The sequence below is a fragment of the Vitis riparia genome, chromosome 13 (assembly GCF_004353265.1).
Source record: "Vitis riparia cultivar Riparia Gloire de Montpellier isolate 1030 chromosome 13, EGFV_Vit.rip_1.0, whole genome shotgun sequence".
Classification (NCBI taxonomy): Eukaryota; Viridiplantae; Streptophyta; class Magnoliopsida; order Vitales; family Vitaceae; genus Vitis; species Vitis riparia.
Window position 1 is genome coordinate 24,024,896 of NC_048443.1, and position 144,179 is coordinate 24,169,074.

Consider the following 144,179-nt stretch of genomic DNA (forward strand, 5'->3'; position numbering starts at 1 on the left):
ATATATAATCGGGACAGGAGAAGGTAATACCTGAATTTGGGATTTTAAAAAAATTCTCAAACCCATACTAAACCAATTTAGTTAAAATTAAAACTTGTCCCATGGTCACAGTCATCTCTACTTGTGAATAGGGAGGTCGCAGAATGAGAGTGCGCCCTCTGAATCTTCAACATCTTGAAAATGGGTGGTGTCTTCCATTGTATTTTCAGTGTCTGAGAAGATGGCGGAGACTGAGAAAAGATGGAAGGGTTTCAGGGGTTGATAAAGATGACGAAGAGAGAGAGAGAGCTTGCTTCCTTGGACCAGTTGCAATTGACTATTGAAAAAAAGAAAAAGAAAAGAAAAAGGAGAAAAAAAAAGCGTAGAAAACTTTTTTTGACCTTTTGTTTTGAATTTTCAGAGGGCTGTAATATTCTTTTCCTTCGCTTTGTCTTTATAAATAGTTTACTTTGTTGATAAAAATAAATAAAATTTTTACCAAAAAATTTAAAATTAAATTATTATAGACTAAAAGGAGGTTTACTTATTAGACTTTTTTTTTTTGGATTTTTATTATGGTACCAATCTTTCAAACATGGGTTAAGACTTTTTATTTATTTATTTATTTTTATTATGGTATCAACCTTTCAAACATGTGTTATTTGTATTTTAAAGAAATAATAGAGATGCAGTTTAAGGTGGATAGTTTTGACATAATTTGAATTCAATCTGACGTTTAAACGAGGTTAGACAATCATTTCAATACTCGGGTTTAATTTTTTCAAACCAAACTCAATTTAGATTGGATTAGGATTAAGGTTCAGACAACTCGAGTCTAATTCTAATTTGATTTAATGTTTTTACAATATTTATAATACATATTATCTTATATAATAATATTTATTTTCATTTTCTATTTTTATTAAAAATATCATATTATATTATGTAATATATTTTTTCATTTTTAGAAAATATAAATTTATGTTTATTCTTTTGTTGATATCTTGAAATTTTGTTCTATTTATTATTTAAATTTTTATATAAGTATATTTTAAAAAAATTTAAGACCTGAATTTAACGCAATCAACTCAAATCTAACTCGATTAACCTCACTTTAACCAAACCAATCTAAATTCAACCCGAGTTTAGAAAAACGAGGTTGGATTGAACTTGTTTAAATACCTTAAGTTAGAATTTAAGTTGAGTTGGGTTCAAATTGAATACCTCATGTTAGAGTTCGAATTGAGTTGAGTTGATTGCTTTTTATATCGAGTTGGACTTAGGTTAATTATCAACTTGATCAACCTACATAAGTTGTAGCCCTGAAAAATAGAGCACTCATACAATCATATTTTCCCAAAATATTAAAATATGTATTCAACGCAAAAGTTAAACATTGTCCCAAACAACTTTTAAGTTTAAATTGAACACAAACTTTTATGCCTTTATAGTTGACTTTAAGTACATTTGGCATTGATTTTAAAAAATGCTTCTAACTTCTCTAATAATTGAATGATAAAAAATTTTCATGTAAAAAAAATAAATTAATAATGCTTTCTAAAACCACTGTCAAACAAATTCTTTATCTTACAGCTCAAACTGAAAGTTGTGTACTTCAATTTTCCCAATGTAGATTAAAATCCCCAAATAGGACCAATACCACAAGTGGTTAATGCAAAATTAGGGTTCTAACCAACTCATTTAGGGATTAAGACCTTTCAATTTTCATTTCTTTTTTGTTTTCAATTTTTGGTTTTATCCTAGCATAACATCAGTGCGTTTTTCTAGCATTTTATAGATATATCATTAATGCTGTTATCCTACAATGCCGGTTAGACAGGGAGTGTCAATATAATTTCCAAAAACTGGTCAATGATTTCAATTGAAGTAAATTAGGCATATCATTTGATTATCACATGCCATATCCAAAATATAATTTGGCCATCTTGACAGCAAATGCTCTAATCCTTAAAAAGTCTGGAAAATCTCACCACTAAATTATTTTCTGCCAAACCAAACAAAATCCAGTGTCACACTATTTCTGGAAAACAAAGAACACAAAAGTATGCCTTCAAAGGCTCAAAAAGATTTGTGGCTTATCAAAAGCCATAATCTATGATGTGGTTCAGAGCTCTGTCAATATGTTATCAGATCACAAGTTCTTAAAAGCAGATTCATGGGCTCCTTTCTGAGGGGTCAGTTTTGCTAACAAAGCCTTGTTATGACAGTGTTCCGCGTCGACAAAGTAGAAATTTCCATTGGCCTTGAATGTCACAAAAGGCCTATTGGTCTCTGGTGGGCGGATATCAGCAAACTTTAGAGTCTTTGGAAGGTATGTTGCCAGCCATGACATCATCTCCACTTCAAATGTGTCTGAACCTGGCTGCCATCTGAGCTTGTGAACGTACGGGCTTACGAACCAGTGAAGGGCAGCAGTGGTAGAAGCACTGAGGAATATCACAGAAGATGCAACCGCACCCTTGAGGATCACATTCATTTCAGGGGATGTCATGAAAGTGATAACAGGCCCTAGAGATACTGAGAGGCAGCAGGTGGAAAGAGAGAGAAGCTTCACTTTCTTTACTGTAGATGAGATAGGCCCATGGTAAACAATCCTAGAATCTTTTTCATCTTCCTCCATTTCTCTCCCTCTTTGTGGTCCAATGCTAATCTTGCTATCATCTTCTGCGGTTCTGGCTTTAGATGCCCATCTTCTCTGGGAAGCAGCAAGCTGGATGGCAGAATTAATGTTTGGTTTGGCACTTGGGGAATGTGGCCATATTCCGAATCTATGAGGATGATAACCTGTGCAGCAATAATAACAGCAATGATCACAAGAAGAGAATCATTATCATTGATTATCAACATCCAAAGAAGAGATGCAACAAAAGGTTTGTTGAAGCATCCAAAAAAACTCTGGAATCAGGTAAGATTTAGATAGAGACAATTATGGTGCAAACCAAAAAATTATTGTATCCTAGCCATTTTATATTACCAAGGTTACTCTTGACAAGAGAAAAATTAATAAGGATTTAAACTCAATGTGGAAACAGGAATCTCAGCATATAAGAAGATTTAGAATGTCAAGCAATTAGAAAAGCTATAATTTAATGTTAGCCAGGTGTGTGGTCCAGGGAGGAGCAATATGACTAAACATAAATAGGGGACTCTCTGTTTTGTTATAAAGGAGACATAGTGGCATCAGGACACTATTTCAACGGCAAAACATTTTTTGTTTGGTCCTATTACAAAAAGAAAGAAACATCTTGATTGACCAATTCAGCATGCACCACAAACCATAAGAAGTATTGTATCCTAGGCATGGTCTCCAGCTCAGGGCCCAACTGATAAATGGGTTGGCAGGACCAACAAGAAGTAATTGGAAGAACACACCTTCCACACACATTAGACACATGCCCAACATGCCCCAGCCATGCCATTAATTTAAAATCATTATTTTCTCTTTTCTATGTGCTTCCCACAGTCACATTTCATCACCACGGCCTGGCATGGCAGAGAGAAGAGGAGGTTGAGAGCGCAAACTGCTCATTGGATAACCCTGGTAGGTTTTGCCACTAAGAGCCCTCATTGCGTCATCTCATTCAAGGGATAAGGTTCAAAGTTCTCAACTACCATTAGGCCCAAGTAGATCATTCACATAGAAATCCACTCCCTCAAGTTTACATGGGATATTCATGACAAGGAAGTGGCCCAGAATCATCAAACTTAGCTTTGTGAGATACACATGACAAGGAAGTGGCTCAGAATCATCAAACCTAGCTTCTACACCCATGCCACTCTTCACCATCCATTGAGGCAGGGGGAACCAATTCCTGGAAGGAGATACATATTTTGGCTTGCACAAAGTATTTGCAGCAAACAGTTTGACCTGTGTTAAATCCCTCTTAGTTACCAACAACCATTGGTCATTATGGAAAATGCAATCGTGAATAAAAGGATAGACCACATCCAGTTCCAAGCTTGTTTAGATTAGGAAAACTCAAAACAGATAATGAAAACAGGGTATTGCCTCTGGACTGGTTAAAAGCCTGCAGTTGTGTACAGGATAGCTACAGTTGAGGAGAGAATGCATCATACGAAAAGCCTAAAAAAAGGTGCAGAAAATTGAAAATATGTGAAAAGCATGTCGTCTGAAATTCCACTAGAGACATGCATAGACCTATTTGAGTTTCAGTCATATTGTCACTTTTTGCATTCTTTTTCATAATTTTTTTGACGGTTAAACCTTTTTTTCCTTGCATATGTGGTATTGAACTTGGAACCTCCTTATCCCCACCACTCCAACCACTTCCTAACTGAACTAAGCCTCAGGAGTCATTCTCGTTCTTTTTCCTCATGGAATGGATCACTTCTAGAATAATGATAGTATAGTCAGTATCTTTTCTACAAAAAGAGCTAGATGGAAAAAAAGGCAATTCATGGAGTCAGTAGAGGTCTGACTTTTGACCATATTACATAGGCTAACAGGTCAGTATTGACCAAAGGACTCTCAATTAACACACATGCCCGCAGCATAAATACACACATTGCTTAAATGCCTCTTATGTGCCTTCGCAGTTTAGACCTCTAAATACAGGTGGTTCCCTGCTCCCAGCCCCAAACTCATTTTGAACAACTCCTATTTGATGCTGTTAAGATATAAACACACTCAATCATTAATGTTGGTAGCGATGAAGGCTTGTAGTGTAAGAACCCAGTTTCTCATACAAGATTGTAAGAATGTGGTGGCAAACAAGCACACTTACAGATGTTACTTCTAGATCTGGATCGGAAATATGTAACATAGGAACCTTCTGCAACTTAGGAAATCAGAGTGACAGATATGTGTCAGACGGGAAAGAGTTGATATGTCAAGCCAAATAATACTCACTGTTTGTGTACAGACCAAAACAAAGAAAAATGACCAACCCAAAATTCATATGTTACTTGTAGCACTAGAAAATGTAGTATTGCATAAAAACAAAACATATGCCAAAACAAGAATCATGAAAAATACTGACTCTCAATGCACGGTATAGAGATGGATCTTTTAATACTGATTCTTTAAGTGCAAAGCATGAGAAGTTTGTTGGGGAAAAGTTTTGACTCTTGATCAGCTACAAAAAAGGGGATGGGCATTGGTTAATAGATTCTATTTATGTAAAGTGAAAGAGGAGTCGACAGATTGCATTCTCCTTCACTATCCCTTGGCAAAGGTTCTTTGGCAGTTGTTTTTTTTTTTGGTTGGTGTTCCTTGGATTTTGTTGGCCTTGGTGAGAGAGACTCTATTAGGGTGGCATGGCTCCTTCATCGGTAAGAAGTGCAAGAAAATATGGAAAGTTGTTCCTTTATGCATTTTTTGAACTATCCAAATTCTGAAGAACGTTTTCTTTAGTAATCTGTTTTTGTGAGCAAAGATGTATATGGGTGTTGGCACTTTGACTGTAATTGATTTTGTGGATTGGTTAGTTTGGTATCGGAGAGAGCTGTTTTTCCTTGGATTTTTTGTTGTTTTCTTGCGACTCTTTGTTTCCTTCTTGTGTACCTTGTCACGCTCTTTCTTTGAAGCGTGTTTACAATATCTCATCATCACATATCAAAAAAAAAAAAAAAAATTAAGCACATTTGTCCATTCATTTTCCAACACAATTACCTGTTCCAAGAAAGTAGTAAATTTTCACAAGATTGTTGAAACTTTGCTTTGACTCTAAGCCATTCCAAACATTCCATTACTTAAAAATTTTGGCCAAGTTCTACTTCTTCTACACTCATTTTTCTACTATCATGGAACTACTTTGAATGAATTCCAAACGAACTGGATACTATTTAGGCCATACACACAGCTAAATAGAGGACAGGACCAATATTTACAATCTTTGAACCATGCACATGTCTCTGATCCAAAAGACTGCACAAGATTCAAAGTTTGGTTCCTTTTTTTTTTTCAAGGTAAATTTTGTCCCCATTGGGACTTGAACCTGTAACCTTCCCATCCCTTGAGCACTTGAGTGGGATTTAAAAAACTGCCCTAAACCATCAAGCATGTCCAGATTCTTCAAAATTCATATTAGGAAAAATAAAACCCATTAGCCTGAAACAAGCCCTATTCAAACACCAGATTTTCCACTGTTACCCAGACAATGGTGCTTAACCCTTCACTGTGCCTATACAAAGCCCGCATTCAAAAGCTCCCGACCTTGACATTCCTAACAGAAGATAAATATTTTCAACATATTTCCGGGTCTATAAATCCCAACCCTGATTGGGCTCCATAGTCATTCACTACCTAATTGACAAACCCCACAAACAAGAATTTCCCATGTCCCCAAATCTATAACCGTTTCAAACGCTGGCGTTCCACAATCTTATAATACGCTCATGAATATTTGGATTAATCACACTCGATCTGAACACATACAACGATCCCAACAAAACTAATTCGTCATACAACATCGCTATTTCACCTCAACAAGTAGCAGGAGAGACCCCATCACATGGTAGCTCTTGGGGGTTTGGTCGTTCAAAAAATAAAGCAATGAAACAAAGGAAAAGAAACGGAAGAGTTGAATTGGAGCGGTGAGGGTGTGTTCAGAATGAAAATGACAATTTAGATAGAAAAAGAAAAGAGAAATAGAGAGAGGGAAAAACCAGAGAGGGCGTTTGTGGAAGAGATGCGCCTGGACTGTGATCGAAGCAAGTGAAGAAGAGCTACTCTCCCCATTTTAATTCTGAACTGAGCCAAACACACGAGGGTTTTGGAGGCTGTATCGTCTTGGGTCTTAAAGGCTACGGGTTTTTAGCTATACCCATTTCCCCCATCTCGAGCATGCCCCACTTGCATTTTCACAAATTTGAATATATTTATAAATTAATTTTAATTTAAAAATATATAATATTGAGTATTCTAAAAAAGGTTTTGATGGTATTTTCACTCATGTTTATATTTAGAATTTGATTAAGAATCATTATTTCCAAGTACAATGAGTGATGAAACTATTTTATCTTCGTCTATTCAAATCTTATATGGTTGTGCAAAGTTAACATAAATATACTTATTGAATTCTAGGCTCGATTATAACATGAATGGGGTGGGTAAGATACTTGGTTTTATCTATATAACACTTAATTTATGGGAGATGGATGTCGTAGACATAAAACTTCGGGACAATTGTGTTTTGGACCTAGTTGTGCCAAAAAATTAAACTTTGATCCATATAAGTTCACAATTTAAACCCAAAACCTAGAAAAAGTGTGATAATTGAGAAGAATGATATGAATTTTTTATCTTTCCAAATATAACCTTTATTGATTATAAAAAAAAAGTAGAAAAATATTAATTTAAATTTTATTTCTTATTTAAACCTCAATTAAATTTAATTTAATTTAGTGATTTGGAAAAAAATACACCTTTTTCCAAAAAAATAAAAATAAATTGTTATTATTATTATTTAAAAATCAAACATCTTGGAAAATATATATTTTTAAAATTATGTATGTAAAAAATAACTAAAAATATGTCAAAATTATTTTTTTTAAATGATATATTTTTAGAATATATTTAAAAAAAATAGTTTTCTAAAAATAATTATTAAAAAAAATAAGATAAAAAAGTTTATAAAACATTGTGGTAGAAAATACTCAAAATAGTTTTGAAAGGTACATTGGTCTCTTCACATTTTATATCATTTTCATCAATTATGCAACTTTTATAGACCAAATCTTAATTTTTGGGTCAAACTGAGTCCAAAATACAGTTGTTCCTAAAACTTACCCTTAAACTTTTTAAGTTGTGTGGCGAATAGAAGTCCTCTAAGATAATATTTTCCAACCCTTAAGAAATGTACCATGAGTATATTTTTAAGAAAAAAAAACACCAACTTATATTCACTTTTGTGTAATTACAAAAAATGGTCAAGACCTACTTTTAAGCAAAACTTCCACAATCTTTTTTGATAAATTCATACCAAAAAAACTTGGCAAGACATATTATTCATAAACATCGAGCACTACCTAATTTTAAGAATCAACTTACTAATCTCATTCACATCTAGATAGTGGATCCTCTCAAGGCTTCAACCATCATCACATGTTTATCATCCGTCATAGTTGTGTTATGGAAATATAGAGAACTAAAGGATACAAAAAGGATAAATTAAGGAGCTAATGATGGATACAATTAAGGAGCAATTGGATGGTGGAGCCAATAATGCTAACAAGTTGTTACACTTGTTTCTACTCATGCCACCTCTACCAAGCTTAACAACTCACTCTCTTTTTATGTCACCTTCATAGGCCTAATTGCACTAGCTCATGCCACTTGTTCCCTCACAAAGTTTTGCTTAGCTTGTGTTATGAATTTATAAACATCTCAACCCTCCATATATCTCACGTTACATATCTTACAATTGTAATCTCATATCTAAACATGCTATATAAAAAACATTAAATAACAATTAGATCATAAACGGAATTATAAACTAATCAGAAAACATACCTCCCGTCATTGCCATTCTACAAGTTAAAATGAGTTTTGCTATTTTCGGGTTTCAGGTGCTTCTAAACCTTCACAATCTCCACTTAGATGGTGTTTTGAAAACTGAAAAGAGATTGCAGGCTTAGGGTACCCTCCCGTTAGTGTTCTGCCTCGTTTTAAAAGATTCTCTCCATCACTGAGTTTACTTGGAACGTGCACAGAACATGGGGTAGTGATGCGAACGTGGTTTGGAGCATGAATCCTCGTTCCTAAATTGATGGAATGATGTGGACCACATTTCGAATCACGTCTTCGGTTTATTACCGAAGATATAGGAGAAATAAAATCCTAACAACAACACCTCATATTAGGAGAAACTCACTCTTTTTTTTTATGTCACCTTCATAGGCCTAATTGCACTAGCTCATGCCACTTGTTCCCTCACAAAGTTTTGCTTGGCTTGTGTCATGAATTTATAAACATCTCAACCCTCCATATATCTCACGTTACATATCTTACGACACCTCATATTAGGTGTCATCCTTTTGTTGTGCTAGCAATAGGGGGCGGAGTCACCTTATGCTCGGGAGGGGCAAATGCCTCCCCTAAAATTTTGGGAAAAAAAATGTATAGTGTTGAGGCCTCGTATTCCCAATGATCCACGTAGTTACCAAATGGATGGACGTACGATCTCAACTGATATGAATTCTTGATTCAGTTGTTCCTGCAAAAGGCGTCCGGACAGGGTGTCCGGACACACCCTCCGATGGTTTTGTCAGCCATGAAAAGAGAGACAAGAGAAGATGGCACAGTTGGCCTTTTACTAGGTATTGAAAGGCTTACCTTCTCCTTTGCGCGAAGGTTTGTATATATAGTATTTGGAAATTCTCTCTCCTCCATAAATGATGGAAGGCTTTTTGGTTTACCATGATGCCACTAGGTGGTGGCAGGGACATCCTCATCCTATGAACGGCTGTCAGAGATTGTGAGAAGTGACTTACTATCACTTCTGTCTTTTCACTCTGTAGGCACTGGGATATGATTTGTGATAGGATGTCAGAATGACGTAGTGAGTCATGCTTGGTTTGATCGGTGATCCGGATGGACATATCCGGATAGAATATGAAAGGTCGCCGGATGAGTAATGGCGGTGGTCCGGATAGGATGTTTTGCGAGTCCCGTGTGCTTCTTTATTTCAGGGGTCCGGATAGGAAAGCGCGCCACGTGTACTTTTGGGGAAATCCGGATGTGGATACTTCGGATAGGGTCATGTGCCATGTATCGTCAGGGGACGCGTGCCACGTGTCATCAGGGATGGGTCCCTACAATGCCCCCCTTTTTAACTTGTCGATTTTGCTTAATGGGTGGGTTAAAAAAGAATTATTGCCTTTTGAAACCGAAGTTTTGCTTTTTGTGCTCATTGGACCACGTGGCGAGCGGGGGCGAAGAGACAGGAGAGCATTTATGGCGAGCCGCCGTCTCTGGGTATTCCCTAGGCAATGTGTAGGTTTAATGATAGCTTTTGCTAAACGTTTGGAATACCGAGGGGCTGTCTCTTATAAATAGCAGCCTGTGGCCTCCCTTTGCTTTTTCTTACTGCATTTTCTCTGTTATTGCTTCATCTGCCTTCTGTGTGTCTTCGTTTGTGAGTGTTCCGGCAGCATTCAGGTCGTGACGGTGACTGCATTTGCGATTTTCGACCCTGCTTTCCAGTTTACACTTGGTACGCAACTCTATCCTGGTTTCTCTCCTTCTTGTATCCTCTTTTCTTGGTTTGCTTTTGATTTGCTTGGGGAAGCTGTTTGGGCGACTGACTGTTGATGTTAGCTTCTAGGGCTTCTTTTTGCGTTTTGGTTGTATTCGGATTTTCTATTGCCCCCTTGCGCTTTTTGGTGGGGTATTGAATCTCCTGTGGGGTAGGTTTTGAGGTTTTGTGGGGTCGATTCTGTTTGTTTGACTTGTTGGATTCTTTCCATGCAGATTCTGCTTCATCTTTAGGCTAAAAAATGTCTGCTACCAAGGAAGTTACTTCACCTCGCCCGTCTGGTGACGCTCGTGCTGAGAAATCTGTGGAAAAATTGAACGTGAAGGAATTTTGCGATCGGTTTTGTATTCCCAATGGTGTGTCTGTGGAACTTTTTGATGGAGAGGGCGTGTTGCCTGAGAAACCGGAAGATAACGCAATCTTTTTTACCAAGGAGCAGTTCAATGCTGGACTCCAGTTCCCGCTCCCGTCTCTGGTCAAGGAATTTCTGCATTTCACCCAGATTCCTCCAGTGTATGCACATCCCAACATGATTCGGGTGCTGATGGGGTGCAACATCCTGAGTATGTTGTTTAATTTGGACCTCTCACTACTGGAGGTTCTCTTCGTTTATTCGATCAAGAAGGTGAAGAGTAATATCTTTAGCTTCGTCGCCAGTCTTCCATCTCTGCAACTGGTGACCAACCTACCGGACTCGAATAAAAAGGCTGCCAAGGGACAGGTGCTGGTCAAGGGCGTATGGGCAGGCTTGGCGGAGCATCCGGATAGGCCCTTTGTTCCCAACCAGTCGCTGTAGGTTCCAGGTATAACTTAGGCTACTTCCTGTTTTTGCGTGGCTTGTAAGTCAGCATTGTTTAGGTGGTCTGACATATATTGCTTGCTTGGGTGTAGGCCAGAATAAAAGGGGAAAACTGGTGGACTGGGTGGAGAAGGCCTCATCGGCCGAGCGGAGTTGCGAGCTGCTTCTTTCTGCACAGAACCTCCGCTTGGTCGTCCAGGGGCCTCAGGCGTATGTGGTGAACATACTCCCAAGGCGGCTGCCTGAAGAAGTGGTAGCTGGGGAGCATTTTACCCTTGAAGATCTTCCCTTCTACGAAGGGGTGCGGAAGGCAGACGCCCGGACACGCAAGGCCCGTCTCAGCAAGCGGGAGAGGAAAAGGCAAGAGGGGCTCTTGCGGAAGGCTTCGGGTGGGAAACGGTCCGCGTCCTCTCCCCCTGGTGATGCTCCAGCGAAAAAGAAGAGGAAGCTGAGTAAGAAGAAAAAGGGAAATGCAGTGAAAATCCCAACTCCTCCGAAGGAGTTTGTGCCGCCTCCTATCGGCTATGAAAAGGAATGTAATATACAAGAGTCGAAAAATCCTCTCCCGGCCTCTGTCTCAAGCACTTTTGAATTTATTAGGGGCCTTAATCTTTTGGGACCCTTAATGGCGTCGGACGCCCGGATGGCTCTGCTGACTGAGGAAGCGCTCTCAATAAATCAGCCCGGCTCCGCTCACCCGGATGGGGGTGCGGCCCGGGCCTCTGGTGTTGCCAACTTGCCTCCTGTGACACCCCCAACAGGAGAAATGGGGGCAGACAGCCAGGAGTTGCCTTTGCGCGGGCCAAGCCCTCGTGCCGTTGTGCCTGTGAGGGGGCCAACCAGAAGAAGGTTGCGTCTGGTACGCGACTTGAAGTCTGGCCTCGCTGGGAGGCTTCAGGATCGGTTTTTAGAAAGCATTGAAGTCAGCTGTTCATCCGTCCCGGAGGGTCATCCGGAAGGCAGTGTAGCGAAGATGGCGGAAGAGAACCCAGCCACTCCAGTGCTGGTGCCGGCTGAGGTTCCACCCAGAGAGGCCCAGCCGGTTGAGAATGTTGAAGGCGTGGTCCCGGAGGAGGAATCACTTTCCAATGCCACCTTGGAGGGGAGTCTTTTTGATGATGCCACTTTCAACTCTGCTAGCCCTTTTAGCTACGCGGAGATAGAAGAGAAGCTAAAACAGATTCCTTCCGGCTCTGACGTTGGAGTGCCTTCAGCCAAGATGTTCGAGACAGTAGAGATGGTATAATTTGTGCCTTGATTTCTTTGTCGTATTGATGCGTTTGCCACATGGTTTGTAACTTGGTCTTTCTTTGTTTTGAGTATTTTTCTGCAGCTGGTGAGTGGCCTTCGCGGCATGGCTCAACAACGTGATCTTCTTTCTGACCTGCTGGAGACTGCTGATTACACAAAATCCTTCGTGTCTCAGCGAAAGAGCGATGAAGAGAAGTTGCGTTTGAGACTGGAGCAGGCTGAAGCCAGTTCATCTACTGCTCGAGAGGAGAACGAGGTTCTTCGAGAGGAACTTGCTGAGGCAAAGAGCCGGGAGGATTTTATGGAAGCCCGCCTTTTTGAGACGGAGGATGAGATGGCTCTTTTGAGGAGGGAGGTAAGGCAACTCCGGACAGAGGTGTCCATTGAGAAGAGGCAAAGAGAAGAGTTGCAGTTGCGTTTATCAGCGCAAAAAGAAGAACTGGAGGGTGAGTTTGCTGCGGAAAGGGAGGAACTTGAAGCGGAGTACCAGAAGCAAGTTGATGAAATGTACTTCTTTGGCTATCGTTGCTGTATGAAGAAGCATGGAATCAAACGGGATGTCCCTTCAATTCCTCCGGGTGAAGAGGAAAAGCTGCGCCGCAAACCTGCTCAATGAGGGTCTTTTCTTTTTGTAAAAGAATTTTTACTGCTATCTTCTCTTTGTACTTTGTAGTCCGGAGACGTTTTGTATGTGATTCTTTTTACGCAAGTATCAATAAAATATACTTCTTCATTTTGTCTCATCCTTTATTGGTAATACTGCTTTAGATTAGATACATTCCATGGTCGCTGCAACAGGGTTCCATCTTGTTTTTGTAGATGATAGGCTCCACTTTCACTTGCTTTAGACACCATGTAGGGGCCTTCCCAGTTGGCTTGGAATTTTCCTGCTCCTATGTCAACAGTGTTTTCAAAAACTTTTCTAAGGACCAACGTACCATTTTTGAAGCTTCTGGGCCTTACTTTGCGATTGTAGTGGGCTGATGCCCTCTGTTGATAATCTGTCATCCGGATGGCTGCAGTTTCTCTTACTTCGTCCGCCCAGTCTAAGTTTCTTCCTAACTCTGTATCTGCATCAGTCTCCCCTTCTACCTCGGTCCGGACAGTGGGTAAGCCTATTTCAGTAGAAATGATTGCGTCCATACCGTATGCGAGGGCGAAGGGAGTGTTTCCTGTTGGACGTCCGGGTGTGGTTCGATAAGCCCACAGGACGCCGGGTAGCTCCTCCACCCACTTTCCTTTAGCTTGCTCGAGTCTTTTCTTTAAGGCAGTGATTAGCGTTTTGTTTGTGGTCTCTGCTTGACCATTGCTTTGGGGATATCGTGGCATAGAGTATGAGTTCCGGATGTTTAGTTCTGAACAAAAATTCCGGAATGCGATACTATCGAACTGCGGGCCATTGTCTGCTATGATGGTCTGGGGGATTCCAAAGCGGCAGATGGTGTTTTTCCATACAAACCTGGTGACATCTTTATCTTTGATGCTGGCATAGGCTTCAGCTTCTACCCACTTAGTGAAGTAATCCGTGGCTACAAGCAGGAATTTTTTCTGGGCAGGTGCGGCTGGTAGAGGTCCTACTATGTCCATGCCCCATTGTGCGAAGGGCCAGGGTCCTGAGATTGTTTTCAGTTCTCCTGACGGCATGTGCAGAATGGGGGCATGTCTTTGACATTTGTCGCATTTTTTAACATATGCTGCCGCATCCTTTTTCATCGTGGGCCAGTAATAACCTTGTGAATGGGCCCTGTGCGCCAGAGACCGACCTCCGGCATGATTTCCACATACTCCCTCGTGCAATTCGGCTAATACGTACAACACCTCTGAATGATTTAGACATCTGAGGTAGGGACCTGTAAAGGATCGCTTGTACAGATGCTCCCCTATTAGGGTGAAGCGGGCGGCTTGCACCCGGATCTTGTGTGCTTGCTTAGTGTCTTCGGGCAGGGTGCCTGTCCGGAGGTACTCAATGATGGCTTTCATCCAGCCTTTGTCATCTATTTTGCTTTCCTCAATGGTATGGCAAGTGGAGGTTTCAATGATGGAAGACTTGGCTTGCACATATATAGGCAATAGTATAGCTTCTTTGATGGGAAGAGAAGCGGCTATGCCTGCTAGGGCGTCGGCGCGCGAGTTTTCAGTCCGCCTGATTTTCTCAATCGTCCATTCGGCGAATCGCTGCAGGGTGTCCCTTACTTTGTTTAAGTATTGCGCCATGCGTGCATCCTTGGCTTCATATTCTTTCTGAACGTGTCTTACCACAAGTTGGGAATTGCTATAAATTCGGAGTTTTGAGACGGACAGAGCCAACGCGAGGTCCAATCTGGCTAAGATGGCTTCATATTCTGCTTCATTGTTAGAGGCGGGGAATCCCAACCCGATGGATTGCTCCAAATATTCTCCTGTTGGGGATTGCAACAGGAGTCCTACCCCAGAGTCGGATGACCGTGAGGCTCCATCAACCCACAATGTCCACCATTGTTTTTCACTTGGTTCGTTATGTTGGTCGGGCCTTCGAGAGTATTCCAATACGAAGTCAGTCATTACTTGGCCTTTTATGGACAATCTGGGCTGGAACTCGATTCCAAATTCACTCAATTCTATGGCCCATTGAAGCATTCTTCCGGTTAGGTCCGGCTTGTGTAAGATATTGCGAAGGGGTTGGTCAGTTAATACGACCACCGGGTGTGCTTGGAAATAGGGGCGGAGTTTCTGGGCGGCACTTCGAAGAGCTAAGGCCGTTAATTCCATCTTTGAATATCTGGTTTCTACATCTGCTAACGCTCTGCTAATGTAGTAGATGGGTTTCTGTTCCTTGGGTGATGGGCAGCGGAATAAGACAGCGCTAACTGCCCACTCTGAGACGGCCAGGTACATATACAATTTTTCTCTGGGGATGGGGCTGCTTAGGATGGGTGGTTGCATGAGGCGCTGCTTGATTTTTTCAAAAGCGTTTTGACAGCTGTTTGTCCATCCGCTTGGTCCTGTTTTGCGGATTGCCAGGAAGAAGGGTTGTAGCTCATCGGTGAAACGGGCTAGAAAACGCCCTATGGCGACGAGCTTGCATGTGAGGCGCTGTAATTCCTTCTTGTTCCTGGGGGGTGACGTTTCTATGACTGCCTTGACTTGATCTGGGCTCACCTCTATCCCCCTTTGACTGACCATAAAGCCCAGGAATTTTCCAGCACTTACGCCAAAGGCGCATTTAGAAGGATTTAGCTTCATGTCAAACTTCCTTAGGAGGTAAAAAACTTCTTGTAAGTGGAGAACGTGCTCTTCTCGGGTTTTGCTTTTGACCACGATATCGTCGATATATACCTCTACTGTACGGCCGATTAGTGGTTTGAATATCTTTGTCATCAGTCTTTGATAAGTAGCGCCAGCATTTTTGAGGCCAAATGGCATAACTTTGTAACAATAAAGTCCGTGTGGCGTTATGAAGGCTGTCTTCTCTTGATCATCCGGGGCCATGGGGATTTGGTGGTATCCGGAGAAAGCGTCCAGGAAGGAGAGTATCCCTTGCCCGGCAATGGAATCCACAATTTGATCTATTCGTGGCAAGGGGAAACTGTCTTTCGGACATGCTTTATTGAGGTTGGTGTAGTCCACGCAAACCCGCCATTTGCCTTCTTTTTTAGGTACCACTACTACATTTGCCAACCAGTCCGAGTAATCCACTTCTTTGATGAATCCGGCTTCCAGTAGCTTGTCGATCTCATTCCGGATGATTTCTTGTCTGTCCGGGTGGAAACGTCTAACCCTCTGCCGGATGGGTTTCGCCGTTGGTAACACGTTGAGCTTATGAGAGACTATTGATGGATGAATCCCCTTCATATCAGAATGCGCCCATGCGAAAATGTCATGGTTTTGTCGGAGGGCGTTTTGGATGTTCTGGGTTTCCTCAGGTGTTAAGAGGGAACTGATATGAGTAAGGTGAGCATCCTCTTTCGAGATTTGGATTGTTTGCAAGGGATCTGCTACCGGGGGATCTCTGTCCGCCGGGCACAGTGACTACTATTGGTCGAGTGCGTGTGTGGACTCAGGGAGAGGTTCATTCTCTTGACTGGTCTTTGATTCTCTTGCTATCTGGTAGCATTGGCGAGCAGCTAGCTGACTGCCGTATAGGTTGATTTGCCCATCCTCAGTAAGAAAGCTTACCATCTGATGATACGTGGAGGGGATGGCTTTCATGCAATGCAGCCATGTGCGCCCCAAGATAATATTGAAGGGTGACAAATCTTGTACCACCGAAAATAGGACGTTGAGAGTGACTGGGCCAGCTTGAACTGGTAGTACAATATCTCCTAAGGAAATAGTTGATGCCCCGTTGAATCCGGACAGGATTCTCCCAGGGTTTTCGAGACCGACTAAATTATGTCCCATGTGGCTTACGACTGATGCTTGTATCAGGTCAGCTGAACTGCCTGGGTCAACTAAGATGCATCTTACATCGAATTTGTCTATCCCTAAGGATAGAATGAGGGCGTCGTGGTACGGACGTAATATCCGTGTGGGGTCTACTGGTGGAAAAGTGATTGTTCCGTCTATGGGGTGAGGGCTTCCTCCGGTTATCCCAAGTCGGATGGAGTTGACGCTCTCACGCACCATTGCCTCTCGTAATAATTTTTGCCTCTTTCGTTTGGAATTCATCTCTTCATCCGACGGACCTCCATTGATGTAGTTTATAACGGCTTTGGGGGTGGCTGGAACCGTGGGGGCTCCAGAGTCGCGGTTCCGGGAGGCGTCTCTATCTCTGGCATCTGAGCGAAGGTATTGCCTTAAATGTCCCGCCTTTATAAGCCTTTCCACCAAATACTGGAGGCTTCTGCACGTCTCCGTAGTATGGCCATGCTTCTTGTGGTAAGCGCATTTTTTGCTGTGATCTCTCCTGGATGGGTCCGATCCGAGGGGTCTGGGCCACCTGAAATCGGACATGCTTTGGATCATAGGGAGAAGCTTCTCATAAGTTATAGAGAGTGGTGTGAGGGGTGGCATTTCCGGGCGGCCTGACCCTTCTTACCTCTGATCGGATGGCCTTGGCCTGTCCGGAAGTTTAACGCTTCCTTCTATATTCCCTTTGGACGGCTGCGCGGCAACCAATACTTGCTGGGTGGCTGCCCGTACGTCATCCTCAAGCATGGAATATTTGTTCGCACGTCGAAACAAATCGTCCATCGTCACGGGAGGTTTCTTAGCTAGTGATTCAAAAAATGGAGTGCCTGGACAGATGCTTCGCTTGAAGATTTGCAGGACAGCGTCCATGCTGCAAGCTTCCACTTGTAGGACGGCTTGGCCAAATCGTTTCACGAATTCCCTCAAGGATTCATTATCCTTCATTTTTATATTTTGCAAGGTGTTGATGTTCTGTTTATGCCGAGCGGAGCATAGGTATTGTCCTACGAAAGCTTCTGAAAGGTCTCTGAAGTTGTCCACCGAGTTAGGAGGTAGGCGATGAAACCATGAGAGGGCCTGTCCTTGTAGACTGGCGGGGAATACCTTGCACAGCAGCGGGTCGTTGCCTATATCGAGGGTCATGAGCTGCCGATAATGCATGATATGGTCGAAGGGGTCACTGCACCCATCGTACGTGGAGAACTTTGGTACGAGGAACCCCCTTGGGGGCTCGTAATGAATGATATGAGAGCAGAAAGGCGTGGAGAGCATGTCATCCAGCCTTTTGCTAATGGAGCCGATGGGTGGCTCGTTCGGGGGATTTTTCCCAATGGATCGTACCGCTTGGTGCGGTGGAACGTTCTGCACCATGGGGGTGACCAAAGGGTCACGGTGCGAGAGAACGTTTTGTGGTATGGGGGTGACCGTAGGGTCATGGTGCACTCCCCTTGTGGTGTTTGCTGGTGGCTTGGGCCTGCCAGGCTGCTGGGGTCCTAGTCTCGCGCGCATAGCGCCCGATAACTGGGATCTTCTGTCACGCCGTCTCTTTGACGAGAAATGGGTGAAATCTGAGCTTTCTTCACGGGGAGCTCGAGGCATGGGTGTGTGTGGCTCCTGCGGCCTAGCGTTGTGTGTTTCAGGGATCGTTTCCGCTGTTCCGGGGTAGATCGACTCCAGATGAGGCCTTGAGTTGGCTACTTGGCCTCTAGAGTGTTGACGACGGGGTGGCCCCGTCGATGATGCCTGGATCCGCAATATTGCATTTTCCTCTCTTAACCTTGCCGTCTCCTTGAGGAGAGTTTGCAGTTGTCGCTCGCTTGCTAACTGCCTTCTTTCGATGGCTTGGCGCCATTCAGAATTGTCTTCTTCTCCTCTACCAGATGAGCGACTTTGGGAAGGCGTGGCCATCTTTGCTAGTTACTGAATCAGCGAAAAAAGTGTTCCCACAGACGGCGCCAATGTTGAGGCCTCGTATTCCCAATGATCCACGTAGTTACCAAATGGATGGACGTACGATCTCAACTGATATGAATTCCTGATTCAGCTGTTCCTGCAAAAGGCGTCCGGACAGGGTGTCCGGACACACCCTCCGATGGTTTTGTCAGCCATGAAAAGAGAGACAAGAGAAGATGGCACAGTTGGCCTTTTACTAGGTATTGAAAGGCTTACCTTCTCCTTTGCGCGAAGGTTTGCATATATAGTATTTGGAAATTCTCTCTCCTCCATAAATGATGGAAGGCTTTTTGGTTTACCATGATGCCACTAGGTGGTGGCAGGGACATCCTCATCGTATGAACGGCTGTCAGAGATCGTGAGAAGTGACTTGCTGTCACTTCTGTCTTTTCACTCTGTAGGCACTGGGATATGATTTGTGATAGGATGTCAGAATGACGTAGTGAGTCATGCTTGGTTTGATCGGTGATCCAGATGGACATATCCGGATAGAATATGAAAGGTCGCCGGATGAGTAATGGCGGTGGTCCGGATATGATGTTTTGCGAGTCCCGTGTGCTTCTTTATTTCAGGGGTCCGGATAGGAAAGCGCGCCACGTGTACTTTTGGGGAAATCCGGATGTGGATACTTCGGATAGGGTCATGTGCCATGTATCGTCAGGGGACACGTGCCACGTGTCATCAGGGATGGGTCCCTACATATAGAAGGGATTTGATCCCTTAACATAAGATTTTGAGTGAAAATGAAAAGCTATTATTAGGCTATATAAACATTTGGACACTGTTCTACCCTTGAAATAAATTTTATATCTTACCCCCTAAGCTGGCTCTACCATTGGCTAGCAACCCTTGTTTAGTAGGCTTACACTCATAAGTTCAAGGTGCTACCACGAGGCCTTAATCCCACGTCAATCAAATTAAGGTGTTAGCAATATGCTAGTCATAGTTATTTGTCTGGATTTTGGATCCTGATTGGCTCAAAATGTGGTAAAACGGGCTGCTAACCTGGATTAGACCAGGCTAGTTGAGCCAAACCAACTTGACTCTTGACTCAAGCCTCAAATTGGGCATACCCACCTCTGTCTTAGCCTTGGTAAGAATTAACTGTCAAAATATAAATTTTGTGTGGGTAAATTCCATCAGCTATGTCCTTGTGTAGCTTGGTTTGACTCAAGCTACCATCAAACCTTATGGATACTGGTGGTTGAAATACGACAAAAGTAGCTCTATCTGTTACATCTAGAAGTTTATTTAAGTTATATCCGATTTTTGAATAGCACTGAAAAATGACTAGTATAAGATTTCTTTTCCGTGCCATAGACGTCCAATCTTCAGGGATGGATTATTTTATTGGGTTGGTAGTGGAGCCAAGACAAGCGCATACACATCTTCTAGAAACTAGAAAGCATAGATGGACTGGTTTCCTTGCTTAACGTTCCTTTCCTAGGCGCCTTCACTTCTCGTCCTCCTCGGACAAGGTCCATCCTTCTAGCAACATGCACTTGTCCCACCACATCCACCCTCACCCCCTTCTAGATCAACCCTCTCTTCCGAGTTCCACCGTCTGCTCTGCTGTCTTCATTTTTCATTTTTATATTCTTATCCCACCCTAATTTCCTCTAGAACAACTCATTACTCAAGTCCGAAAGAAATGTCCTCTCCCTTTCTCTCTTTCTCTCTCTATATCTATCTTCCTTATATAAACCCTTGTGTCCTTCAACTACCCACCATCCACATTCTCAGCAAGCCTTTTTCTTCTCATAAGAAAAAAGGAAATATTCACTCCAAACCAAAACCGATGGAAGACACCACCCTTCTGCAAGACTTTGAAGATTCTGAAGACGCACTCTCATTTTGCGACCTCCCAATTGACACCCTCCAATCTCATGATTCTCATCATCATCCAGACCCTTCTCCAGATGACCACTTCTTCGAGTTCTTCTCTGAGCCTATCATCATCTCCGGGAGAACCCTTCCTCCCACCAACCATCCAAGTGTGGACTTGGCCACCTGGAGATCGGAGTCCTTCAGCGCAGCCACCCCCTCCCGATCCCGCACTTCCGTCGTTCGTTCAGAGTCTCTTCGGTTGTCGGTGCCAAAGGGTTCATCCCAGAACCAGCCCGGATTTTCTGGTATGAGAGTGACGCCGGCGGCGAGGTCGAAGAAGCACGCCTTCATGTTTGGATTGCCCAAGTTCCCACTAGAGATGAACCTGAGTGACATGAGGAGGAGGCAGAATCGCCGTGCTCCAGCGCCGATAATCCCTGTGGCGGAGGCCAGGGAGGCGGCTGCCGGAGGAAAAAGTGCAGGAAAAGGACAGTGGGGTCTGCTTCGGTCATTGAGATGCAGGACCAATCTGCTGAGCGCGTTCGGCAGGGCAGGGTTCAGCTGCGTTTCGCCGGTCCTGTGAGACCGGGTCTCACCCCCCATTTATATTATTATTATTATTAATTTAATTGCCATTGTCATAATTTTTTTATTCATTATTACTGTACATATGAAAATATTGGGGTGCTAAAAATCCTTCATGAAATTCCAAGTACGAGTATATGACCATTTTCTAATTCAAAAAAACTTACCTGCTCAACTCTTACCACCCAAACACTTCCAATCAAATTGGATCCAAACAATTACATCTTTTGGAAAAATTAGTTGTTACACGCAATTATTGCTCATAGGTTTGAAGATTACATCCATGCAACTCTTTACCAAATTTCCTCTTCTTCTCCTTTTTGGGTTTCTTCCAAAACTCTTACCACATATCAAGTTTGCTTGATTTCAACTTCAAAGTCAAATGTTGGGCTATATAAACTAGGGTTAATTTCATTATTTTCCTTTAGCCTATGTTTGGTTCCGAAAAATATTACGGAAAGAAAAAAAATATTGAGGAAAATGATTTTCTCATGTTTGGCTTTCTTATAAAAAAATATGAAAGAAAGTTAAATATAATTAAAATTATTAAGAGATTTGTATATTTTTAAATTATTTAATCTTTATAAAGAAGAGTTAAATAAATAAATAAATGTTTGAAATGGTATATAAAAATAATTTATTTATTTTAAATATATTTTTTATTTTTCTTCACTTTCTTTTTCCTTTTACTTTTCCTCTTTATGTTCTTTCTCTTACATTTTTCCTCAAACTTTCCGGGAATCAAACATAGCCTTAAAAGTCTAGGATAAAATACCTACTTTGAGGGAAAAAAAAAGAGAGAGAAAATATAAAAATAAAAAAAAATTTTAAGTCCCTAAATTACTTTCAAATCTATTTCAAACTCATTTCATTTATTTAATTTTTTTATATAAATTAAATAATTTAAAAAATGGACTATTGTATTTTGGACCTGATTGGGCTCAAAAATTAAATTTTAGTTCATATAAATTCACTATTTAAGCCCAAGATCCAAAAAAAAATCTGAAAAGTGAGAAGAATAATATGAATTTTTTATTTTTTCAGAAATGACATTTTTTTAATATGAAAAAAAAGTAGAAAAACATTAATTTAAATTTTATTTCCTTTTGTAAACCTTAATAAATTTTAATATAATTTAGTGATTTGGAAAAAAAAAATACACCATTTTCCAAAAAAATAAAAATAAATTATTATTATTATTATTTAAAAATCAAACATATTGAAAAATATATATATATATAAAATTGTGTATAAAAAAATAATTAAAAATATGTCAAATTTATTTATTTTTTTTAAAAATAGTTTTCTAAAAATAATAAATTTTCAGAATAATTATTAAAAAAAAAATTAAGGTAAAAAGGTTTGTCAAACATTATGATAGAAAATAATTTTGAAGGGTATATTAATCTCTTCATATTTTATATCCTCCTTCTTAATTTTTGGACTTAGATCGAAAACACAATTACCCTTTTAAAAAGCATATAAAATTTTTATTACTATTTGACTTTCTTTTATATTCCCCATAATAAAACCGCATGTAAATAAATAATCTTCCTTTTTAACATTTTTTTCTTCCCTTAACTAAACATAGCCCTAGTCCCCTTACCTTGAAATTTTATCAAATTCATCCCCAATTAAATTTCAAACCAATGAAGGGGGTAGATATATTTAGATCAAACCTCACTTCCACGTTGTATTCGTGGGTTGCCAACCAAAACCGCTCCACTTTCAACGTTGCAGAAATATTCAAGATGATGAGCTGATGATCTAAACCTCACATATAACCAAACCAATCACATAATAGGCCAAGGCTATAATTAGTAAGCTCAGAAACAATCCTGAGCGCTTAAAAAGTTATACAAGTATAACAGTTGATCCAACACATTGAAAATGAAAAACACACATGGAAAGCACGCTAGACTCCATAATAGCCCTGCCATCGCCGGTCAAGCACCCAGCTCTGGGAACAGCCACACGATGAAGGTGACCACGTAAACCTATAACCAACAAAAACACCACCTCTGCATCCCATACAAATACATACGAGAAACCAGTCTTTATTATCATTATACTTGTACTCTTCAATTTCAATTGAAGATATGCATAACTGTGCGGTTCACTTCTTCTTGGCAGCAGACTTTGTGACCTTGGCTCCCGAAGGATCCTTCTTTTCCACGTTCTTGATGACTCCAACAGCCACTGTCTGACGCATGTCCCTCACAGCAAAACGCCCTAGAGGGGGATACTCAGAGAAGGTCTCAACCACCATGGGCTTGGTGGGAATCATCTTAACCAAACCTGCATCACCATTCTTCAAGAACTTGGGCTCCTTCTCAAGTTCCTTACCAGACCGTCTGTCAATCTTGGTCATGATCTCAGCAAACTTGACAGCAATATGGGATGTGTGGCAATCCAGAACAGGGGCATAGCCATTGCCAATCTGGCCAGGGTGGTTCATGATAATAACCTGGGATATGAAGTTTGCTGCCTCCTTGGCAGGATCATCCTTGGAGTTTGATGCAACAAAGCCACGCTTGAGATCCTTGACAGCCACATTCTTCACATTGAACCCAACATTGTCACCAGGAAGAGCCTCCACAAGAGACTCATGGTGCATCTCCACTGACTTTACTTCAGTGGTCAGTCCAGTGGGACCAAAAGTCACAACCATACCAGGCTTGAGGATACCAGTCTCAACCCGTCCCACTGGGACAGTGCCAATGCCACCAATCTTGTAGACATCCTGAAGTGGGAGACGGAGGGGCTTGTCTGAGGGTCTCTTTGGCTCTTGAACCATGTCAAGGGCCTCAAGAAGGGTTGGGCCCTTGTACCAGTCAAGGTTGGTTGACCTCTCTATCATGTTGTCTCCTTCAAAACCAGAGATGGGAACAAAAGGAATCTTGTCGGGGTTGTAGCCAACCTTCTTCAAGTAGGAAGAGACTTCCTTAACAATTTCATCATATCTCGCCTTTGAGTACTTAGGGGTTGTAGCATCCATCTGTTAAAAGGACAGCAGTTGAAATACAAATACAATCAAGAGATGGTCTACATAATCATGAAGTACATTACACAAATATGCATTCGCCACATTACCTTGTTGCAGCAGCAGATCATCTGCCTGACACCAAGGGTGAAAGCAAGGAGAGCATGCTCACGAGTCTGCCCATCCTTGGAAATGCCAGCTTCAAAGCCTCCAGTAGTAGAGTCAATGATAAGGACAGCACAGTCAGCTTGGGAGGTTCCAGTAATCATATTCTTGATGAAGTCACGATGTCCGGGAGCATCAATGACTGTGCAGTAGTATTTGGTGGTCTCAAACTTCCACAATGCAATGTCAATAGTGATACCACGCTCCCGCTCAGCCTTGAGCTTGTCAAGCACCCAGGCATACTTAAATGACCGCTTATTCATCTCAGCAGCCTCCTTTTCAAACCGCTCAATGACACGCTTGTCAATTCCTCCAAGCTTGTAGATCAGATGGCCAGTTGTGGTTGACTTGCCAGAATCAACATGGCCAATGACCACAATGTTAATGTGGACCTTCTCCTTACCCATTATGAATTCTTTGCTAGAAACTGTTTAAAAAACAATGCCAAAACACAAAAATGAGAAAACCCTAAATTCTTTAAGCAAAGTTCCCCATCTTTAAGGGAACTAGCACAAAAGAAATAAAGAAAGAAACTTGCAGGACTTCATCTCAACATTTAAAACAAAATCAGTGCTTCAATAGAAGTTCCAAACATGCAACAGTTCTCAAAAATTAAGAATTTAGATCACCGTGTTTCATTCTAATGATAAGATAAAGGAAGAAAAGGAAACAAAAAGAACATCCAAATCAAAATCCTTTAGTCAAACCACAGTCATATGGGAAAAACTAAAACCCATCCCTTAACTGAGCTTAATTTAAATACATATCTTGAACCTGATTAAGATATAGTTTTCCAGAACAAAAATTTGCCTAAGGCAAAAAAAACAACTTATCTTTTATGTAAGGAGCATAACACTACAAACAAAACCAAACCATAGATTAAAAAAAAATAAAAAAATTGTCGATTATTAAAATACAAGGTCAAGCAGAGAATATGTCAGGACTAAAGCCAATGCTTCTGCTTTACAAAAAACAAAAAAAGCATTGTAATGCAACAATTGGAGAAGTCAAAGAAAAAGATGTCAATACAGAGTAATAATACCAACAACCCATAACCAAAAGAAGGAAAAGGGCTGCATTCCTTCATCAACATACTCATATCGAGGCTCAAACATTTTGGAGATTAAAGGAAAGATTAAAAAATCAATAGGACGAATATTAAAGGAATGATTGTACATTTTGGAGATTTCCAATTTCTGTTTAGATTAGAAGAGGCGAAGGAAGCAAAGAAAAGATGTATCGCAATTCTTTTTTTTATTCAGAATTTTTTTTTTTTTTTATAGAAAAAACATGGTTATGAAATAACATATCAGATTAGATCAAATATCTTCGAGAATCCAAAACAAAAACAAAAAACCCCACAAACTGAACTTAAAAAAATTGTAATTTGAGTCCCCAATCCTTGTCTTAAATCATAGAAGATATTAAATCGTCGCTCAACCCCAATCAGACACACAAATAAATAGAAACATATATCAATAACAAAATCACAAGAAAATCAATAGAAAAACAAAAAACAAAGAACGATTCCCAGATCTTAAACAAAAGAATAAAAAAAATCCCTCTAAATCACTGAGACAAGCAAAAGAGAGAGACCTGACCTTGAAAGCAAGAGACTGCGCAGAGAGAACAACGGAGTTGCTAAAACCCTAGTCGCACCTAAGGAAATTCTCTACTGGGAACTTTATATAGAACAGACTCTGCTTTTCCTATTTGACTAAAAACACCCTATTTCATATTTAGAATTACCTCACTGTCCTTCTCCTGCTCATCAACTTCCACTCGCTTAAATGCGAGTTGTCACAGACTCACAATAATACCTGCACTTATTTGATTGATGACTCCCACGCGCTGAGAAGGCGCGTCAGATGTGGGCTTTAGTATGGTTTTTGATGCCGAGGATTGGACGAAATACGCAGAGGATATTGCGGGAACAAAGTGTCTTTTAGTTTTAAAAAGGAAATGCAAATGCAATCCTAGTGCCTGAAACGACGTCGTTTTGGTGGCTGCCTTCAGTGGTACGGTATCTACTTTCTTGTTGGGCACGTTCTGGCCCATATCCACCAGGTGAGTGGTGAGTCTGGTGACGAAAGTTTCAGAATGGGCCCTGGGAATAGGCGTCTGGGCCTCTTTCAAAGCTCGCCCAAAGAGTAAGAAATTTGGGAACAGTCCCAACCCATTTGCCAATGGTGTCTCTTTGGTGGCTAAATGAAAACATTAAAAAAAATAATAATAATTTTCCTATTTTGATTTGGTAAAAAAATTATAAATTCAATTTATATAATATTAATAAAATTTAATTCAAGTGCTATTAAAAATAAAAATAATATTTAATTATAAAAAATTAATAATATAAGGTAAATTTTTATTTTTATATTTGTATAAAAAATTAATTTTTAAAATAAAAAATAACAAACACAATGAAAAAAAATAATTATATAAAGTAAAGAGAGTACGGAAAAATGATAATACAAACTCAAGATTTTTATAGTGGTTGGACATAATGAGACCTACATCCACTCTTTTTAGTTCCAATTGAACTAGGGTTTCACTAATAAGACTATCGATACAAGCCTTTAAGCTTTACACTTGGATTCACAGGCTCTAATGGGCACTTAGGCCATATTTGGTTCTCAAAAAAATTGTTTTTTCATGTTTGGTTTTACTATGAAAAGTGTAAAAGAAAATCAAATATAATTAAAATTTATTTTATATATATATATATATATATAATAATTAAATAAGAGAAAAAAAAAGTTTAAAATAGTATATAAAAATAATTTATTAACTTAAAAAAAAAAATTTCTCTTTCATTTTTCTTTCCTTCTACTATTTTCTTTCTACTTTCATTATCTTTCATTTTCTTTCAAACTTTCCAAGAAACAAACATAGCCTTACACTTTACCTTAAGAAATATTGCAGTGTTGAACTCCCTAAGTGATACCCTACAATTAACAATCCTAAGGCTATGTTTGGTTGATCATATTTTAGGATTTATCCTATTGAAATTTATATCCTTTATATAAAGAGCGCCTTGAACGGTCAAACCCAACCAGTTCCTCCCCCGCCTTAACCAAGGTTGTAAAGTGCATAAAAGACCTCAATTTGAGGTTTGAAACATTTGATAGATATGTTATGACATGATTATGTTTGATTTACAAAATAAATAATAACATTTGATATTTGTTTTAAATAAAAATTATATTGCATCTAGATATTTGATATTTAAAAGATATGAAATTTCTCACATATTTAATATTATTTGAAAATGGTTCTATAATTTACAATTTAGTAAATAATTTTTATTTCCTTGTTAATGGTATTCAAGATTAAAATATTTAAAATTGGAAAAAATGAGTTTTGATTCACTAATATGAAAATATATAAAAAAAGAACTCAAAAATTTTAAATTAATATTATCTTTATCTATTTAAAAATAATTTGAAATACATGCACTTTTTTAATAAGTCATCCAATTATTCCTCAATAGACTCCTCAAAGTAATTTTTATTTATTTATATATTATTATTATTATTATTTAGGATTTTTTTTCCATCCAAAATCAAACACCTCATAGGAAAAATTGAGACTTTTCTTTTTCTCCATAAACAAACATCCCATAGAGGAAGTTTGAAGAGTGGATATTAAAAAATAGTGAAACCTTAATGGATTGTAGATGAGTTTAACTTTTGCTGGGAACAAGGTTTACGGTTTTTTCCACTTGACCTCTTTAGAATTTTTTTCATTAAGGTGACACCTTAACTCATTTCTCCAATGTATTGTTTGTTGATAGAGAGAGGGAAAAAAAAACTACTTTAAAGGGGTGATTGTTTCTAGATGGAAAAAAACTCTAATAATAATAATAATAATAAATATCTAAAAGGAAATGAAATATCTACGTAGAAAAGTCTAGTTGTCATTGATGTTGATGATATAACAAGTCAAAAGGGTATTTTGGGGAATAATTGGATGACTCATTAAAAAGTGTATATATTTCAAATTATTTTTAAATAGATGAAAATAATATTTATTTAAAATTTTGAGGTTTTTTTTCCTATACATTTTCATATTAGTGAACCAAAACCCACTTTGCGCTTTAAAATTTATAAATAAAAATATTATATTGTATTATTAAAAATATAAAAACAACTTATATATATGTTAAATGTTATATTAGATACTAGATTACTATTATTTTATTATATAGTTTATAAATACTTTTTTAGTTTTTATAAAACTATAAATTTAATTTATTTCAATCAAAATTTTATGTTTCATAAATAAAAATATAAAAAATTGAAAATAAAAGTAAATTGGTTAGAATAATAAATTTATGATTCATGGGATATGTAGAACTCGTGTTTCAATTTATGAATATCACATCTTATGTAATGGATATAAAAAGGTAGATTGGATAATATGTCTCATCTATAATACAATTTCATTTCATATTTGATACGATAAATAAAAGGATAACTTATTTTATCTTATTACGGAACAACTATGCCAAATATAGGATATGCTATGTTGTCTCATTTTTAATTTTCTCTGCTATTATATCCCACCAATCAAATATAAATTTTGTGTTTTTAAGTAGATAACAAACACATGACTTCTTTGCTAATGGAAAATTTCTAAATGTTAGCGATGTTTCTTTTGAAACAATTTTTTTATTTTTTTAAATCCTTTTGTAACTCAAAATACATATTTGACATACTTTCGATAGAAAAAAGTTTTTTGAGAATTTGTTTTCTAGATGAGTTATTTTGAGAATAAATATAAGATGTTTTTGGTTGGCTTTTACATAATATTTTGAGATATAATTGAAACTAAAAAAAAAAATACTTTATAAATATTTAGTTGGAATAGTGTGTGGGAGTCAATAGAAAATGGTGAGTCATGATCAGTGACTGAGTCAGCAAATGACTTGAGGAAGGTAAACATGTAACTTTTTATTTGGGGAGGCAAAAATTGACCAAAAAACATTTATAATCTAATAGTAATAAATAAATTTCTCTTTTATCTATTAAAAAAAGTTTAAATCCCCTTAAATATCTACTTTTGTAGGTCTTCTTGTCAAAGTAAGCTACTTCTCTATGTTCCACACCCATGAAAACAAAGACATTTTTAAGGAAAAAAATGCAATCATCTTGGACTAACACATACAAAGTTGTAGTCTCAAACCAAAACTCAAAAACCAAAGACTAGGGAAGATTTAACAAAGACCTTTCATTTTCTAGAACCACTTCCATATTCATCATCACAATCCTACTATTTAGAAATAGAGCCATAACAAAAAATCTTTGATATAATATTTAACTGAATTCTCCAATAAAGAAACAAAATTATTTAATTTTTTTTTTCATTTTTTTCTTATATTAAGGAATATTCTATATATATTGAATCCAAAACCTTTAAATTTAAGTTTTTTAAAAAGTCGATAGTTTAATATGTTATTAAAACCCGATCTAACATGATTAAAGGTCATGGTTTAAGTCATCTATTTTTTTTTTTCACAATTCTTTGATATTTCCTCTAATTATACTCTAATTTACAATTCTACGATATCTCTTCCACGCGGAATTTTTGGTTGATTTTTTGGTTTTGACCTTTCTTTTTTTTTTTTTTTTTTTTAAGCAAGTTTCAAACCACGTGGGTAGAGTGATCATAAATTCATAATAATATTCCACAAAAGGACTGGGGAAGTGTGACCTCTGACCCCACACCCACTTCTAGAAGTAAATTAATCAACATAATTGAGAGCACATTTGGGGATTGGAACCTTGGGAACTTGCGATCCAAGAAATATTTTACAAGTATTAAAAAAAAAAAATGGCTCAACAAAATTCTTACCAATTTTTTATTTTCTTATAGTAATGGTATTTGAATGGGTATTTCCTATTAATTAGGGGGTTAATTGGTGTTGGTATCGGTGAATTGTGTTTGTTTCGTGTTAAAATCTAAGTATTCTATTATATAAATTAACCCATACATGACATAAATAATAATCATATAAAAAATAAAAGCATAAATATTACTTAATTATTAAACAAATAACACGTGATACTTTATATTTAATAATCAAATTGAGTCGGGACTTGTATAAGTAATTGATGTCTCAACTAGACAAGTTTCCAGTTAACCTATTTACATGAAAATAAATTTAAAATGAGACAAATATGAGTTAAATAGTTTAAAATTATAATGGGTCAATCAATACATTTATTAAATGAGTTAATTTAATTTAAATTTGTATTTAAACATGTTAATCCAAAAACCATAGATTTATTGAACAAGTCATGCATGAATATGAATTTGATTCAAATATGATTATATTCTATTCAAACCTATGAAAAATATGTTAGGTTTAAGAAGAATTGTGTCAAATTTTTCCACTTCTACTAACCCAAGTTAATTAATGATACATAAATCATCTTTGGTACGTAGAATCAAAGAATGTGAATGAATATTTTGTTTTTATTTATATTTATATTTTATAAAAATAAAATTGATGATTTAAATTCTTATATTTGGATGTTTTTAGAAATATAAAGTTAGAATGTTTATTTGTTTTTGTTTAATGTTTTTATTTTTTTATTTTATTTTTTTATTTTAAAATAACAACTTTTGAGAGTTTTTTTATTTTTAATTATTAATGCTAAGAAAACTATTTACTCAATAAATAAAAATCAACCATAAAATAATGAAAATAAAATGCTAAAATAATAATTTTAACATTTTCTAGATTGTTCACTACACCTCTCCGCAAATCAATTAAAATCCCATTTATGAATATGATTTTCTTTCTATTAAAATTATTTTTCATTTTATTTCTATTTAAGTTATGATATATGATAAATGAACCAGAAAGGTAGGATTTTCTTTCTATCGGATTTATTTTTTATTTTATTTTTATTTAAATTATCAAAATATGAAAATGAGGAAGAAAAGGAATAAGATCTATTCTGATTTGTCATTCTCAAGTACTAAATATGAAATTAATGTGTTTGGCTTTTTAACGACCATGGGTTTCTAAAAATAAATTAGGTCATCAAAGAAGTGAAGACGGATGGATACTATGCTATCTCATATTCAATTTTTCTTTTAAAAAGCTTTTTTAAAATTATTTAATTTTTATATCAAAGGTTAAAATAAGTAAAATCAATTTAAAGTAGTGTATAAAAATAAGTTATTGAGTTTAAATTTATTTTTTATTTTTTATTTTCTTGTATTATATTTTTCCTCCTTATTTTCTTTCTTTTATATTTTTCTTCAAATTTTTTGAGAATCAAATTGGAAGATGTTTGGTAAAAACTTATTTTTTATTACTTAATGATTTAAAATAATTTTGAGTTAAATTATGTTTTAGTCATAGTTTTATTCAAATTCTATATACAATTTTTTTTAAAATTTCAATTTTGAAACATTTTTATTTTCAAATACAAAATAATCATTAATTAGGAGGTGTTTGACAAAACTTAGTACTTATTACTTAATTATTTAAGTTGACTTTAAGTTAAATTATATTGAAATTGTTAACTTAAAACTTTTTATTTAATTCTTACTTTAAGTATTAAGGTTATTTGATAAAATTAACTTAAAACATATTTTAAAATATCAAATTGACATATTTATCCTCATAAACTATAATTAGGAAAAAAAAGATTAAGTAACAGTAGAGATGTGAAGTAGTAAAAGAGATTGTGAATGCAACTAATGTAAATGAAAATAGAAATGTGAAATGAAGATGCAGATGCAGATTTAAGAATAAATTAATTGTTTTTACCGGATATACTTAATTTATTTAATAACTTAAATTAAGTTATTAAGTAACATATTAAAATTATTTTTGACTTTAAATCATATCATTAAGTTATTTTACCAAATATACTTAATTTATTTAATAACTTAAATTAAGTTATTAAGTCCTGTGTTTTCTCTTATGTCTTTTCGAACAAAAAAAAAAAGAAAGAAAAAAAAAAGGAAAAATGAAAAGGAATGGCTAATTGGCATCCCTTTTCCTTTAATCTTTTTTGGTAATTCAAAAGTCATATTTGAGAAGGGAAGATGAGTAGCTTTTACGGTTTGAAGTCAGGGAGGCGTTTCCCGCACCCTATGGCTGGGAATTCAAGCCCCGGCTCTACGCTTAGTTTACCAAATATAACCCAAGCTTCACGCTCTCCACTTTGAAAATTGACGGTCACAAGACCAGAAAATTTCACCTTGAGTTGCATTGGATTCATCCTATGCCTCTTAGTCAATACTTCAAACCCATGACACTTAACTTTTTTACCAAATCTAAGTCAAATTTTGAATGGAATCATGACTCTCTTTACCTCATCAAAACCAGTTTTCTTCCTCAAATAACCAGTTTTCTTCCTCAAATGACGCGTTTTCCATTACGTGTTTTAAAAGCATGTTTTTTTAAATAATTTTTTTTTAGTTGTTTTTTTAGGGTATTATGAACAATAATTGAAAATATGAAGATTGATTTAAAATTTTTGCATTCTATGCAAATGAGACGTATTTTCGTAAACATCAAATTTTTTTTAAAAAAATGATTTTCATATTTGAGTTTGCTAAACAAAATTTTATTTATAAAATAATTTAGAATTATTTTTAAAAAATATTTTTGAAAATATTCCTAAACATAATGCTATGTACTTTGTGATTACAAAGTTTTTTTTTTTTTGTTTTTTTGTTTATGTCAATCTTTGTTGTTGCTTGGACACATTTATTAGTTTGTGTTTTTACAAACATTTTTTGCTTTGAAGATTATGAAATTTTAAAAAAAAATTGTCAAATCATATTTACTTTTATGCTATAGTGCTCAATCCTAAAATTAATCATATACAAAAAAAAAATGGTTATTTTTATTATTATTGAAAAAATAAAAATTATGAAAATTTTAAGGTGTTGATCTAGTTTTTGAAGTGTTTAATAAAATTTACGTTATTCAATAAATATATAAATAAATGATATTAAAATGTGGGTGAATGAGATCAAGATATAATTATAAATAATAAGATATTCGGGTATAAAATATAAAAATAATAAAACTCGTAAAATGGTAAATTTTCGAATATGTACTCAAAAAGTACAATTATATACTATAAGAGTATCATAAAAATGATTGAAAACAAACACCCACTATTATTAAATCTGACAAATTTAATATTACTATTCATGGCAGTGGTGATGGTTATAATCTTCATGCCCTTAAATTATTGATCATCAAAGAATGGTTGGCCCTGGAAGAGTTTCCAAGGGGACCCCCCTGTTTCTAGAACTGAGACCCACATGAAAATCCTAGTGCGCCTCCTTCACATTTGACCCATTCAGAACAAGCCCACCTTCCCCATTACAAAACTACAAACGTCACCCTTTTTAAAAAAATGAAAAATGATATAAATATTATTTATAATTTCAAACCCATAACAGTTACTGTCTCATGTGAGGAATATTTTGGACCGTTCGCATGAATATTTCCAAAAAAAAAAAAAGTCCTAAAATATATGTCCACCTCAAAAATCCAACTCATCATCCATCTAGAAAACCCATCTGTCTATCATTCTCTGCCTGGCTGCCTCTCTAGAAGATCAAAAGAGGATCTCTACCTTATCTGTTTGGTTCTTTTATTGCCTTTTTTTTTTTTTTTTTTTTTTTTTCTTCCTCTAGAAGCCGTCCCAAGAAATTTTCCTCCCGAGCTTCCCGTATAAATATTCAAGACTTGGTCTCTTCTTCTCAATTTGGAATACACCCAACACCCATTAGAGATTTCCTCCTAGTTTCTTCTGGTTTCACCATGGTTGCTGAGGATCCAATCCAGAAAACTTGGGAAGATGACAGTAGCGATTTGGATGAATCAGTGGAGACACTGTCTTTATGTGATCTTCCTATGTATGGGGATATTGGTGGGGATTGGGATGATAGCTTCAAGGATGATCAGAGTTCATCTTCTGATCAGGAGTTCTTCGAGTTCTTCAGCGAGGATTTCACTGCATCGACCAGCCCGGCGGCCGAGAACATTGTCTTCTGCGGGAAGCTCATTACTTACAAAAAATTACCAGTTTGCGAGGACACCCAGAAGCTTGAAGACAGGACTGAAAAGAAACAGCAACAGCCCAAGGAGGGAGGCCTTCTCCAGAGGGGATTGAAGTCATTCAAGAGAGGGAAAGAATCCCGATCAAAGAGTATGGATGGCAGCCACGGGCAAGGCCTGAAGCTTCAACAAGCCCCGTCTTCCAAGTCCTTGCCAGACGCAGCAGCAGAGAATTATGGGTTGTCGCCAAGAAAGAGCGCGGACAAGTATGATATTACATTCCCCAGAATGCCCATAATGACATACCCACCAAAATCCCAATGGCAGATGTTCTTTGGAATGGTGAGAATCCCCACAGAGATGGAGTTGAGGGACATCAAGAACAGGCAGAGCCGACGGACCCCATCAATGCTGGTCACATCGCCGGAAGAAGGCAAAAAGGGAGGCGGCCATAAGAGGAAAGGAAAGAGCTTATGGGGACTGCTGAAAGCTTTGGGGTGCAGCTCAAGCCATGCCAACACGGTGGCGAAGGCCTCACCGAGTTGCAATATTCCACAGCCAGAAAGCGTGAGATGGGTGGATTAGCTGCCTCATCCCATTCATAGTCCCTGCAATACCTACAGGATTGACCATGAATCGATCCCACTACTCCCCTGGAAATTTAGGGTTCTTTGGTTTGACCATGTTCCATTCAACAGGGAAGATGGTCTGGTGGTGTGGGGGAGATTGTGAAAAATATTTGAAAGAAAATCAAGCAAATATTCTTTGGACTATCATAGATTTTAATAAATATGATATCATATCACAATTTTGGCACTCATCTAGTTTCTGGTATCTTGGATCCCTTTGGATGTTTGAAGGGTTATATTTTTATTTAAAGTTCTTTCATGTTTTCTAAAATGTTGTTAACCTCAAAACCTATTTTAGAAATACCTAATAAGTTTGGACACCCGTCTTATTATTTATTTATTTTTTTTAAATATAAATAATAGTAGTTTTCATATAACTAAGTTGAGCAAAAACAATGTATTACCAAAAAAAATAAAAATAAAAACCATGAACTAAACATCTTACCAAAACAATTTTCAAATTAATATATCTCAGTAACTTCAATATCCATATGGGTTAGGATTTTTGTTTTTTGTTTTAATCATAAAACAATAGTTACAATAGTAACTATTGTTTTGAAATTTTTTTAATCATAACACCGTAGTTGGTGATTGTACCTTTAAATTTAATCCTAAATGACATGAACACTCATGTGGATAAGACTAACTAATTTGGGAATTATTTTGAGAATGAAATTGATACGCAAAACTCTGTTTTAACTCTCCTATTTTTTTATTCTTTTTTTAAAAATAATAGTGAGTCTTTTATAAAATATATATAAACTTATATTATTTATTTAAAAATTACTTTTAAAATTTTTAAATTTTGAGATAATAATGTTTTTTTCAATAACTCAAAATTTTAAATGATTTTAGAAGTCATCACCTTTTTTAAGTAAGTTTTAAAGAAATCTCACATAAATCGGAAGGTTGATCATGTCCATCAACTCTTTTGTGTTCGTCATAGACACTTGAGTGAATACAATATAAAGGTTTTTTTTAATAACAATTGCTTTTAAAAGAGTTGATAGTATCTGAGATCTTATAAGTGGATAAAGTATGCACCTTTTCTAATATTAATTACTTTTAAGAGAGTTAATGATGCTTGAGGTCTACAAATCCATTTTTAAAAATAGCAAACAAGAAGTATATCAATTTTTAAAGAGCTTTCAAAGTTTAAAGTAAGTTTTAAAGAGCTGGTACATTTTATATAAAAATTTATATTATTTTTTCTTTTTAAAAAATGGAAAACAAGAAATCAATCTAATCTAATCATCTTATTGCCTTAATTAGGTGTATTTATTCACACTAAAACTCAAAGGTCTAAGTGAAATATTAACCCCATTTTATATCATCAATAGAAGGAAATTGCTGGTATTTAAAATTTAAAATTAATTTAAAAATCATGGCCAAGATATGGAAGAAGATGAAGGGGGTGTTGGTGATTAAAATTTTCTCTTACTTCATCTTTAAGAATTGAAAGTAAATAAATAGGAGCGACGTGGAGCCACGTACTCAAGCTTGTGATCCTGTGTTATAAAACAAGTAACCTGTCTCTTTCTAAGATACAAAAGCCGCCCTGACTCATAAATTTTAAGCTAACCTCAAGGCTATCTTTTTCACGATGAGGAAAGATTCAGATCACTTACAAAATTGGTTTGAATAAGATCCTTACGTCTTGGATACGGGTTCTATGAGATTGTGAATTGACTCTTTAAGAAACATTCAGATCTGAGATTGGGAAGTGATCAAAGCAATCTGCAGAACTACCCCTCCCAGTGACAGTCTAATTTACTTCCAACCTTTCACCTTTGTCATGCACCTTGCCCATCTTTCTTGTCTTTTCTGATCCAGGAAACTGCAGGAAATGGTAGAATATAGTAATTACAACATGCAGCATGTGATATAGGTAGTTGTCAGCCACCACCCTTGTGCTTGGTAGGCAAAGGAACTAATGTTTCATACGGAAGTTAGGCATGTTTCTTCTTAAATGAATACAACAAGCATCAAAAGACAAACTAGGGCAAAGATGAAGGGAAAGCACAATTAGGTCCCAGTAAAGAAAATGAGGCAGCATGTCAGCGCTGTTGTCATCATGTGGAACTTATTTTACTGTGCTTGTCCACTCGCTGATGCCTACAATGGACAACGGATCTCACTATCAGTCGGCTTTTGGATTGGTTAATTTGGTTTGGGCTGACTTGAGATGAGGTGATCACACCAAGTCAACCCCAAACTCATCAGAAAAGTACTCCATTTTATATTTCAATCCACCTGCTTTTGGCTTTAAGTCGGCCTTTCTAGATAGCAGCCCAAGTTATACATCCTCCACCTAAATCCAAACCATAGCTCAAATACACACATATGTATAGCAAACCATAGCTGAAATGCACACAAGCAAACACACGTGCCAGCAATGTTTGGTATATATATGCTCACACGGGTGTTAACACATCACACAAGACCTATATATGCATATATATGTGTGCATGGGCACATGTGTGCAAGTGTGTGTCTAAGAGAGAGATGATTTGCATAGCATGTGTGTCACAGATATGCGCACACACACACACACACATATATATATATATATACATAATAAATATGTGAGCTGTGGTTTGGTATATATGTGTGTTCTGTGGGTCAGCTATGGTTTGGTACGTCTTTGCCTGTTCCCTAAAGTTTTCCCTGGATTCTGCTTGCCTCTACACCAAATGTGCCATTACGGTATCAACAGTCCAGTCCTAGTGTTCCACATCCAAAGCTACCGCAGCATACTGACTCATGGGTAATTTCACTTACGTACAGTTGCAGGTCATCAGACATAGCAAAGTGCAAAGTAGAAAACTAGTTAGGTGAGGTGATTTCACCTTTTCATTCATGAGCAGACTCCTAGAAGCAGCCTTTTCCATGACGCTGTTGTAATATTGCGTAAAAGGAGCATTGCCACCACCACCCTTTTCAAGCTACACGTTACCCATTTACCAAACTGAGAAAGTCATGCTCAACATATTCCAAAAAAGCATTGTTGAAACAAAGGAGACAAACCTGAAGAAATGATTCAACAGATTGCTGATCATTTGGTGAAAATGCAACCTCATCTCTTTTCTTCTGCACAAACTCAACATTTTGCTCCACCTGCAGTGCCATAGGATAATGCCACAATTCATACAGTAATCAGTACCCAGTCTGGCATGTTCTGCAACATTAGATACTTTCAACCTAGGCATAATATTTTCTGGAACTTGTTTTGGCCCATTACATCAGAACATGGACCCTAATAAAAAACATGTCCCACCCATTTTAAAAATCCATATGGGTGGATCAAGGCTAAGTCCTGTGACTGTTGATTGTCCATGGCTGGGTTTGGGCCAAGATATCTGGACACAGTTTTCCCAGCCTGCCCAAGCCTGTAACTGACTAGGAAAAACGTGCTTATGTGCTTCATATAACATAACAGCCATGTTAGAAGGCATCATTTTGTTTGTCAAGTGATAGATTTGAGTATCCTCACATACAAGTTTGAGAACTATCCTTCATCAAGAGGATCAACCTAGGAAGGCCTCACTCAATCACATTAGGGCTAACCTGGGCCACATGTCAGAACCCGAGTTTTGTGAGGCTCAGTCTCCAGTTCAGAGCCCAAAGTTTGATTAGGCCAGGGACTGACATGTGTGATACAATGGATTCAGATTTAGGCCTGACTATCTAAGTGCAACACCTGCAAATCAAGTCCTTAAATTAGAAGAAAATTTTCTTTTCAGAAAGCAACCTTTCCTTTTCCCTTTTTCTGTAATGTGTCTGGATAGGTGAAAGAAGTAATTCAACATAAGGGCATCTACCTGATCAATCAGACGCTTCACCACATGCCGCAAATTTTCAATAGTTATCTCATGAAACTTTCTCAGGCGAATTAGTGGAATACTTGCCAGCTCTGGAAAGGATATGTGGTAGCTCCACTGACCAAAGTGCACTGTAAGCAATTCAATGGCAGACAAAATGCACTCTTCTTGGAATTTCCGCGATTTTAAACAATGTTTTGGCAACTGTGAGAAAATTGGATGGTGCATAATTACAACATAGTAGATTTTATGTTAAACAAAAAGGAAGGATATCAGAGACCAGACTCATCATCAATGATACATGGAGGTATAGCAAATAAAACTCGAGAGAGAGTAAGGCACAAATTGAGTTAGAAGATGACGCTGTACACACAAATCAAGTAAGCAGAGGCACTGCTTCATGTAAGCTGCTAAAAATTTTAATCGAAATTACTATAGAAAAGAAATCAACTCAGTGTATTTGGTGAATGAACAGTGAGACCCTAGCAATAAGGATGACTCTCAAAGCCCTGGCCCTTATTACATTAGTGGGACTTTTGGCTGGCTCTTTCTCCATGGGCTTCTGAAAACCTCTAGAAAGATGACAAGTAATAGCAGTAACACCCAGCAGTTAACAGAGTTATAATCAATTAAGCCAGACAGTGACAATACTGCACTGATGTATTGCTTAAAGATTTTTCAGCTTTAAGAGCAGTAGATTTCTACCATATTGAACTTAGATGAACTATATTGTTGACTGTGGCAAGTTTTGAAAATGATTAGCATATATATTGAATTATAAACAGAAAATGTGACAGGTATGAATCATAAAAGGTTTGTGGGAAAAATCATCTTCTATTTTTAGTTACTAACAATAACAAATGACTAATTCATTAGCTATTTTAGATTTTACTAGAGCCAACTAAAACATTCCAATGTTCAGGAACACTCAAGATAGCCTGGGAACTCAGCACTTCATGGCTATCTTATCCAGAAACTTCGAGTGTGTGTCAAAATAAACATAATTAAGCATGGACATGCAAGCATAAGTGCAGAATTGAAGTATCACCATATAATACTAATTTCTAACCTTTATGGCAGAAGACATATTGAAGGCTTTTCCAGGTTGTCCACTTTCCTTGCCAATTTTATATTCCAAAGTATCCAACACCAATGACGCAACAGGGATGAAAACCCCACTAGAACTGGATAGATGATTCAGCCATTGGATGGTTTTAAGTCTTAAAGGTAAATATCTCGGCGCCGGAAACAGGTAAGCCACTCCATTTATGATCTGGATGATCATAAATAGCAAATTCTGAAGAGAATTATCAGATATGTTTGCTGATATAAACATGACCCAGAGATCAATGCAGTTAGTGTACTGCCAACTACATATCTTCTCAATTGCTTCCTGCCCAAGGCCAAATAACAAACAAAACATGAGAAAGAAGTTCCTCCACTTCGTAATATCACCATTCACAACAACTGTACATACCCATGAGCATCAAATCTAAAAGGAGAACATGTTAATACGTTGAAGATAACTGAAACCAACAACAAAAACAAAGCATGACATTGCATACCTTCTTCCTTGTTCGAAGACCCTGCTGTAATATCTTGGCAAGTTGCTGCATAGACACCAGTGCCTTCTTGCTTGATTTCTCCACATCTAAAGAGCATAGCTCAACAAAGGAATTCCTGAGAAATTGTATATGCTTATAAAATCCAGGCTTCACAAATTTACTGTGAGCTATAAAAGCTTTATATGTTTTTATCAAACAGGTGTCAAAGCAGTCAGAGCTAAATATAAGAGCCACATCCTGTATGATGAGAAAGGTGCACGATGATACAGTCCCTCCACCTGTTGCCCATAAATGAACTGCAATCTGCATCATATACTGAGGAGTTAGGAAGGCACAACCCACCAAAACATGGGATTGGCATACAAAATTGGAACGGTCAAGCAATATGGTGAAGAATATGGATGGATATATCTATCACTCAAGATTTGTTAAACTTGCATGACCCAGCAATTTCAAGTTACAAACTTGAACCAAAAAATATATATGCTGACATATTAAGATATATATAACCATTGAACAAAAAAAGTACCTTATTAATCCTAAAATTGTGAAGTCAGGAAATATCTTTTGTAAAATATATTAACAGAATGGAGCCAATAGAAAAACATCCACGAAATATCTCTCAAGAAAATTAGAATGAAGCACGTAGAAGACATATCTATAGTGAACACCCACAACTAGGTTTCTAATACATCTCCAGCCCACACAAGTCTCAAGCCCTTGAGACCACTTTGAAAATATAGTGTTATGCTTCTAAGGACAATCTAGAATTAGGTTCAAGATACATAGAATCAATATCCTCACATGTAACAATAAAATCATTTAATATAGAGCCATCAATCGTCATAAAATCATAATTAAGATATTAAGAGTATTTAGAGTCATGTGAATATCCTTTTCACAAAAGAAAGTTCAGTAGAGGACAATATTGAGATTTTGAGACACTAAGAAGCAATGTGTTTTTGTTGAGGTCATCAAATGTGACATGACTTTAGCACAGATCAATTGTTACACAGTATGCATGAACACAGATACATCTTTAAGACAAAACATGTCTGAAAGCAAAGAAGAGCCTGAATAATGGATGGAAAAAAACATGTCTCGCAAATATACTCACTCAACAATAATTTGATGATCTGGTAACAAATGAATGCTTGGATACCAGTGGACATTTTTCACTAATGGTTAGAAATATACATGTCTCACCAATATATTCACTCCACCTCCTTTCCTTTCTAATTATGATCCTCAAATTCCTCTTCTACTAAAACAAGTGTGTTGGTTGAATCAAACTGATCCAGGTTGGGTTGTTCCAAATTAAGCCCAATTTATAGGTTGAATCTGACTTAGGAGTTGAAAATGAAAAAGTAAAAAATAAAGTAAATATCTCCATCAGAATAACTATAGTTTTAAAGATTTGGATTCCTTAGCTTTTCTTTCGATTTCTCTCTTTTAAAAAAATACCATGGAAGTTTAGAGGGTTTGTTTGGAAATTGGAAACCATGACTTCAATTACGTTCCTGTAAACAGCAGAAGTTTTTTTTTTTTTTTTTTTTTTTTTTGATAGATAAAGGAAATTCATTAAAAGCCAAAAAGGCTAAAGAGAGTATACACGAAGTATACCAAGATACAAAGGATCAAGAAACAAAAGGTTCTGACCCTTACTTGGTGGCTAACCAGTTTACAAAATCAAACAACGATAAAGTATGATCCTCAATATACACCCTAGCCCAATTCACAAAAGTGTACAAAAAAATGAATTTGATATCTTGGTCGTTTCTTTCCACATCATCGAAGGCTCTTCTATTCCTTTCTTTCCAAATAGTCCACATTAGGCAAAGGGGGACAGTTTTCCAAGCTTTCTCCCTTTTCTTGCCCACAAAAGGTCCATACCATCCCAGGAGATTTCTTTTCACAGAGGAGTGCATCACCCATTGCACCCCAAAAAGGGAGAAGGTTAGATACCATAACATTCTGGCCTTCTCACAAAACAAGAGAAGGTGATCAATAGATTCCTCCTCATTTTTACACAAGAAACACCTATTGGGGATGTTCCAACCAAATCTCTTCAGGCGATCAATGGTGAGTAGTCTGTTCCAAGCCGCCTCCCAACCAAAGAAACTAGCCCTGGTTGGAGCCCAAGACTTCCAGATAGTACTAGCTGGGAAGGGATGGTTGATGCCCATTGAGAGTGAGCTATAAAAACACTTAACAGAGAAGGTCCCATTCTTATTTGCTTTCCACCTGAGCAAGTCATCCACACCTCTTCTAATAGTCAAAGGATGAAGCTTGCTTAATAAGTTTTCCACTTCCCCTACCTCCCAATCATTGAGGTGTCTGTTAAAACGAGGTCCCCAGCTACCCCCAGCTCCATCTTCCTCCCAGGCCTCAGCAACCAAGCCTTCTTTGTTGACTGAGAGATTAAATAAGATGGGAAAAGCTTCTTCCAGAGATTGATTTTCACACCACAAGTCCTTCCAAAACTTCACTCTGGTGCCATCCCCTACAAGGAAGCGGGAGTGAGATTGAAAATTTTCCCACCCGTTTCTGATGGCCTTCCAAACACCCACCCCATAACGATCTCTAACACCTTTGGAGCACCATCCCCCATCCTGGAGGTCGTATTTACTAGAGATAATTTGCTTCCAAAGGGACTCGTTCTCATTGGCAAATCTCCACAACCACTTACCAAGAAGGGCCTTATTAAAGATAGCTAGGTTACGTATGCCCAAGCCTCCATCCTTTTTAGCGGCACAAATAACCTTCCAACACACCAAGTGAGGTTTGTTTTCTAAAGCGCCTCCACCCCATAAGAAATCCCTCTGGATTTTTTCAAGTCTTGCACAAACTCTCTTGGGGATCACAAAGAGAGAAAGAAAGTAGGTTGGGAGGCTAGAGAGGGTGCTTTTTAATAAGGTTAGACGGCCACCTTTGGAAAGGAATTGTCTTTTCCAGAGAGACAATCTTTTCCTGAATCTTTCTTCCACTGCATCCCACGCACTAGTGGATTTGTAGGGGGCTCCAAGGGGAAGACCCAGGTAGGAAGTAGGTAAACATCCAATCTTACATCCCAAAATTGAGACGAGGGATTCCATGGGGGGGCATTCCCCCACTGGGATGGCCTCAGACTTGCTCAGATTGACTTTTAGTCCTGAAATTGCCTCAAACCACATGAAGGTCCAGCTAAGGTATTGCAACTGGACTGCATCGGCGTCACAGAAGATTAAGGTATCATCGGCGAACAGGAGATGGGAAACGATCAGCCCCTCACTATCTCTTCCTCCCACTTTGAAGCCAGAAATAAAGCCCTCATTTCTTGCACGTGACAGCAGTTGGCTAAGAGCTTCCATGGCAAAAAGAAAGAGGTAGGGGAGAGAGGGTCGCATTGCCTTAATCCCCTAGAACTACGGAAGAAGCCCGTGGGGCACCCATTGATGAGGATCGAGAATGTGGCCGTGGACCAGCACCATTTCATCCAATTTATCCATTTGTGCCCAAATCCCATTCTAGACATCACATCCATGAGAAAGTTCCAATTGACGTGGTCAAAAGCCTTCTCAATGTCCAATTTAAGGAGGAGGCCCGGCGCGTTGTCTTTTAATCTAGAATCAAGGGCTTCGTTGGCAATAAGGACAGCGTCTAGAATCTGTCTCCCATGGACGAAGGCTTGCTGAGAATCAGAAATCACCTCTCCCATCACTGATTTCAACCTATTAGCAAGGACTTTGGCTAGTAATTTGTATACACTCCCTATCAGGCTGATTGGTCTGAAATCTCTTAGGTCTTCAGCCCCTTCCTTTTTGGGAATGAGCAAAAGAAACGTGGAGTTCAAACTTCTCTGGAAGGTCCCATGGAGGTGAAACTCTCTGAAGAGCTCCAAAATTTCTGATTTAACAACATCCCAGCAAAACAACCAAAAGGCCATTGTAAAGCCGTCCGGGCCTGGAGCTTTGTCGCCACAGCAGCTGCTTAGGGCTGCAAAGATTTCCTCCTCAGAAAACTCAACTTCTAGGCTGCTGGCCGAGCCTTCTCCCAACTCCTTGAAGTTAAGGCCGTTGATTTTAGGCCTCCAATCTCCTGGTTCTGAGAGGAGAGATTTATAGGCCCTACAAACGCCCTCTTTTAAGTCATCACTAGAAGAGAGAGTGACCCCATTTATTCTAATTTTAGACAGGAAGTTCTTCCTTGCTCTAGCATTGGCCATTTTGTGGAAGTATTTGGTGTTCTTGTCGCCTTCTTTTAGCCAAATTTCTCTTGACTTCTGTCTCCAAGAAGTTTCTTCCAAAAGAGCCCATTTCTTATAGTCCTCAAGAGCCAGATTTTTAGCCTCTACTTCACCAGCAGTGAGGGGGCTGTCATTCTCCCTGGTCTCCCATCGCTGCAGGCGAGAGAAGGCTTCTGCTCTATTAAGAGAGACATTGCCTATCACCTCCTTATTCCAGTTCTTCAGGTCCTTCTTGAGCGCTTTGAGCTTCTTAGCAATGCAGTGGCTACTATAACCTTCAACAGAATACCCATTCCACCAGCTTCGAACTAGGTCTTGGAAACCATCAATTTTTAGCCACATATTTTCAAAACGGAAAGGGCTTTTGCCTGAGGAGAATCCTCCTGCTTGAAGGACTATAGGACTATGGTCAGAAATCAAACGAGGGAGAGCAGCTTGGGTGATGGCGGAGAAATGGTCTTCCCACTGGTCCGAAAACAGAAAACGGTCCAGTCTAGAGGCAGCTTGAGAGTTCAAACCCCCTATCCAAGTGAAAGGGCCTCCAGCCAGAGGGAGGTCCTTTAGCCCCAGTTCCCCTATAACCTCTGAGAATCTTCTCATTTCAGATGTGAGCCTAGGGGAGTTCCTTCTTTCCTCTGGGAATCTAACAGCATTGAAGTCCCCTCCTAAGCACCAGGGGTCCTCCCAGAGGCCACGGATGGCACTAAGCTCCTCCCAAAAATCCTCCTTTTCACTGCTAATCACTGGCCCATAAACCCCAGAAAAAATCCAAGTGAAACCATCTACACAGTTTCTGAAACGGATAGAGATAGAGTACCCCCCGCTTTCTACCTCCAAGCTCTCCAAGACTCTGTTGTCCCAGAGGAGCAGAAGACCTCCTGCCGCACCCCTAGCATCCACAGAAGCCCAATTAAGAAATCTTCCTATACCCACACTGTTGACCATTTGCTGAGACATTTCTTTCACCTTCGTCTCCAAAAGGCAAACCAAATCTGGTTTTTGATTCCTTACCACGCCCTTGATCAACTTTCTTTTCTCAGAGTCATTAAGGCCCCGAACATTCCAACAGAGAATTTTAATTCTCATTAGTCAACTGGAACCAAATCCCAGGAATTCTGGCCGGACTTTTTAGCTATCCCTGAAGTCTCCCCGTAGCTAACAGAACATTCCAACCTTTTTAACTCTCTTTCGAAACGGGTGGTGCAAGATTTTTTCTTCTTTCGTCGCTTGCAAAGGGTGCTATTTCCCGTCCTCAGCTTCAATTTCTTAAGTAAATTCAGAATTTCAACCTCGTGTCCTTCAACAGGCATTCCCAAGACTTTGCTAAAATGAAAGAGATTGGAAATCTCCTCCTCTGACCATACTTCTTCGCACGGGGAGAAAGCTGTCTGATCCTTCTGCTTCGCCGCAAAGTTTGGGGGGTCGGGCCTCAGGACCACTGTCGACCCATCTCTAAGCATCAAGGACAGAGGAATCGGCGTCTCTTCAGTCTCTTTTGACTTCAGATCCGTCTGTCCAGAGCATCCCCTTTCCCTCTCGGGTCCCGTAACCAAGAATGGAGTAGAAGAAGGAGAAGAAAGCATCCCACTCAAGGGGGGTGGAGGGGGCGAGAGCATACCTTGAGGATTGCGGCCTTCGACAGAGGGGGGGAGGTCATTTGCCGACGTTACTTCCAAATGGGACGGCGCTTCCAGCTGGAGGCTCTCAGCGGGGGTTCCTCTCCTCCGGCGCGGGGAGCAGCTAGGGGATCCCAGCCCTAAGTCACTGGGAGAAGCTGGGCCAAAGGGAATATGAGAGATTCCCAGAGAGGCTGAGGCTGACACTTCTTCTATGATCCAACCATCAGATGTGAATAAATATCATTTTGGATATAATAGGATATACATTCCTGTCTTTGTTACTTCGTTTAAACCTGTCTATCGTGTCCATTTTGATTTCTACACCACTTTGACTTTGCGTACGATTTTATTTTATTTTATTATTTTTTTTTTTTTTAGGTTTCCTAAAATCTTATTGCAATTTTACAGTTATGATAATTATTTCCAAAAAGCAAAAATAATGTTTCCATGCAGTATTTTGCATTTCCAAGGAGGAAAGAAAACAGAAACAGCAATCTCCAAAAGCTGAAGTTATGCCTTGACATACAAAGATACAATTAAAAGTATGCAGTTTTTACTAATTATTCCCTTATGTACCACAGCAAAATTTTGCAAGAAATTTAAACTTTCAAGAAGTATCTCGTATTTCTCGAAAAGTTTCTAAAACAAATGCCAAGTCACCTATTGTAGTATATGTAAAAAAAAATAAAACCAAAAACAGTTAAGCACCAACTACTTCTGTTACCTACTAAAAGAGTAAACAATTTAAAATTGAGTGTCATTATAAAGATCACAACAATTGGTATGTTGTTTAGATGTTATCATGCAACAGTGATAAAAATGTATGTGATGAATTTATTTATGTAGTCACAGATTGTAAGCAAGATAATTCATTGCCTCTATTTGAATTTATCATTATATAAAAATGAAAATACCTTGATGAGTCTGCGCAACAAAGATGGAAATGCGGTAAAAAATATTATAGAAGCTCTGAGTCGAGTTAAGGAGAAGGCCAATATCTCAGAGTCAGTAACCTGATTGAGGAGAAACAGCGTACTCCTCAAATAAGACTTGACCATTGGCTTCAGAGATTTCCATTTTGCAGTATTCTTCAAATCCAAAATAGTCTCTTTCCTGCAACTGGAGCATGAAATTCCCAGTAATCCCCGAAATATATTATCAGCCTCACGAAGCATAAACATCAATATGTTGCAGAATGTTTCGCTGTTCTGAATGCTATAACTTGAGGCAGCAGCATCAAGGGCACTAGTTGAACTGGTTCCATAGTGGCATGCAGCCCGATACCCATTTAATAGACTAGGAAGGGCAGAGATGCTATGCTGATCTCCAACTATTTTACACCAAGAATCGATGGCAGAGTTTGTCAGCAGCTTGGCAATTTTTAAATTTAAGCTGTCTTCATTCATTGATTGCATATTGAGATCACTTTCCTCGTCTTCATCAGAGTACTATTGATGCAGAAAAAACATATTGAAACTCATGAAATGGAAAAACCAGCTAATAGGGGAAAGAAAATAAGGGTCAAAGATGAGAGCATAAACTGCCTGATTCTCTGAAACACCAACATTGAAGATCACATCCACAACATATATTCAAGTCAAATGCAGCCATTATTACATCCAATTACATCAATAAATATACATTCAAACATTCTCTACCACTTGGACACACTGTATCATGCCGCATATGAGAAACACAATGACAAAAGGAGAATATAGTAGTTGTGGTTAACCTTCAAGGACTTCATTCACATCCATCCAAATTTGGAACAAAATCATATTCCAGGTATGGATTCGAAGAAATAGTTACAAAATATACCAAAAACTAGACTGCAACTCTATGTCCTGACATATTTTTCATGCATCCACCATAACAGTCCTTGATGCTGAGATTATTATTACTGTTACTTATTTTTAGGTGGGTGGAGGACAGACAATGAAATCAAACAACATTTAAAACCTTGAAGATGTTAAACATAATAAAGGTACCTATAACAAGTGATTCTCGATATTGAGCATTTGAATAAGCACATACAGCATTTTTACTTTTTATGTGGTATGGAAAAGTCAGACAAAAGATCCTTTATTATTCTACATACTAATGAGGAAAACCTCAATTAGTCTCATTGCAACAGAAATTGAGGCGCCTGCTGTATATTCCTTGTATGCTTTGGGTCATCCTTTGGACGCCCTTTTCTCTTTATATACAATATTGTGTTTTTACCTATCAAAGAGGAAATTTCCAATCCACTTTCTTTATATTATATGTAAAGAAAGTGGATTGGGAATGGCACCCCATTGTACTGTCATTTTGCAATACCAAAGAACTGAATTATATTTTCCAATGATGCAATACAGAGCTTACAATTCAGAGTTGAAATGACTTTAGTAAGATTCAAAATTTTCATTTATTCTTCTCAGCCTTTTCAGAAACAAAATGGAGCATAAACAGAAAATAGAAATTATACATAGATGCCCATGCTAAACAATTCATATCACCAGCCAGCAATGTGCCCAAAAAGAAAACCAACAAAGCTTTTCGGAAGATCTTAATTGTTCCAATAGAATCACATCCTTAATAATTAACTTACATTCTCATCGTTTCTCAATTCTTCGAGGCCTTTATGATAGCTTTCCAAGAACTTTGAAAATTCTGGGTCCTGAAAATTTTCAATACAAATGTTTCAGTAAATAAATGGATAACAAAAATTTGTTAGTAAGAAATGGATAACAGAGAACCCTAACCACTAAGGTATTAGTAATACATAACACATCCAACTGCCAGAAAGAAAAAAGTGGGATATTATTAAGATCTACTGTATATTTTACAAACTTAATTCCAGGCCAACATTAAGTATGTAAACATCACACATACAACTTCAACCCAAGCCAAAACAATTCATTCCCACTCATGTCCTGGTAAACATGATATCTTATCAGGATTTGGCACCAAATACATGTTAACAGATATGAGCCACAAGCCAAATATATGGTGCCTGCACTTCTGATGGAAAAAGGAAAGGATGGCAGTTCTTATAATCAAGACACCATTCAACATAAACCTTGTACATTTATAGAAGTATTAATGCAATATATGAAGAAAAAAAAATGAATACCAAAAAGGTTCACATATTCATCACATTCATGGAAACTAGCAGCCACAAAGTATGACTTTAAAAAGGCTTTTTTTTTTATAAGTTAAAAGGCTTATGGCTGTTAAGAAAGTACAATAAGATACTATTTACCTTCTTTCAGAAGAAAGGAAAGAAAAGAAGCAAGAAATACAGCCAAAGTATTAAACCATTTTCTTGATATTAACTTTTTCTTTTAAATAAGAAATAGTCATTTCATTGAATTGAAATGGCAACTAGAAAGAAGGATAAGAATCTTTCATCAAGTAGACATCCACTATACAGAATCTGGCATAAAAGGAGAGAAAACCTATACCAAGCCAAAAAAGCAAATATAACTGCATAGGTGAAGATGGTTACAACATCACCCAATAAAACTCATAGGGGTTAAAAAATCCCCTGCAAAAGAAACTAGATGTTAGCTCTCCATGGTTTGCTAGCATGTCTATAACATGATTGGCTAAACTAGGAGCTGAACAAAGGGAATGATGAAACACTAAAGTGATATTAATTATTTGATGCAATCATGCCTCACATATCCACAGCCCTCTTTCTTTCTAGTGAACCATATCATGGGAACAACAAAATGTAGTTCAACCAAGAGATTGGAAAGACCTAAAGTTTTGGCTTGCAACAGAGCCTAAAAATGGCTTGAATCCTTATCTTAACAGCAAAAAACCCTCTCTCACAGGTTTAGAGAAGACTCTTAACACTGTACCACAATGATCCTTGATTAATCCCCCAGTCCCTAGTTGTCTAGGGTTGCCTAAAGAACACCCATCAAAATTAACTTAACAAGATCCATTCGAGATGATAGCCAACTAACCCCTTGTCATGCATACCAGGTTCTATTCTAGCAGTATAATGCTCAAAGAGGTGGTTGCAAAGGCTTCACTAGAAACAGCCTAGAGAGAAGAAGAAAAGTAAACCAAGTCCCTAACTTCCTTCAATGTCCTTTATATACACTCGAATCCCTACATTCCTTACCTATCAAATAGTCCAAATCAAAATGAAGCTAGGAATATGGTATAAAATGTTGTCACTGGGGGGTCACCCAAAACCCTTAAAGGAAATTACTAACATCTCCACCTGCTTATGGTGGAACACAATCAATCACAGAAAGTTTTCATTTCTGGGCATCCCAAAAGGACACACCTACAAAAGAATATAATTACACAGAATAACATGAACTCAAAGACCATCATCTAAAGGAAATTTCTGATTAAAACTGATCATATACATCAATTTATCTAACCAAAATCCTGCCAAAATGGGGTTTTAAGTTATCATATTATAAGATGCAACTAAAACAGTACTGAAAAAGCACTTGGTCACTTGTTACATGAGCCAAGACTACAACATGAAGAATAAAGCCCATGATTGTTGACAGGTCAAATGCAGATTCCTCACTACATAATTATTATCATATACATATAGAAACATGCACGTAACACAGCTGGATGAGAATGGAGCCGGACCATTCAAGGTTTTATCTGATAAGCTTGTTTGTTTGTGCAGAATGAATAGGGATGCAAGCACATTTCAAAAGCCATGACACATTAGGGATTGTACTCCCCTTTCCATAATTTTAGCTTCAGGCTAACTTATACTAACCCATAAGCAGTACGGTAATTAAGTCATTGAGTATCAAATTACCATACATAAATGATTGCAATCTAACACTAAATATTATAACATTACCTTTTCCTTCAACCTGTCCAATTTTTTCTTTTTCTTTGCAAGTTCCAAATGAATTTCCCTGTTCTGCACTAATAAGGCACTACCACCACCATTGTCTGCATATAGACTAATCAAAATTAGAAACAGAAGGAAAAGAAGAGGTGAGGGTGGGTGATAATGGGTACAAAGAGCATAAAATCCAGTCAAATAGGATCCTCACCTTCTAAAAGATTCCCATTTTCACTTTCAGGAACATACATACAACTTGAGTCCTGGTCATCAGATCAAGGAATCAGTGGAAAAAAAATCTGATAGGATACAAATAAAAGTCAAGAAAAGTTTCAGGCATAGTTCAAAACCTCTGAAAGAAATCCATCACTGTCAGAATCATCTCCAGCCACATCACTATCGTCTTCACTGAATATTGAATCGAGAGAAGTACCTTCGATATCCTCACCTTCAAGGTTTCTGAGAACAATAATCGGATTTTATACTAATTAAAAAGATCAATATATGCACAATCCTCAAGATAAATTGATGGGGTGAGTTTTCAAGGATTGCTTATTAAGGAAAGAGAGGGGAATAAAGAATCCTAAGTTACTTTATCAAGGGTATCAGAGTAAGCCTGCAAATTTTTAGTTTTTCTTTTTTTGATAGGCAAAAGCACAAAGATATATTAGAGAAAGGGAGTTTGAAAGGCAACCCAGAGCATACAGGGAGTATACAAGAGACACCTAAAACAAGCACAAATTTTTAGTTTTTCTTTGATGTCATAATTAGAAAATAGTTGGTATTTGAGTCTCATTTAAAATTTGGGACTTATTTTGGCATTTGAGTTCTTATAATTAGAGAATAGCTGGCATTTGAGCCAACAAACATGAGAAATTCGAGCAAATTTCTAATGAAGCAGCACCAAACTCTTATGGAAATTTTAGAAGATTTGTCCATTGAAATCCCAGCCGATGAAAGGGAACAGATACTGCAAGAAACACCTCTAACCTTGAATTAGGTAATGAAAAAATTCATTCTAGTGTATATGATGATTTGCGTTGGCCTATTGCATTGAGAAAAGGCCCTAGAAAACACACTCCACATCTTATTTCAAGTTTTACCTCATCACATCATTTATTTTCTACATATTGGGCCATTATTACCCTAATATCTTCTGTTGAAATTCTAAACACAGTCCAAGAGGCACTTAGAGATAAGAATTGGAAGAAAGCAATTAATGAGGAAATGCAAGCCTTAGAAAAAAATGAGACACGGGATATAGTTGAGCTTCCTAAAGGGAATAAACTAGTTGGTTGCAAGTCGATTTTCACAATTAAATACAAGATTGATGGGACAATAGAAAGGTATAAGGCTAGGTTGGTAACCAAGGAATTCAACCAAACTTAAGGTATTGACTACTAAGAGACCTTTGCACCCATGGCAAAAGTGAATACTATTTGCATTCTATTGTCTTTAGTTGCTAATCTTGATTGGCCTTTGCAACAATTTTGATATGAAAAAATCCTTTATTACATGGTCACTTACAAAAAGTATACATGGATACCCCTCCCTAAGTTTGGTGACAAAGCTTAGAAAAACAAAGTTTGCAAACCTAAGAATTCTCTTTTATGGACTTAAATAGCCTCCAAGACCATGGTTTGGGAGATTTACAAAATCAATGATAAAATGAACTACCATCAAAGCTAAAAGAATCACACTATTTATCAAATGCAACTCCTTTGATAAGTTGATTGTCCTGATAGTTTATGTGGATGACATTATTATTATTGGAAATGACAAAGGGGAAACTCAAAGACTAATAAAAACTTATTTGCCCAATAAATTTGAGATCAAAGATCTAGGGACTCTTAAAAGTATTTCTTGGAGATTGACGTGGCACATTCAAAAGAAGGAGTATTTATTTCACAACAAAAATATATCCTCGATTTACTAAAGGAGACAGGAATTCTAAGATGTAAACTAGCAAAGACTCTAATTGAACAGAATCATAAACTAGGAGGAAAAATGAAAAATGATATGGTAAACTATGGCCTCTATCAAAGACTAGTGGGAAATTAACTCATTCATCTCACACCTAACCATACATTGCGTACACTATAGGTGTGGTATGTCAATTCATGCATTCACGATATAAATCTCACATGAAGGCAATATACAAAATCCTAAATTACTTAAAGTCTACACTAGGAAAGCACATATTTCAAAAGAACAAAAATATGAAATTAGAAGCTTATGGTGATGCTAATTAGGCCGGAAAATTTAGAGGTAAGTATAATAATTAATAGCATAAAAAATATAAAAATAAATATCAAATTATTATCTTTAAAAAGTTAGAGATAAGTTATAATAATTAGTATATAAATTTTTGCATAATAAGAAATTAAATATGAATTATATTTTATCACCATCTAGTGTATTAAAAGATTTTTATTACAAAATAGATACATATTTTCAAAGTTTTAAACTAATTAAAGTTTACTAATAGTTTGTTATAATATTTTCTTAAAAAAATTTCTCAACATCCTATTAAAAGTAATAACATCAAAGTAAATCAAACTTAGCAATTTATTAAAATAGCAAAGGCAAAATAAATATGTTCTCCAACTACAATTAACCATATATTATTATAAATGACTTATACTTACCTTATTGTGTCTATGCTTAGTGCTAATTTATTTTTCATTAATGTCGCATCCAAGTACCCATAGGGCCACACCCATAGTTGAGATTCTTTTCAAACGAATCCATGTGTCTTCAATTTTAGGATGCAAAAGATTTGACACCTAGACACATACCCATAGCCAACACCCATAGCCAACACCCATACCCGAACCCATGTAACATAGCTCCTAGAAAGCCTTATTGAGGCTCAAGGTTTTCTTGTCTTTTCTTTTCTATAATCTATCTTCTCTTTTTTCTCACCAAGTCAACATAGGCATTAACTTCTTCTAGTGGGAGTGGTTCGTTAGCACCCTAATGTCTAACACAAGGCACCAAGCACGAGGCCATCAAGTGGCACGTTGCACTTGCAGACATGCCCTAAGGCATGTGGTTGGCATGTCAAAATTAAGACAATGTAGTTGTGAGGGTGATGAATGCATAGCTAGAGTTGTGCAACATAGGCAACATTAAACCATAAATCAGCATGTTGACAAATGCATGAGGCCACAAATGTGTAGCAATGTGACCTCACATCATCAACATGGCTTAGCCATGAGGCCACAAGCAAGCAACAACAAGGCCCACGCGTGAGTAGCAACATGGCACAACTAAGGTAGGCTAAGGTTTAGCATTGGCTTGATTTTGTAGCAAAAGGATTTAGCATTGGCATAATTTTGTAGAAAGAGGTTGAGATGGTGGGAACCACAAAAATAATTTATGGAGTTTTAGAAAAATCCATTGTCTCCTCAGGCATCCCTAGTGACTCCTATCAAAGCCAAAATGGCTTATAATGCTCTTCGAAAAGGGATGGGGTTGGCTGGTCAATGTTCTCAAGAGCCACATGGAGCATTGACTAGGATCGCTTCCTAAAGCCTCAAGGCAAACCTGAAGCCATCCCTAAGTCATTGGCATGACTCGATTGGCTTAGCACAAGGCACAATGCCTTGTGCAACAAAAAGGAATGCCATGGGCACAATGTCATGACATGGTGTGCTTGACATGAGATTGCAACAAAAATGAGTGATAGAAGCATAAGTATATCTGATATAGACGTGGTGGTGCAAGGTTGGCCCTGACATATGACATGAGTGTGCCCCATGTGCATGGCATGTTTACCCTTGACACATGCAAGGTGTGGCCAACCATTGCAAGGCCTTCACCATGGACACTAAGCCATAGGCAGCGACATGGATGAGGTGTTGGCATAATGCCATGGTAAGACTTGAAGCCATGAGGACTGGTATGAGACATCAACATAGGCATGTTAGTGCACCCTAACCCCAAATAAGACATGCATTAAGCCACCTTTTTTACCTTCCATTTAGCAAATTTGTTTCATCCTGTAATTGATCATCGGCAGCATCTTGCTCACCCCCTACACAATTGAATTAAAAGAAAAAGATTGAACAGCTTGAGTGGACAAAAATACACTTGCAAAAAGAAAAGGCAAAGAAGAAGTCATCCAAGATTATAGAGAGGGTCAAAGTGACTAATTTAAAAACATTAATAACAACTAGAGTTATTAATAAAATAAGTCATTAGATTGAATATTAATGTTGACCATAACAGGTCGGTCACTTCAAATAATCCTGGTAGATATGTTATTTCTAACTCCTATAATGTCTCCAAACAGAACCAACTACAAGTTGCCCAACAGGAGGTCTTTTGAAGACTTGAAACAATTCAAACATACAATTAAATCTTCTTTTAATAGTACATTTCTGTAATGGATCAGAGTGTACATAAATGATCATTCTTTGACAATGATAGGCTTTGTTGATCGACTAAACTCAAAGTAAGAAGAGGAATCTTGTTTTTTATTATTCTTTCCTCTTCATGCATGCCTTTTTTTATACATCATGTGCACTGTACTACGCCATTCCTTTAGGCCCTATTAATATACATACACTATTTGCCTATTAAAAAAGGTTCCAACAAAAGCCTCGAAAGCATATTGGGGGAGAATTTTGACCTTGAATCAGTTAAAACAACAAGGTTTAATCTTGGCAAATAAATGTTATTTATGCAAAGGTGAAGAAAAAACAATTGATCACTTACCCCTTCATTCCACCAAAGCAAGGATCTCATGGTAGCTAGTTTTCTCCTTGTTTGGTTCAATATGCATGTTGTCATCTCCATTAAAAGAGACTCTTTTAAGTTGGCATAAGGTCCCCTTTGTGGGAAATAAACGGAAGAAGGCTTAGAGGGTTGCCCCCTTATGCCTTTTTAGACCATTTGAAGGAAAGAAACCAGAGGTTGTTGGAAAGTATAGAATAAACGAATCAAGCACTCAAAACTTTGTTTTCATCACATCTTTTACTTTGCACAAAAATGTTTTTAGATGGTGGGTCAATGGTTATGGTAGATTTCATGAATTGGTTGGGTAATCATTAAGGGTAATCATTAAGGGGAGGGTGCTTCCTTTTGTTTCTCTTCTTGTTCATTGCCATTGGGCACCATTTTGTATATGCCCTCTGCACTTCAATGCACAATTTTTGCTAGGCACTATTAATAATATTTTTGTTTGCCTATTAAAATAATAATATCAACTGAAGATGGTATTTATATCTAACTCAGCTTGACTGTAATTTCTATAAAGAAAATGCATTTGTGTTCAGCTGATAAGTAGTACCAAAACGCATCCACAGGAGGAAGATTTCACAACTTTTCACCAATGCCCTCAGCAGGTTTTAGTAAATTACATCTCCATGGATCATAATTACTAATAAAGTTCAACAATCATTTTTGCCCACAGATGTAGCCCTCTAACTCAATATCACCTGTCTTTTGTGTCCCTTCGTATCAATTTTTCTAAATTCTAATTAACACTTCCATCACCCCCATAAAATGTATCAGATCTTCCACAAGTACATAACACTTAATTTCTCATTCTGCAATTGCCAAAAAAGATTGTATATTTAACTAATGCCAAAGTTATCAGTGGATCAATTTGCAAATCCACAAGAAACGAAAAATTAAAGCGTACCAAATCGGATGTTTAAAATACAACTTACTAGAAGATTTCTTCTTGAACATAGACTTCAGCTTTCGCTTTCGTTTAAGCACGGACTGAAGATTCTTCTTTGCAAACTTTCTGGCCTTCTTTCCAAGTTTTCCCATTGTGCAGCAATTGACAAATACTCTAGACAAACAAACGTCATTCAAAACCCTATAAGAATAGGACCTCTCTACTTGGAATTAAAAAACATAATCAACCAAAAACCAGGAGAAATATGGGATAAAAACCAAAGAAAATGTTAAATTCTACAACATCCAGTTCAATCCCAAGTGTTCATTCATTTCCCTACTTCGCAAAAATATGAGAATCCTCGTTTTGTAAATGGAATCAATCCTTCCGTTGCAAACTGTATCATGTAGAAACCATTTAGAGTATGTAATTTTTTTGGTCTTTCAGCAACAAACCTCAATCCAAAACGCAACCCTACAAAATGGTATGGAGGATTCCCGACGGCAGCGGCTAGGCCGATTTGCAGGAGCGACAACGTTATGCGGTTCTTTTCCCTTTCGTTCAGCTTATAACACCTCCGAGTAGGGTTTTAAACTTCTAACAACTAAGCTCACATGCATAGGATTTAACAAGAAAAATAATTAAAAAAAAAAAAACTTTATATTGTGTTTGATAACATTTAATCGGGTTCGATTTCCTTCGGGTTGCCCCATTCATTGGCCCAAACCCAACTCAATTTAAACCAGGCTCATTAAAAATGAACCCAAGCCCAACCCGATTTACATAAAAGGATTCTCATTATGTCCCAAACATCGGGTTAGGTAGGTCAGAGTAATCCGGCCAAGTTGTATCCGTAATGTGGAGTTTAAGACCAAAATAGTTTATTTGTAAAAAAAATGATAAGAATGGTATCCATTTAAAAATATTTGTCAAAGTAGTCTTCTTTATCCACGTAAGCATCCACATGGATTTTAAGTGTAAAAAACCATCGTTGGTGACTGTGGTTTTAAAACTTACAGAAATTTCCTTAAAACCACAGTTACAAACTGTGGTTTTTGGTTTTACAATTTCCCTTAAAACCACGGTTAGTAACTGTGGTTTTACAATTAATTTTAATCCGTTCCTATTTTAATGGTGTTATAATTTTAATATTATTTTTAAAATATTTTTTTATCAAAACAACCATAAAACCACGGTTACTAACTGTGGTTTTACTAATGGTGTTGTAATTTTAATATTATTTTTAAAATATTTTTTATCAAAATAACCATAAAATCACAGTTAGTAACTGTGGTTTTACAATTATTTTCAATCCGCATCTATTTTAATGGTGTTGTAATTTTAATATTATTTTTAAAATATTTTTTTATCAAAATACTCATAAAACCATAGTTACTATAACTATGGTTTTAAAAGAAGTATCCTTAAAACCACAGTTACAAACTGTGGTTTCACAATTTCTCTTAAAACCACAGTTAGTAACTGTGGTTTTACAATTATTTTAATCCACACCTATTTTAATGGTATTGTAATTTTAATATTATTTTAAAAATATTTTTTATCAAAACAACCATAAAACCATAGTTAGTAACTGTGGTTTTACAATTATTTTCAATCCGCGTCTATTTTAATGGTGTTGTAATTTTAATATTATTTTTAAAATATTTTTTTATCAAAATTACAATTATGTTGTAATTTTCACAAATATTTTTAAGGGGAACTCATGTGTAAAAAAGTATGGGATTTTAGAACTTTGCTTTTCACAAATTTTTTTGTTACGACTGTTTTAAATATATATATATATATATATTATCTTTATTTTTTTCATATTTTCCTTGAAAATTTGAGAAAATAATTTGGTCTACATGCATTCCCATAAAAATTTATATATTTATGGTAAATAAAATATTTATTTATTTTACAAATATTTTCACATATGAACTAAAGAAAATTATTTATTCATATTATTTTTAAATTTTAAAATAACTAAAGAAATTGTTTATATTATTTTAAAATTTTATATTTTCATATGAAAATTAATGCCAATGATTATGATTTTAGGTTATTTTATTATTAAGTATGATTTGAACTTATGTCTTGGTTAAAATGTATAATTTTTTAATTATATGAAAGAAAAATAGGTAATGGTTGTAATAATTTATTTAGTTAAAATTTATTTCATTTGGACTTTAGGATGCATTTGAGTTTTATTTGTTTAAATTATCAAGGAAACATGTGAATAACATAACATCACTAATTTAAATTAACACTTTATATAACCTTAAATGTATAAACCAAAGTATAATAGTTCTACAAACATGAAAAAAGATCTCAATGTGTCCCACATGATGGAATCTTTCTCTTTCATTGTGAACATCTACGGTAGATGGCCATATTTGTTGTATTCATCTGTGTTATCTGAAAAGTCTCCATCTCTATAGACTGTGACACGTCATCTACATGAGCTGTCGAGATAGATGGAACTGATGGAGGTAGAACTTGACGTACACGTGGAGCTCGATGTCCTCTAGGTACCCGTACATGTAATCGTGCAGCATGAGCTATCCCCTGAAGAAAAGGTAGAGGTGCAATGGATTTTGTAACAGATGGAGGTGCAATAGACTCTGTAACAGGTGGGGGTGCAATAGACTCTACAATAGGTGGGGGTGCATCCAATGATATAGATGGCTGAACAGGGGTAAGGATAGATGGTATGGTAGTCTCGGGTCGAGGTGAATAGGCTGGTATGGATACATCAGGGGGAGAAAATGTTCATAGGATACTTACAACTAAGTATTAATCGAAAATGTTCTTTATTGATGTCAGTGACCGAGTATATCATTTCCAACAATTGTTCATATGTTGTCCCAATAAGCACATCAATAGGTTCAACCACAACTCTATCCCCAACATAATCACTATCGGTCTGTGTTCTCACCATTTTCCCATTACAAAAACAAACTATTGTCACCGATAAATTAGACATAGTTTACCTATAGAAGAAGCCAAAAAAATCAAATCAATTTCATTTTTAACCACAAAATTACACAATATTAAACATTATTAATAACATCAATTTGTAATGAAATAACAAATAACAATAATAGGGTATGTTATTAACAATAATCAAATAACAAATAACACCTTAATATCCAAATAATTCAATGTTTTTTATTAATAATATTTTCTTATTATTTATTACCATTAAAATGGAATAAAAGGTTGTTATTTTTCCATTAACAATTAAAATGTCTTTGTTTAAGCTACCCAAATTAAGTGGGAAATTTTTTTAAATTTGTTCAAGAATGGATGTAATGTGTACATATTCAACATAATTAATAGTTACGACTATAAATGTTTTAATATTTTCCATTTAAATAATTAAAAAAGAGAAAGCGGAATAGTTAATACACTTTTGCTTATGTCTGGTTAATTTTTAAATTTTTTTAATTTAATTAAATTTCTACAATTTATAATTTAATAAGTTAAATTTGAAGTAAAAACTAATATTTTCTATATATTAAATTTGGTTTTAGTGTTTTTTTTTTTATTTATAACTGTTGAGTTCTTCAAATATTTTATAATCTTTAGGAGTCTATCTCGATCTTATAGATTTTTCCCTCTATGGCTTAAAATATTTATAAAAATATTCTAAATAACTTTCCTTATTCTATGAGGAAATATGATATCACAATAATAAATTAACTTAGAAAATACTTTATACAATATTCTTTACCAAAAGGAATTTATAATAATTGAGAATTTGATACATTTTCTAATATATGATACAATTCAAAAGCTAACCAATAATTACAAGCAATTTTCATGGTTTGGAGATCCAGCCTAGGTTCTACATGTCTTTTTACAGTTTTATAAAGTTGTTAGCATTTGTATAGGTGCTATTAAATGTTCCACATGCCATTAAATGATTCGAGTTCTAGGAGCCCTAGAGTTTGGTCATGATTTGAGTTCTAGGAGCCTTATAATGGGGAAGAGATTGTTATATGCGCAATAGTATTATCTTTATAAAAATGATATTTGAAAAATGACACACTCAAATCTCCTTGATCCTAATAATTTTTTTTAAAAAATATATATATATAATAAAAAGTATATATTTTTTTAGAGGAGAAAAAGAAACAAAAATAAATTTAATAATCACTTCCAATTTTATAAAGTTAATAAATTATGAAAACAAATTTAAAAATAATTTGAAAAACTTAAGCATTTGTAATGATGGTTTCTCGATAAATCTAGTAATTATAATAAATAAGAAGATAAAATATTTATTAGGAAGTGTAGAGGCTTTCACTTTTCTTTTTCTGTAACTTTTTGAAGTTGCTTCCATATGTCTTATGTCAAGAAGATTCCCATAAATATGTATTAAACTTGGAAGAAGCAGATTCTTACAAAAAATAATGAATCATTTTTTCCCAATTTTTTACTTTAATGCATAGGTGTTTTACAAAATCCACAAAACAAAGCTTTTTGAATTTTTGGCTATAAATTTTAGTTCCAGATTCTCACTAGGCAAATATTAATATTTGTTGTTCATATGTATTGTTGTACGTGTATCATTGTATTGTGCATTATATTTGTACCATAAAATACACTTCAGATGAGATACAACCAAGCAATAAATAAGATTTACATCAGGAAAATGAATTATATCATTGTATTGTAAGTTTTCTAACAAACATGCTTACAACCACTAAGGTACTTTTAGAAATAGTTGATGGATAAGATCAAGCAAGCTACTGCCTCATAACCAGCAATAGTAAGCCCATGTTTGTGAGGAATTGAAGCTTCTATTCGGGAGCGAGTAATTGTAAGGCTGTTGAAATTTTACCAGTAGTAATGGTTGAGAAAGTTGAACATGTAAAATATGCCACAAAAAATATGAAAAATTAGCACTAATGTGAAGAGCGTGCTTTGATCAGTGTAAATCAAAGATCAGTACATTAAGCTCTACATTAAGTAGGAGTGTATTTCCATTCCATATTGGGATTTCATAGGTTTCCCCTAAGCACCCTGCTAAAGGCCATATTTAATTTCAAACCTTTCAACTTTCAGTTAGTAAACTCTCATTTTAATAACCAAGGCATAATAACATCTTTCACATACTTATCCAAGAAAAGTTAAAAGGAAAAAACATCATCAACAGTTATCATCATCCAATTTGTGATTGGAATTGGCTAAAAAGAAAAATTTACACTTCATGTGCAGGGATAACAGAAAATAATAAACCAAATGATATTGTAGTCACAAATTCATCAGGGGTGGCCCTGTCCTGTAATACATCATCATTATTCCAGGTATAATCAAAGCCATATAGCAATAGACCATTTGTCCCAATTTTGAGGAACTCACTGAAACATATTCTTTTCTAGAATTAATAGCCACTTGATGCATTGTAACTATGTTAATTTCCAACATATTAACTCCATTTTTATAGAAAAAATATATTTTTTTTTCTCCCTTTCGAAACCCCAATCCGAAAAAACCTTAACCTCTCCAAGTCTCTCTCTTTCCCCCACCTTCATCCAATCCGAAATCCATATTTTGGATCATGATGAAGATGAATCATGGGCAGATCGACAGTTATCAGGATTCCAAGATGAGAGGAAAATGAGGCAAAGGTTAGGGTTTTTCTGGTTCCAGGATAAGAGGAATCCAAGGTGGAGGAAAGGGTTTTTCAAGTTTTTTGGATAGCTATGAAATTGAAAACAACTTGAGATTTTTAAAATTTCAAAACAACTTGTTTTCCTCTGTTTGGTTGGTGAGAAAGCTAAGGAAAATGAGTGGGAAAAAACTCATGAACCCTAAAAAAATTTACCTAGCTACTGGTGGGAGCCACTGGTGGGAATCGCAGCCGGTGAGGAAAGAAAATGGAGCCGTAGATGGTGGAGCCGTAGAGAAGAGAATACTTTCTGGATTGTTGATTTCGGGAAAAAATTGGGTCTCCAAAGTAAAAAAACAAGTTTGACGAAGATGGCTTGTTGATGTGGATTGCTGATGTGGATTCAAAAGAGTATTTTGGCATATAGTTTGAAAACTGAATTAGTTTGAGTTTTTTTTTCCAAAGAAATACTACTTTGGCTGTAAACTCCGTAATGTGTATCATTTGTATAATAATATTTATTTTATTTTTTTATTTAAAAAAATTAAATTATATTTTATCATATATTTTTTATTTTAAAATATATATAAAATTTTATTTATTTTTTGTGTTGCTATTTAGAAATTTTTTCTTTAAGTTTTATTTTTTTAATGAATTCTTGTATTTTTAAATTTTTAGTTATTTTTATATCATTTTATCTTTGTGAGCAATGTTTTCAGAATCGGATCGGTTATTGAACCGAAAAAGTTATCGATTCACGATTCATTGGACCGACGATTAAACCGGTGACATCATAAATATATATTTTATTATTTTATATATTATAAAAAATTTAAAATTTAATAAATTCTATGTAAATATTGTCTACTTTGTTTGTTTGTTGAGTTTTGTCATAAAATTTTTTACCTATAAAAGTCGTGAATCTATCATATATGATATCTAAAAGACAATATAATCTCTGTAAAGCCCAATATATTTAGACTAATAACAAAGGAGGATACAAAGATGACAAGATGACAACTGTAATCTCTGTAAAAGAACATCATTGATTTATAAACCAAGTCTTTATAAGCCCATTTAACAAACAAGCAGGGAGGGCCGGAGGGGTGCCAGCGGCAGGGTGGGGTACCAGTCGGAGCCGCCTTCCAACGCCGGCTTTACCGGTTAACAACAGCAAGGAGCTTTGCTGACTTCCAACGCCGCAGGTTGCCGGCCTGTAACGGCTGCCGGTGGACGCCGTCTGGGTGTCGCGGGCGGAGCACGTCGGGGGCAGGCAGAGGGCACGCTGGCAGCTGCTGCGGGGGGAGGACTGAGGCGGCGAGGGTTTCCAGTTTCCAGACTTTCAGGCAGCCTATATACCCTCCAAAACGGCGTCGTTTTGATGCTGTGTAAAAAAAAAAATTAATTGAACCGGCCGGTTCGTCCGATTCACCGTTCGATTTACTGTCATCAATTTTGGTTCCGGTGGGAGTTCCTATGGTGCTCTTAGAAGCTTATATTACTGCTCTGTTGTCCACTTGCCCTTTGATCATTCCCCTCTTTGCTGCCAGGAGGCCCTCCAACATTTGGTTTAAGGCTTGACGCCTTTCCTTTTTCCTTTTTCCTTTTTCCTTTTTCCCAAATTAAGTTTTTAATAGTGGTATTTATAAGAAAATTAAATATAAAAAAAAAAAATATTTATTTTTATATTTTTTTCTTCCTGGGTGCGGCCTTGCTTTATGTTGCTTGAGAATGGGCTCCATTGTCTGTTTTGTCTGTTGATGTCCTCTGCCCCTCACCCTGATGACGTGGACTGTGGGAATCTCAGTATTTGAATCTCAGATGACAAATGAAAAATGAATAATATAATATGTAATTAAAAAAAAAAGTACAGGGTCACGCGCAGAAGAAAATCTCAATTTAATGATGGCGGTAACGGTCACATGTGACCAATCTTTTACATTTTTTTTTTGATTGGTTGGTGAAGGGATAGAAGTTAACATGATCACACTCTACTCTTCTTATAACATCTATAACTTGAAAAATTAAAAAAAATCTAATATGAAAATAAGAGAATAATATTTTATTCATAATTTCTATTTTGATTTATATAAAAGTTACTAATTTACTAAAATTTTATGACATCAATATTATATTCCAAAAATTAAGGTTATATTTAGTTCTTCTAAAAATTTAAAACAACGTATTTTAATTATTTTAAGTTGTTTTTAAAATTTATTTTAAAAAATAATTATGTAAACATAAAGAATGGTAAAAAACAAAATACTATAAATAAAAATTAAAAGTTTTTCAAATAAATTTTATCCTAGATATATTCCCAATCAAATTTTAAAATTATAGGTATAATCAGTAATGCATTTGATAGTAAATTTAGAAAAATATTTAAAAAAAAAAAAACATCAAATGGTTTGACAAAACTTATGAATCATTTCTAAAAAATTTTGAAAGTACTTATATTATTAAAAAATTATTTATATTATTTTTTTAGAAAACATTGGTAATTCTCATAAAAACACTTCAACTTAAAATGCTTTTAAGTAGAAACACTTCCTACCATATCTCTCAAAAATGGCAGTACTTTGTGTTGGGAGAAAAAGCATAAAAACATAGAAATGGCAACAAATAGAAAGGCAAAAGAGGTGTTCCAATTCACAAGGCAAATGCCAAAAATTTGTGACCCAAGAAAAAGGGCAGCAACCTCCTCATAATGAAGATGATGAGTGGTAGTTGTAGGAGCAGAGAGTGGGCTGTTCTGTGGAATGAAGACAGGGTCCAAACCCTTTGTCTTTACTCTTTAAGAGTAAATAAGGCATCATGTGATGACATTAATGTCACCACCAAAAAACATGCCCATCCCTTATAAAAATTGTCTGATGAGGATATGAGAGAGATACGGCCCCACCCCCCTAAGCCCTCCACATTTTTGGTACATTTTTTTAGCTACATTCCCTATTTGTGCCCATCTTCTAAATTTTGGGTTTTAAAGAAATCTCTTTTTGTTTTCTTTTTTTCTTAACAACCCATGGATTTGGAGATGGGTAATTGAAATTCTGAGTTTTTTTTTTTATTTGATATTCCTAGATTTGAATCAAACATGCTCAAAGTTGAATTTTGCATAAAAATAAAATAGAATTGTAGCCCATTTTTGTATTCCATGATTGTATCTTAATATGGCAATGCCAAAACCCTAACTATAAAGGGATAAGGAAGAAAGATTCAACAAATGGAGCTGCCTTTTTATTTATTTATTTGGATGATGTCTTAGATGTCCATGTGGACAATATCTATTTTAATGGGTTTTTTTTTAATCCAAAAATAATAATTTTTTTTTTATATTTTGTTTTTTTTTTTGTTTAAACTAATAAAACATGCACTTGTTTAGCACATGTATAATAATTGTTTTATAAAACAATTCTGAAAAATAATTTTTAAAAGATTTTATTAGATTTTTATAAAATAAAAATCTTTTTTAAATTTAAATATTTTAATATATTTTAAAAATAATTTTTATATCTAGTGTTTTATTTTTAATTATTTTATATATTTTTATAATTATATATTAAAATAACTATCCAAAAAATAAGCGAAAATAATTAAAAACTACTATTTAAAAATATTATGTTTTCTAGTTTTAGGAATCAAAAATAGAAAATGGTTTTTTATTATCAAACATTTCCAAACAAACAGTTCCATTTTTTTTTTTGATTCATTATATTGTTGATATTTTTAATATTTTTTTTAATACTCTTTTTAAAAATATTTACAAAATGTCTTTACCCTATTTTTTTTTTTTTAATATTGATATTCTATTCATATAGTACTAGAAAACGATACTTGCTTTGTACTTCTCTTTCTATTTGCATTATCTATATTAAAAAAAAATAAAAAAAAATTAGTGTCAGATATTTTTAGCTTCATTCAGACTTTCAGACCCACCAACTCAAACGAATATTCAAACAGAGGCTTCCCAAGAAACCCACCACAATAAATACTCTTTTAGAGCGTGCTCTTCCACGCGCTTTGTATAAAGGCCATAGATTTTATGCCAATTGGAAACTGTCTTGGGAGTTGAAAAGTAAACTAATATTTTATTTAAAAATAGGAAAAAGAAAAAAGAAAAAAAAGAGTTGTACCTTTTTGTAATTAGCATCTTAATAAGAACATTTGTTTATAGATTGAGTGAAGAGACAGAAAGTGTTACAAATGGAGACCGGAGCTTGTAGGGCAGTCTTTATTGTTAATTGGCCTTGTCTATAGGATTTTTTTTTTTAAACACATTTTTACCACATTTTTTTTTAAAAAAAAATTATAATATTATGAAATACACGTATCATATAAAAGAAAAAGTCATTTGGAGCTATTTATGTAAAGACTTCTTTTAACTTTATATATATGTTTTAAAGTCGGAGGTATTATTTGAATAAAGTGAATAATATCTATAAAGTTAAATACGGGTATTTCAAGAGATATAATAAAAACGTTGTATTTGTACGAGATGTTCATGATAATGAATAGAGGAAAAAGTTATTCGAATAATATATGTATGGAGAAATGAGTGGTTGTAAAATATATAATTATTTGAATAACCAAAATAAAAAGAATTTGATGATTTATAAATAAAAATAATAATAAATTATTACATAAAAAGGTCAACATAATCATTAATAAAGAAATTTATATTATGCTTGATTTCAAAAAATTTAAGAAAAATATAAAGGAAATAAAATAAAATGGTGAATTTAAATTAATAAATTATTTTTACATATTTTTTAAAATTTATTTAACTTATTTCATTTCATTGTATAAAGATTATATATCATGAAATTTTATAATTTTAAAATATATTTGTCTTTCTTTTATATTTATCACGATACAAATATGAGAAAATTATTTTGTTAATATTTTTTTTAAAGTAATTTTCACAACCAAACATAATTTTAATATTATACCTAAGGGATCCCTAAATATACTTCAAAAAAAATTGAATGATATTTTATTTTTTTTAAATAAAATTTCAAAATGTTGCATCAAATGTTTTTTATTTTTTTTCTATCGATTTTAGGAATCACAATTTTTATATTAAAAATAAATTATTAACCTTTTTTTTTCTTCCAAAAATGAAAAAAAAAAAAAACCTTAAAAATGGTGAAGTGGCAAGGTGAGTAAAAGAAAGAGATAGATGAGAGAATTAGTTTAGAAAACCCAGTTGGCACTTGGGAGTGGTTGGCTTTGAAAAGGTAAAACTGAAGGACAACCAACAAGGTTGGTTTGTTGCTGTTACATCCACAAAGACCCCAATTCTACAGTAACACCCCATTCAACTTCAACCCCTAAACCCCAAAATTTCTGGGCCCCGCTCCTACAAAAACCAGCTGTTATTCTCTCCCCCCATTTCTTCATCCTTCAACTTCTTTGCTTTGGCAAGATCTGGTGAGCCTAGCCTTCCACTTCTTTTTAATTTGTTTATTTATTTTTGAATTTTTTTCTTTCTGTTTTTGTTTTATTTACACACACTTTGTGTCAAGCTCTGTTGGGATCTTGCAATTTGATCACCAGGTATTGTGTTGTCCCTCTCTCTTTTGCCTTGAATTTGAAACAATTCATTGGTTTTACCAAATTTCTCCCCCCTTGTTTTGGTTCTGACATGTGGGTGTCTCTCTGAAATGGGTGTTTCTGCAACGTCAAATTGGAAAATTTTGAAGTGGGTTTCATGTTTTTTGTGAAGATCTTGCAGTTTCAGCATCTGGGTGGTACACCATTTGTTGGTGGTTAGTTTTAATAAATGGTTAAAAGTTTTTATCTTTGTTTTCTGTCTGCCTGCCTGCCTGCTGCCTCTGAGGGCCTCTCTTAGAAGTACTCTTAACATCTTTTTTGCTGGAGATCTGGCAATTTGAACATCTGGGTATTTCACCATTTTTTTGGTTGGATGAATGATTGGATAATTGTTGGAGATTTTCTTTTGTTTTTTGTTGTCTTTTTTTTTTTTTGCTTTTTTTTTCTTTTGCTTTTTTTTTTTTTTGCATGGACATGGACAAGATTTTTTTCTCCTATTTTTCTAAATTTCCTTATTCAGACTGATGGCTCATGGAATGTATAGGATTTAGTTGTTGTAGATCTGTTCTTAAATTTTTGTTAAGAATGAAAAATTTCACCTTTTCTTTTCTAATGTCTGAAAATCTGGATAAGTGGTTATATTCTTAAATTATTCTGATTTATTCGCCTTCCTTCTGTTGCCTTTACCCTCTGTCCTTTTTCTTTTCGTTAATAATATTTATGTTTTATTTCTTATAATGTGGGAGAATTTTTTTTTTCATTTGATATCACCTGGGTCTGAAATTTTATGTATTGATGCGTTTTGCAAGATGAATGATTAGGAAATGGGGAAGAAAGGGAATTGGTTTTCTGCAGTAAAGAAAGCTCTAAGCCCTGAACCCAAGGAGAAGAAAGATAAGGTTTTGAATTATTCTACCTATTGTTTGTCATCTTCTTTCTAATTTCTATATTTTTGGTTGGACTTGATATTGAAAGGTTTAATTTTCCTTTTAACCAGACAACCCCTAAATCGAAGAAAAAATGGTTTGGGAAACACAAGAACCTGGATCCGGTTTCTTCATCCACAGAAAATGCAATGCCTCTACCTGCCCCTGCACCTCCTATAGAGGATGTGAAATTAACAGAAGCTGAGAATGAACAGAGCAAGCATGCTTACTCGGTGGCGCTTGCCACTGCTGTGGCTGCAGAGGCAGCTGTTGCAGCAGCACATGCTGCTGCAGAGGTTGTTCGACTCACGACCGTGACCCGTTTCTCAGGCAAATCGAAAGAGGAAGTAGCGGCTATCAAAATTCAAACAGCTTTTCGTGGTTACTTGGTACTTTTTACCCTTCAATTTACTCCCAGTGTTTTATTTTCCTTATTTCTCATGTCATGGTTCTTAGGGATAAGATTTTTAAGTGTGTTTAATTCTTTTCTGAAAATGTCCACATTTCCAATTTGAAGTACTTACAGTTATTTTCTTGGTTGCCTTTTTTTCTCCTCCCATTGACAAGCTACGAAGCTTGATATTCTTTAGTACCTTATTCTTATAGTAATTGTAGTTTTAAGAGAGATGAAGTGTTAGGGAAACTGTTAGAAGAACTGCGATAAATGCTTATGCTTGTTGGTAGGATTTATGGAGCTCCTAAGCTTTCTGTCAAGTCAGATTGCTTGTCATTTTTGTGGGAATTGTTAACTCCTAAGTCAACTAACACAAAGAATTCAAATTCAACTTATTTTATGGAATGGTCAAGGGACTGGTTTGAATTAATTTCTCTCTGAATATCTTGCATTTATTGCCTGCTTTCATGCTTCAACTTTTGCACCTAAATTTAAAATATTAGCTTGTATCGTCTTTTTTAAGTGTTCACATCAGATAGAAAAGGTATTGTGTTCTTTTAGGAGAACAGTAGATAATAAATTATCAACATAACTTCCCTGTCAAAGACCATTTATGAGGGGCAAGCTGTATATATGAACTGGGTTCCTTCAATTGGGTTTCATTTTCTTTCAGGCAAGGAGGGCTTTGCGGGCTCTGAGGGGCTTAGTGAGGTTGAAATCATTGATCCAAGGACAATCTGTTAAACGCCAAGCAACAACCACCTTACGGTGCATGCAGACTCTTGCTCGTGTGCAGTCTCAGATTCGTGCAAGGAGGATTAGAATGTCAGAGGAGAACTTGGCTCTCCAGCGGCAACTCCAATTGAAGCGCGACAAAGAGCTTGAGAAACTGAGAGCTTCTGTAAGTGCCCAAGCTTGTAGCATTTTATCTTTGTAAATTTTACAATAAAATAAAATAAATAAATAAATAAAAAGGAAAAACAAAATCTAAATGAAGGGGGAGAATTTTCTCTGTTCCTCAATGATTGGTCATTCTTTTGCATCATTTTCTTGCAGCCAGTTGCTTGATCCATTGTCTTTTTCTTAACCTAAATTGTTTCAGTAGTCATAATTTTGTAACAAAGGTTATTCCATAATACAAAACAGTTTACTGTTTGATTTTCAAAAGAACTTATTTAATAGGCTCTAGTTTTGTTTCCTGAAAAAATTGTTCAAACCAGTTTGTTTATTAAACTTGTTTCTCTATCCGGCCATGGTTCTGAGCCTATCAAAAAGGGGGGGAAAATCAGGCCTTACTTCTGAGATATCATCTTCTGAGAAAGCATGACATGGTGAAAATATCATCACATCATGGAAGATGCTTCTCTTTTCTCCATTTCTTTTTCCTAAATGGAACTTTTTCTCATTTCATGCCTTAAAAGGATAAAAACATGGTGTTTATGAACAAGTTCTTTGCTTGTAATATCAAACACTATTATGACAGATGGGAGATGATTGGGATGATAGTGTACAATCCAAGGAGCAAATTGAAGCAAACTTACAGAGCAAGCAAGAGGCTGCAGTGAGAAGAGAAAGGGCATTGGCTTATGCATTTTCGCATCAGGTACCCCACTCTTCTCCTTTCTTCTTATAGCTTAGTTCAATGGCTTGTTGAGTGATTTTTACTTGGAACATTTGAAAATCTAGTTTTTGATTCTGAGTTAGCAAATTGTTTCTAGGTTCTTAAAAAAAGAAAAGAAAAAAAAGAAAAAAAAAAGGAAGGTAACAATCAAGTTATGAGTGAAAAATCATGTGCATTTTTGTGGGTCTATCCCTCTCTCTAATTCATTGTTTTATAGCTACTAATAAACTGGACAGAAGACTTAATTATACTATTTGCAAATCTGCAATTATTAAGGCTGTGTTTGATGCGTCAGAAATTAACCAAAGGAAACAGTTCCAGATTCTCCCTGTATTCTGATGGGGCAAAAGAATTTGTAATGACAAAACATATTTTAAGGGGTGTTTGGCAGTCCAATCGAGATTAATAGCAATATAATGGCTGCATCATGTTCTTTTTGTAATTTTTTATGGGATTATTCCCTTCTAGCACTTGTATAACATAAAGTTATTATACAATTTTATCAAATGATCTCATTTCTATTTCGTTTTGCATGAGTAACTTGTCTACTAATATGTGATGAGGAAAGTAGAAAGCTTCTGCTTTCATGGGACATCCGAATGCTACTATTTATCCTATTGCGAAGGAACCCAATTTCCTCAGGAAGTTGCTTTCCAGAATGTCCGGCTGGTTTTTTCTCCTATACAGAACAGTAATAGAAATAAAAACATGGGAGTAGTAGGAGTTTTCTGGTTCCATTTCCTTGATATTCCTCTTTCTAGGATCAAACACAAGTGCAAGAGTTTGAATACACAAGAAGTCATATTTTAAGAAGCCATGTTGTGGTTTAGTCATTTGTTTGTGAAATACTCTTATTTTCTTCTTTCTTCCCTCAAAGAGTCTACATGAAATTTAGGATGCATGGCTGTCATTAACTCATTTCAAATTCTCCATAGATAAGTGTTATTTAAGGCTGCATCTTCTAGAGGAAATGTAGATCCACACAATGGTTGGGGGAACTTCTCCCACTAATCGAGTTTGTGGAGCATATTACTTCTAAATCTTAGTTACAGATTAAATCCTCAAACTGATCTGGATGAAAATTTGTCCATCAGCAAACGTGGAAGAACTCTTCAAAACCTGCAAACCCAACATTTATGGATCCAAACAATCCTCACTGGGGGTGGAGTTGGTTAGAGCGATGGATGGCAGCCCGGCCATGGGAGAGCCGCAGTGCAATGGAAAAGGAACTTAACAGTGATCATGCCTCATTGAAAAGCACAGCAAGCCGTGCCTTCTCTATTGGAGAAATCAGCAAAGCTTATGCACGTCGGGACCTCAACCTTGATAAGAAACCTTCCCCAACTGCCCAAAAACCAAGTCGTCCTCCCAGCCGGCAATCCCCTTCAACTCCTCCTTCCAAGGCACAGTCTTCATCATCAGTAACTGGGAAAACAAAGCCAGCGAGCCCAAAGGGAAGTGGTTGGGGTGCAGATGATGACTCGAGGAGCATGCTCAGCATCCAGTCTGAGCGGTACAGGAGGCATAGCATTGCAGGGTCATCAGTAAGAGACGATGAGAGCCTTGCAAGCTCACCTGCAGTTCCAAGCTACATGGCATCAACGGAGTCGACAAGGGCTAGATCCCGATTGCCAAGCCCGTTGGGTCTAGAGAAGAATGGGACACCAGAAAAGGCATCAGGGAGTTCTGCAAAGAAACGTCTCTCATTCCCAGCCTCCCCAGTTGGGCCCAGAAGGCATTCTGGTCCTCCCAGGGTGGAAACGAGCTCCATCAAGGCCATTTCCCCTGCACACAGAGGCTAGCAATGGAGGGAGCAGGTAGTGAGACAGGTATCTGCAGAAGGTGCAAATGAAGAAGATTGAATAATTTAGAGTTCATGGCTGAGATCTTTGATCATCATCTTCTTCAGTAACTGCTATTGTAGATGTGCAAAGGAAGATGATTCGTTGAATGAATAAAAGAGGGGTTTATCGGGTTTATGAATTTAACTGTTGCCGTCTTTTTCATTGTCCTCTTCATCATCATCATCATTCTCTTCATCATCATCATCAGCGTCCTCGTCAACAACTACTGCTCTTGTTAGAGATGTCATTTATTATGTAGTTGGGATTGGTTTGGCGTGCAGTTAGTATTTAACAGTTGATTATTGGTTTCGGGTTCTGAAGGTTGTTTCTATTTCTTTCTCTCTTCTTCAGGTAGTCTGGGTTCTCATTGTGATTCTTATTTCCCTTGTTTCTTTTCAATGGAAGAAATTCATTTGTTCTTATGGATATGCGAGGAAACTAATTGGGTACCATTTGCTAATCGGTGCTTTTGGTTGCAGAGAAATCTGGAGAAAAGAAAAGAAAATCTGCAGACCCAAAACCTTTTTTCTTCTGCTGCGTGATCACTGGACAAGAACTTCTCCATGCTTTCTTGTATATGATTCCTATTTTTTTTTTGTTTTTGAAAACAAAAAATAGAAGTAACTTCTTTATAAATGTAGGAACTTTTGTGCAAAAGAATAAACTTTTCTTATGTTTTTAAAAATTAAAAATTAAAAATAATAAAAAAATTTAGTAACTCAGAGATTTTGAAATAGTTTTGTCAAACCATTGTTCTTTCTTAGTGATTTCATATAATTTAGTAGTAAACACTAGTTTTCTTGAAGCCTCTTGTGTACCTATTCAATAATATCTGTCTAGTAGACGACACCCCCCCTCCCCCACCCCCACAACCCCAACGAGCATTCAAATATTTGTCCTATATTCATTTTGTGACTATGCTCTTAATGGATTAATGACTAATCCTTGTGTGAATCGCTAAGGATCCAAAAAGTTTAACATTGATTCCTTTAAATGTGTCAATTGGGCAAATGCGTTCATAGTGACCAGGATGGATGTCTCGTATCCAAAAGCTTACAATTTGCCTTATGTTCTTTTAAGGCAAGTCTTTGATACAACCTTTGTTTCTTGTAAAATAATAAAAAAGGAAAATTTGATGGTGGAAATAATAGTTACTTTCTAAAAACATATATAATAAAATGCTTTCAAAAGCAATCTTTTATTTTTTTTAAATGTTAAATATATTAGATATTATAGATTTAACCCAAGAAAGAAGTCTTAAAAATAAAGTTGACTATTTTCATTTTTTAAAATCACACGTTTCAACTAAAAATTAAAGCCATATGATAATGATCATGAGTAAGCTAACCTTTGGAGCTTCATCCATTAAATCATATCACACCATATCCATCAATTATGTCATGTTGTATTTGTGAATTTTGTTACGTTATGTCTATCAATTATGTCACATCATATCCTCTAATTATGTCATGTTGTGTCTGTCAACTACGTGCCATTGTGTTTGGCAACTATGTCATGTTGTGTCTGTTAACTATACCACATTATGTTCATTAACTATGTCATGTTATATCATGTCTAGTAAGTACCTTTGACAACATTGGAAAACTAGAAATCATTATACTTCAAATTTCTTGACAATAGATATAATACATTATATGTACATAGGGATTGTAGTTGAAAAGTATATGTAATAGAATGACACATGTTCTCTTAAATCTCGTATTCTCCAAAGAAAATAAGGACATACACTCAATTAAGCCTAATAAAATAAGGATGTATAGTTGATTTATCCTCTTCAACCAACTTTTTATATCGATTTCACATAAAAAAGAAACGTCATATAAAATAACATAAAGGCATTTTGGTCTATTTAATATTATATTTGCATCTACTAAATATCTTTACACATTCAATTGAATAAGAATTTTTATAAGAACAAAAACAACTGTTAATGAAATAATTAAGATAACTTTGAAGTGTAGTGTTGTTCAAAAGTATACTTTCAGACATCCTTAAGGGCTTTCGAAATTATACTTAACTATACTTCTTGACACTTTTAGGGTGTTCGAAACTATGCTTTTAGACATATTTTTTGATGTCCGATTTTGCAAGTCTGGATATCATGAAATCGTTTTTTGTTTTTTTTGCTTATTTTCTATTTTTTCAAAAATTTTAATTTCTAAAATGTTTTAAAATTATTTATAGATATTTTTAAACGTTCTTGTTTGTTCGTTGTTTGGATATGATTTTTTTTTTTTAATATCTCATTTTTTAAAAATAGTTTTGAGAAACCATTAGTCTTTCCTATAATTCTTTTAGAATTCTTATTTTCTATTTCTAAAACAAAAAAATAGTAACTTCTAAGTAAAATATAAGAATTCTTTTAAGGTTTATCTAAAAAAGATAATAGCTTTTAAAAATTATTTAAAATTTTTTTGCTATCTCAATTTTTAATTTTTGTTTCTAATAAAATAAATCAAATTTATACTTTTTATGAATTAAAATATTTTATATATAAGCTAAATATATCCAAATAAACACTTAATTACTTGTTAACCAATAATTTGGATAATAAAATGAAATTTTTTTTTCTAAAAATATTCCACCCTTGTTTCTTGTAAAATAATAAAAAAAGGAAGAATCATATTTATTTTTCCCTAAAAACATATCAAATAAGATGCTTTCAAAATATATCTTTTATTTTATAAAAATATATAAAATATTATATATAAGGGATTTAACAAAAGGAAAAAGTCTTAAAAATAAAGTTGAATGTCATAACTACCATGAATAGGATCAACCTTTACTTTGAAGCTTTGTCCATCAACTATGTCACACCATGTTCGTCAATTGTCATTTTGTATTTGTCAACCAATTCACATCATGATTTGTCAACAATATCACATTGTGTCAATCAATTATGTCACGTGGTGTCTGTCAATTACATTTGAACAACAGTAGAATTCTAGACGTCATAGTAATTCATTCAAATTTCTTGACAATGGATACCCTATATCTCATGTATGGGCATATTCTTTGAAGAGAAAATGGAGGGAAAAGTTATCTACATTTTTATAAATCCTAAAACCTATAAAAATTTACTTACGAAAAATGATAATAATTAAAATACCTTTAATATTTAACATTGAGAAGAAAAAAATTGAGAGAGGAAGAAGAAGATGCCTGTGTGAAAGAAAATAATGAGAAAAGTATTATAGACGTATTACAAATTTTTTGGTATGTTAATAAGGTGGATGTACGGTGATTTGGTGGATGAAAATATAAATTTATTTACTATTTCAAAGACTTATAGGTAATTTATGTAAAATTGGAAAATATTATGATATTGTGACACAAATTATTGACAGATGGGAGGGTTGGTTGGTTTCATCAATTCCCCTTGCGTTCGTCATGGGCACTTGGGTGAATGCACTATAAAGTTAGAGTATGTGTCTTTCCTAATATCAATTGCTTTGAGGAGAGTTGGTAGCATCTGAAGTTTTACACAAATATTTCTAAATTTAAAGTTTTTAAAATAAGTTATTTGATTAAAAGGGTTATTGAAAATTCAATTTTAAAAATTTAACTATTTATCCATTTTTGGTTTCATTTTAATAAAAATGCCCTCATTTTTTACTCATAAAAATAACTATTTCATTTTAAACATACGCGTAAATACTTAAAATAATCAAGGGTATATATGTCAAAAATAGGTTACCCTTTAAGTAAAAAGATGGGAGGAGTTAAGTTCACAAATATGAGGATTGTTTTGTCTTTTTAACTAATTAATTCTTTAATATAAGCTTTTATTCGGAGAGGTCTCCGATTTGGACCCACCCGATCCAGGAACCAAACCCTAAAAATGGTAAACCCGGTACTTGCTGCACTGACGCGGCAAAATCCTATTGGTCACCGCACGACACCGTACTGGGACTAACCAAATGAACGAAACTCGATTGTCTTCCAGAACACTGTAAGCACAAAGCTCTAAGCTTCTGAATGCTAATCCATATCTTCACATCAAGGTCTCAGATTCTTCAGAAATGGTGAGAAAATTTCCATTTCTCTCATTTCTGGCTGGAAATTTCACCTTTTTTCCCTTTCTTGGCATGTATTTATTTGATTTTGTTGATAATTATGTTTGGGTTTGAAACAGATTTGGGGTTTTTAATCTGTTAATTTGTAGCTTTAATTTCATTAGTTTTTAATTCTGTGTGTAAGGCTGAGGGAAAATCCACTAACTGTATTGTGTTGTGTGTGAAATGGAGATCCAGTTGGTTCAATTAGGGTTGGTCAGTATCCAGTTGCTTTAATTAGGATTTTTCTCTAAATTTTTTGATGTATTATTGGGTATTCCAACTCCTATTCTGTGACATTTGGGAAAAATATGGGTGTATTGGGGTTCTGATCAGAAAGCCAGAATCAGAGATAGTGGGTGATGTTCAATTTTGATATGTCATTTTGTTCACTAAGTATCAAATTGGATATCTACGTTTGGAAAATTCTATAAATATGTACTTTACAGACACACATATACAAAGGAATTGGTTCATTTGATTATGAAACTTGTCAATCATAACTTTTGTGTTCATGGGAGGCTATGAAATTAAAAAGGATTTTTTTTTTTTTTTTTTTTTTTTTTTTTTTTTTTTTGTGGCAATTGGCCCTCTAAATATGATTAGGACTTTCCTGCAATAGGCCAGAGTGTATGGGAAATTTTTATGTGAAAAATGGACTTTAAAACAACATCCTGATACCCTGAAAATCCATAGACAGTTCATGGTTTGTAGAGTATCTTTTTGTATAGCTAATGAGTTAGTTGTATTGCATTGTGGTTGGCCTTCTCTTATTCCTCCCCTAACCTTTCATACCAATAGTGGATGCTTTTTTCGTGTTTGTAAAGGATTTTTCAATAGAATCCTTCCCTTGTTGATACTCTTTCTTGTGTCCATAAATCCTTTTGCATGTCTTAAAAATGTAGTCTAAAGATCTTGGTGATTTTCTGGCACAATTCCTCTCTGGTGCATCAAGTGACTTGTCACCAAGGTCTACATTATTAGCACAAAAGGGGATCTTAAAAATCAGGTGCCTTTTTATCTCATATTGTAGTATTTCTTGTGGAAAGAAAAACTATGTTTAAATAGGAAGGAACTCTGGTTATTTCAAGCATGCAGAAAAAAAAGAAAAGAAATTGAGAACTATGGAGAGGTGCCAAAGTAACGTGTGAAAACATGTTTTCCCCATTTGAGAGAGGGAATGGAGAAAGGGCTGCAGGAGAACACCAAGAGAGCTTAATCAGCAGGGGAAGGGGGGATGACTCAATATGTATGATGGCATTTAAGCCATCACAGGAATTTGCAATAATGAGTAAAAAGAGAGAAAATGAGGCATATGTATGTTTTATGTAATTGATATTATTTTAGCCGCTTTCCATGTTTCTCACCTTTAACAAAATTTTCCCACCTCTTTATGCTAGCAAAATTTCTTTGTCTATAACAAAAGTTCCCCCTGTCAATGAAATATAGTAATGTTCCCTTTGGCATAATGTGGAGTGCACTGGAAAGGTGCTAACTGGAAGAGATTTGGATCCAAACCATATATTGTAATGTAGGGTTTGTTGTGCAAAATGGCTGTTGAAGCATTTGCTTATTAAGTTTGAATTATCCTTATCTAGAGATTATTCTTATCTAGAATTAATGAACTTCTAGATGTACGTCAGGCTACTCCGTTTCTGGCTGGGCTTGCACTAGCTGCTGCTGCTCTTGCTGGTAGATATGGAGTCCAGGCTTGGCAAGCATTCAAGGCTCGTCCACCAAAACCCAGGATCCGCAAATACTATGAAGGTGGTTTCCAGCCTACAATGACAAAAAGGGAAGCAGCTCTTATTCTTGGCATTAGGTACCACTAAATCCTTCTTGAAAGAAAATTATATAGTAAACAATCACATTCTAGCATATTTAATTTTTAGCCGTCTGTTATAATTAAATTGCTGTTCTCTGAGTGTGCATAATCAGTGTGTTTATAATTTGAATCTAGGGATTAAACTGGTTTACAAGGAAATAGAATGAATGCCTAGATTGATACAAACTTGTGGGCTTTTTAAGACTCAACTTGATCTGTAGGTTTCATATGACAAGCACTTTTCTTGAACTTGATACATTCTATAAAATTAAGTGCGCTTTGTTTTTTAAATGGAAATTATGTGTATGTTTAAAAAAGATATTATTTTTGAGTTAATGGTAGGAATGAGGAGAGGTGTACAAAGTTGCTACTGTGAGAAGAAGAAAATTTAGGAACTTGGATCATGTTAAAGTGCACCAAAGGTGGAGGCAAAGGTCTTATTGAAGAACAATGGAAGAGTTATTTCATTATATTATTTATTGAAAACCACATTAGTTACGTTTAGAACTTAGTAAAAAAATTTTTGATAGAGAAATTTAGAACTAAATAATTCTATCAAGGTCAGGGTAGATATGTTCAAAGAGTAAGGTCTTGACTCAGGGTTTTCTGAAGTTACTGGAACTTTGAAAAAGATGAAAGCAGGAAAGACTTTTTAGACTCTGTTGACATTTCAACTGATGCTTTGGAAGTGCATAGGTGATGATCATATATCTGATCGATTGAATTGATAGTTAACGCTACAAATATTAAGAGAATATTAAGTGGAAGGTTGTGACACATATACATAAGAGGCATGGGGATATGCAGAGCTTCTTTAATTATTTTTGTACTGAACTTATGAGTTATACTGTGAAAATTGGGAAAAACTAATGGAGCAGAGGTTAAGGCATGCAATAAGTGTACTAGAAAATTCAGATTGTGTTTTCATTTCTGGAGTTTCACTTATGGAACTATTTGTTATGCAGGAAATTTATAGAAACTATTTCTGAAAAGAAGAAGAAATCATCGATATGGTATTTATCTACTGAGGCAAAACATATGTTTCAAGAAAAAGCATATGATAAGAGTCCCTGGAGGGATTATTTCACATGAACAAGGACATGTTCAATGAGCAATAACTAGTGTGAGACCATTTTAAGAAGAGGCACAATTGTGCACTATAATTAAGAAACTAAAATCATGCTTAAGATTAATCTGTACACCACTCTCACAAACTAAAGTCATTTGTTAATGATATTGACGTTCTCATGCACTGTAGGACTACATATTTAACACTTACAAACCTCGTGTAGATACGGTAGAAGCATAGTATCTAGTATATACTTCATTCTCCAACCTAGACAGTATGCTTATATAAGTTGCTACCTATAGAAGGCATGCAAGTGAATAACACACTACATTACTAAAATTATTATGCCTTCATCGATTACATGTAATGCTATTCTGAAAACAATTGCTTCTTCTTTCTGAATTATTTTGTAAATTTAATTCAAATGTACCATGTTATTTGAATTTTATAGTTGTCCAATTGTCATGTTTTTGGGCATGTGCACAAATCTTACACTTCTTCTACCTCTGCTATATCCCAACACATTAATCATGCTAATGTGGCATATTTTTCTGCAATCTAGCAGTGAAAGCTTTCAACCAAAAGAAACACTGATAAAAAGAGTTTTAGTTCTTTATACATCATAAGTGGAACCTATGATATGTCTAGTGTGGGCATCTAATGGTGATGCTCACCTCACTTGATGGAATTTTTGAGCTTGTTTGAAAATTATTTTTAAAAGTAGTTTTCTATTCTTAAAAATAAAAATCGTTTTCCAAACTCAAAAAAGCATCGATTATTTTTTGATAGAGAACAGTCTTTGAAAACATGTTCTAAAAACAGAGTGTTTTTTGAGAACTTATTTTAATTGTTTTAAGTTGTTTTCACTTGTTTTTTAGGGGATGTTTAAAAAATAATCGTACAAGCTTGGAGAATGATCGAAAACAAAGCATTATAGAAGTTATTTTTAAGAAATATTTGGAAATATAGAAAATATGTCAAAAACATTCTAAGTTTTAAACAAATTTTTGTTCTAGAAAACATTGAAAACTGTTCTAAAAAATTGTGCTCTGGTAGGTGGTCTGTAATACTTTCTTTAGCATTGTCTATATTGTGAGAAAGTGGATGGTGACATGGTGTCTACCCACCTTGCTTAGGTAGCAGCTTATACAGACATTAGGCAAAGGGGGATATTCGCTTATATGATTCATTGCATCAACTAATGCCTGTCATTTTGAAGTCATGTATCAGTTCTGTTTCTGCTTTCTTTTTCTTCCTATATAAACCAAGTAAAAATTTGTTTGTGGGTTTGATAGGGAGAATGCGACTGCAGACAAGGTGAAGGAAGCACATAGGAGGGTAATGGTGGCAAACCATCCTGATGCAGGTGGTAGTCATTACCTTGCTTCCAAAATCAATGAAGCCAAGGATGTCATGCTTGGCAAGACCAGGGGTAACGAATCCCCATTTTGAATCTACTCCTTCCCATGAATTCTGCTCTGTACATGAAATTTAATAATTGTAATCTATTTGTTTTAGAAGAAATAAATTTAATTCACAGAACCAAAAAAATAAAAATAAAAATAAAAATAAAAATTTGCGTCAACAGTTTTTTTGCCTTTAAATATTTGAGAATGCTCCAAAAAATATTTTGAAAAGAGAAGTTAGTGGTCAATGCTCATCTCAATGGATTTTCAATTGGGGTTTGATTGAAAGGGAAAGAACAGTGGCTTGAGTCCACCAATCATCATTCAGGGTGATACTGACGTGGCGAGATTGGGAGCCAAGTCTTAGGTCTTTTTTTTAAAAAAAAAATGGAATGGGAGGGCTTCGACGTGGTCGGTGTATCCAACGGTTGAAACGTGGAAATGTGGTGTCGATGAAGACTAGGACAAAGGCCCATGAAAGATATAAACATTGCCACGTGTCAAAAATTTGGCAAACTGAGTGTGAGATGTCGCGCTCTTTGGAGCTTGAGGAGCCCCCGAGGTGTCCTTGCTGATCCTCCAACTCTCTTTTCTGTCTTTTCTCCCTTTATTTATTTATTTATTATTTTAAAACCAAGGTATAAAATATAAAATTTTATTATTCTTCTTTGTTGTCTCCACAGCAAAAGCACCAAAAGCAAAAGATAAGGCTGTCTGTTGTTCTAAGTTATAAGTTAGCCTCCTTATTTTTGCCCATTTTTGATAAAAGCATTTCTAAAATATTTTTTATATTTTTTATACACCTAAATTTTATGCTAAAAAATAATATATATTTTTTTAATAATTTTTTTCTACTCTAAAGAACAAAAACCGCTGTGAAGAATAATTTCCAAATTAAAATCATATAATTTTTATTAAATATAAAAATAGTAATTTTTTTAGCATTCAATAATAAATTCGTTGAAGTCAAATATTTATTTGTATCGTACTTAAAACCTTAATTTAGACAAAACTTAAATACTTCAAACGGTAAGATAACGAGATAATAAATAAAAAAAGTAAAAATATTCATCTTTAATATCAACTCTTGACAAATAAAATTCTTAAAAAATGAAAACAAAATTGTAGAATAAAAGAAAACCTTCATTAACACCAGAAGAAAGCACGAACCCTAACCCTAATCCAAAAGATTCCATCCAACTCAGTCTTACGTCAGCTTTCCCTATCCATTATCCAAAAAAATTTCATATTTTTTTTTATTTTTTTAAATTCATTATATTTGTAATAGGCTTGAAAAATGAAACGCCTCTTCCTCTGCTTCTACAGTCGCCAATCACCATATCCATCCGACCCAATCGCAAATGTTTGAAATTTAGGAATCCAATCGCCTCTGTATCGTCCGTTACATTTAGCAGCTGTTCTTTTTTTTTTTTTCAGTAATTGTATTTATTGTCTGCTAAAGTCGAATTTTTTCTATGTGCTATTGTGGTAACTGATGGCTTCATTTCTACTCTTCCTTCGTTTTTCTGTTCACAGATCTCGTCCGTTCATTTTCTGAATTTTTTTTTCCTTCTTTTCCTCGGGGGGTTTGAATTGATTTGTACGGAAAGTGTTCGCAATGGGTGTTTTCATGTTTTGGGAATCGGTGAAGGGATTTTCTGGGATTTGAGACGTTGAGTTTCTTGTGAATCTAGGTTTGCTTTTCGTGTTATTGGTTGGCGATGGTGTCTGGGAATGACCCGGTGGAATCGTTCTTCAACTCGGTTCAGGCGGTAAAAGATGTGCTTTCGCCGCTGGAATTGGGTGTGCGGAGAGCGGCGAAAGATCTTGAGCATCGTTGGTGGTCGAAGAATGAGGTAAATGATGCTGAATTGTTTGCAGAATTGAGTGGTGTCGGTGGCGTTGGTGATAGGAATGGGAAGGTTCAGAGCTGCCGTGTGAAGAAAAAGAATGGTCAGTGTGTGGTTACCGAGGAGAGAAAAAAAGGTTTGTGGATTAGGATTCCCATTAAGAATTTTTGGGGGATGTTCTTGCCCAATAGTGCAAATGGGTATAAGGATGAGGTTTCGAGAAAAGGATTAACAGAGAGGGATTTGGGCAAAGAGGATGATGCGTCTTGTATGAATTGCTTGCAATTTGCAGTAACTTGGTCTTTGTTGGTAAATAATTTCGTTCAATCTTTTCCAAGTCATTTTAAACCTGCTAAGAAGCGGTTTCAGAAAATGGGTGATGAAGATGGGACTTGTTTGAAGTCGGGTTTACACCCCTCTAAGTTGAAGGGTTCTTGTGAATTGAGGAAACAGGGATTGAATGATCAGTTCAGTGCAAAAACTGGGAATGAGGGTATAACACGTAAAGAAGGTAAACATGTGCAACTTGAATGCTTGTTGGGTTTTGTTTTTCATCAATTGAGTCAAAATTTTCTGAAGTTTGATCAGGGTGTTGAAGAAACAGAACAGAAGGGTTGTGATTCTTCTACTCCTGTGTCACCTAAATTTGACCATTTGAAGGCAATAACAAGTATTCTGGAAGGTAGAAAAGCAGATGTTAATGGGTTTTTGGGAAATTTGAGCTTTGCAAGGGTGGGTGGAGTGGCAAGTATTGTTGGAATAACTTCATCTGTTAAAGAACCTGGCACGGATGGTGATGCAACTGGAAACAGGGAAGAAGCTAGTGGCAGTTCACCGCAGAAGTTGGCAAATGGTTTGCTTAACATTCCTTTATCAAATGTTGAACGCCTAAGATCCACATTATCCACTGTTTCATTGACAGAACTGATTGAGCTGGTACCTCAGTTAGGACGACCTTCTAAAGATTATCCTGACAAGAAGAAACTATTCTCTGTCCAGGATTTCTTCAGATACACAGAATCAGAAGGTATGTGGTAGCTTGGTATAATATTGGAAATTACTTTGTTCTTCTATTGCACAACATTGTGAAGTACAATTGTACATCCTCCGGCAGGAGTTTCTATTGATTCAACTGTTATCTTGCATCCCTGCATTACATTCTTTGCCAAGTAGGACAAGTGATTATGCTTTATACTGGTCACATTACCGCCAAATCCAAAGATAATATTGTGTTGCAATAGGATAACATTAAGAATGGCAATTATCAGGTCAACTTGCTGTATGATTTTGGGTTGTTGATATTTAATCTTGTAATTTGAGTGCACATACTCATAAATATCTTTTGCCTGTTGTTGGGGAGCAAGAATTATTGGGACAAGGTATTTGTTGGAATAGATAAGTGTCTTTTGTTTCCTTGCAAATGCCAAAGAGAGAAACTTTCTTTAGGATAAGGAAACAAAATAAAGATAGAAAGGGGATATCTGTAGAAAACCAAGAAGCAATAATGGGGGCTGAAATTTCAAAGTTGTCCTCTAAATTTAGAGCTCCCTTATTTTGTAAAAACATCTGTGTTTTTACGTTTGCTATATATTTCATGTGCTTGGGTCATACCCCTTTTTGTTAGGAGGTTTAATCCTCACTTTCATTCTTCTTGTCTATCGGCCCTCTCCAAAAAGATGATCTTGGTGGCAATGTAAAATATAGTCCTTGGTTTTTGAAGATGTGAAATCCTTCATTCAGAAGGCTTGGTGATTTCTAGTGCTATATTCCAGTTATGTATCAAATTTTCAGATGTTTACATTTCCTTGGAGATTGAAACAATATCTAACTTCAATTTCAAAATTCCACAATTTCACAAAAAGGGCACTTTTGCCTGAAAACACAATGCTGCAACATAAATGTCTTGGTTTTTTTCTTGTGGTTTACTCTTTTTGGGCTGGTTATGCTCCATCACTTTTTCTTTTGTTTCTTCAATTATTTGCATGGTTTATTCTCATTTTGAAATCATGCATTCTTATAGGAAGGCGGTTCTTTGAAGAGCTGGATAGAGATGGTGATGGTCAAGTAACATTGGAAGATCTTGAAGTTGCAATGAGAAGCAGAAAACTGCCACGGAGATATGCAAGAGAGTTTATGCGCCGAACTAGAAGCCACTTATTTTCAAAATCATTTGGTTGGAAGCAGTTCTTGTCCTTCATGGAACAGAAGGAACCCACCATTCTTCGAGCTTATACTACACTCTGTTTGAGCAAGTCTGGCACTCTGCAAAAGAGTCAAATCTTGACATCACTAAAAAGTGCCGGACTTCCTGCAAATGAAGACAGTGCTGTTGCAATGATGCGATTTCTAAATGCAGACATGGAAGGATCAATTTCTTATGGTCACTTCCGGAATTTTATGCTTCTGCTACCATCTGATCGACTTCAAGATGATCCCAGGTAATATAAATTTGCTCCTTTGAACAATGTTAATGTGATATAAATTATAGGTCCATTACCTAGCAACCCAAACTTTTTGGTCGGTTGGTAACTTAACATAGTATAAGAGCTTTGGTTAACTAGAGGTCTCGAGTTTGAGTCTCTCATAATTTTTATTCCCCCCATATGTTTATCTGCAATCTATCATTTGTGATTTATGGTGTAACTTGACAAACATAATTACTTTGGAGTGCTGGTGGAGCTAAAAGGAAGCGTGAAAAGGTGTCTGAAACTCTGCCTGTGTGCATGGTGTGCACCCTTTAATTGGTGCTTGTTAAAGATGTTCTGTTTGTCTACCAAAAAAAAGGGTGTCTGAAAGGACTGTTTTAAATTATCTCTGAACAGTCATTTGTGGTTTAAATGTCCTTTAAAGACCATGTCATTATTTGTCTGTAATTTAACAAATAGAATTATTTTGGAGTGCTGATGGGGCTAAAGAAGTGTGAAAAGGTGCTTGAAAGTACTACTCCTGAATTATCTATGAACAAAGTCATTTGCATTTAAAATGTGTATGGTTTGACCTTACTTTCAAAGTCTCAACTTTTTACCCAGTGATAGAGTTATTCACAATGGTTAATCAAACAACTCCTAAGGCAATCATTTGAAGCTTTTCTTCACATATTTTGGATATTGCAAACAGGAGTATATGGTTTGAAGCTGCCACTGTTGTTGCTGTTGCACCGCCTGTGGAAATATCTGCTGGAAGTGTTCTGAGATCTGCATTGGCAGGGGGCCTTGCATGTGCACTTTCTACCTCTTTACTGCATCCTGTTGATACGATAAAGGCAAGTTCTCCCACTCAATAATTTGTAGTAATGTGCTAGATGGAAGTGACATGATAATTTTTTTAACAATTTATGGATTCTAGGCCTATGTTGCCCTGTTTTTATGGGAAATGACATGACAAAATCTGTAATGATATAATGCTTGTGGGAGATCCTCCTCTGTTTCATTGGTTTCAGTAGGTAATGAATAATAAAAGAACATTTGTAGTTGGTGATTTGATGTAGGACAACCCTAGGGTGGTTGTTTGCAAGTAAACAGTGTGGCTATGATTTCAATCCTTTAGGATTAAAGGAGAGGAACAAGGCATAAAATTATGGCAATAGGAAATTGAAATAAAATATAGAAGATGATAAGGAAGAAACGATATAAAACCTTATGAGTCTTACTAAAGCCTTGTAGGAGTCTCATCTAAAAGGAAAATGATGGAATCTCACCATTGGAAAGTGTAAAGTTTGCTGGCCTTGTGGCCTGCATTTATCTTCCTTATAGCTCAAGATATACATAATGATTGAATCCTGGGAGGTTCTTTCACCCAAGCTGGGCACCCTTGTAGCAATGATCAGGTTGTTTGAGTGTACAGCCTTTCCCTATGGGCTTGCTCTAGTTCTGTGTAGTATCCAAGAAATTTTCTTGCCTGATGGCACTTTTTGGATACATAGTGTGTAATTTGACAAAAATGGACTGATCGCACAAGAGAAAGAAAAAAAAAAAGAAAAAAAGAATGTTCAAGTTGCATGCTTAATTCAATTAAAATTCAAAAGCATTTGACTGAAACTGAAACAATGGAATATTAGTTCTTGATACAGTTTTGATATTTTCATGTAATTATGTGAGGCATTCTTACACTGGTATATTGGTTTGACAGACTCGAGTACAAGCTTCAACACTCTCATTCCCAGAAATCATTGCAAAGCTTCCAGAAATTGGCGCCAAGGGATTATATAGGGGTTCTGTCCCTGCAATTCTTGGACAGTTTTCGAGGTTATATGTGAATTTCTTACTCCTTTTGCTTGTACTTAGTTGACTTGAAAGATGAAGTAAAAAAGGAAAGTAAACAATAGGTTGCATTTCTTTCCTCCTGTCTTGCCTGATTGAGCTTGGAAGTTTCATTTATTTCCTAGTGCCTTGCCATAACAAGCACAGAATAATCTTTTTATTTAAAGCTGTGAAATATTTTCTCAATCTGTCAGCTAATGTGTTCTTTTATTTATTTATTGATCAGTAGCAAAGAGAATATATTGAAGATTTAAAGAACTGTACACCAAGGTACACAGGTCGAGCTAATGTGTTCTTTTATTTGTTACAGCCATGGCCTGCGAACTGGAATTTTTGAAGCAAGCAAGCTTGTGTTGATAAATGTTGCTCCTACCCTTCCAGAGATCCAGGTAATGGTTATTACTTTAATTATTTGTTATTATTATCTTTCCTTTTACTCTTTTGATTTGTGTGGTTTCATCTTCTAGCTTCCTTGTTTATATTACCAGGGGTTCCAATGTTCATACTTATCACTCACACGGTGAGCAACATGAAACCTGTTGTCATGACAATGACAATTGTCTTCTGTTTGGTCATTGGGACCTTGAACTGTCTACATCCTCCTGATTGTCATGACATTGGCTATTCAAACATCTCTATCGACTTCCTCTGTTACCTATGCAGGATTTGCCATAATTATCCTAAATGTTCACAGTTAGCATTATATCTTTTGTTGTGTCTTCTCTAATCCATGTCTCTTAGTTTTTACCCTTATGACTCTATTTATTGGTATCCAGGTTGGTTTTAATAAATAATAGGGTCTTCATGTTTTTCTCTTACAAAAACCTATCTTGAATGAGATTATAGAATGGGCATTTTTATAGATTCAGTGCATGCAGATGCTTTTTATGCTGTCCAATTTCTACTATCATATTAAGCAAAGCAGTCGTCCTACTTTTGAGTAGATGACTAGATTGATGTTGCATCTTTTCCTGTTCAAAACTGTATCCCAACTCCAACCGAAGAAGACTAATATGATAAAAACCAAAACCTCCAAACCTTTTATTCTTCCCACTTTCTTTAACATGCGTACTCAGGAGCATGTTGCTTGTAAATAGCATATCTGCATGTATATAATCAGAATTGAATTTGAAAGAACTATTTTGTGGAGGCTTGTGTTTTGTTTATATTGGTCTGAAGCACTGAATTTGTATGTGTCATTATGCTATGCAGATCCAATCTTTAGCATCATTTTGTAGCACATTCCTGGGGACAGCAGTGCGGATCCCTTGTGAGGTATTAAAGCAGCGGTTGCAGGCAGGCATTTTTGACAACGTGGGAGAGGCACTTGTAGGTACCTGGCAACAAGATGGTGTTAAGGGTTTCTTTCGTGGGACTGGTGCCACTCTTTGTAGGGAGGTTCCATTCTATGTTGCGGGCATGGGGCTCTATGCCGAGTCCAAAAAGGTACGAGTTTTCTATGTCATTCTCTCTCTCTCTCTCTCTCACACACACACACACACGCACATGGCTCTTTTGTTAAAATGATGCATTATTGCTAGAGCTTTTGTAGATCACTGACTTTCGTCGTTGTCTTTGCCTTTGTCTGCTTTTCTAAGGTTGTCCATAAGCTTTTGGGGAGGGAACTGGAGCCATGGGAAACAATTGCAGTCGGGGCTTTATCTGGTGGTCTGGCAGCCGTTGTCACAACACCTTTTGATGTGATGAAGACTAGGATGATGACTGCTACACATGGGCGGACTGTGTCAATGTCAATGGTTGCCTTCTCTATTCTTCGTCATGAGGGACCCATTGGCTTATTTAAAGGAGCTGTACCCAGATTCTTCTGGATTGCTCCCCTGGGTGCCATGAACTTTGCAGGATATGAGCTTGCAAGAAAGGCCATGGATAAAAATGAGGACACGGGAAGCGATCAAATTTCTCAGAAGAAGTTGGCTTAGTTCTGGGTGAAGTTTATCACCCTCTTTGGGTTTTGCAATTTTCTTCCCTTTGGTGTACACTTGGATGCTGCCGGAAAGTTTTGAGCATTTTCCGAATTTTGAACAGCAGCATTTGCTTCATTTCCTTCAATTTCATCTGTCGACGTCTCTGTCTTCCCATTAAGACAATTGTTATTTTTTATATATCGTATACCTTCTGTACTTATTTTGAACTGGTGGCAGTTGCACATATGTTGGTTTTGTTTTGTATTTTGCTCACAATTCTTGTTACATTTTTGTACATTTATGTGCAGTTAATCCTTTTGCCTTCTTGACTTAAAAATCCATAATTACGTCTTGGATCCTCTTATCCGCGTATTAACAAGATGTTTATCAAGTGTATCGGTTTTCCCTCCTGCCCATATAAATGGAGAACACCTGTTTTTGGTTGTATGGTTGGTGGTTTTAAAGGGGGCATATCGGAATACGGTAGTCGCAATAAGCAGCCTCTCTGCAGATGCTTCTTGTCAAAACCTTACCTATTTTCCAGTTCATTGTTTCCTTACCAAGAGGTTTTAATTCTTTCCCGACCAACGTTAAAAGAATCACTGTTGTTGACTTGGGTAAATTCAGTGGATTCACCTAGCACAGTACCCAAGTCTTGGGCGTGAAAAGTTGGTGCTTGTTTGACAAAATTTTCAGAAAGCAATTTTTAAGGGTAGTTTGCTGGTTTTTAGATCAATTCTTAATTACTTTTGGAAACAAACTTTTATTTTAGAACTTTAAAAAAACGGTTTTTAAAAAAAATAATGTACTCCTTGCATACGATGTAACAACTGCAAAGTATTCATCTTTTTAATTATTACTCGAAAAACCCTACAAAAATCAATTAAAAATACCCTAAAAAATTATTCTTGAAAAAACCTTTGTTCTGAGAATAAATTCCTAAAATAACTGCTTTCAATCATAAATAAATTTGCCAACTATATTTTCTAATTTAGAAAACAGTTCCAAATCAAACCCTTAATTTTCATTTATTAGGGAGGGGAGGAAGATCTTGTTAGAAAGGACATCAAATCAATTCCAAGAATAAAATCTCATCATGATTCATGTGGTTGCTAAATCTGATTCATTTCACACGGATGCTATTGAAATGAAGCAAATTTCTCGTGAAATTCTGGTCCGGCTTTATGTGTAAAGTTCAAGACAACACATGGAGAGCCGTAATCTTAACATCGACCTGAAGTTCAAATTCTTCACACCCTGATCAACCAAATTACAAAGAAAACCATTTGGTTATTCTTATTTTGAAACAGGTAGGAAATCATGAGATTAAAAAAATTCTGTCTGAATAGCATGATGATCGTGCAAAGATCATCAAACTTGATGGTCAATAGCCCCAATAGTCATTGCGGATTTCATCATCAAACTTCTTCTTCAGCTCAGGATGCTTCTCAAAGTATTCATTTGCAGTCATGGTGCTGATTTTTTTCTTCAGCTGTTAAGATCAATCACACACCTATAAGAATCATATATTAGACCAAGCTGGAAATGGAAGTGAGTAATCCTATCATGTTACCTTCAGCTCTTGGACTTCAGCAATCTCTTTCTCCAGGCGCTCAGATTCCTTCAGGGATTTCTCCTCTGCCTCTTTCAATTCTACCAACTGTAACTCACAGGTACACATAGCATACGAAACACTGTCATTTCAGTTCAAAGAGTAAAAAAAACACCTAAAAGTTGTATATCGGTTCTCACCAATGCATCAAATTTAGGTTTGTATTGAGGCGTGACTGTGTCTACATACTTTGGGACTGATATGCCTGCAGTGCAAACAATAAAACATTTTATGCAGATGAAAATTTGAACTCAAGAAACAATGGAGAAAAATAAGACCTTAATAGAGAGACATGGAATTGAGGCACTACCACTATCAAATTTATACGACACTTTCTTTGTGCAAAATCAGAGAATATTTTTAAACCATCATACAAATGAAGAACCATATAAAATTCCTGCCACTACAGACTTATAGCTTCACAAGACATTTGATCTTAATTAAAACTCTGATGCTTTCATAGGTAAGCTGTTTAGAAGTGCTCCACAGTTTACACTTGCTGATTGGGTTGCTATAATTCTTGATATTTGTCAACTATACCCCCTGCCGAGCTTGAATTAGACAGTCAACACAGATAAATCAGTCACATTATTCCAAAACTTGATTGAACTAAACAAAGGGGTACAGAAGAATCTGGTACCAAGAACAATGTTAGAAGGTATGAGCTTGCACAACTCTAGTCAGAGCATCTCATCTCATATTTATTTCCTTGGCAAGGAAAGGACCATAGGCTGAAACATGCAAACTAAGCTCCTTCATATATGAATCAAAGCAAAGTAGCTTGGACATCTGATTTGTCTATACCAAAGGCTTAAGGTTTTAACAGGATCGGCCCAATCAAGCTATCATTAACCAATTACCTATCCCATAATAAGTCAACATATAGAGACTACTGTGCAGGACTCTCCCACAAATCCATAACCATGTCCACAAACTAGATAAGAATTCTACACAAAAGGGCAAAAATGACCAGCTCCTCACCCTCCTAAATCCAAGGGAATCCATTAACTCTATCCATGCACTAGTATTAGTTAACTTGATTAACTCTAATCCTGAAATAAGGTAGCAAGAAACAATGTAAAGGCAAGTTGACTCATATCTAAGTTAAAGTGCATGCAGTCATAATCCTATAATGAAAAGAAGACTGGCTTTAAAGAGTAAAAGCACGAAGCATATGGTCCAGGACAGACATGTATGCCAAAAAGGGATCACCTATATTTTTTTGACAGGCAAACAAATCAACTTTGTTGAATAGACACAAATGTTCACTACCAAACTAGAAAGAACCAGATGCTTGAAAACGATAACTTAAGATCTGACATGGATTCAAAGAGACCCAACCACAGATCATTTGTGACCATAAACTGAACAATAAACTTTCAGAAATTGATGAGAATAAAATAAACATAGGAATTACTGTAGGAAGAGAAAATACTTTTAAACGCTTGATTAAACTGTTGCAAGTTGCAACATCACGCTATATTTCATTTATTTATAGGCTAATACTTGTCTGTATCTGCAACATGTGACACCATATATCAAAGCAACAACTCTGGATTAATCTGTGTCAACTCTGGTGGCTGACACTTAAAACGTGGAGATGGGAAAAGGGAGATTGGTGGCAGTGGCTGTGACTTGTGAGATAGTTGCCAGTGTGCACACTAGTAATACCAATAATGGAACTGAAGGATTTTGGGCAGAAATGGCTCAGATGGATTACGTGGTGCATATCTATAACAAAGTTTTCTGTTCTTGTTAATGACACTTTGCCACTTCCTCTAGCCTTTTTCAAAGCTCTTAAGACAAAGGGACCTCTCTCTGCCTATTTATTTGTGCTAGCAATGGAGGCCCTCAGTTGCTTTGTCAAGAGGGCCAAGGACAAAGGATACTTCTTGGGGGGTTTAAGGTCAGGGGGAGAGGCGGCGAGGAAGTGGAAGTGTCCCATCTACTTTTTGCTGATGATATCATTGTATTTTGTTAGATTTCTCAAGCTGAGATTACCAACTTATGTTAATTGCTCATGTGGTTTGAGGCCATTTCATGATTGAAAATAAATTTAGAGAAGAGCGAGTTGGGTTGATTCTAATTGGTAGGGTAGACAATGTGGTGGTCTAGTGGAGTTGGCCTTCGAGATAGGTTGCAGGGTGGGAGAGCTTCTGACTACTTCCTTGGGTTTTCCTTGGGTGCCTCATATAAATTGGAGGCAGCTTGCAAGGGGAAGGAAGAATGGTTTCGAAAGAGACTTTCAACGTGGAAAAGGCAATATATCTCAAACATGGAGACTTACTTTTTTTTTGATAAGTAAAGACACGGAGAAAAAAAATATATTAGAAAAAGGGCACCTTAAGGCTGACCCAAAAGCATACAGGGGGTATACAAAAGCAAACATGGAGACTTACTTTGATCCAAAGTTATTCAACCTACCTATCTTTTTTTGATAGGTAGATAAGCAGCATATATTAAAGGTTATTCAACCTACTTATCTATTTTATATCTCCTTATTAGGGATCCCATGAAAAACTAAATTGAGGTTAGAGAAGTTTCAAAAAGATTTCCTATGGGAAGGTGGAGCTTTGGAGAAAAAACCACACCTAGAGAAGGGGTTGATTGTTTGCACAACCAAGAGGAGGTTGAAAGCTATCCATAAGGAGTGAGACCTCTTTCAAAGCAAAGCCTCCTTTCTTGTGGGTAATGTGAGGAGGGTAAAGTTTTGGAAGAACAGATGGTGTGATGAGAAGCCTTTGTGTGTCTCCTTCCACACATTGTATGCCTTAGTCACTTCAAAAAAGGCATGGGTGGTATACTTATGGGACCAAACTTGTGAAGGAGGTCGTTTCTCTAGGTATTTTAATGATTAGGAGTTCAACATTGTAGAACATTTTCTTTATAGACTGTAAGGGAAGTTGATGAATAGGGAAGGGATGATGGTGGTTTGGATGGATTCAAGTAATGGAGTTTAATCCATCAAAGCTCCTACCTTGTCTTGGAGCCAAGTTGCTCAATTTGTTTTGCATTGAGGATAATTTGGAATTCCTGGGTTATAGCTAAGATGAGCCTTTTTGATTCCTTATAAAAGAATGCTTATTGGTAAACAAATGTTTTCTTTGTAAAGTTGAGGAAGAATCCATTAATTATATCCTTCTTCACTATGTCAAAATAAGGATTTTATAGAAGTTGTTGTTCTCTTTATTGGGCGTATCTTGGGTTTTTTCTTCCCTAGTAAAGAGGGACTATCTTATGTTGACATGGCTCCTTTGTGGAAAAAAGATGAAAGAAGGCATGTAGAACCCCACCCTTATGCATTTTTGAGACAATATGAAAGGAAAGGAATCGAAGATTGTTTAAAAATTATAAGAAGTCTAATCAAAGCCTCAAAAGCACTTCCTTTAGCAATCTCTTCTTGTGAGTCAAGATGTACATAGATGAAGGTTCTATGCCTTTAATTGATTTTGTAGATTGGTTGGGTTCTTATTGAGGGAGAATTGTTTTTAGTGTTCCCTCTTTCTTGACTTTGCCTTTTGGTGCTTGTTGTACATGTCTTGTATGCTTTGGTGTTTTATTTCTTTTAGCGCTTTTAATGTATATTCTCATCGTATTTGCCCATCAAATATAATGGAACAGAAGATGTTTTCCATTATATCTTTCCTTCTTCTGCCTATTTTCTTGAAATATTTCTCTTCTTCTTTGTACCCTATTCTTCTCTCCTATCGTTAGGCTGATGCTTGTGAATTATCCCTAAGTAGGGAAATGAACTCTAATTAAGAAAGAAATGCCCTTTTTGTTTGGAGAATAAAATTGTCCCAAGCCTATGTCTTGTTTAATCTCTCGTAGGTTAAGTATAGTATTTTATTTTATTTTTTAATTTTAATATCAGAAGGTTTAGGATTGTGTTTGTCCTTTCCATTAATCTGTTACTGATCTTCATGAGTGGCCTGTGGGCCTTATGTCTAAAATCTTCATGCCACAATAACCATCAGGAGTGAGTTGATAAAGTTAACCATAGGCCTAACTTTTGGATTTCAGTTAATCAAGTTGGCTTGTTGCTATCTGAGTCATTCACATGCATACTTTACTGAGTAGTTCTCAATCTGTCATGTCCAACTTGCACTGAAAATTCTTTATATACCTACCAGCTAAATTACTTTAAACTATCAACCTAGGATGAATGCATTACCTTGGACTCCCATAAAGCTGGTTCCACCCAGTTGTAAATTATTCGATGAAGATTTTTCTTTAGAGATTAACATTATACTGGTAAGGATCTCTGTCTAAACAGGAACATGAAAGTTTTTCCAATTTGATTTTTAGTTTTTAATGGATTGAAATGAAGCAATATGTGGCTATCCGCATGTAAATACTAAGATTGCAATTTATGCTAAAGGTTGCAGACAGACAAATTGTTTTCTGTAGCACTGTTACAGACTCTAATGGTCACTTGTGCTTCAATAAACCTTCAAGATGGATACCATCTTTGTAGTTTACTCTATAGGTCATCTTGAGGAAGTAATGTATGTTATCCTAAAGATTCGAGCTCAAAGCAGAATGCAGATGCATAAGATGAGTGGGGTTTCACTTTACAAAACATCATCTTAACGGAAAAGGGCCGCAAAGTAGAGACAACTAAAATGTGAAAAAGTGGATTTAAGCAAACAAAATGAACAGAAGACTCAAATAAGCAATTAGGCAGGAACATACTTTCGTAAGCTTCTTTGTACATATCCACCAAACGAGAACCGATTCCTCTCCTGTAATATTCCCAGTCTATGGGTTCAGGTTCCTGCATAATTTTGTTATAAGAAACTAAAAATTGGACAGGATTTAAGATTAATAATAAATCAAAAATCAATTCAGATCATACTCTCAATCAAAATTATGCATCTTTAGGCTGCAGAAACTTTAAATCTCACAATTAATATGAAACAAGACTTGAGAAGTTGAGCTCCCCCCAGCCAAGAAAAAGTGAAAAAATAAAAAATAAAAAATAAAAGACAACAAAAAAACAAAAAACAAAAAACAAAACGATACAAATTATTAATCTCGTGTTATGGTTATTTTTGTATTCCTAGAAAAGGAGAACACATTTCAGCATGCAAGTAGTTGTTCTTGGCACAGATAAATGGTCTATTTCTTTCTCAGGTCCCAACTAATGAAAACTCAAAGTTCCAAAAATTATACAAATTTTCTTTTTTCCTATAAACTTTCACGAATCTCGCGCTTCTCACCACCTAAACTGAACAAGGGACAATTCTTATACATGAAGTCAAATCAACCCATCTTCCTTCCAACATTTGGCATTAACTCTTTCACACATTAGCAGATTTTCCATTTTCCATTTTCCATTTTCCCCATGAAATCAAGCAACAAAATTTGATAATATTATTTTGATGACAAATCGATCTCCCTTACCCCCTCATCTGATTGCCGAGAAAACCAAAGGTCAGAAAAAAAAAAAATGAAAATCTCAAACAAAAATGAAAAAAATCAACAGATCAAAAATTTATTTCGTTCCATTTTCTCACATTTTCTCAGCAACGAAATGGATCCAAATAAAAAACGATGATCGCCCATTAAACCCTAGTCGAACAATATGAAAAAAGTCAGTACAAAAAACCCTAGCTCGAGAGAACACAAAGATCCGGCCCTAATCAACACACATAAATGTCTAGACATAGAAAGGGACAGAGAAGATACCTGGCTGAACTTGGTCTGGAGAGTTGAATTAACCTCATCGAAGGCACGGCGAAGAGTTGCGAACTCTTTGCGAGCCTCTTCGGTGACGATAAGCTTAGCCATGCCGTCCCAATCTATCGTTCTCGATGCTTTGAAGGCCACATCAACTATCTTCTTCCCTGTTCCGCTCATTTTTCTCTCCTTTCCTCCGAGTATCTCTCGCTTTCTCGGCCTCCAAATGATATGCTTACCGTCAAGGCGAAGCGATTGTGTATCAGTATATCTTGGGCTTTGGGCTCCGATTTGGGCGGGTGGACTCTACAACTAAGCCCAAACAATCAGAGGATTACCCGTGGGCCAAACGGTTGAACTCGTTGGGTTGGATTTGACGGGTCTCATGACTGGTTTGGGCTGAGCCCAGTTGGACCCAGATGGCGAATTATTGTTAAATATGAAGAGTTGCATGCAAATTGACTTTGGTTATTTTTGTATAAATCCATAAGAGTATGTAAAACTTAATGAATGGCAACCTTAAAGTTTAAGGTCCTGTTTCCATTCCTCCCTCCAAAACTTCGGAATTTTTAAAAATATTATTTTTTAAAAATATTATTAAAAAAGGGTTGTTTGAAAAATAGAGATAAAAATATGACCTTTAATCACATTGAATACTATTATTTCTCGCATATTTTGTTTTTATATTGAACTTGCTTTTTCAAAAAACGAGATACTACTCTTTCCCACCTAGGGGTAGGACGTTGTTTACCCTTTGCATTGCCTAAGGAGTGACAAAACATTTGGTTGTCACATCTTGGAGGTAGAGTGTCGATTCCACTTTATATTAAACTATCCTTTTAAATGACAGTTCTATGTATAATATAATTTAGCACAGATTATGACAATTTTAGAAAGTATTGTTGATAAAACGGTTTTTAAAATTTTTGTTCTTTTAAAATCATTTTTTCTTGGCTATGTTGCTATGCTTTGATTCACATTAGTTGTTGTTGAAAACTTTGAACCACTTAAAATTTGATTCAAGTTTTTGAAAGAAAAGTAATTAAGCTATTGATAAAATATGATTTTAAAAGTATTATAAATTTCAAAAAGAATATTTAAGTGTTTGATAAATTGAATTATTAAATTATTGTAAATATTTATGATGATTAAAATGGGAATACTGAAAATTAAAACAATTTCCTTTATTTGAATATAAAATCAAAATTTAATTAAATAAATCATCGTCATATCTGAAAACCTATTCAATAGTTTATTTTATTTTTATTTTAAAAATAAATAATTTTATTTTTTATTTGAACTAAATTCAAGTAAATAATATATGTGTATGAAAACACAATTTTTTTTTCAATGATGGTATAGAATATAATATGAGAATACTAAAAAAGACTTAAAAGAAATTGCAATAAATTTAAGATAAAAGACTACCATTGTTGCATGAAAAAAAATGAGATATGTGTTGGATTGGATGAAAAAAATAAATATTTTGAAGATAATTTTAATTAAACTATAATTTTTCTTGGAATTCATGTCAATAAAAACCAAAAATAATTTTAATTAAATTTTAGTTACAATTAACTTTTAATTGAAAAGATAATATTTCCAAGTAAAATAACCTTAATTTGAAATTTTTCTTTGTAAAAGATATATTTATAAGTTAAAAGATATAAATATTCTTGACAAAATCCATCAATCTTTTTTTTTTTTCTTTTTCTTCTTTGATGACAATAGTAACATATATTTCGCTACTTGGTCTCTCTTATCCTTCGCAATTAGATTGAAGTCGACTCTAGAATACATGAATCAATATTACTTTAGTTGGTTTTTAACTTTAGCCATCAAACCAAGACTTTGAACCATTTCATAAACTTGAAGGTGGAATAAGTCGTTGAACTATTTCATAGATTTGATGGTGGATAGACCTAGCCTACCATCATGGTGCATTAAGCTAAATTAATTTGCTTCAACCTACTTAGTCCTTCCTACCTTGCCAAGCCTCGCCCTCAGGCACACTTCAGGGGTGCCTAAAGAATGCCTTCGAAATTCTTGCTTTTTAATATATTCATACAAAAGAAAAATAAAAAAATGAAATGCTAAAATAAAAATTTAGCAAGTAAATTAATTTTAACTATCTTATTTTTAGATTCTTATTTAATTGTTTTTATAAGTTTTGATTAAGTTACATTGATATTACTTTTTGAATTTTTGTTTCAATATTTGGGATGTTTTCCTATGTTTTCATAACATTCAATCAATCAATATTGAAACGAAAAACATCCCAAATATTATGAAAACATAGGAAAACATCCCAAATATTGAAATGAAAATTCAAAAAGTAATATCAATGTAATTTAACTAAAGAGGGGAGTTTGTTTGATCCGGAGATATGTACATCTGCTTGACCTAGCAATCCTATGAAACACAATGAAGATGTTGTATCTACATGAAGGGTGATTGTGATATTTCACATTGGATAAGAGATAAATTTCTTGATTGTGAATATGTATGAATTGTTTTAATTTTGTAGACGTATTTCAAAATTGTGAGGATTTTTTTGGGCTTAGAATATATATTATCTACACTAGTTGGGTGTAAGTCATTATTATATATATTTGATAATTTTGACATTCCTTTAATTTTTTTCTTGTTTTTGAAACCTTTTGAAATCTAAATAACAATAAAATATTTCTAATAATGCTAGATTGTTCGAACTTCAACAATTTAATATTTGAAAATTAATTTCAATTAGTGATGTCAATAATTGTGTTTTTATTTTGAAATAGGGTAGGATATATAAATGATAGTATATGAACTAGGCCTTTAAAGTATGATTGAATTTGAATTGTGAAATGTAACTAAAAAAAAAGAGAGTAAAGTATGAAAAAAATAAGATCAAAGCATAAATAGATACTACCTAAGATGTAGGTACCTTTTCATAAGTAGTAGATAAAAAGTAGAAATTAATAAATTATTATATGCTAATTATTATAAAAATCTTTTACATTTTTTTGGGTCCTATTCCTCGTTGACATGTGATTCACATGTTCTATTACTTAACTACCTCTTAATTGCATGTAACACGTCTTCAAAAGCCAAATTACATAATAGATTAAAGAAAAGTGATAACATGATACACATGTAGAGGGGCCACTTTGAGTAAGCTTGTGCTAACAAATTTGTCTATTAATTATGAGGGTTAGTAAGAGCTAGGAAGAAATGATTGGGAAACAATATTGTACCACATCATCATTTTCTCTTCTTTAATTCATTGATACATCATGGATTAATTATAGTCCAAATAAGCTAATTAAAATATTCTATGCTATTAAATGTGTTAGAAAAACTAGGTTAATTCAACCTATAGTAATCACCCTAGAAGGGGGATGGATAGGGTGATGGTCTCTTTTTACAAATTTAAATTGTATGAATGCAAGAGACAATTATATGCAAATATATAAATAAAATAATATAAAAATAATTGCATATGAAGTAAAAGAGTAGGGAAGAGAGAATGCAAACACAATAATTTTATAATGGTTCGGCACAACCCGACCTACATCCACCTTTAAGCAATATAATTGGATTATGGTTCCAATCAATGGAGGAAAATATTGGGATATTTCGGCAGCCGAAATATCTGTGTATTGGTGCATGTGGAAATGAAATTTTCCATAGAAATATCGGTGGTCAACGCCCGTGTTAACAGAGGCAAAGCTTAAAAATGAGCTATTTACATGCTACCAGGGGAGCATCCACATTACTATTGGGACAAATTTGCCCCTTGTTAATAATCTTGCACCATATATACATGTATTAAAAGTTTTCATATACACAAAATATTAAAACAATACTTTAAACAACAAATTAATTATAATTATTTTATAATTAAATAAATTTTTTTCATTTAATTGAGTAACAAAAAGTTTTTAATATCATTAATATATTAATTAAATATTAAAAATTATACATTTATCATCATTTATTTTATATCATTTAATACATATCATTAATATATTAATTAAATATTAAAAAATTATACATTTATCATCATTTGTTTTATATAATTTAATACAATTAAATTAAATATATCACAATTTTAATATTAAATATATTTTAAAATTAAACATATTATAATCAAATATCACAATATTATTATCGAATAATATTTGATGTAATTTAATAATCAATGTACACTTATATATATTAATTTCTTCAACAAAACAACTTTAAAATGTCTATTATACTTCTAATTAATTTCATTTCTAAGAGCTTTATTTTACATTTTCAAAAGTTTTGATAAATTTTAAATCAATCGATATTTTGTATCGAAATATCCGTCGATTTCTCCGATATATCTGTAAAATCGAATTACCGATATATCCGTAAAATAGAATTACCGATATATCCGTGATTACCAATATTTTTATCCTTGTTCCAATCCACTATCTTAGACTTTTGGCTCCAAGCACCCTTTATAAACCTTAAGAGATACCTCACTCTTAAATAACCTCTCAAGTGATACCTCACACTTAAGAATCCCTAAGTGATACCCCACACTTGAGAATCCCTAAGTGATATCTTACACTTAGATTCTTTCTCTCAAAGATTTACAAATGAAGATAATAAAGGATCTTACAAAATCCTAGTACAAAAACTTTAAGGCTCAAATGATACAAGAAAATTATGATTGAATGATGCACTAATGATATGCAAGTTTTAGAACAATGGTGCACTAAAAAAATACTTTCTCAAGGCTCAAATAAATTCAAAAAAAGTTTAGGAAGGTTAAACTCATGAAATAATGAAGATTGAAGCATTTTCATAGAGGAAAAAGACCAAACTAACCATTGGGGGTTCGACCGGTTGACTAGCTGTTAGCATTTAATGCTTGACAGGTGACCATTGGACCTTGGTTGCCCCTTGACCGGACGTTGACTAGTTGAGGTGGGGGTTGACCGGTTGAGGTTCAACCTTGATTAGTTGAACAACCGTTTTGGAAGAGAAAAAATGTTTTTTTTTTTGCACCCCTTGACTGGTTGAACTAGGGATCGATTAGTTCCTCATTTGGTTCAATCGGTTGAGTTTTTTTTAGCTCAACAACCAACTTTTTCAATTTAAAACCTTTTAAACAAGTTTGGAAAACATTTGACATAAGATTTTAGTTGAAAACATGAAATAATCCAATTTTAAAGGATTTAAAATGAAAAAAACTCTTAGATGATTTTGGTGTATAAGTAAAAGATGTAATGCATGAAAATCTTAGTGCACCAATAACCTTACAAAGAGATCTTATGAAACTTGAGTCTTGAAAAACACTTCTCTTTGAGGTATTCTTCTTCCTCATGATTTCTCTTTCACTAAACACACTTGAAATATAATCATTAGTTTTAAACTTTATTTTGTTATTATCAAAACCAATATTAAACAAACATTGGTTTCACAAAATGGTACAAGTTTGATGAGTTGGCTAGCTTGTCATCAACCTTAGCTCATTATAAAAAAAGTTCTCTAAGTAAATTTAGTTGGTTGAGAAACCGAAAAGATTTCTCCTTTTAATGATTGGATTAGAGAGCAAAAAGGAAATGGAGAGTAAAATACAAGAATTATTTGAGGGAAAAAAAGAGCTTTCTTTCTAGATTTGGCATGTCATGAGCTTAATTAGCTTATTGAATTGTTATTTGTTCATTATGAAAAAAATTATCCATAGATTTACAAGATGATCAATAGATTTTTCCTCCAAATTATAAATTTTTGGCAACTACTTAATGATCGAAACAAAGCAAAAATCAAATGGAGAGTATAGGACACAAGAATTATCGGAATCTCCTTTAAAAGTTTCTTGACCAATTTAGGGTGAAAAATCATAAGTTTATGCTCATAGATATGGTTTATTAAATCAAATAATTTGGTTCTAAATTCAAACATGACTTGACTCTTCACTTTGAATATCTTCAATAATATCTCAACTTAACTACATCCCTAGCCATCAAGAATTCCGTTTAAAATTTAACTTTCAAACTATTAAAAAACTTCAACAAAATAAATCTTATTAATGCGGTGTTTATTTGTTTTCCTTAATTTTAAATAGAATTTAAAATTAAATAGTGCTTAATGGTGTTAAATATTATGTTATTTTTTTTGTAATATTTTATTTTTATTAAGTATTAAAAGTCCAGAAAAATTAATATATTACTTTTTTTTATTTAGAAAAAATCAAATATTTTAATTTTTTTCTATTAAATATTTTTTTTAATAAATTATAAAAAAGTAGAAAGATAAATAACGTAAAACCTGAAAACAAAATACTTTCTGTAAAAAGTTATAAAAACAATCACCCTTTAAGTTTCAAGCCTAATATAAAAACCCTATTTTAATCAAAAGTTGTTGACAATTTGAATAACTTAGGTAAATTAAGCAATTCATACCAACTTGCATGATAGATGAACTATTCATGAGTAGCGGATAAAAAGGTTTTTTACGCTAATTATTGTAAATATCTTTTTCAACCTTTTCTTTTCTATTCCTTGTTGACATGTGTTTCATAACAGTTGCATGAAACACATGTAAGGGACCAGTTTGACCAAGCTTGACCCAAAAAATTTGTCCATCAACTACCACGGTTAGTAAGAGCTAGGAAGAAATAATTCGGAAGTATTAAGAGTCTTTTTAGAAATTTTTTTTGGAAAATGGTTTTTAAGAACAATTCTTTGCATTTTCAAAAACAAAAATTATGTTTGAGAATTAAATTTTGAAAAACAGTTTTTGTTCTAAAAAAAAAAAAAATGTTTGGTTTAATTAATAAAAAAGTGTTTTAAAACAAGTAAAAAAAAACATATTTGGAAGTTGTTATTGTTTTTTAATTTTTTTTTAATTTGTGTTTAATTCAATTAACTTGATGTTTTAAATACATAATAATAAAATTGCATGGGAAAGCTAAATTCCAAAAAAGTAGTTTTTTTCTTCCAAAAAAATAAAAAATATTTTTGGTAGAGTTAATAAAAATAAGACCAAAAACTTGTTTTGAAAGTTATTTTTTTAAATTAAGTATTTTTTTCTATTAACTTGAAATTGTAAATATAAATAATTTTTGAATTTACATTTTACTATAATTTTAAAAATTATATCTATTTTTAAAATAACATATTATTACCTTGTAAAATATTAACATATTACCAAATCTTATTTAATTCATAGTGTTGATGTTACCATGTAAAATAATAGAGCCTAATATAATCTAATTCAATATTAGTGTTATCATATAAAATGATGCATTTGCCAAATTTGCCTCACATTCCTAATTCCCAAACACCTCGTACACCTACGAAGACCCAAAAATAGAGAGCACCATCCACACCCATGAAGATCGGAAATAGAGAAATGAAAAGAGCATGATTTGTCATGGAGATTGCTCAATTGAAAATTAGAGAGAAAAGGGAGAGGGATCGTCGAAACCTCGCTATTGATGGAAGAGTCTAATGTTGCTAACACCATATCAAACTGTTGCACCGTGCTAGTCGATTTTTGTAGGGTTGGTGATGAAATTCGCTCATCCCATTTCCTTTTCTTATCAACCTCTAGAACTCAATCATAAACCATCATTTTTATTTCTTCCTTCTTTGTCTTCATCTCATGGATCTTGAATTTTATTTTCTTATGGAGATGATCTCTATTTTTTTTTAGAATTTTTTTCTCTATTCTAGTTGTTTGTTTTGTTCTAATTTGAAAGCAAAAAAATGAGGCCTTTGAGATTTGTTGGTAATATGTTGAATGTTAGTGTGCGTTGGCAATATGTTGGACATTGGTAGTGGAGACATCACACTACAAAGAAGGAAACATTTAGAACACCGATAACACCCTTTTTGAAAACAAGTAGAACAATCATTTTTCTTTGTTATTGGAATAGTAGAAAAAACTCCAAAAACATCTTTAAAATGTTTTATGAGAATAAGGGTAACAAAACAAGACCCTCTCACCAAACTAACTTTTTAGTGTTTTATGTTATTGAGATAAAAAAATAGTTCTAAAAAACACTTTCCAAACAGACTCTAATATACCACTTTGTCATTTACTCTCCTTCAACACTTTGGTTGCAGTCCCATGATAAGTAGGATGATAATGGTACGTGTTTTTTCAAATACTCGCCCCGTCTTGTCTTACCTTTAATGAGATAGATTTGAAATTTAAATAAACAAATTAGGGGTAGGTTGACAGGTTTTTTTTTTTTAAAACTTGGGATGGGTTCAAGTATTGCCTAGTTAAGCAACTCTTTTCAAAAAGAGTGAGTGAAAATAAAAAACATCCCCTTGATAAGCTTCACAATTAGGTGGTCTTTATAATAGATGAGACATTTGACGATACATAAATTCTTACGAAGATAACTGATCAAGTATCTTATCTATATATGAATATGATGCCTAAACTAGACTCAAAACAATGCCTTTAATTAGTGAAGGAAGAAATCAACTCACATACTATCATTAATTAATTCTAAATAGAGAAGCAAGATATTGTAAGTGTAGAAAGGAACATTATGTAAAGCAACCATAAGGATTTGTGTTAATTAATCTAGATTTTTAAGCACAAGCTTATGGTCTTTTACATGTCATTCCAAATTTCATTCATATAGCTCATACTAACATACCCTTTGACGAGTTAGATACATCACTAACTTGGGTGCATGTTTTCTGTTGCAAACCAAGTTGTTCTAAATAGTAAACATATAAAACTAATTAACCAGCACATAGATAAAAGCAAGTTTAATCATGAAAATCCGCTAAATAATTAACATCTAACATTACTATGATCATGTTTGAAATAGTATTCTATTTTTGGTTTTATCTAGAAAATCCACATTTTCTTGTTTTTTTTATATTAAGTTCTTTTTTAAGCTATGAAGTTCTTTTTTTATTTTGTCAAAGATATAATTGTGTACACCTTTCACATGCAATTGGTGGTCAGTGAATGGACGTTGACCTCTTTCTCTTGGTCATGAATTTCAAAAATTCATTCTTGTGTCTTTTCCATTCAAGGTTTCATGCTTGAAGCTATTTCAGCAATATTAATTTCCTCATTAGTCAGCACTAAATGATAGTTATCATCGAGTGTATTTGAGAGTGTTTTTAATAAAATTGTTTTGCTTAAAAATTATTTTTAGAAAATCATCTATAAAGTGTTTTTCCAAAAATAACTATTAGTAATTTTTTGATATTATAAGTGATTTATCAAAATTCTAAAAATATTTCTTAAAATTTTGTTAAACATCTTATATTTTTCAAAAATAATTTTTAAATTAAAAACACTTTTTAAAATCATTGTTAAATGAACTCTTAATTACTATATCATGAGTTATATAAGAGTTTGCATCAACTTTATGACTTCAAATCACTTTCAAATTAACCAACTTACTGGATGAATAAACAAATTAAGAACCTTGATAGCTACTGCTGCTGTTATTGTTTTTCAATGAGCAATATCAAATGTGAGTACTTGCAGGTACGTACACTAGGCCAAACTGGGGTGATTAATGGCAAAGCAAGTGAGAACTTGAAGCAAAAAGTTACAAGTAAATTAAGCTTAACTAATTAATTCTAGACTTCAGGTTCCAGCAACAAACATTTAATGCATTTTTGTGATACCTTGGATTGTGTTACATAAGGAAAATACTAAGATATCGTGATACTTATAGAACAATAAATTTGGACAATTATAGTAAGATCTAAATTGATGAATATATATATATCACACGTCACATTACCTAATTAGTTGTACCTTTTTGATAGGTATTGATAAAAGACCGTTAAATAATTGAATAGTCCAGTTGTTTCGGCTACTTTCGATGAACAAAGGTACATGTCTCCATGATCAACAGGAAGTTCCACCTTCCCCTCAAGCATGGCCCTATTGTGCTGTCAATCATACATTAAATGTCAAATAATAAGCCAACAGACATTTGATGAACAAAGGTACATGTCTCCGTGATCAACGGGAAGTTCCACCTTCCCCTCAAGCATGGCCCTAATTGTGCTGTCAATCATACATTAAATGTCAAATACTAAGTCAACAGTTAATGGATCGTCGATTTTCATTGTCCCCATAACAACAAGAATGTCTTAAAATGACATACAAATTACTTGCTTTTAGGAGGTCAATTTTTGGAATTCTCAACCTTAATATTTCCCTCATTTCTTCAGATTTGATGCATGCATGTGACAGAAAAGTGCATGTTAAAAAGAAGGCGTCACTCAGCCTATAAATTCAAAGCTTGGTAAGGAAGACTTGCTTTATATACAGTAAGCAATGTGATTTCAATTCTAGTGATAGTATCAAAGTGTACTATTTTGATACTTGTTGAAAATATATCATCAATTAGGTGGTACCACTTATATATTTTCCTCGACTCTATTGTTTGTATTCTAGTTTCATTTGTTTATATTATTATATTTTGGTTCCATTTGACTGCATCCTTGATTGATGACTTAAATATCATAATACAAATTCTTTTATTAAGATCTATTGTTTGATAAAAACCATTGTGGTACCTCAACATTTTTCCTACACAATAATATGAAAGTCATAAGGTTTGATATTCCACTTTGTCAATAAACAACAGCTAAGAAGGGCCCATCTCAAAAGTCTAGCCCATTGAAAAGTAGTACATTAGATGATCATATAACTCTTTCTTAAAGTGCATCTTAAAAAGTAGGCATCACTCGACCTATAAATTCTAAGCTATGTATTGAAGACTTGTTTTATATATCATAAATCCTTTAATGTGTCAAACAATATGATTTTAGATTTACTTAATAGGGTCCGACTTTTCAATATTTATTGAACATACATCATCAATCATGCAGTGCTATGTCTATATTTTATATTCTTATTATTTATGTCATAGTTCCATTTGCTTGTACCCTTATAACTTGATCTCATTTGTTTGTATCATTATTTAATATATTAAATCTCATAATATATATTCAAGGGTCTAGATCTTTTGTTCAATGTATACCACTATGATGGTTTAGCACTTCCCCTACTTATAATGAGGAAGAGTCATAAAGTTTGATGTTGCACCTCTTTAGGAGACAACTGAGAAGGGCCCGTATGAGGAAGTCTCTTGCATTGAAAAGTGGTACATGAGATGATGCTTAGCACTTTCGTAAATCACATGCTGCTAGGTAAGGAGAAAATCACTTTCAAGAAGGAATTAGGAGACTCCATTCATTGAATGGACTGCATTCGACCCTAAAGGAAAAAGTGCTCAACTTCAACACATAGCTAGACTTTGTGGGACGTGGCACATGGCCCAATTTGTTGTATATGGAACGGAAACAGCTGCACTAAGGAAAAAGTGGTTCAATTCAACACAACTTGGAACAATCATTTAAAGGGAAAAACATTACCGATGGTGAAACTCTGGCCTTGGACCTTCCATCCTCTCAATTTGTCTTTCGGGGAATGAGATGGATTTACTTGGAATTTTCCTGGAATTTCAGCTGAATGTTCTAGAATGTGTTGTCTGAGGAATGTGTGCATACAGTCGTCATGGTCGTGTGCACGTGCAGCTCACCTGATTTATTGGTTACAAAATTTAAAAATTTGATGCATTAACATAGGAAATCTGCATGAATGTCAAATTTCACAAATTAATGTTTCATTCCTATAATTAAATAGAAAAATCATTATATTTGTTATTATATGGATTTCATAATTTCTTTAATCTTCTTACTTCACAATATAATTATCTAGAAAATATTATAATAAAAAATCAATATTAATAATTGCTAAAAAAAATGAAATTAGGTTATGATGTAATGCATCATACTTTAGTTGTACTTGTATGGTAAGTTTAATGTATGTGTATCGTACTCACATCTTACAATAAACTTAATAGCGCTTAGAAACTAGTATGCCATTTAATAAATTGTAACAATAAATTAACATCATATATTGGGTGCAGTCTTATTGTCAATAATATTTATATATAATAAAACCCGTAAACCTTATATATATATATATATATATATATATATATATATATATATATATAACTTGTTTGGATAAGTTATTTTTAAAAATATATATACTTTTTGTTTTGGTTTTGTAAAAATATTGAAAATTTAATTTATATAATATAAATTTAATTTAATTAAGGTTTTAGGAAGGAAAACTACTCTCTATATTTGTAATGTGGAAAATCAAGGCTAGAAGGAAATCTTCACTTACCTGTTCTGTATAATATTCCCTTTTCTGTGTAAAGAAAGTATGTATTGTTTATTTATTTTTTAGAAAACAATCAGTAAAGAGTGGTGCAAATTCAACCTTTCAAAAATAGTTTCTGTTCTTCATGGTATCAGAGCTGGTTAACTTAAAACAATCCAAAGCTTCCATGGCAACCCCAGAAAATGTTCTTAGCATTTAGGCTTTTCATCAATGCTCAAGCCTTGTCTCCATCAAACTGAATATGTCCAATCTCCTTTTGTGGTGCTCACAAGTTCTTCCTCTTGTACGAAGCCTTGGATTAGTCCATCATCTCTTTGAAAATAGACACACATCAGAGGAGATAATGGATACTGAAACAAAGGAGACCCATGATCAATCAATAGAGACATGGTTTCACAATGATGGTCTACTCACCTCCTGGCTTCTTGGACTCATGACAGAAGAAATGATGCTTTTGTTGGATGGAATAGAGACTACCTATGATGTTTGGAACTCTCTAGAAGATAAACTCTTTCCAATTACCAAAGAGAAGGAGGTGCAATTGACTAATAGACTCCGAGGGATGAAGAAAGGTACAAGATCCCTTGATGAATATCTAAGGGAGTTCAAAGGCATTTGTGATGCATTAGCTGCAGTTAGAAAACCAATAAGTGACCTAGACAAAGTTTTTCAACTACCTCAAGGTCTCGGAACTAAATACATGGATTTTCGGGTGGCCATGTTATCAAAGCCACTGTATCCCTCTTACAATCAATTTGTTATGGCTCTATAAGGGCATGAACAAATGATTATGACAGAAAATGAAGAGAACAAGGTGTCGATAAACCATGAACAAACCTATTTTACCCAATGAGGAAGAAGAAGAAGTCAAAGAGGAAGATTTCTTTCTATAGGTCGTGGCTTCACTCCAATAGGACGATTCAATCACAATGCTACCAGTGGCCAAAGGCACACTGTTCACCCCAACACCAGAAATCCAAGAAATAACTTCAACAACCAGCTTCCACCACAATAGAACATCCAAAAATCTGAAGGTACTCTTATTTGCCAAATTTGTAATAAAACTAGCCATTCAACTTTGGATTGCTGGAACAGATTCGACTATTCATATCAATAAGAAGAGATTCCTCAAGCTTTGGCTGCTATGGCTCTAAATGAAAAAGATAAGGATCCTAATTTTTATGTGGACTCGGGAACAACAACCCATATAATAAATGACCTAGGTAAGATGTCCTAAGTAATTCCATATAAAGGGCATGATGTAATTTTTGTTGGAAATGGAGAAGCTTTAAGAATCTCACATATTGGTGAAGCTAGACTAAAAACTAAACATAGAGATCTAAAACTTAAAAAATTATTGGTTGTTTCAGAAATTAAGAAAACAATTGTTATCCATTAGACAACTTACCTTTGATAACCCATGCTTCATAGAATTCTCATCAACTGGTTTTGTCATTAACGATCAACTTCAGCAAGTGCTAGCCAGAGGAACTAAGAAGGAAGGTCTTTATGCATTGGAGGAAAATGTGATTTAAGCCATGATAGTTACTAGGTTTAGCAAGGCATCATCAGAAGTGTGGCATCAACGCATGGGGCATCTGCAAACAAAATCTATAAAGCTTCTGCAAGATAAGAATTTCATTGAAGTATCTAGTTGGATGAAATCGGAAACAATATGTGTTAGTTTCTAGTTAAGAAAAAGCTGTAAACTTCCTTTTGGCTTAAGAAATAAAATTTCTAGCAATCCTCTTGACAAAATTCATTGACTTATGGGAACCTGCACCAAATAATTCAACTCAAGAATACAAGTATTATGTTGTCTTTATTGATGATCATACTTGCTATCCATGGATTTATCTCTTGAGAAGAAAATCGGATTTCTTTGAATGTTTTTTGAAGTTTCAAAATCTGGTTGAGAATCAACTTGAAAGACAGATAAAAATCTTCCAAAGTGATGGTGGAGGTGAGTTTCAATAAATTAAATTTCAAAATCACTTGAGCAAGTGTGGAATTTGCAACAAGTCTCATGCCCAGGAACTCCAGAACAAAATGAGGTTGCAGAGAGAAAGCATAGACACATTGTTGAAATGGGTCTAACAATGCTTGTCAATGCCAAACTACCATTGAGTCTATGGGTAGATGCATTCCTTATTGCCGTATACCTCATTAATCGGTTGCCTTCCACGGTGTTGAAAATGGAGAGTCCATTCTTTATGCTCTTCATACAATATCCAAAATATAGGAGCTTGAGAATTTTTGGTTGTCAATGTTTTCCATACCTTAGAGACTACAGGAAGAATAAATTCTCACCTAAGACATATCCACGTGTTTTTATTGGATATAGCTCTCTACACAAGGGTTATAGATGCTTGCATCTTTCAACTAAAATAGTTTACATATCTCGTCATGTCATCTTCAATGAAAATTGCTTTCCTTATGCTAACTCTCTTGTTAAGGAAAATCATTTACAAATTCCTATAGAATTGTTATCATTCTCAACTTCAGATGTTTCTTGTGAGACTTCAAAAATAGATCACCAAACTAAGTCTTGGAAGGAGAACACTACTAACCAATCAAGCAACTCCAAGAAGTGCAACCACTGCCCATGCACTACTGAGAAAAGAAACCAATTTAGTGTTGAAGGAAGAATTTCTGCTAGTTGCAATACCAACCAAAATACAAAAGCATCATGTGTTAATCCAATTGGAACTCCCACTGTTGTTGCTGTTGAAATTTCCACTGTTGCTGTTAGTACAAATGACCACAATACTGTCATTACTACTGAAAATCCCATTGATGTTGCTCTTGGTGCTAGTGGCCACAATTCCAACACTGCTATCACTACTGGAACACTCTCCCAGATTAAGTCTACTAGTAGTTACAAGCATGCCAATGTTAATAATTTTCCTGATATCAGTAATCACCTAGTAGTTGATCTATCTTTTCCTAAAAAATGGCAGAAAAATGAGCATGTTGGTCCATCTCCGCAAAACAAATCAACCAGTCACAATGTTGATGATGAAGTTCCTGATATTAGTAAGCAAATTGTTGTTGACATTTCTTCTCCTTAGGGCCAACACATAGATAACAAAGGAACTCATATGATCACCATAAGTAAACTTAAGAATGATCCCAGTTTAAAGTCTCAAATGGTTACTTTTGCTGCCATAAGAAGTAATATTAGTGCGTCAAAAACATATCACACAACATTGAAAATTCCCCATTGGTTCAAAGAAATGCAAAAGGAAATCAAGGCTTTAATCCAAATTGAACATGAGATTTGGTTCCTAGGCCTCCAATTGCAAATATTGTGGGTTCTAAATGGGTGTTTAAAACAAAGCTGAAGGAAGATGGAACCATAGATACAAAACACAATTAATTGCTTGAGGTTTTTATCAAATACCGGGTTTGGACTTTGGAGAGACCTTCAACCCAGTTATAAAGCATACTACAATCAGATTGATCATTTCACTAGTAGTAACCTTGGGGTGGACAATGAGGCAATTGGGTGTTAAGAATGCCTTCTTACATAGGTTTCTAAAAGAAGAAGCATTCATGGAACAACCTCCAAGATTTATAAATGAGGACCTTTCAAATCATGTCTACAAATTGAATCGCTCTCTTTATGGCCTTAAGTAAGCTCCAAGGGCCTGGTTTGATAGACTATCCCAATGTCTTCTTCATTTGGGGTTTTACTGTGGTAAAACAGACTCGTCTCTATTTATTCTTCACAAAGGTCAGTCTATTGTTTTGCTACTTATCTATGTTTATGATGTTATAGTCACAGACAATGATAATAACATCATTAGTGACCTCATCAACACCTTGAGTAGTGAATTTTCTCTCAAGGACTTAGGATCTTTGCATTATTTTTTAGGATTGGAGGTTAAATATCTTCTTAATGGGTTGTTTGTTTCTCAAACAAAGTACACTAGAGATCTCCTAGAGCACACAAAAATGATGGAGTGTACTCAAATCAACACACCCATGGCTCTTAAGTCTATCATCACACCTTCTGATGAACAACCTATTGATCCTACATGATATAGGCAACTCGTTGGATCCCTCCAATATTTAACCTTCATAAGGCTTGATATTGTGCATGCAGTAAACAAGGCATGCCAACATTTCCAAGCACCCACGAAAGCTGACCTGCAAGCCGTCAAACTCATTCTTAGATATTTGAAGGGAATAATGGAGCATGGAATCAGTTTTTTCAAGCAAAGTTCACTTTGTCTCACTGGTTTTTGTGATGTTGATTGGGTGGGATGCACAAACACAAGAAGAGTCACATCTGGGTATTATATTTTTCTAGGAGCCAATTGTATCTCATGGTCCTTAAAGCGACAACCTACAATTTCTAGATCAAGTGCCGAGGCTGAATATCGATCCCTTGTGTCCAATGCCGCATAAATAACTTGGCTTACTTTCCTTCTCCGTGATATTGACATTCAACTACATGAACCTCCTCAATTGCTATGTGATAATCTTAGTGCCCTTCACATGATAGTAAATCCCGTATTCCATGCACGTTCCAAGCATATTGAGTTGGACTATTATTTTGTTCGGGAAAAAGTTGCAAGTGTAGTTTTGATTACTCGTTTCCTTCCATCGTCCTTAAAAGTAGATGATATATTCACAAAGGCACTCCCTAAGAATTCATTCCAAGTCTTTTGATTCAAGCTAGGAGTGCACAAGTTACCACTTACTAGCTTGCAAGGGGCTGATAAAGGAAACTCCAACTCAGCTAGCATACAATACATGCCAAAGCAGAATATTTACGTGAGAAGTTGATAATGCAATCTACTAGGAAGGAAAACTACTCTCCATATTTGTAATGTGGAAAATCAAGGCTGGAAGGAAATCTTCACTTACCTATTCTGTATAATATTCCATTTTCTGTGTAAAGAAAGTATGTATTGTTTATTTATTTTTTAGAAAACAATTAGTAAAGGGTGGTGAAAATTCAACATTTCAAAAATAGTTTTTGTTCTTCAGACACAATGCCCCTACATCTCTTGACACGCTTCTCATACAAATCACTCTAGTGCTCTTTCATTTCTCGGCACAAAAGATTACTAGGTCAATTGACTACAGTATTGTGCCATTCCATCTTTACGACATGATATAAGTCCAAAGTATATTACAATAACATCTATAGTAATAATAGAATGTACCACAATGATAGTTTCATTGATTTTTAGTGAATTGTACATACTAGGTAAGCTCCTAGGAAAGATTGGAATCCCTAAACTGTACCTATCTCTTCATGATCACCGGACCATCTTAATTATTTATATACACATATATCAAGGATACAAGGAACACATATTTATTATAAACATAGCATTTGACCAACACATTTTCAAAGCATATGTCATGATATTTAAAACATAATGAATACATATATAACATTTGAAACATGAGATATATAATTCTAAAACCATATAAAATCATGCATTATAAGATCACTCACATTTTAGATTGGAATTTTTGCACTAAATCCATTACAATGACTCAAAGATCCAACTTTGGAATGGCACCACCATAGGAGTTTTTTTTTTTTTATACTTCTCACATTTCCTTTCTTGGTAGGTGAATACCTTATTTATAGGAACCTAAAGCAAGTGAACATATAGGTAACTCATTACTAGGTGTCAATTAAAGAGAAGTGATTAGTGTCTTCCTTATTGCATGGAGACGACACATGGCATGTGTTTGATCCTTGTAGCTACTTGGTAGCTAAGATAAGTTCACGAGTCAACATGCTTAAATAGGTGTCACATGACAAAGGCGACTTCGTGTCCTCTAGGTTGCATGCATTTGGATAGCTCGTGTTTGTTTGCATGCATTGCAACACCTCATGCTTTGATACATGCTTTTGACACATCATTCTTGGTTGCATTCTTTCAACACCTCATACTTGGTTGCATGCCCTCAACACTTTATATTTGGTTGCATACCTTGGACACCTCCTGCTTGGTTGCAAGCTGTTGACACTTGATACTTGGTGGTTGCATATTTTCAATACCTCAAACTTGGTTGCATGCTTTCGACACCTCATACTTGGTTGCATGCTCTTTGACACGATATGGTTGCATGCTCTTCGATATCTCATATTTGACTATATGCTTATTGACATCTCATACTTGGTAGCATCCTTATTGACACTTCATGTTTGGTTGCATGCTGTGGACCCCGCATTTCGGCTCATACGTTCTCCACTCGATGACGAGCTCGATTTTTATTTGAAAAATTGATTTTATTTATTGTTTGAAAATGACTTGGAGTCGCCACTTATTTTTGTTTTATTTTTAAAAGGGTAAACAAAATAAGAAAGAAAACCCTAAGTGCGACTCCTGGTTTTGGAAAAGGTGATCTACGAAAAACCTGATCGGGTTCGGGGGCCAGGTTACTTATCGGGAAGGTACGGTGAAGACCATAACACCCCTCTAAGTCCCTAAAGTCGGGTCTCTACTAATAAAATGAAGCTGACGTGGCAATTGATGGGTAAGTCAATGAATATCCTGAATGATCATGCACACATAAGAATCGAGACATGCATAGACAACGATTAGAGGGAAAATGGGTACATACCTGGGCAACGAGCCACCATGCACTATCAATAGAGAGGGTTAGTACATCATATAGAGCACAAAACATATCACATGCATCACTAAACATGGATTAAAATTGTTCGAAGGAAAACTGGATTTTGGAAATTCATTTGAGAATCAGAATCTTAGGGATTATTTGAAAATTGGATTCTTAGGAATTAAATGTAAGAATGAGAACTTTTAGAAATTAAATTTGAAAGAAAATTGGGATTTTGAAGAATTATTTGAAAGTTCGGGATTTTTAAGAAAAATTAAGTTACGAAAATCGGGATTATGGGGGTTAAATTTTGAAAGGGATCAGAATCGTAAGTTATTTGAGACGTAGAAATTATGAAAGTCGATGTATAAAAATTGGAAATCTTAGAAGTCATTCGAAGGCAGAATTTATAGAAATAATGAATAAGATGATAATGGTAATGATAATAATAAGTAGCGGGATAAATACGAGAATTGGAGCATGGGAAACTGAAAATTAAGTTCGGAGATAGGACAATTGGAATTTCAAATAGCTAAATTTAGAAATCGGAATTTTGAAGAATTAGACTTTAATTTTTTTAAGAGAAATAAATGGGTAAGTATGGAATAATGTTACTAATTAATCAAAACGATATTTGGACGGATGAATAGTGAATAGTGAGATTTGTGAGATTAAAAAAAATAAATTAAATTAAGACATGAGATTTTCGAAGAACTAGTTTTTAAATAAATAAATGAATATGAGATAATAATCCTAATCGGTGAAAATAAGATTTAAACGAATATTTGAAGACTTAAATTAAAGCATGGGATTTTTGAAGGATTAGACTAGATAGATGGATGAATATAGGATAATAATTCCAATTAACGGACATAAGATTTAAACGGATTATTTGAAAGATTAAATTAAAGCACGGGATTTTCTTGATGGATTAGACTTTGAATAACTAATAAATATGGGATATAGATTCGACTTACGAAAAATATATGATTTAAACAAGTATTTTGAAGAATTAAATTAAAACATGGGGTTTTTGGAGGATTAGACTAGATAGATGGATGAATATAGGATAATGATTCCAATTGAGGAACACAAGATTTAAACGGATTATTGAAAGATTAAATTACTAAAATAAATATGGGATAATGATCCTAATGGATGAAAATAAGGTTTAAACGAATTATTGAAAAATTAGGTTAAGGCATGGGATTTTCGAAGGATTAGACTTTAAATAGATGGATAAATAGGAGAGGATAATTCTAATAAAAATAAGATTTGAGCGAATTGCGGAATTTTTAGAATTGAAAAATTAAGTTAGGGAGTAAGATCTTCGAGGGATTAGACTTTAAATAAGTAAGTGAATATAAGATACTAATTCAAATTAAAGAAAATAATATTTAGACAAATAGTAGAATTTTAGGATTGAAAATTAAATTATGACATTGGATTTTTTTAAAGGATCGGATTTTGGATAAATAAACTAATATAGGATGATAATACTAATTAGTGAAAATAATCATTTAAAACGGAATAAAAAGAATAATGGGATTTTTAGGGGTTTGAAAATCAAGTTAGGACATTAGGTTTCTGAAGGATTGGATTTTAAACTAGTAAGCTCGTATGGGATGATAATATTAATTAACGAAAATAACATCTAAACGGGAACAAGAATGGTAGGATTTTTAGGGGTTTGGAAATTAAGTTAGGACGTTGAATTTTTGAAGAGTTGGACCCTAAATGAATAAAAACATAGGGGATAAGAATTCCAGTTAACGAAAATAACATTCAGGTGAATAATAGAATTTCTAAGATTGAAAGTTAAATTGAGGCTTTTGAAAGATCGGACTTTAAATAAATATGGGATGATGATTCTAATCGATAAAAAGGAAACTTAAACAAATTGTAGAATTTTTAGGATTGAAAAATTAAATTAAAATATGGAATGTTCGGAGGATTAGACTTTAAATGACTAAATAAATACGGGATTGTAACTCTAAGTGATGAAAAATAAGATTGAGTTGAATTGTAGAGTTTTTAGGATTTGAAAGATTGAATTAAAACATGGAATTTTTGAAGGATTAAACTTTAAATAACTAGATAAATATGTAATAATAATTCTAATTTTTGAGAATAAGATTTAAACGAATTAGTGAGAGATTAAATTAGGATTGAAAAATTAAATTAAAAATATGGAGTGTTTGAAGGATTAGAATTAAGATGACTAAATAAATACGGGATTGTAACTCTAAGTGATGAAAAATAAGATTGAGTTGAGTTGTAGAGTTTTTAGGATTTGAAAGGTTGAATTAAAACAGGGAATTTTTGAAGGATTAAACTTTAAATAAATAGATAAATATGTAATAATAATTCTAATTGATGAAAATAAGATTTAAACGAATTAGTGAGAGATTAAATTAGGATTGAAAAATTAAATTAAAAATATGGAGTGTTTGGAGGATTAGAATCAAGTTTTAGCGAATGAGATTTTTAAACGGTGATAAATAGATTCATACGAGATAATAATAAATAATTAGTAATCATAATGTTTAAGCTAGTGAAATTGAATAGTATAAATTTTGAAATGAAAATATAATTTATAATTTGTCTTTAAGTTTGAGCTAACCTAATTGATGAAGATAATAAAAATAAATAAATAAATAAAAGAAAAAAAAATAAAAATAAAAATAAAAATAGTAAAATGTCAATGCATAATTAATCAAATAATTTATTAAAATTAAAGGCTTAAAACTTGTTAGGACATGAAGTGGCTGAATGGGCTCACTTATCATGGGCTCGGGCTGGGCTCCAAAAACAAACCCATATATGATACTATGGGCAAACCCAATAGGTCAACTAGATCTCCAACTTGGGCTGGGCTCTAAAAACAAGCCCATGATACTATGGGCAATCCAAAGGGGGTAACTGGATCACAAATTTGGGCTTGGCCCCCAACCTAAACCAAGTCCAATGCTAGCATGGGCGGCTTCAGAGACTCATCTCCCTCACCAACACGTCTCGCCTGGCTGCAACCCCTTCAACATTTCCCCGCGGCGGCGGCAGCTGACTCCATCACGCCGGGATAAAGCTGGCAACCGGTGAGCGCCGCTTTCTCGGCGCGTCCACGTGCTCTACTGGCTGAGATCGAGCTTCCTTTCTTCACGGTGGCCATGTGCATGTCGCCGACGCAAGCAGACGACAGCTGGTTGAGCTCTCTTTGGATCGCTCTCCCTCCGACAGCGATGCCACCCGAGTCAGGTACGACGTAGGCGAGATCGAAGGCTCGTCTTGCGCATGCCGCGTGCCTTCTCGTGTCTACATCGAGCAGCTCTCCATGCTGCCCCATTGGATTCGGGCTGCCTCGATCGCCGTGGGAGCAGTGGCTGCGGTGACGGTACTTGGGATTGGCACCGATCCAGAGCTCCTCTTTAGGGGCTCATCGGGTATGAAAGGTGGCAGCCTGCGAGGTGAGAGGAATGGGTGCAACGGATGTGGATGGGAACTAGGATAGCTGTTGTGGGTATTGGTATGGGTTCAATGCAGCCATGCCCAGCAATGCAAGGGTGGAGAGAAACTGGAAGTTCTTAATGCCATTGATCAAACATCAAACCCAGGTGAGGATCCAACTTCTTGCAAGGGAAAAATCAACAAAATTGCAGGAAACAAAAAAAAACAGAGCAAGCATTTTCGGGGTCTTGGATACCCACAGCAAATCACAAAATAACATTCATAGATTAATAGAAGACCTTACCTGAATATTCCACCGCGTCACCTTCCTCTCTCTCGTCTGGATCCCCCTGCGCCCCCTCTTCTTTTCTCCAAGCTTCACTCTCTAAGATCACCCCCGGAACCAGCAAGCCCTCTCCTCTTCCATCTTCCTTCTCTGTTTTTCTCTCAGCCAACCCTCACCCACCTTCCTGTTCATGCATCAGCAGGTATGGCTATCCACTCACCAGCATGGCCTCTGCCATCTCAATGCAGCCCTCTTTTCGGGAGAAAAGACCCCCCCCCCCCCCCCCTTATTTAAAAAAAAAAAGGAAATGCAAAGAAGAGCCTCTAAGGGCCTGTTTGTTTAGTGTTTTTAAGAACTGTTTTCTGTTCTTGAAAACAAAAAACACCAAAAACTCGTTTGGTTGAGAGAGTCGTTTTTGTTTTTGTTGTTCCCCGTGTTCTCAAAATGGCACTGTTTAGAGAACAACAAAATGTTGTTTTCCCTGTTTTGTTACTGTTTACAGAACAAAATTAAACAACAAAAAAACCATCTGTTCTCCGTGTTTTTTTTTTCTTTCTGTTCTCATCTCTTCTCCAGCACAGTCGTGTCGCCTCTTCTTGATTTTTCCCGTTTCTTAGTTTTGATTCAGGATTCGTGAAATTTAAATCCAATGGCACAATAGCAAAGAGACCCCTAAAACGGATCCAGAAAACACAGAGAGCAAAAGAAAAGCAATTTTTTTGGTTTTCCTTGGGGGTTTTGTATGGATTTTCTCGGAAATCAAACGAGGATGAATTTTCCCGGAAATTGAATGGGGCATGGATTTTCTTGGGAATCAAACGGAGGTTGAAAAAAAAAAATAATAACATGATTAGATTAGTACCTGCGAGGATTGAGAGTGGCAGAGTGAGAGAAGGGCTTTTTTAGGGATTTTCCCGGCTGGAGGGCAGCTTCAGAAAAGGGCTTCTTGATGCCCGAGTGAGAGAAGTGGGTGGCATTTTGAATTTTAGATTTAGTAGAGATAAAAAAAATTAACAAATCACGAGAACAATTTTATCTCAACTTAATAGAATATGCTATAATTTTTAATAAAGTTAAAGATTAAATAAAAAAATATTAATAAAAATGATTTTATTATGTTTGTTTATTTTAAAAAAATATAAAAAATATTTTCATTTTAAAATTAATAAAATAAATATTTTTTTAATTTAAAAGAACTATATATCTAAAAATTATTTATAAATTTATAATATAAAATTACTTGAAGAAAATATTTTATTAATTAGAAAAGAAAAAAAAACATATTTCAAACGTGTTTTTTATTTTATTTGTTCTAATTTTTTTTTTATTAACTCAACCAAACATATTTTTTGTTTTTGAGAACAAAAACTGTTTTTCAAAATTCAATTCCCAAACACAATTTTTTTTTTAAAAAACACAAAAAACTGTTCTTAAAAACTGTTTTCCAGAACAGTTTTCAAAAACAGCAACCAAACATGCCCTAACTCTCTCTCCCGGGGCCCCCCACAAAAGGGGTCTACACATGCCTTTCAACACCTCATCCTTGCATGCATTGTAATACCTCAAGCTTGGTAAGGGATGGATAAGAAGGTGATGCTCTTACTTGGTTAGTAAGATGGTGATCAAAAGGAAACGTCAAAAGCATTAATATTAAAATTAAGGTTGTTACACCATAAGTCTCAATTACACTAAAAAAAAATATTTCTTTTAGTCGAAATCTCATATATATTTTTTCAAATCTCACACTACATGAAACTATGATAGTAATTAAAACGAAATAACATTGTAAGTATACATTAAAGGACATAAATAAATTCTTAAAAACATATTTTGGAGTTTATATAAATTATTACAAAAAAATGAAGAAAAACTTGGAGGAAATAAGAAACTAACATTGACACGTTCAAATACTGATTGAAGTAACAAAGAAAGGACAATATTTACTAGTTCAAAGATTTTAATTTCTTTTTCTAACAGACGCAAAATAGTCAATTAAATAGATAAAATAATAAAAAATTACTTGAAAATTAAATGGACGGAACAAAGCAATAGTCCCATGAGTCATTTCTCCATTTTTGCAGACTAAACCCCCCACACGTGAAAAATACTTCATAGCAAAAACTTTCAACTTTTCAAACCCTTTTTTTTATTATGGTACAATGCAAAACGAGTTCAACATGTTTTAAGATACCAGAGCATCATTAATAATAGAAAGTTTTCCCACCTTTCAAACCTTTCAAACCCTAATTTTGGATGTTCAGCGCTTTTATGTTTGCATTTGTACGTGTACATCATTTCTCCTACTCCTTTTTTCTTCCTACTTATATGATCTCTTCTTCTGTTAAACCACTTCATCTTCATTATCTCTTTCTTATTTTTCTGCTGAAGCTGACATAGCTCAGAGGATGGAATACACTGACCACACTACCAGGCCTTTTAGAGGTTCCACACATTTCTCCTCTTCATCAACATTATTATCATATTCTTCAGCGCTTCCTCCTTCTCTTCCAAGAACTGCTGTTTAGAGTCCATGTGCTGCCTGTAGGTCCTTCGCAGTCGATGCACCGACAGATGCATGTTAGCTCCATATTTCCTGTTAAGGCCTTTCGTCCCTGGTGATCCACGTAGTTGCCAAATGGATGGACACACGATCTCAACCAATATAGATTCTTGATTCAATCGTTCCTGCAAAAGGCGTCCGGACAGGGTGTCCGGACGCACCCTCCGATGGTTTTGTCAGCCATGGTAAGAGAGATAAATCAGTTGGCCTTTTACTAGGTATAGCAAGCTTACCTTCCTCTTTGTGCGAAGGTTCATATATATAGTACCAGAAGCTCTGTTTCCCTCTTTAATGGTAGGGAGATATTTTGGCTTGTCATGATGCCACTAGGTGGTGGCATGACCATCACCAGCCTACGGGCGGCTGACAGAGATCGTGGGAGGCGCCGTGACTGTCAGAGATCGTGGGAAGTGACTTGCCGTCACTTCATTCTTGTCATTTCACTCTGCAGGTGGCGGAACGTGGGCCATGACAGGCTGTTGTGATGAAATGCGAGACTTGCTTACTTCCGTCAATGATCCGGACAAACATATCCGGATAGGTTATGTCGGTTGTCCGGATGTGCTATGGCGGTCGTCCGGATGTAATGTTTGTGAGTGTCGTGTGCTTTTCCTTTTAGGAAGTCCGAATAGGAGAAGCTCGCCCCGTGTACTATTGGGGAAATCTGGATGGGGATAATCCAGATAAGATTGCGTGCCACGTGTCATCAGGGGATGTGTGCCACGTGTCATCAGGGGGGATGGGTCCCTACATTTCCCATCCAGTGAACCCCTCAATTTCATCATCGCTCATAGAGTCTTTGGAGCCAGCAACATCATCAAGTTCTTGCAGGTAATGCCTCCACCATGTTTTCCAATTTTTAATTTGTAATTGCACTAACTTAAAACAGTTGGTTGAACCATTAATCTTCAGTTTGAAAGATGATGGAAGGTATTTTGGCTCCATTGTTACAGAATGGGAGCGCTTGAAAGTTTTAGTTTTTTGTTTCTATGCTGCATGCCATTCCAAAATGGATTTTCAAAGAATATTATACAGAAACAATACACATTTAGTGATGAAAAATAAGGTTTTTGGATTACCTTATGAAATACCAAAAAATCTCAATTGGTTGTTTCATTGACTAATTTTCTCGTTTCAAGTTATGAATGAAACTACGAATATGAGAACCATTCTTTTTTCACAGCACAAGAACCCTAACCTTCATTTTTTGTGGAGAAAAACAAAACTTTCAAGAAAAAAAGGACTTTTGTTTCTTTAAAAAGAAAAATTGTATTCTATTTTAGTTTTCTTAGAAAGAAGAAAAACGTATTCTTCTCTTTCTATTTTCAGGGAGAGAGAGTTGTTGAAAAAAAACATTTTTTAAATTAATAATAGTAGTTTTTGGGTAATTTTAAAACTCCTAAAAACTGCTCCCTCATTTTCTCATTTAGTGGGTCGTGTCTATTAGCCCACTTGAGCACCTAAACCAAACTCCAACATTTAGGGATTCAATTTTCATGGAGGGGTCTTACCATCAATTAGCCAAGAGTAATATACAAAGGGGAAATTTAGAAGCCATTTTTCCTTATAGCTGTTGAGCTGTCCAGTTCTTAAGATTGTGTTTCATGTGTTTGCTTGCAAATCCGCTACTCATGATCAACATGGATTTACATTTTTTGACTGTAAATTAGCATCGATGTAACTGTCCTTAGACACTCTTATAGCCCATGTTTTGTCTCACTTTACAATTGGAATTACAGGAACTTCCCGAGTCAAAGAGAGCAGATGCAGCAAGAAGCATGGTTTATGAAGCAAATATGAGAATTCGTGATCCAGTCTATGGTTGTGCTGGTGCAATTAGTCATCTTCAGAATCAAGTTAATGGTCTGAAAGCAGAATTGGCCATGACACAAGCCGAGCTACTTATCATGCAATCTCAGCAACAGCAACAAACCCACATTGCAGGGGATGATAACACTCACAACAAACTCAAGAATAAAATTGACTTGCACAAGAGAATAACTCTCCCTTTGCAATTTTGTTATAAATCAAACCATGTACCTAAAAGTTGTTTCTTAGTTAGATTAGTTACAAAATAGTGTAGAAATAGATAATAATGCTAACAGAAAATACAAGCTTCATACTGAAACTGAAATTACTCCACTTGTTTGAGAGGAGGAACAAAAGCAAAATCTCTTACATTAATAATTCATAAATCTTCTTAAGTAACTAAATTAATTATGTACGATGAAACTTTAATAAATAATTAAATCATGATGAAAGCTAATGCAGCCAAATAACCGTGGAAGAATGCAAGATTTTGATGTATCATTAACCCTCAGAAGATGGCAATCTGAACGGGTTCCATTTGCCTTTGACAATTTTGACAATTTGAAATGAATGAGAGACAGATGAATTATTTCCTAAAATTAAAGACAAATGCATATTAATTCTGGGAGGTGTGAAACTGTGGAAAGGAGCTAAGAATCGTGCCAAATTTATTGCAGCAGAGTCGTCTGTTTTCTTTGTTAGTGTCTAACGGTCTTCCACGTGATTATAGGAGATTCCCCACTTCAGGCCCCATGTGCTAGTAATTAGTAATTTTTTGTAAAAATTTTAATTAAATAATTTTTTTTAATTATAATAAATTATGTTAAAACATATGAGGTCCATGATTTAAAATTTTATCTTAAAAAATGATATTGCCCAACATGAATAACGTGTGCAAGGTCACATCTTAGAAAATTCAAAAAGTATGTGGAAAAAAATTAAATCTTCCTTATGGCGTAGACTAGCATTCTACTAATTTTTTTTAAAGTAATAAAAAAATTCCTGGGAATGGAATCTACTATGTTTCCTAAAAATATATTTTAGTTACTTTCAATTAATTTCATTTATTTTGTGATGTCTGTTTTAAAAAATAATGGAAAGAATAATTAAAAATAAAATATTATATATAAAATTTATTTACAAAAATAAATAAATTGAAAATATTTCAAGTTTCTTGACAAATCTGTGTAATATAAAAAATAATGGTTCAAATAAAATGTAACCAAAGAGAACCTTCCTCTGCTTTCTTCCTTAAGTCACATGTCCACCAACGATGATTCCCATGAGGAGGTTAGATACCTATTAACTCTAGCTTTCCAATTTCTAAACCTCTTATCAAACTTCGCCTTAAAGTCTTCAATACGGTGGTAAAGTTTTTAAATATTTCAATTTCTATCGGGAGAAACTACAAAAATAGATTAATTAATTGCTTCCGCACCACTTTCATGCCCTTCTTCATCCCTATGTGTGTATATATATATATGGTCAGTGCTTCTGTATTCAACCACAGTCACCTCTTTCTCTGAGGATGGAGGAATACAATTACAAAACTTCTAATACTCCTTTCTCTTCTTCTTCTTCTTCAAGGGTCTCTCCTTCTCTTCCAAGTGGGAGTGCTGTTCAAGGTCCTTGTGGCGCCTGCAAGGTTCTTCGTCGCCGATGCACTAAGAGTTGTCTTCTTGCTCCATATTTTCCACCAACCGAACCAATGAAGTTCATCAATGCCCATAAAATCTATGGAGCTAGCAACATCGTCAAGTGCTTGCAGGTAATCCCCCACCATGTTTACCTATTTGAATTGTGAGTAACAATGTTTATAAATTATAATATAGGACCCATTTTACTTCAGGATGTCATAAAAATTTCTTATACTGGTTGTCATGTTGGGTTGTGAAGTTTGAATCAATCTTATTGTGCTACACAGAGAAGTCGAGAGATTGAGCTCCCTCTTGAGCTTACAGGGTTAAGCTACCCAATCACGTTGAGGGGATTTAAGGGGACAACACCCATGGATAAATTCTTTTTTTATTTATAAAATGATGATTCTATGGTTCTACCCTTATTGTACTTAACTCTTTTATGATTTAGGGTTTCAAAAGAAAGAAAGATTATTTACAGCTGCATTTGAGAGGAGAAAGAGAACCTTCATCATTATAACATTAGTATTTTCCTTTGATTAATAGATTCTTAAGTCTTGGTACCTTCATGAATATAGGGATCACATGAGTCTCGAACCATGTTAAAATCTCATTTCTTTCTCTTATTATTGCTCGTGTGTGATTGTGTTAACACACCACTCTAGCAAACCATCCATTTTCAAAAGAAAAATATGCAGTAAACATGAAAGGAGAATAGGATTTTCATGGGATTAAAACCATGCATGCTCTAACTAGAGGAAATTGAAAATGAAGGATGCTGCCATTTTTCTAGGGCATCTGTTAGCTAAGAGTTCTAGATGAGACACAAGTTAGAAGCTATCCCCTCGAAAATTCATCCAATAAAAGAGCAGTAGTCAAAATCCCAACATGTCAAGCGAGCTGTGCAGTATCTTGATCGTGTTTCGTGTGTAGATGCATGTTACACACCCCTTAATAATTTCTATGTCACTTTGTCTTTGATATTGAAAGGCAATGCATAACTGTCAAGAAAGCACTCTTATAAGTTATATCTTCTGCCAGTTTACAGTGACAATGAATTAAAAACATTTACAGGAACTTCCCGAGTCCAAGAGAGCAGATGCTGTAAGCAGCATGGTTTACGAAGCAAATGCAAGAATTCGTGATCCAGTTTACGGTTGTGCTGGTGCAATTAGTCATCTTCAGAAACGGCTTAATGATGTGCAAGCAGAATTGGCAATGGCACAAGCTGAGATACTTATCATGCAGAGCCAGCAGCAGCAACAACAACAACAACAAAATGATAATACAAGTTTCTTGGACAACAGGAATTTAGGCTTGGACTGGGAAACAGATCATTGGGAACAAAAATAATCTTAGAGAAAGTTTGAATTTTAAATACCCAAGTTGATGTATGAGATTAATTAAAAAAGAAGCCACATATATTGAAGGATGTTCAACAAAGATAAGATTAGTGGGAGTAGAAATGAGAGAAGATGCTTTGTACTTTATATTAGTCATATTAATGAGCGAGATCATGCAGGACAAAGAGGAAAAAAAAAAAGAAGAAATTGGCGTCCCTTTGTACAAAGTATATATGATCAGTGGATAATCTTGAATACTTAAAAGAACTATCTTTATCATTTCATGTGTGACCATATTTATATTCCAAGCAAATATAGTTCACAGTTCTCTCAAGCTGGCTCTTGACCTATTATTGATTTTTTCAATAGTGGATACTCCTTTTCTTCACACTTAAAATATGGTTTATCTATTCTACATTGGTGTAAGTTATGCCACCATATCTAGGTTCAAGTAATGTTAAAACTCAAGTTAATCCAAATCTCGTATCAACTCAAAACTGAAACTACATCAAGTCATAATATAAGGTGGTGTTTGTTTTTTAGCTAAATAGAAAAAAACTCCAATATAACTAAATTAAACTTATTGATAACAAATTCATTTAGGTATATTGGTTGATATAAACAATTTACTTTTAACGGAATAAAAAAAGTTAAATATTTTAGTTTTTTCTATTCAAGCGAAAAACAAACACCACCTAAATTAAACTTATCTTATATCAAATCTGCAACAAACTCGTTATTTGAGATTGAGTTTCTCCAAGCCCTTGATTGACCACTATGAAAGGAAGAAACTCTTCATTTGAAGTTAAGTTTCTTTGAGTTCAATAATCATGAAAGGAAGAATCGGCGAACAAATTAAATAAAGATTTTACCTACATTTTATAAATCAATATTAAAAATTCAATTTGACCAAGCACAATTTTTCTTTAATAGAAATTTGTGTATACAGTTTTTACGTGATTTCCCTTGCTTTGCATTTTCGAATTCAGGATGTGAATTAGGAAAACACACGCTTGAAGAGGGCAGGTGTCCCAAAGTGCACCCAAGCTCCGGTACCAAAATCTTGAACTAATTCTAAGTTATCTTACATAGACATTATTATCCTAGCCAGACAGTTTGGAATCTGTAGGCGTATAGCACACATTAAGTAGTGTACATAAATATTTGGCTTTGGTTGAGAAAGATGATCAGTAGCGTCACAGGTAAATCCTATATGCTTGTCTAGCTTCAACCAATTCATTGAGAAATTAAATTTGAGGAGGACAAGCATTCAGTATGATTTTTCATTGAGCTTAGTGGGTCCGTGCCTATCCATAATTGCATTCCCAGGTAAGAGGACCGACCATTTCAATAGTCGATTAAGAGGGTTGACTAACCATTCATTCTTTACTTCAAAGTCCTTTCATACCGATTGGGCTATCGGTTCATGCATTTTTCTATGTGCCAATTTAATTTCTTGGTCCTCGAAGAAGCAAGCTGCTATGGCTAGGTATCACGTTGAAGTAGAATATCATGCAAATGGCTTTCACGGCAGCCTTGCCTGTAATTTTCCGTCCAAGATGTTTGAATTTGACTTGACCAACTGCCTCAATTGTTGCGTGGGTGATAATATCAATCCTGTGTTTTTGTAGTCTAACCAAACACATTGAATCATTCATACATGGAAAGGTTGTTGTTAGGGCACTTGTTCCACGTGTTCTTCTTTCTCATGTATTCATCAAGGACCATCCAAACATTCATTTTATCAATTAATTCTAGCCACAAGCTGATGGTTCACTCTTTTCTATCCTTCACCCTCAGGGAATAGGATAAGGAAATTAATGAATAATCATAATATATAAAATATTAGTCTATGACTGACTAATCTTTTCAAACTAAATTGAATGGAAAAGTTAGGCATGTCTAGACAAAGTGAACCCGAGGGGACATGATGATAAGAAAATTAATCAAACAACCAATCTTTTCAAACATGACTGATCAATCATTTCAAGAAACCTAATTAAATGTAAATTCAAATCATGTCATGTCTAGACATTGTATTTCCAGTACCTCTTCAATAATTCACGTTTAATTTCATAATTTAGTAACGTGTTTTGGAAAAGAGTTTCATTACGTACAAATTCTTTTTCAACATCTATCAAAAAGATATTACAAATTATATCGTGCGAAGTTTAGTCTCATTTTATTTATATCATTATATATACCTTAATTCCATTAATTTATATCATTAATTGTTTAATAATTTAGATTTTACCATATATATTTCAATGGTCCAGATCTCTCGTTTAGTCGGTATTAGTCATATCACCTTGATATCTTAGCATTTTCCTTTGAAAATTGATTTTATATTTGCAAATTTGTGTATCAAGTTAAAAATATTTGAGTCCAAGATCTCATCTTCAACTAATTCCCTATTGTAAGAATTGTTGTTATTTCAATTTGATCATTTACATCAAAACCTTGCCTTTAGAAGTGATAACCTAGTCAGCTTATGTTGATCACTCACCTAAAAAGTTGGATCAACCCCTAAAAGTTGCCATTCAAGCAAAAAGTTCATTATTTTCAAAAGGAGAAAAGTTCAAATTGGTGTTGTGGAAAAGTGGAGGGTAAAAAAAGATGAACTTTTGAGGTGAAATGGGGCCCTCACACATACCATTTTAGACTAAAGGAGTGAGCACGGTGCATTCCATGCCAAGAGATAAAGAAGAGGGAATTGCCTTCTAAGAGGATGCATGGTTCAATTCCACTTGATTACCTAGGTTTCACTATGGTAGAAGAATGAAAAAGGAAGAGTAAAAGTAAAAGGGAAATTAACATTATGAAAGGAAACAAGTAAAATAGGAGAAGTAATTGTTAGGGAGGAGTCTTTAGAGAGTGCAAGGGCAATTCATTGAATGATTACAATCATTCCATACTCTTTTTAAAATTCAAAGAGTAGTATAGTGGGAACCCGTGTTTAGACCCCACATGGAAGGAAAGGGGTAGTGGCATGGCAAAAGAAGAGAGAGAGATATTTCATGTAAATGAGTTATAGTAGGAGAATTAATGTGGGCTCATGCAAATTAGTTTTAGGTGGAAGTTAATTTGATTATTAATAGTCATGTAACCCCATGAGGTTTGTTGGAAAATTAGGATAAGTAAATAAGGATTGGTTATTGGTGATAATGTTTTGATTAAATGTGAAAGGGAGGTTTGTTAGGATAGAACCCTTACAACAGTGACATGACATAACATTTGATTTCATTATTATCAGTTTTCTTTTTCTATCATATTTGTATTATTATGGTATTTTTTTTAGCATTTAGGCTTGATCACTTGTATTATATATGATTTAAGTGCATTAAGAATTGCATAGAAAATTCAAGTCATGGGTTCTTTACAAGTTCAAAAGTTTGTTTACAGCTGGTTCATGGGCTTAGACAATTCATTAGAAATCGTAGTACACTATCTTTTAATTGGTAGATGACTTGTCTTGGTCATTGGAGTAGGATTTCCATATAGAGTCATAACTTAGTGGCTATTGGGTTATTATGATGCTTCAAACTATTATCTCTTGCATGAGTTCTCAACTTGAAGAGAGTATTGCATGCTAAGTGAATGAGGTTATTAGTGACTTTGACTAATGGGTGAGATCCTAGAGTAATAATATATTTTCTATGAATTGGGTGATAGGTTGTTTGGATATATGACAATAAAGGCATCATGACATTTTATGTGTTTGAGATAATATGTCTCCTCTTAGATGATCCTCAACATTTAGGATTAAGAAATCTATGATCATATAGTATTTTTTTATGTAGAATTTGACATATATTTTTTGTGGACAAGAGTATGTCAATTGATCATGATATGGGTAGACTTAAAAGACATATGTTATGATACACAAGAATAATACTTTGGCGGTTAGTGTTCATTTGAAATGTTAAAATTGAATTGAGAATAAAAAGGAATTATGCCATATTGCGGCTAAGGGGAGACATGCCATGTGAAAAAGGAAGTTAAAAAGCACGCTAAGCTCGGAGAAAGAGAGGAAAAATAGGTGGTCTTCTACAAAGGAAGTAGAAAATTGTGGATATTCAGGCATATAAAAGTGTAGGAGACTTTCAAACGAACACATGGACAATAGAAACAATCGAACAAAATTTTCACTTTCATTGCAAATCTTGGCAACCTTCTATCTTTTTAGTGGGAATAGGGTAACAGTCGTAGTTGCTTCAATGGCGAAATATCCCAAATCGTGGCAACCTTCCATCAATATGATTACTGATTCTAAATTAATTTTCGTGTCCTCCATGAAGACTTCAATCCTGCCCGAACATTGATTCTGCCGTTACTTCCATTCTCTACCCCACACTTGTCCCTCTAGCTAGCTATCTAATCCGTGAACATCTCCCGATGTCTTGTACTAAAAGACAAAGAATAATTAATATGTCGCCGGCTTTGCCCATGCGGAGCTAGCTGGAGGATGGAACTCAAACACAAAGGAGAACTTTGCCTGGCCAGCGATTGACCTACATTCCATATCTACAAAGCAGTGAACAAAATAGTACTGAAAAGAAAATGGGTGGCAATCCGAGAGTTAAATTGTAGGAAAAAGCCATGGAAGTGTGCACCATTTTAAGTAAAATGTACTGTTGAATGATAAATATTACGTACCCTTATATGCAGAAAGGACGCAAGAAGTGCGAGCTCTTAGAATTCTCCACCACAATCTTCATGGATTGAACACTGAAAATAAGTCTGAATGGGCGGTGCACTTTTGCACAACTAGCGGAAAATAATTGAATCCTGTAATGTTTCCTTTGCTCTCAATTTCAAAAGTTCCTTCTATCATTGTCATTTTCCAGGAAAATACTTTCTTCTAACATGTTCCTTTCACATATCTTTTGATCCCTCCTGCAGTTCAAGGGCTTCATACTGAAAGTGATTTCCCCGACATAGCTATACCTCTCCTTGTCATTGAGGAAACCGCCAGCAAAAAAGTTGCCATAGCTGGATTATGCTTAATTGAACTCACCGACCTTTAATCAGAGTTATATTGGCATTATCTATTAAAACACAGACCATTAGCTACTGATAGGTTTTACTTTTGGGCCCAGTCGAACAAGTGGGTTCAAGCATTTAGCTGACAACTAGTGAACAAAGGACATCTGAGGATTCCATTATTCGCTGATTCAAAGAATGTAAAATTGCCTTCACAGTACTGCATGGAAATTTACCTTCAGAGTCTCAGATTTTATGCTCAAAAAGAAGATTAAGGACATGTATGGCACGCGGAATAGTTTAAGGGATGGAAGAACTATTATTCCACTATATGTATATCTTCTACTCCTTGATCTTAAGGAATAGCTATGGCTATTCCATGATTTTGAGGAATAATTATATATTCCATGTACATAATGTTATATTTATGGGATTCAGGTTTCTTAAGAATTCTACTCTTTAGGTCCATAAAACAAAAAATTTAAATAAAAATTAGGGGTTTGCAAAATGCCTTATTGAAGCTATTAAAAGAGAGAGACTAGTTTTTGGTGGAATTTTCTTATGTATTTTCTGTGTGAATTACAACCTCATAAATCTACAAAGGGAATGAGAAAAGAGCAACTAATTACATGCCTAATTTACAGGAATACCATAATAAAAGCATATTGCCTAAATTGAGAAAAGGAAACTAAATAAATTCAAAATATAGAATAATCTAGAAAAGGGAAGAAAATATATGACAAACTTTTAATGGAAGAACAAAATATACAACAATATTTTAATACTCCCCCTCAAGTTGGAGAGTGAACATCACGAAGTCCCAACTTGTTATGTAGTGTGACGAATTGATCATTTCCCAAAGCTTTTGTGAACACGTTTGCCAACTATATGTGAGTGGGCATGTACGAAGGACTAATCAACCCCACTTGTAATTTTTCTCAGACAATGTGGCAATTTATTTCAATGTGTTTTGTGTGCTCATTAAATACAAGATTGGTTGCAATGTATAGTATTGCCTGATTATCACTGAACAAAGACATGAGAGATGACTTCGTAACTTTCAAGTCTTGTAAGATGTAGTGTAACCAAGTCAACTCCAAGCAAGTGTTTTCCATAGCTCGGTATTTTGCCATTGCAGATGATCTTGAGACATTTGTTTGCTTCTTGGATTTCCAGGAAATGAGAAAATCTCTAAGAAAAATACAATACCTTGTAATTGATCTTCTTGTGACGTTGCAACCTGCTCAATCTGAATCACAAAATGCTTTGAGATCAAAATTGTTTATGGAAGGGAACAATAAAACTTGATCAAGTGTACCCTTGATATATCTAAGAACCCGTCAAGCAACATCCCAATGTGGCTTTCTAGGCTCATGCATGAATTGGCTTAAGGTGCAAACAAAGTACACTATATCAAGTCTTGTGACAGTAAATAGATTAGTCTACCCATCAATCTTTTGTATTTGGTTGGATCGTTTAGTACTAAACCATCTGTGGGAGTAAGCTTCAAATTATGCGCCATTGGAAAATTGTCTAGTTATGCACCAAGAAGTCCCGTATCTTCCAAGATATCCAATGAGTATTTCCTTTGAGACATGAAAATTCTTTTTTTTTTTAATCGGGAAAACTCAATGCCTAGAAAATATTTCAAGTTTCCAAGATCTTTCATGCGAAAGTGCCTGAGAAGGAATTGTTTGGGTCGTTCCATTCCTTGGAGATCATTTCCTATAAGGAGTATATTGTTAACACAAATGAGAATCGTAGTGAAATAAGTGCCATGAGCTTTGCTGAAAAGTGAATAATCGACCTTTGATTGTAGATAACCAACTTTTTGAATAGTGTTTGAAAAGATAGAAAACCAGTTTCTTGATGCTTGTTTAAGACCATAAAAAGACTTATTGAGTTGACATACAAGGTTCTCCCCCTGTCGATGAAGACCATGCGAAGATTCCATGTAAACTACTTCATGTAACTCCCCATGGACAAAGACATTTTGAACATCAAGCTGATGGATGAACCAATTGTGAGTAGTTGCAACAGTAAGAAGACATCGCAGAGTATTGAGCTTGGCAATGGATGAAAAGGTTATGGTAGTCAATACCCTCAACTTAAGTATACCCCTTGGCGAGAAGACGAGCTTTATGACGTTTAATGGTACAATCGAAGTGATACTTGATCTTGTAAACCCATTTGTAGCCAATGAGTTTATGACCAGGAGGAAGAGGCACCATACTCCATGTGTTGTTGTTTTCTAATGCTTGTCATTTAGTTTTCATAGCCTTTTGCCATTTTGGATCAATGTGAGCTTGAGCATAGGATTAGGGTTCTTTGTGACTTGAGATGTTAGCTAAGAAAAAATAATGGGCTGACAAGAAACGAGAATATAAAAGAAAGTGAGAGTGAGGATAATGAGTATCTTTTGCTGTATATGGCGATGAGTTCGAATGATTGACTCGAGTAGACATACATGATGTAGTCTTTATGCCATGTAGGAGGTTGTTTGGGTCAGGTGGAATGGCATGAGGATGTGTTGGAGGGAGCAATAAGTTTTGGAGGGTCTAGTATGGATATTTCTAGGTTGGATGAGGTGTTTGGAGGTTCTATTGTAGTGGAGTTTGGGATGGTATGACTTGTACTGTTTGGCGCTGCATGTGGCTGTGTGGAACTACTGGCATCAAGGCTCGGAGAAACTGGCGTTGCGACTTCCGGTCTTGGGTCTGTAGTATTGTGGCTTGGGGAAAGTGTCATCATAGCAATGACATCATACTATTTTTTGGCTTCTCGTTAAGTCAAGTAAATCGTTTAGGAGAGACATTAGGTCAATTTGGGGGTTTTGTGGATGTAAGTGATCATGAGATGGTGGAATTGTGGTAGAAGAGAAAGGAAATATGGTTTCAAGAAATTGGGCATTACGACTAATGAAGAATTTTTGTGTTTCCGAGTCACACAGCTTGTATCATTTTTGGCCAATTGGATAACCCACAAAAACACACTATTTGGCACGAGGTTCAAATTTAGAAGTAGGTTGTACATTTGTAGCATGACACAATCAACCAAAAACTCTCAAATGGTCTAGTGATGGAAATTGATGATAAAGTATTTCAAAAGATGATTTGGTGGACAATACTTGTGAGAGGAGATGATTGATTAGATAAATGATGGTTAAGGCACATTCACCCCAAAAAGTAAGTGGAAGTTGAAATTGAAAAGAAGAACACGTGCAATGGTGAGGATATGGCAATGTTTGCATTCAGCAACCCCATTTTGTTGGGGCGTATGAACATAAGTTCGTTGGTATTCTATGACATAAGATTGAAAGTAGTCTTTCATTGAAAATTCTAAACCATTATCTACTTGGATGGTTTTGACATACGCATGAAATTAGGTTTTTGCAAAAGTAATAAAGGATTGAAGTATTTTTTGCGTTTCTAATTTATATTGCATAAGAAAGACATGTACATCTGCTAAAATCATCAACAATTGTAAGAAAAAAAAACATGCTCTTAAATGAGTTGGAACTTTATGTGGACCTCAAATATCACAATGTAAGAAATAAATTACAGACTTTGTTGTTATTGAACTTGAAGGAAAAGGTAATCATCTTTGTTTGACCATGGGGAAAACCATACAATTATTATCAAAGGAAATTGCATTTGAAGGTATCAAATTAGAAGCTAATTTCAAATGATGTGGTGATGGATGTCCAAGGCGCATGTGCCACAGGTTTGAAGGCTGAGAGACTTGATGAGAGATAGGTGTTTGTTGTAATGGGGACATATAATAAAGACCACCTTGTTGTTTACCCGAGCCAATCATCCTCCCTAAATCCAAGTCCGATAAGATACAAAAGTTAGGAAAGAAAATGGCATAACATCTTAGGGCATTGGTAATTTTGCTAACAGACATCAAATTCAAACGGAACGAAGGCACACACAAGACATCATTAAGAGTGATGATAAAATTAAATAGGATGTTGCCAAAAGAAGTAATTAGGGCTAAGGAGATGGAGTGCAAAATGATCTATCTCACAAGATAGATAATCTCCAATATTCAATCTCAAGGTTTGCCAACCCCAACAAAGTGCAAAAGAAAGGAAACTTTCCTTCTCAACCTCATCAAAATTCCAAGGGTATCCATGAAGTGGAGGCTCAAAAGGGAGAATCTTCAATGGTGAAGGAAGTTGAAGCGATTATCACTTTGAGGAGTGGTAAAGAGGTTGATCTGCCCACATCCAAGCTAGAGCATAAGGTAGAGAGTGAAACAGAGAAAGAAAAGAGGGAGGAAATCAAAGGAAAGAGAAAGAGGAAAAGCATAGAGAGAGATAACTATGATCTTAATATAGATGAAGAACCACAAAGGATAGTCATCAAGGAAGAAATGATGAAGAAACACATGCCTCCACCTTTCCCCCAAGTAAGTTAACGATTTGGAAAATGACTTTAATTGGGTAAAAAGTGTGGAATCTAAAGTGATATGGTCTGTTGCTTCGCAATCCAAAATCTAATCCTTAGTGAAAACTAAATTGATTAAAACATTAGAAAAATGGGACAAATCTGCAACATTTGCAAAAGCATTGCTATTACCATTTGTGTTGTTTGGTGTCATCTTGGATAATGCATGGCCAAGTTGTTGGAGTTGTTTTGCTGAAGGACCACATAAAGGGTAGATAGGGTTCTTGCCTTGCAAATTGTCTCCTTGTGTGCTTTGTGAGGGCCACTACATTGGTTGTAGGAGAAGTGTGGAGGCTATTCCCACGAGATGATTGATTGCGATTTCCTTGCCCTCTTGAATAGTTGGAAGTCCAAGTACTATTCTTAAATTTGCACCTTTCTTCAGTATGTCCCCTCATATTACAAAATTTGCAATAGAACTTCAGAGTGCAACAATTTTCAATGGTGTAACCATCCTTGTTATAATGATCATAATGTTTGCCTTTGGGCTTATTGTTGTAGTTGTTTTGACGACGTCAAAATGTTGCTACAATAGAAAAGTTTTTTGTAGTCTCAAATGTCATTTGTCGTTGGGTATCATCTTGAACAATAAAATAATAGGCTTGTTGAACATTAAGCAGTGGTGACACCATGAGAATATTGCTCTACGGATTGTGCCAAAATTGTCATTGAGGCTCTTGAGAAACTACATTATTTGATTCTCTTCTCTTTCCTGCAGGTGTGACTTGAATTGATCACCAATGAGAATAGTCCTATATGTTTCCAACTCATCTCATAAACCTTCCTTGTGATAATGATGCCAAGGATCTCTAAATCTAATAAATTGCAGGTGTATTCTTTTGAGAGAACTGGTATTTAAAATCCTCCCAAACTTGATAAGCTGTTTTGGCATGAACAACTCCTTTCGCTAAATCGAGTTCCACGGAATGTGTAAGCCATGACAAGATCATACCATTACATTGATTCCATAATGCAAACTTGGTGGGCTACTCTATTTTTGAAGGAGGTTTGATGGAGGCTTTGATGAACCCTATTTTGTTTTTGGCAGTAAGAGTATGAATCATGGATTTGCTCCATGATTGATAGTTGACTCCATTTACTCTTGTTAGGACAAACAAGAGTCGAAGATGATCGAAATGGTGAACAAAATATGGACTCGAAGAATCCATTCCAGAATAATTTTTGTTGATGTTGGAGCTTGTGGGGAGTGATGATGTTGAAGAGGATACTGGCTTTGATACCGTATTAAAAGAGAAAGACTAGTTTTTGGTGGAGTTTTCTTATGCATTTTTATGTGAATTACAACCATATAAATATGCAAATTAAGGGAATGAGAAAAAACCAACTAGTTACATGCCTAATTTATAGGAATACTATAATAAAAACATATTGCCTAAATTGAGAAAAAAAACTAAATAAATAAAAAATATACAATAATCTAGAAAATGGAAGAAAATATACAACAAACTTTTAATGGAAAAGCAAAATATATAACAATATTTTAATAGAAGCAATCATCTACTTGAATTGTTCAAATTTAATTTTTTTTAGTAATTTCATTTTTCTAAATATAAGTCCAATCAAACTAGACTGATTCGATCTATGGTTTCCCATCTATAAAAAAACCAATAATAAACTGAACCAAATTAGAAATTATGTAATATAATATCTAATAGTTGCATTATTAATTAATATTTATTTTTTCACATTTAATGAGATTGCAAAACTACACTTAGTAACATTTTTTATGATTTGGCTACTTATTATAACCTGTGTAGACTATAATAATAGTTATTCAATAATATGACTTGAAATGAGTTATCATGATGTCACATGAGAGAAGATATTGAAAAGCAAATTATTATAATAGTATTTATTAGGCTAATCAACATTTTTGGTTAAATTCTAAAGATAATTGTTGTGTTAGTTATTTTGTCTTTTTCCTATTTTGCCTCTCTTTATCAAATAGTGTGGAAGGTTGTTACAACAAATTTGTCCCCAACCTCTCTAAGTATGTAATGGTCTCATCTTTTCAACCAGAGAAATAGAAATGTCTTAATTTGTTATCTTTCTCTTTGCCATTTTCTTTGATACTTCTCTGATATGGTATCAGAGCACTTTTTATCCATTGCTCTCATTGATTCTCCTTTTGTCTAATGGCTCGAGGAGGAAATACCAATCGTGTGGTCATTGGTACCTCAAACGTCTCACCAATGGAAGATTCCAATGGTCAATATTTTCTTCATAATGGCAGCCATTTGGGTCTTGTACTAGTCTTACTTCATCTCATTGGATCCAATTATAACTCTTTGAGCAAAGCTATGCTCATGGCTCTCATTATAAAGAACTCAATGCTAGCAACTAATTGCATTTGTAAGCTTACAACTCCAAGGCAGTTCTCTATTGGCACTTCGGAATCCTAACAATTTGGACCTTTGGAATCCCAACAATTTGGACCTTCGGTTTCTAGTTTTAGTGGTATTTTTTCTTTGTCCTCTGATTTCTTTACTTCTCTTATTTCTTGTTTTGCTTGGATTTTAGACATGGGTGCTACTCATGAAGTTTGTTGTTCTCTAAATTCTTTTGAAAAAATCTCATTCCTAATGGTCACACTATAACAATTAGTTGTATAGGGCCTATGTCCTTACTCCCTCATTTTGGTATGCACAATATGCTATTTATTCATCAATTTCAATTTAATTTACTTTCTGTTAGCGCCCTTACATAGAGTCATCCTTACTCCGTTAACTTCATGTTTGATTGTTGTGCCATCCAAGACCACTCGTAGGGCAAAACAATTGGGATGGGTAGACAACAAGACAAATGATACATTTTGGACTTTTCTAGTTTTCCTTCTAAAGTTTATAATATTCCAATCAATTCTAATCACATTTCCAATGTAGTTTTGTCTTCAAGAGAACTTTAGGTCATCATTTTTATGTAAAGCTACATACAAGATGAATTGCAAATTTCTTATTGTTCCACTAATTCTCTTCATTGTTCAATCCGTCTCTTAGCAAAACAGTGTCGATTGCCTTCTATATTGGTTAATTCTTTGTCTGATTTACCATTTTAGCTAGTGCATTGTGATATTGGGGTGCTTTTCACCCACTTACCACTAAAGGATACAAGTATTTTTTAACCATTGTGGATGATTACACTCAGTTTACCTGAGTCTATCTTTTACGTGCCAAATAAGTTGTACTTAAAAGTTTTTCTTGATTTTTTCTCATTGATTCAAACTTAGCTTTGGATTCAAATAAAATCTGTGTTCAGATAATGCCCTTGAATTAACATTTTTTTTTATATTTCTTTAGTGTTGAGAGAGTAATTCCTTTCCATTATTGTGTAGACACACCACAATAGAATTCAATGGTTAAAAGAAATCATCAACACATTCTTAATGTTGCTTGTACCTTGCATTTTCAATCCAATATACCAAGAAAACATCAACACATTCTCAATGTTGCTTGTGCCATGCATTTTCAATCCAATATACCACTTGTTTATTGAGGTGATTGTATGCTTACGTCTGTCTACTTAATTAATAGGACACCCTCATATATTTTATCCAATAAAACCCCTTTTGAACTTCTCTGGCACAAGAAGCCGTCATATTCTCATTTTCCTGCATTCGGTCATCTTTGCTATGTATTCCTTGATTATCCCCTCGGATATAAACTTTTGGATTTAACCACTAATGCAATCTTTATTTCATATGATGTTTTTTTGAGTCTATATTTTCATTCAAACAAAATTTTCTTCATCCTATGCTTTTGATATTTTTTCAAACATTGTCCTACCTATCCTACCACCTCTTCCACTCTTCTACCTAACTCATCTTACTCACCATCCTCACATCCACTTAACCCATCAAATTCCAATTATTGATTCATTCGTGCTTCTCGACCATCCTCTTATATTTGTGAGTATTATTGGTTTTTTTTTTCACACTCAAACCACTCCATTTATCATCCACTTGATTAAGCTCTTAGTTATGACAAACTTTCCCCTACTTATAAGCATTTTGTTTGCTCCATTTCTTCTCATGTCGAACCATCCACTTTTAAGTTGTTGATATTCCAGAATGGCAATAGGTCATGTCTATTGAGTTACATGCTTTGAATAGTAATGGTACCTAGTCTTTAACCACACTTCCTCCTGATAAACATCTCCTTGGTTGTAAATGGGTTTATTGAATCAAATTTTGTAGTGATGGTACCATTGAGAGATACAAAGCTCCTCTTATTACCGAGGGCTATACACAACAAGAGGGTATTGATTACCTTGACACCTTTTCCCCAATGGAAAAATTAGTTATTTCCAAAGCTTTGCTTGCTATAGCTGCCATTCATGGTTGGACTCTCACTCAACTTGATGTTAACAACACAGTTTTGCACGGCGATCTTATAGAAAAAGTATAAGTACCCTGGATTTCACCATGAGAGAGAGCCTTTACCTACCAATACTGTTTGCAGGTTTCACAAATCTCTCTATGATTTGAAACAAGCCTTACATCAATGGTTTTCCAATTTTTCTCATGTGCTCATTGATGAAGGTTTTCAACAATCTATTGTTGATAATTCTTTATTTGTTAAAACCGATGGTAGCTTATTTATTGCATTGTTAATCTATGTAGATGACATTATCATCGCCAACAATAATCATGAACATGCTGAGAAGTTAAAAGTGTTATTAAATAGCCATTTTAAACACAAGGATTTGGGAACTTTAAAGTATTTCCTACGCCTTAAAGTTGCTAGATCTGATAAAGGGATCTCCCTCAGTCAACGCCATTATGCATTACAACTTTTATCCGATGCAGGTTTGCTTAGCTGTAAAGCGAGTAAAACCTCCATGGATCGAAATATGAAACTTTTCATGAAAGAGACCTATTACCTTATCTTACCACTTATAGGCATATGATTGGCAAGCTTTTATATCTAACTATAACAAAGCCAAATTTATCCTATTTTGTGAATAGATTAACTCACATGCAAGCTGCTCATCATGTACTTCAATATGTGAAAGCTACTGTTGGTTAGAGACTTTCTATCCCAATTCATCCACTATGAGTCTAAAAGCCTTTGCTGATTCAAATTGGGCATATTGTCCACATACTAGGTGATTAATCAGTGGTTTTTGTGTCTTCATTGGAGAATCACTTGTCTCATGGAAGTCCAAGAAACAACAAATTGTTTCCAGATCCTCTACTAAAGTAAGTATCAATTCATGGCCAACACAACTTGTGAGATAAAATGGTTGTTCTCCATACTTAAAGATTTGCATATCTATGATCCCAACCTAGGTTTGCTATTTTATGATAATCAAGCAACCCTTTACATTGCTACTAATCCTATTTTTCGTGAGTGTACTAAACAGATAGAAATTGGTTGTCATATGTTAAAAGAGAAGATACAGAATGATAGTTTGAAGACACTTTGCGTTTCCTTACTACATCAAGTAACAAATATGCCAACCAAACCTCTATTACCAGCATAGTTTTCTGCTCTTCTTAGCAAGATAGAAATTCCTAATTTCATTCTCCATCATGAGAGGGAGTATTAGTATAATCAACATTTTTGTTGTTAAATTCTAAAGATAATTGTTGTGTTAGTTGTTTTGTCCTTTTCCTATTTTACCTCTCTTTATAAAACAGTGAGCTGACAGGTTGTTCTAACAAATTTGTCCCCAACCTCTATAAGTATGTAATGGTCTCGTCCTTTCAATGAGAGAAATAGAAATGTCTTTTTTCATCTATCTCTTTGCCCTTTTTTTTTTATATTTCTTTGATAGTATTATTTTAGTTTTGAAGCCACAATTAATTACAAACCTTTTATTTTATTCCAAATTGACAGAACAATTTTTGTTGTTATATCGAATTAAATTGAACCAAAGTGAAGCAAATCTAGTTGGATTGATGTTATTGAACCAAATCAAACGATGAGTTTCCTCTTCAAGTTTAATTAATCTGGTTCTTAATATATGAAAGCCAATTAAATTAGTTTGATTTGATTTTAATACTCAAAATCAAAAGGATTGAACCTGACACAATCTAATAAAACAATTTTTTTTTTTAAAAAAATTAGATAAACTTTCAAATTTGTATTATTTTTAAAATTTAATTTTTTACCTTCTTTATTTTTAATTTAAAATTTTAAAATGTTACAGTTGATCCATTAAAGCCTGAATTTTAAATTTATTTCACTAAATTAATTTTATTAATTAAGAGGTGTTTGCCATAAGTAACAAATTAAATTGTCCCACAATGACAAGTTGATAATAATGTTGTCGTGGATGAAACTTTTAAAAATTTAATATTTTTATCATTAAGGGGGACCAATTTATTTCGATTAGTTTTTTTTTTTTTTTTTTTTTTTGTCCCCTTTACCTTGCCATTTTTGTTGTAAAAATATATTTATTATAAATAACCTTTTTAATGAAAGTGTAATAAATATGTTTAGAGCCTATAATTATAATATATATATATATATATATTAACTGTAAATCTATATATATATTTAATTTGTTTTCACTTGTTTTTTTCTTTTCATTTTCTTGTTTATTTTATTTCTTTTATATTTTCCCATTTTTCCTCAGGAGTTACAAAAATTAAAAATAGACTCTAAACCAAGATTTATTGAGCATGATTTCATTAGGCATCTACGAAATGAAGTTTTTGAAGAACACTCCTAACCATAAAAATTTTCAATATATCTTGACATTTTATTTAAAAAAACTAGCTATTCTTATTCCATAAAAAATAAACCATTCCATGTATCAAACATTCCCTAAGTACCTTATGTGAACAAGCTATCTCAATAAATTGATTAATGTGCTTGTTTAATTTCTTGTAAAAATAATATAATATTAGCTCAGGGGTTCTCCTAATCAGGTTTTGATGATAACAAACCATGGTTAAATTACTAATTGGTTTGAATTGTAAAAAATCTTAGGTATTAATTTGGAAATTCATCAAAGGACCTAATGGATACAAGATTAAGACATTTGGAAGACCTTTAATCATAGGAAACAAATGTAAGATGAATGCATGAGTGCACTTAGGTTTTACATATCATTTCATGCATATATGAAAATTCGGTTTATTCTTTAAAATTACAATTTCATTAAAACCCGAGTTTTATCAAATGTACCTTAGGCAAAACATTTCAAAATTGACATATTTATTTACCTAAAAACCTTACCTAAGAGTTAGAAAAGAAAAGAATAGAAAAAGATAGGTTTTCGGGGCCAAAATGATGAATCGATTGAGGCACTGGCCAACTGGCTCAACTGGCTAGGGTACCGGTCGATCGGTTCCCATTGTCTGATCGAGGAGTGCTAAAAACACTATCTCTTATCCAGTAGCCTTCCCTTCGGTTGAGGTATCCTTCTTCCCGGTTGACCTTCGATCGAGGTCCGATTGAAGCAATGGTAACCAGCTAAAGCATTAAATGCTCTAACAACTAGTGAATCGGTCGACTCCCAGCTCGACTGGTTGAGGCTGTTTTTTTTTTCTTGCTTCCCGAGGTTAGAAACCTATAAATTGAGAGCTCCACTTCATTTATGATATAGAGAACACTTGCATTTAATTCTCTACCCACTTGTTATTGCCTTAAAAGCTCTAATTTCTTTCTTGGTGCATTAAATCTTCACTTGCATATCTTTTAGTGCACCCTTGTGAGTCATCCTAGCTTTGATTTGTATTTGAGCCACTATTGAGCTAGGTTGAGAGAAGATCATTCTTGAAAAAATTGATTCAAGTGAGTTGAATCTTGGAGAGATTGTGTAAGAGCTCATTGGAGCTGGAATCTAAGTGTAAAGAAGATTAGAAGCTTGGTTGAAACTTCAAGAGAGTGGAACCCTCACTCGGTTAAGAGATTGAGGAGAATGGACGTAGGCAAGGAAGTGTCGAATCACTATAAAATCTGAGTTTGAATTCTCTAACTCTATTCCTTTATATTTGCTTCTATTGTGCTTGAATTTGATATGTTGAAAAAGTTTTTGAAAACCCAATTCACCCTCATCTTGGGTGTTTTTTCTCATTTAAGATTAGCCTTTATTTTCTCAATTGGTATCCGAGTTAGGCCTCTTGTTTAAGGCTTAATAGTCTAAGAGGAAATGACTATTCTATCAAGCTCATCTCAAACTAAAAGTTTTGCAAAAAATATAGCTCCATTTTTTATGGGAATCGACTATCCCTATTGGAAAACTAAAATGACTTGATATTTACAATCAACTGATTTACACTTATGGGACGTCATTGAAAATGACCCAACTTTTCCTACAAAACTAGTTGATGGAGTCATGGTTCCAAAACCCAAGCAAGAATGGAATGAGCTTGATAGAAGAAATTTTAAATTAAATGCTAAGGTCGTTTTCACTTTGCAATGTGCTATGGATAGAAATGAAAATAATATAATATGTCAATGCAAATCGACTAAAGAAATTTGGAGATTGTTTGAAATAACCTATAAAAGAACAAATAAAGTGAAAAAGTCAAAAATCAATTTACTTGTTCATAGCTATGAATTGTTTTGTATGAAAGAAAATGAGACTATAGTTGAGATGATCATTAAGTTCACCGACATTGTCAATGGTCTTGAAACATTGGGAAAGACCTACAAGGAATCCAAAAAAGTAATGAAGATATTGAGGTCACTCCCATCA

General features: G+C 34.9%; 10 protein-coding genes and 1 long non-coding RNA gene across 15 annotated transcripts; 5 read left to right on the top strand and 6 right to left on the bottom strand.

The window, feature by feature from the left end:
• Window positions 1-1,941: 1,941 nt before the first annotated feature.
• Window positions 1,942-6,768, bottom strand: LOC117929139. The gene is made up of 2 exons (XM_034849359.1): window positions 6,628-6,768; window positions 1,942-2,784 (listed from the first exon to the last, which is right to left on the bottom strand). The coding sequence occupies exons 1-2, from the start codon at window positions 6,698-6,700 to the stop codon at window positions 2,132-2,134; spliced, it is 726 nt and encodes a 241-aa protein (XP_034705250.1). The 5' UTR covers window positions 6,701-6,768; the 3' UTR covers window positions 1,942-2,131.
• A 9,510-nt stretch (window positions 6,769-16,278) lies between these two features.
• Window positions 16,279-18,564, bottom strand: LOC117928441. Its single transcript, XM_034848322.1, has 2 exons — window positions 17,285-18,564; window positions 16,279-17,185 (listed from the first exon to the last, which is right to left on the bottom strand). The coding sequence occupies exons 1-2, from the start codon at window positions 18,562-18,564 to the stop codon at window positions 16,279-16,281; spliced, it is 2,187 nt and encodes a 728-aa protein (XP_034704213.1).
• A 4,231-nt stretch (window positions 18,565-22,795) lies between these two features.
• LOC117928658 (elongation factor 1-alpha-like) lies at window positions 22,796-25,872 on the bottom strand. Of its 2 annotated transcripts, none has more exons than XM_034848613.1 (3): window positions 25,771-25,872; window positions 24,115-24,596; window positions 22,796-24,019 (listed from the first exon to the last, which is right to left on the bottom strand). In XM_034848613.1, the coding sequence occupies exons 2-3, from the start codon at window positions 24,574-24,576 to the stop codon at window positions 23,138-23,140; spliced, it is 1,344 nt and encodes a 447-aa protein (XP_034704504.1). In that variant the 5' UTR covers window positions 24,577-24,596; window positions 25,771-25,872; the 3' UTR covers window positions 22,796-23,137. The 2 variants fall into 2 exon arrangements, with proteins under 2 accessions (XP_034704504.1, XP_034704505.1); XM_034848614.1 differs by having other exon boundaries at window positions 25,766-25,838.
• A 7,960-nt stretch (window positions 25,873-33,832) lies between these two features.
• LOC117927727 lies at window positions 33,833-35,158 on the top strand. Its single transcript, XM_034847386.1, has one exon. It carries the CDS (start codon window positions 33,975-33,977, stop codon window positions 34,794-34,796), a length of 822 nt encoding a protein of 273 aa, XP_034703277.1. The 5' UTR covers window positions 33,833-33,974; the 3' UTR covers window positions 34,797-35,158.
• Window positions 35,159-36,261: 1,103 nt separating this feature from the next.
• Window positions 36,262-57,105, bottom strand: LOC117928725 (nucleolar complex protein 2 homolog). The gene is made up of 14 exons (XM_034848718.1): window positions 56,977-57,105; window positions 56,568-56,695; window positions 54,868-54,928; window positions 51,240-51,348; window positions 51,101-51,152; window positions 50,902-50,996; window positions 48,661-48,729; window positions 46,985-47,518; window positions 40,227-40,529; window positions 39,731-40,054; window positions 38,662-38,865; window positions 37,868-37,957; window positions 37,690-37,785; window positions 36,262-36,677 (listed from the first exon to the last, which is right to left on the bottom strand). The coding sequence occupies exons 2-14, from the start codon at window positions 56,671-56,673 to the stop codon at window positions 36,606-36,608; spliced, it is 2,115 nt and encodes a 704-aa protein (XP_034704609.1). The 5' UTR covers window positions 56,674-56,695; window positions 56,977-57,105; the 3' UTR covers window positions 36,262-36,605.
• On the bottom strand, window positions 36,733-37,682 carry LOC117928726. Its single transcript, XR_004653650.1, has 2 exons — window positions 37,094-37,682; window positions 36,733-36,955 (listed from the first exon to the last, which is right to left on the bottom strand). It is a non-coding gene; the product is annotated as an uncharacterized LOC117928726 (long non-coding RNA).
• Window positions 57,106-67,428: 10,323 nt separating the features above from the next.
• On the top strand, window positions 67,429-72,905 carry LOC117929008 (protein IQ-DOMAIN 1). 3 transcript variants are annotated; one of them, XM_034849189.1, is made up of 6 exons: window positions 67,429-67,571; window positions 68,504-68,593; window positions 68,692-69,009; window positions 69,688-69,915; window positions 70,498-70,617; window positions 71,730-72,905. In XM_034849189.1, the coding sequence occupies exons 2-6, from the start codon at window positions 68,519-68,521 to the stop codon at window positions 72,435-72,437; spliced, it is 1,449 nt and encodes a 482-aa protein (XP_034705080.1). In that variant the 5' UTR covers window positions 67,429-67,571; window positions 68,504-68,518; the 3' UTR covers window positions 72,438-72,905. The 3 variants fall into 3 exon arrangements, with proteins under 3 accessions (XP_034705080.1, XP_034705082.1, XP_034705083.1); XM_034849191.1 differs by lacking the exon at window positions 67,429-67,571 and adding an exon at window positions 67,600-67,697; XM_034849192.1 differs by lacking the exon at window positions 67,429-67,571 and adding an exon at window positions 67,960-68,043.
• Window positions 72,906-76,412: 3,507 nt separating this feature from the next.
• Window positions 76,413-80,999, top strand: LOC117927899 (mitochondrial import inner membrane translocase subunit TIM14-1). 2 transcript variants are annotated; one of them, XM_034847625.1, is made up of 3 exons: window positions 76,413-76,525; window positions 78,199-78,377; window positions 79,346-79,908. In XM_034847625.1, exons 1-3 carry the CDS (start codon window positions 76,523-76,525, stop codon window positions 79,470-79,472), a joined length of 309 nt encoding a protein of 102 aa, XP_034703516.1. In that variant the 5' UTR covers window positions 76,413-76,522; the 3' UTR covers window positions 79,473-79,908. The 2 variants fall into 2 exon arrangements, with proteins under 2 accessions (XP_034703516.1, XP_034703515.1); XM_034847624.1 differs by lacking the exon at window positions 79,346-79,908 and adding an exon at window positions 80,745-80,999 and having other exon boundaries at window positions 76,419-76,525.
• Window positions 81,000-82,142: 1,143 nt separating this feature from the next.
• LOC117928547 (mitochondrial substrate carrier family protein C) lies at window positions 82,143-89,218 on the top strand. Its single transcript, XM_034848432.1, has 7 exons — window positions 82,143-83,732; window positions 84,726-85,143; window positions 85,823-85,967; window positions 86,834-86,949; window positions 87,275-87,353; window positions 88,177-88,410; window positions 88,563-89,218. Exons 1-7 carry the CDS (start codon window positions 82,577-82,579, stop codon window positions 88,902-88,904), a joined length of 2,490 nt encoding a protein of 829 aa, XP_034704323.1. The 5' UTR covers window positions 82,143-82,576; the 3' UTR covers window positions 88,905-89,218.
• Window positions 89,219-89,964: 746 nt separating this feature from the next.
• Window positions 89,965-96,424, bottom strand: LOC117929272 (ATP synthase subunit d, mitochondrial). Its single transcript, XM_034849543.1, has 5 exons — window positions 96,193-96,424; window positions 95,197-95,278; window positions 90,642-90,706; window positions 90,463-90,549; window positions 89,965-90,375 (listed from the first exon to the last, which is right to left on the bottom strand). The coding sequence occupies exons 1-5, from the start codon at window positions 96,361-96,363 to the stop codon at window positions 90,274-90,276; spliced, it is 507 nt and encodes a 168-aa protein (XP_034705434.1). The 5' UTR covers window positions 96,364-96,424; the 3' UTR covers window positions 89,965-90,273.
• A 28,199-nt stretch (window positions 96,425-124,623) lies between these two features.
• On the top strand, window positions 124,624-126,085 carry LOC117928442 (LOB domain-containing protein 1-like). The gene is made up of 2 exons (XM_034848323.1): window positions 124,624-124,863; window positions 125,807-126,085. Exons 1-2 carry the CDS (start codon window positions 124,624-124,626, stop codon window positions 126,083-126,085), a joined length of 519 nt encoding a protein of 172 aa, XP_034704214.1.
• Window positions 126,086-144,179: the final 18,094 nt, after the last annotated feature.

Bases quoted from the DNA above. Each gene is read 5' to 3' on its own strand.
- LOC117929139 (XM_034849359.1), bottom strand. From the start codon at position 6,700: ATGGGGAGAGTAGCTCTTCTTCACTTGCTTCGATCACAGTCCAGGCGC. The intron at 2,785-6,627 runs GTTTTTCCCTCT...ATTGCTGCACAG, and splicing joins TTCCACAAACGCCCTCTCTG to GTTATCATCCTCATAGATTC.
- LOC117928441 (XM_034848322.1), bottom strand. From the start codon at position 18,564: ATGGCCACGCCTTCCCAAAGTCGCTCATCTGGTAGAGGAGAAGAAGAC. The intron at 17,186-17,284 runs GTAAGAAGGGTC...GTCCGATTTCAG, and splicing joins CCAAGGCCATCCGATCAGAG to GTGGCCCAGACCCCTCGGAT.
- LOC117928658 (XM_034848613.1), bottom strand. From the start codon at position 24,576: ATGGGTAAGGAGAAGGTCCACATTAACATTGTGGTCATTGGCCATGTT. The intron at 24,020-24,114 runs GTAATGTGGCGA...TCCTTTTAACAG, and splicing joins TGATCTGCTGCTGCAACAAG to ATGGATGCTACAACCCCTAA.
- LOC117927727 (XM_034847386.1), top strand. From the start codon at position 33,975: ATGGTTGCTGAGGATCCAATCCAGAAAACTTGGGAAGATGACAGTAGC.
- LOC117928725 (XM_034848718.1), bottom strand. From the start codon at position 56,673: ATGGGAAAACTTGGAAAGAAGGCCAGAAAGTTTGCAAAGAAGAATCTT. The intron at 48,730-50,901 runs GTAATGTTATAA...GAAAATTTTCAG, and splicing joins TGGACAGGTTGAAGGAAAAG to GACCCAGAATTTTCAAAGTT. The intron at 37,786-37,867 runs GTTTGTCTCCTT...GGTAACGTGTAG, and splicing joins CTGTTGAATCATTTCTTCAG to CTTGAAAAGGGTGGTGGTGG.
- LOC117929008 (XM_034849189.1), top strand. From the start codon at position 68,519: ATGGGGAAGAAAGGGAATTGGTTTTCTGCAGTAAAGAAAGCTCTAAGC. The intron at 69,010-69,687 runs GTACTTTTTACC...ATTTTCTTTCAG, and splicing joins CAGCTTTTCGTGGTTACTTG to GCAAGGAGGGCTTTGCGGGC. The intron at 70,618-71,729 runs GTACCCCACTCT...TTTGTCCATCAG, and splicing joins CTTATGCATTTTCGCATCAG to CAAACGTGGAAGAACTCTTC.
- LOC117927899 (XM_034847624.1), top strand. The intron at 78,378-80,744 runs GTACCACTAAAT...TGGGTTTGATAG, and splicing joins GCTCTTATTCTTGGCATTAG to GGAGAATGCGACTGCAGACA.
- LOC117928547 (XM_034848432.1), top strand. From the start codon at position 82,577: ATGGTGTCTGGGAATGACCCGGTGGAATCGTTCTTCAACTCGGTTCAG. The intron at 86,950-87,274 runs GTTATATGTGAA...TATTTGTTACAG, and splicing joins ATTCTTGGACAGTTTTCGAG to CCATGGCCTGCGAACTGGAA. The intron at 87,354-88,176 runs GTAATGGTTATT...TATGCTATGCAG, and splicing joins CTACCCTTCCAGAGATCCAG to ATCCAATCTTTAGCATCATT.
- LOC117929272 (XM_034849543.1), bottom strand. From the start codon at position 96,363: ATGAGCGGAACAGGGAAGAAGATAGTTGATGTGGCCTTCAAAGCATCG. The intron at 95,279-96,192 runs GTATCTTCTCTG...AAAATTATGCAG, and splicing joins TCCAGACCAAGTTCAGCCAG to GAACCTGAACCCATAGACTG. The intron at 90,550-90,641 runs GTGAGAACCGAT...TGTGAGTTACAG, and splicing joins AACCTAAATTTGATGCATTG to TTGGTAGAATTGAAAGAGGC.
- LOC117928442 (XM_034848323.1), top strand. From the start codon at position 124,624: ATGGAGGAATACAATTACAAAACTTCTAATACTCCTTTCTCTTCTTCT. The intron at 124,864-125,806 runs GTAATCCCCCAC...AAACATTTACAG, and splicing joins ACATCGTCAAGTGCTTGCAG to GAACTTCCCGAGTCCAAGAG.